General features: G+C 40.7%; 10 protein-coding genes across 17 annotated transcripts; 6 read left to right on the top strand and 4 right to left on the bottom strand.

Annotated features, from left to right (window-relative positions):
- Positions 1-4,246: 4,246 nt before the first annotated feature.
- On the bottom strand, positions 4,247-5,560 carry LOC130140515 (uncharacterized). The gene is made up of 3 exons (XM_056320086.1): positions 5,295-5,560; positions 5,049-5,177; positions 4,247-4,673 (listed from the first exon to the last, which is right to left on the bottom strand). The coding sequence occupies exons 1-3, from the start codon at positions 5,481-5,483 to the stop codon at positions 4,575-4,577; spliced, it is 417 nt and encodes a 138-aa protein (XP_056176061.1). The 5' UTR covers positions 5,484-5,560; the 3' UTR covers positions 4,247-4,574.
- A 12,235-nt stretch (positions 5,561-17,795) lies between these two features.
- LOC115674067 (NADPH-dependent diflavin oxidoreductase 1) lies at positions 17,796-25,132 on the top strand. 7 transcript variants are annotated; one of them, XM_056320037.1, is made up of 12 exons: positions 17,796-18,172; positions 18,322-18,399; positions 18,516-18,620; positions 19,507-19,598; positions 20,354-20,538; positions 20,882-20,964; positions 21,358-21,432; positions 21,516-21,626; positions 22,715-22,839; positions 23,554-23,683; positions 23,994-24,210; positions 24,304-25,132. In XM_056320037.1, the coding sequence occupies exons 1-12, from the start codon at positions 18,029-18,031 to the stop codon at positions 24,834-24,836; spliced, it is 1,878 nt and encodes a 625-aa protein (XP_056176012.1). In that variant the 5' UTR covers positions 17,796-18,028; the 3' UTR covers positions 24,837-25,132. The 7 variants fall into 7 exon arrangements, with proteins under 7 accessions (XP_056176012.1, XP_056176011.1, XP_056176013.1 ...); XM_056320036.1 differs by having other exon boundaries at positions 22,715-22,849; positions 23,564-23,683; XM_056320038.1 differs by having other exon boundaries at positions 17,798-18,172; positions 22,715-22,849; positions 23,564-23,683; positions 24,307-25,132.
- A 1,622-nt stretch (positions 25,133-26,754) lies between these two features.
- On the top strand, positions 26,755-30,580 carry LOC115674099 (30S ribosomal protein 3, chloroplastic-like). Its single transcript, XM_030596431.2, has 2 exons — positions 26,755-27,131; positions 30,026-30,580. The coding sequence occupies exons 1-2, from the start codon at positions 26,868-26,870 to the stop codon at positions 30,305-30,307; spliced, it is 546 nt and encodes a 181-aa protein (XP_030452291.2). The 5' UTR covers positions 26,755-26,867; the 3' UTR covers positions 30,308-30,580.
- A 333-nt stretch (positions 30,581-30,913) lies between these two features.
- LOC115669286 (uncharacterized) lies at positions 30,914-42,632 on the bottom strand. Of its 2 annotated transcripts, none has more exons than XM_056320122.1 (5): positions 42,298-42,632; positions 42,050-42,153; positions 41,785-41,956; positions 41,588-41,701; positions 30,914-31,827 (listed from the first exon to the last, which is right to left on the bottom strand). In XM_056320122.1, the coding sequence occupies exons 1-5, from the start codon at positions 42,481-42,483 to the stop codon at positions 31,321-31,323; spliced, it is 1,083 nt and encodes a 360-aa protein (XP_056176097.1). In that variant the 5' UTR covers positions 42,484-42,632; the 3' UTR covers positions 30,914-31,320. The 2 variants fall into 2 exon arrangements, with proteins under 2 accessions (XP_056176097.1, XP_056176096.1); XM_056320121.1 differs by lacking the exons at positions 41,588-41,701; positions 41,785-41,956; positions 42,050-42,153; positions 42,298-42,632 and adding exons at positions 31,922-32,035; positions 32,120-32,291; positions 32,385-32,488; positions 32,637-32,900.
- Positions 42,633-53,964: 11,332 nt separating this feature from the next.
- LOC115666856 (cytokinin hydroxylase-like) lies at positions 53,965-57,809 on the top strand. Its single transcript, XM_030588506.2, has 5 exons — positions 53,965-54,303; positions 54,429-54,655; positions 54,767-55,008; positions 55,123-55,507; positions 57,156-57,809. Exons 1-5 carry the CDS (start codon positions 54,012-54,014, stop codon positions 57,594-57,596), a joined length of 1,587 nt encoding a protein of 528 aa, XP_030444366.1. The 5' UTR covers positions 53,965-54,011; the 3' UTR covers positions 57,597-57,809.
- A 4,717-nt stretch (positions 57,810-62,526) lies between these two features.
- Positions 62,527-63,939, bottom strand: LOC115669068 (LOB domain-containing protein 40-like). Its single transcript, XM_030590391.2, has 2 exons — positions 63,512-63,939; positions 62,527-63,375 (listed from the first exon to the last, which is right to left on the bottom strand). Exons 1-2 carry the CDS (start codon positions 63,699-63,701, stop codon positions 62,609-62,611), a joined length of 957 nt encoding a protein of 318 aa, XP_030446251.2. The 5' UTR covers positions 63,702-63,939; the 3' UTR covers positions 62,527-62,608.
- A 13,361-nt stretch (positions 63,940-77,300) lies between these two features.
- Positions 77,301-78,664, top strand: LOC115666301 (ribulose bisphosphate carboxylase small subunit, chloroplastic). The gene is made up of 3 exons (XM_030588049.2): positions 77,301-77,549; positions 77,961-78,095; positions 78,244-78,664. The coding sequence occupies exons 1-3, from the start codon at positions 77,370-77,372 to the stop codon at positions 78,472-78,474; spliced, it is 546 nt and encodes a 181-aa protein (XP_030443909.1). The 5' UTR covers positions 77,301-77,369; the 3' UTR covers positions 78,475-78,664.
- A 7,058-nt stretch (positions 78,665-85,722) lies between these two features.
- LOC115674072 (uncharacterized) lies at positions 85,723-87,332 on the top strand. The gene has a single exon (XM_030596400.2). The coding sequence runs from the start codon at positions 86,015-86,017 to the stop codon at positions 86,801-86,803; it is 789 nt and encodes a 262-aa protein (XP_030452260.1). The 5' UTR covers positions 85,723-86,014; the 3' UTR covers positions 86,804-87,332.
- A 26,239-nt stretch (positions 87,333-113,571) lies between these two features.
- On the top strand, positions 113,572-117,910 carry LOC115673911 (uncharacterized). The gene is made up of 5 exons (XM_030596175.2): positions 113,572-114,135; positions 114,289-114,356; positions 114,467-116,308; positions 116,610-116,739; positions 116,861-117,910. The coding sequence occupies exons 1-5, from the start codon at positions 113,967-113,969 to the stop codon at positions 117,562-117,564; spliced, it is 2,913 nt and encodes a 970-aa protein (XP_030452035.1). The 5' UTR covers positions 113,572-113,966; the 3' UTR covers positions 117,565-117,910.
- A 39-nt stretch (positions 117,911-117,949) lies between these two features.
- LOC115673912 (uncharacterized) lies at positions 117,950-119,350 on the bottom strand. The gene has a single exon (XM_030596176.2). It carries the CDS (start codon positions 119,124-119,126, stop codon positions 118,308-118,310), a length of 819 nt encoding a protein of 272 aa, XP_030452036.1. The 5' UTR covers positions 119,127-119,350; the 3' UTR covers positions 117,950-118,307.
- Between the last annotated feature and the right edge of the window lie 1,491 nt (positions 119,351-120,841).

Raw genomic sequence — 120,841 nt, 5'->3', positions numbered from 1 at the left:
TGCGCGGAGAGGACATGAGCGGCAGAGGACAGAGAGAGAGAGAAAGAGAGAGAGAGAGAGAGAGAGAGTAAAAGAAAATATTTGAACATTCAGGCTCCGTTCGTTTGGCGGAAAATATTCTCCTTTTGGAAAATATTTTCCCGGAAGTCATTTTCCTGGAAAATGTTTTCCCGGAACATAATTTTCCGGTGTTCGGCGACCAATATGAAAAAGTTTCGGAAAATATTTTTCGCCGGGCGGCGGTGGCCGGCGACCGGCGGCGGGCCGGCGGCCGGCGATCGGCGGGCGGCCGGCGGCGGGGCCGGCGACCGGCCATGGCGGCGGCGGCCGGGACCGGCGGGGCGGCGGCGGCGGCGGCGGGCGACCGCGGCGGCGGCGACCGGGCGGCAGCGGCGACCGGGCGGCGACGGCGCGGCGGCGGGCAACCGGCGACGGCGGCCGGCGGCGGCGGCAGCCTGCAGAACAATGGCCGGGCGGCGGCAGGCGGCGGCGGCGGCCACGACGGCGGCAGCGGCGGCGCCGGCGACCGGCGGCGCGGCGGTCGGCGACCGGAGGCGATGGTGGCCGGCGACCTTAGTAAAGAAGAAGAAGAAGAAGCTCCGGAAAATGATTTCCGCTTTTGAAGAAGCGGAAGTCATTTTCCATAGACTTAGGCTATTTTGTGAAGGGGGGAAGGAAAATATTTTTCCACGGAAAACGTTTTCCGCCCCCCGAACACCGGAAAACCCGGAAAATATTTTCCGGAAGAATATTTTCCGCCAAACGAACGGAGTCTCAAATATTAATCGCGATCCGATGGCCCAAATTAAAAACCGAAAGTGGTCTACGGGTCCAAAATAAACCTCGCACATAAAAAGGGACAAAGGCCAAATTAATTAGACCAAATCATAACGAGGGAGGTCTACTAGTCCAAATTCGCACGTGGTCAAAAACTCCCATTTTTCCATCATTCCTGACAATCTCAACGTTGGCTACCATAATATTGACACCGTCCAATTTATTTTGTCCCGAAACTCCCGGAAATCGACTGCCAATTTCGGGATCCAAATAACGGCCAAATTTGATCGAGTGCGATTCTAGCGAAATCTCTAATTTAAAATGATAACCGGGAGTGATCAGTTCCCGGGCGAGATTTTACTATAAGCACGCTGACAATTTACGCGTTTTATAAATCCCAAAAAATGGGCCGAAATTCGGGATGTTACATAGTAGATACTAGATATGGAGCCCTCGACTTTGGAGCTGGCGGGCTTGTCATTGTAGCCCACTAAGATGCAAGCAATCAGAAAATCTCTCGACCATGATCAAGCCAAATACCTCATGACCAGGGTCTTCAATATTCGAAAGTTTTCTAGCACGAGCCATTCGAGTATCATGGAAGACTTGTGACCAATTTGCCACTATACTACTTCCATCATGGTGGTTGAGCATGTGTGTTTGGTTACCCTTTTGTGATTTTCTTGGTATTTTACTATTTTATTGATTCGGTTTATTCTTATCAAATCTTATTATAGGCCAACTAAATCTCAATATTAGGGCATAGAAATATCCCCTAAACTTATCCAGTATTTTGCCAAAAAAGAAATAAGATATCTTATTACATGCAATCACATGCAATATTAGTGAACTTTTGCTCTTCCTTCCCAAGTGCACATAATCCCTTAATGGAACTACGTAAATTACTATGTCGTGTTTCTTACTTTTACAATTATACTTTATGTTTGTTACTGACTCCTTAATAGAAAATTGTCATTGATATGTTATGTATATTATCTCTCTTATTTCTCGCTTGCATGTCTTCTGAGATTTTTGTTGGTATAAGAACCCAAAAATGAGAAAATTGGAAGCCATTTTTAAGCATTAAGCAGTTTAGGAGTTGTTTACACCAAAAATAGTCAAGTCGTCGACATAGACAAGTACGTGGCATAAGCGTGAACAGTCACGTGAACATTGTTACACAAGTGGCATATTGTCAATGACCATGGAAACTAACAATTGTTGTTGATATACATCCGTAGTACGTATTATAGACGACGACAAATAGTTAGTTGCTATCGATATCGATAGGCAAATAGTAAATCAAGCAAGTCCTTTGAAAGTATAAAAAACATAGAAGTATGGGCACCGGTCTAAACAAAGCAATTAGGATTACAGAGACACCGATAGACGTTTACTTAAAGAACATCGAAATGCAAGTACAAAGTTCAAAATTAGCAAGGCAGTTGAGATAGAGGAGAAATGAGATGACACTTTCAGAGGGATCAGTTTCTACTTGAAGATAGATTCATGAAAAAGTCAATAACTGTCGAAGATAATATCGTGAGGCAGTTATCATACTGTATGACAAAAGCAACGGCTTAAAAGAAGAAAGGTAGCATCATGAAGGCATGGACATCGAACTTTCGGAAATGGAGGAACGTGAAAGCCATCTATAGAAACCGCTCAAGGAAATGCAATTGTTGGGAACTGTCGGAAGGTGGTTATTACTAGATCATTATAAATACCACTAGACATCCAATGAGAGCCCCCGCACAAATTAAACAAATTTATTATCTTTCAATACTTTACTTTACTGCACTGCACTTTATTTTCATTACTGTAGCTTTTCGATTCGCGCCGTCGATTAAATTCCGGCATGTAATCTCTATCCTCGCTATTGTGTCTCGATTAAATTCGGGCATAGTGTCTTCATTTATGTTCTTAGGCTGTGTCATCAATTCAATTCTAGCATAGTTTGTTTACATTTGGTTACGTTCTCGTGTCTGTGTTTTCCAAGTTGTGCTTCAATTGAATTCCGGCACAATTTACGTTTGTATAGTCACGTTCTGTATAAAACTTTCCAATTCCTTCAGTTGCCTGGATATTTTCTGTCCAAAGTCAGTGCAGGACCCTAGTCTCCTTTAACTAAAAGCCAAAAAACAACTTTCGATGAAAGATATTTCGTTGCGAAAGAATTTGGGCGAAACATGAGTGCTTTCAAAACTTCTAATGTGGAGACAAGGTATGTTCGTTTCACCTTTCACGACTCGTTTAGGAATAACCAATTCATTGGGATTAGCCAAAGTTGATTAAGATTCAATACCAAAGTATCTCTCGGCCCTCGCAAGACATGACATTGGGTTTGATTCCGCAACTTTCTTGGTGCCACCCCAAGGTCTATTACATTGATGAATATCGATTGCGATTGCAGCGCCATATCATTACCTGATGAGATTAGTCTTTATTTCATAAGAACTTCTACCAATTTTGAGTTTAAAATTAAACGTACATTTGCAAAGGTATATGTGGCGCTTGAAGAGAAAGTATGAAACAAACAATCAAACAAAAGATACACAGCAAGAAATAAATATGCAGAGAAAGTATGACGTTTTATTCAGTCAATTGCGCGTATATACGCGGAGAGAGATCCAAGAGATGTCCTAGTGCAATTAAGCACATATCCAATCGCTCAAATCAGTCAAAGCTCGAATGTATTTCCCAAGTTATTGAGTACACCCGACAACGCTCACAAAAATTGACCAATGAGATATCATTTGTTTGTCGCGCTTCTAGGCAACCCTCGCCTAGCCCTATCCAGGCATCACTAGTGGCCGGCCATTGGCAAAAAAGGGGAGAGAAAAACAAAAAAAGAAAAAAAAATTTGGAAATTTTTTTAAAATATTATCTACGCAAGCGCTGGTACGCCACATAAGACGGCCAGCGCTGATTGGACTACTACGTCAATATTTTCCGGTTAAAATTGGTCAAATAGACTCAATTGACAAAACGTGAAAATGTTTAGGACTGAATTGTCACAATTGAAAGGTTATAACTGAATTGGCACAAATGCAATAAGTTCATGACTTTTTTGGTAATTTTTCCCAAAAACTTATGTACGCACAACCACGAATAAGATCTCGAAACCATTTCATTCCCAACAGGGATTTCTCATATTTTTCTTGTAGTATTTTTTCTTTTGCCTTCTTCCTCATCAAAGCAATAGAAGAATTTCCATTCCATTCCATTCGTTCAATCGGTATTAATTAATGGGATAGAGACATACATGGATTGCTACGACTATTGGAAGTATCATATTTAGTTTAGGATTCCAAATGATAATCGCTGCCAATAAGTAGCTAGCTATTTCAGCTTGTAGTCACTCGAATTTTCCTTATTCCTTTTTTTATTTCTCATCAAAACTTATGGGATCTTTTTCTACAATCGTACCTAATCTTAACATGATGCTTGAGACTTGGGAACCCTAGCATTATACAACGACATTTGGCTATCATTGAGGAGAGGGGTTTTATCTTTTTTTGGCTTCACATCAAAACAAGGGAGAGAAGATTAACCCCTCTTGAAACTCAACGACGTGATCGAAATCATTCATTAACAAAATGCCAATATTTAGATTCTACATTCTATTCTACACCTAAATGTTTTCATGCAAGAGAACATATATAGAGGGATTTTACAATCTGACAAATGAAGTCCCCATTTCTATGTAAGAGAGTTTCATAAGACAGTGCTAATAAAAAAGTTACTGCTAATCTCTCGACCACTCTGAATGTCCGAGGTCGAGGCGCAGCAGCTATCTACTTATGTAGCCCTTCAAGAACATAAGTAGATCTCGTAATCTTGCTCAAATGAGTGTTCCAAAGCAGCGCTCTACTTGCCCATCCAAATTCCTCTTTCTGCAAACAAAATGATGGCCAGAATCGGAAGAAAATTGTGAAAATTACACACTCAAACGCACAACCATCATGAAGATCAAAGATATCTGGTTACAATTTACAAGCTACAAGTTTTCCTTGAGAGAAAAGAAAGTCTCCTTTGTGCGTGCGAGAGAGAGGAATTCGCATGCTTATATCTATAAACATAGGTTTTTTATTGAAGGAGAACTAGGAAAAGAAACTGCTAGAGCTAAATTTTCTAGCTTCCCATGTACACAGCAAGTATCAAAGATTAAAAAAGACATGTGATCTCCCAATGGATTGTTACAATGTTCGGTGCGCAAAACGTCTAGGTCTATAGTGGTCCGAAACTCAGATTCAAGGACAAGGGATTACCTGAAGAATCGTCGGCTGAGAAGAGATGGTCCCGGTGTCACCGCCACAATGATCGCTCTCACCATTTCTTGCTCTATCGCCTCGGAAAGGTTTGGCCGAGCCAGTGGAGCTGATAAAACTGCCCATCATCTGAGCAATTGAAGAGGCTCCTTGTTCACGGGCCAGTGGGATGCTCCAATTTGTAGCTGTTGTGGACGGGGCATAGCGCTTCTCATTACATCTTTGATAAATAAGGAAATGTCTTACCTTTTCATAAAAAGAGATGAGGTCTAGATCATGCCCAGAAATTGACTTATTTGGGCCCCAGACGATCAACAACGCGAACTGCTGCTTCTCGAGTCCGAGATATCCACCCAAATCACTATGGACGCATCTGCCCAACGACACGTCCGAAGGTATCGATGGTGGCTTCAACTGTGTCTTTAGTAAATGCATGCAAGAATCAGCAGGGGGCTTGCTAGGAGTTGGTCTACCGGATTAATACAATTGCTTATTCCAAAGGATTTGGATTTTCTATATTATATTTATCCAAGATTGGATCTTTTCTAGTTAACCGCGTGAAGGCCTAACGTGTAGTGCGTTATACACGTATGAGTTGTATTAGAGAAATCTCGCATCGGAGAATTGACCTGCAACGGAGAATTTGTGTGATGTAGAACAGTTAACATATCCTAATTGACCCATAACTCATTGACTTCAGTTTTTTTTTAATGTGAATTTAACTGGATATGTTGACGGGTTCGGACTTGGGCTCCCTCTTGGCGATTTTCCCAAGTGAAGATATCGGGCTTTTGCTGCTCGCTCCCAACATATCCAATGTTTACTTGGAGTCCACAGTCCACCTTTGACGCACTGCTGTCTTATCACTGCCTCCACTGAACCTCCAAGTCAGCCGCAATCACACCACCAATGTCGCCTCTGAGTGTGGGCGCACGGTCATGACCTTTGCCTGAGGCAAGCGACCTCAAAATTGATTACATGTCTACCTATTTTCCGTGCTGTGATTGTGTGTGTACACATTATCATCTACAAAACGAGTGTTTCTCGGTAATTTTTTTTCTACTTGCACATGTAAATAGATTTGTATGCATGTAAAATTAGTAAACATGACGTGATACTTATAAACGTCCAGATGGGATCCCCAATCCACTCCTCTTGTATGTAATCACGTGCATTATCAATTATGATTACATTCTAAAAAACTACAATGAATGTCAATGCATAATTGGTTTGAGAAATCCAAAGCCAGTATTTTTGCAAGTATAATGTATTAAATTATTCAAATATTAAATTGCATCTTGATCTAATTTTTCTAGATCACCAATTTGGCTCTCCAAATATATTTTCACATTTTAGATTTCGTTTGTTTCATGGAAAATAAATGATTTAGAAAATATTTTTATAAAAATGATTGCTTGCATCACTTGAAATAATTAGTCAATAAAAAATATTTTGATTATCGACAATAATTTATATCTAAACACTTTTGTGGATGATGAAAATATTATTCTTTCATTCATTTTTAAAGGCAATACAAGCAATTATTTTAGGAAAATATTTTCCAAATCATTCATTTTTCATTAATCACAAATATCACTCCTCCTGTCGGGCAATTTTATGATTGATGAAGAACGCATTTTCGTGGATTGTAATGGATCATAATTTTTTGTATTCTCTGTAACTTTTATATAAAGATATCATGACACACAAAAATGTCAAAATTTTGCAATCGACATATAAGATTTGCTTTTTTTTTAAGGGTTAATATCACGAAAAATCCTAAACTGCTAGATCTGTGACAAATTTATCCCAAATGAATTTTTTGACGACAACAAAAAACCCTAAACCGGTACACCTATGATAAATTTTATCCAAACTAATTTTTTGACCATCAAAAATCCCAAACTGATACATTTGTTACAAATTTACCTTCCATTAAATTGGATTAATACCATGAAAAATCACAAACCGGTATACCAATGACAAACACGGGGTAAAACCCTCAACTCGTATACTCATGTGCCATCCAACTAAAAAATTTGATAGTAAAATTAAACGGAGGGTAAAATTGTCACAGATGTACCAATTTAGGGTTTTTTATGGTCAAAAAATTAGTTTGAAGAAAATTTATTACATGTGTACCAGTTTGGGGTTTTTTAGCAGCATTAACCCTTTTTTTACGGGTGGAGATCCATTTTTCCAAAATCATTAAAAACTGACTCCCGTTTCTATGGCCATCGTGACTCTCCGCAATGCGAAACATTAGACATATGATGATACCTATCCGTGACTCTCTGCAACATGAGACATCAGACGTACAACGATCCCTCTTTGTGTGGCCCGGCGTGATTTTGAAATGTGAAACATAAAAGACGTACGATGACATTTATTTGTGTGGCCGTCGTGACTCTCCGCAATGCGAAACATTAGACAAACGATGGTACCTATTCGTGACTCTCTGCAATGTGAGACGTCGGACGGTCGACGGTCCATATTCGTGTGGCCGGTCGCGATTCTGAAATGTGAAGCATAGAGACGTACGGCGATATTTATTTGTGTGGCCACCGTGACTTCGAAACGCGATATGTACATAGCCCTATCCATTTCACGTGGCGTGGCCTCGGATTCGTCCACATCAGCGCAGTTTACTCATGAAAGCACCCCTTTGATTGCACTGTGGAGGACAGCGTCCGGTCCAATTTGGCTGAGATGACAGAAGAAATCGAAATCTCCAGAGAGTTTTTTTCTTTGCCGTTCAGAAAACGCGAGGCGAGACGATCGGTGTCGGCAATATGTCTCTCTCTCCCTGCACGAGATATGCCACAGTTAGACAATGCAGCACAAGCCGTTCGGAATATTCGCTCCCGACATTAATCAATCTCGTGATTTCGTGGAAAACAGGTAACTCGTTTATCACCTGACTAACAACCTTAACAGTGAAATCTCCATTCATTTGTACACGGTAAGTAATGATAAACCATTCTCCATTTGAATTCGAAACAAAATTACCCGGTCACTCCCAATCGTGAATTGCATTTCTTACACCTATGTGAACTGGGACCAGATCCGTGAAAGGGACTAGTCGGCACAATTTGTCTTCCTGTATTAGGGTTCCGATCGTTATAAACATTCTCTTTATAATTATTCGGGTAAATAATTTTGACTTTTAAGTGCATCATGGGAGGCTAGGGCTTTAAGGGTATGTTTGGTTACTTTGGTTATTAAAATTAGAGATTATTCCAAATTTTGTGGCGCACTTCAAGCCAAAGAAGTTTGGATGCCAAATTTTTAGCGAAAAAAAGTTTGGATGCCAAATAACTTTCTCGAGATCTATGTTAGGATAAAATTATCAAGCTCTGTTAAAAAAATATATGAAACATAAAAAGGAATGGATGAACAAAGTTCCTTCTGGTTTAAAGAAAGAAAGAGCAATTGCGCAACGGTTAATGACCGTCGCAAGGTGGTTGCTGCATCCCTCCCAAGCACGGTTGTTTTAGGGTGCGTGAATGATAACCATATAGTTCCTGGGAACCATTTATGGCCAAAGATAGATTTTTCAGTTTCTATTCCTTGAACGAGTTTCTGAGCAGAGAAACAAGTTTGATAAGTTAAAAGAAGAGGAGGGGTGGCCGACACCAGCAACACTCTCTAGATACTAATATAAGGGTCCTGCATCCATTACGAAATGTTCATATTGAATCATTGCTATTCTGCCACCAGCAACCTATTGGTTTGAGGTCGGCAAGTAGCCCGATCAAGATGCCAGTAGTGAAAAAGTCTCTCGACCATCATCGAGCCACATAACTCACTGCCAAGGTCTTCCGTATTTGAGAATTCATCCAGCTCAATAGCACGAGACAAGTCGCCACTAGGCGAAGCATCGGGGGCCGTTCTGTTGCGGAAGCCAAGCGATCGAACAATAAATTTGACAGAATAAGAAAAGTAAATCGGACACTAGATTTACATAGTTCGGTCGTAGTGACCTACGTCCACGGGGAGAGCAGTACGGAATTCCACTATAGATTAAGCGATACAACGGAGATTACAACCACACTCGAGTCACTCAAACACTCTAAGTGTTTCCCAAGACCCAATTACACCCAATAACTCACGCAGTGTTTAGCCCCAACAATTCCTCACGAAATAATCTCTCAATCTCGCGAAGGAATTCTACACAAATCTTATCACAAGATTTAATCGCTAAAGAACACTAGCACACGAATGTAATTATCTGAACTTCGAAGCCCCACGATGGAGTCCCTCTGCACCTCTTCGCACAGCAAAGCACGCCCACTGCTCCACTATCAAGCACTCAAAACGGTGCTTCAAGCGAATCATCAACAACAGCTCTACCTTGAAAACTAACGTATAAGCTATAAATATATATATGTCCACCGCCTGAAGAAGAGCATAATACGGTCAAAGATAGCCACGCGTACTGGAGAAGGAAACTAAATCAAGTGGAATTCGGTCACCAAAAAATCCAATGTTTGACTTTTCTCTTCACTTTTCTTTTGGCCGACTCCAGCACATATTTGGAAAGTAAATTTCCAATATTTCCTTTTTGCTCAATTTCGGACGTTCGCAAAATATCAATTCAAAATATTCAGATTTTTGCTTCGGGCTCAAACTCGAGACATATTTTCAATAATCTCCACCTTGACTCGACGTTTGAGCCAATTAACAATCGCTTCGTCAGAACTTCGCTACTACTCTCCCACAACCCCAATGGGCTCAACCGCCACAGACTTCTTTCAAGTCCAAGCCTCGCTTGAACTTTGTCATAACCGTGGACCTAATCAGAACACCAACTCCACATGCATCTTTAACTGCTCCACAAGGATTTTTCGACACAACCTCCTCAACCGCAGATAAAGCAAAACCATCGTTGCATTCATATCTGTTTGAAGATCGAATACGCACCTTGTCAATATCAGCAGTTACAACAACCGTCGATTATATAGGCTCCACCTCACTACAAGCACCATCTGTGTCGATTAGTTCGCTAGTACCCACTACCTCAAGAGTTTCTAGTTGCAACTCCACCTCAAGCTGAACACCGTCCAGATCCGTATAAACACTGCTATTAACACTCCTAGCTAGAAGCACTGGAGACTTGTCAAATATAACTTCTCTACTGATAACAGGTGAATTTAATTCCGGGTACCAAAACCGATAGCCCGCTCACCTTATGCATAACCTAGGAACATGCACTTTCTTGTCCTTACATCGAGTTTACCATCACTAACTCGAACATAACATGGACAACCAAATATTCTAAGAGCAGAATAATCAGCAACGTTACCTGATCACACTTCTTCAGGAGTCTAACATCCAATCGCAGTCGATGGGGATCTATTCTTCATGTAGCTTATCGTACTAAGCGTATCTGCCAAGAATTTCCTAGCCATACCAGCACTAGAGAGCATTTTATGGGCCGTCTCTAGTAATGTTTTACTCATCAACTCTGCAACCTGTTGTGGTTCAATGGCATTAGTGCGACGTCTCACTATGCCTTCCTTCAGCCAAGCCTGGCTTTGATACCAATTGTTGCGGAAGCCAAGCGGTCGAACAATAAATTTGATAGAATAAGAAAAGTAAATCGGACACCAGATTTACGTGGTTCGGTTGTAGTCATCTACGTCCACGGGGAGAGCAGCACGGAATTCCACTATAGATTAAGCGATACAACGGAGATTACAACCACACTCGAGTCATTCAAACACTCTAAGTGTTTCCCAAGACCCAATTACACCCAATAATTCACGCAGTGTTTAGCCTCAACAATTCCTCACGAAATAATCTCTCAATCTCGCGAAGGAATTATACACAAATCTTATCACAAGATTTAATCGCTAAAGAACACTAGCACACGAATGTAATTATCCGAACTTCGAAGCCCCACGATGGAGTCCCTCTGCACCTCTTCGCACAGCAAAGCACGCCAACTGCTCCACTATCAAGCACTCAAAACGGCGCTTCAAGCGAATCATCAACAACAGCTCTACCTTGAAAACCAACGTATAAGCTATAAATATATATATGTCCACCGCCTGAAGAAGAGCATAATACGGTCAAAGATAGCCACGCGTACTGGAGAAGGAAACTAAATCAAGTGGAATTCGGTCACCAAAAAATCCAATGTTTGACTTTTCTCTTCACTTTTCTTTTGGCCGACTCCAGCACATATTTGGAAAGTAAATTTCCAATATTTCCTTTTTGCTCAATTTCGGACGTTCGCAAAATATCAATTCAAAATATTCAGATTTTTGCTTCGGGCTCAAACTCGAGACATATTTTCAATAATCTCCACCTTGACTCGACGTTTGAGCCAAGTAACAATCGCTTCGTCAGAACTTCGCTACTACTCTCCCACAACCCCAATGGGCTCAACCGCCACAGACTTCTTTCAAGTTCAAGCCTCGCTTGAACTTTGTCATAACCGTGGACCTAATCAGAACACCAACTCCACATGCATCTTTAACTGCTCCACAAGGATTTTTCGACACAACCTCCTCAACCGCAGATAAAGCAAAACCATCGTTGCATTCATATCTGTTTGAAGATCGAATACGCACCTTGTCAATATCAGCAGTTACAACAACCGTCGATTATATAGGCTCCACCTCACTACAAGCACCATCTGTGTCGATTAGTTCGCTAGTACCCACTACCTCAAGAGTTTCTAGTTGCAACTCCACCTCAAGCTGAACACCGTCCAGATCCGTATAAACACTGCTATTAACACTCCTAGCTAGAAGCACTGGAGACTTGTCAAATATAACTTCTCTACTGATAACAGGTGAATTTAATTCCGGGTACCAAAACCGATAGCCCGCTCACCTTATGCATAACCTAGGAATATGCACTTTCTTGTCCTTACATCGAGTTTACCATCACTAACTCGAACATAACATGGACAACCAAATATTCTAAGAGCAGAATAATCAGCAACGTTACCTGATCACACTTCTTCAGGAGTCTAACATCCAATCGCAGTCGATGGGGATCTATTCTTCATGTAGCTTATCGTACTAAGCGTATCTGCCAAGAATTTCCTAGCCATACCAGCACTAGAGAGCATTTTATGGGCCGTCTCTAGTAATGTTTTACTCATCAACTCTGCAACCTGTTGTGGTTCAATGGCATTAGTGCGACGTCTCACTATGCCTTCCTTTAGCCAAGCCTGGCTTTGATACCAATTGTTGCGGAAGCCAAGCGGTCGAACAATAAATTTGATAGAATAAGAAAAGTAAATCGGACACCAGATTTACGTGGTTCGGTTGTAGTCATCTACGTCCACGGGGAGAGCAGCACGGAATTCCACTATAGATTAAGCGATACAACGGAGATTACAACCACACTCGAGTCATTCAAACACTCTAAGTGTTTCCCAAGACCCAATTACACCCAATAATTCACGCAGTGTTTAGCCTCAACAATTCCTCACGAAATAATCTCTCAATCTCGCGAAGGAATTATACACAAATCTTATCACAAGATTTAATCGCTAAAGAACACTAGCACACGAATGTAATTATCTGAACTTCGAAGCCCCACGATGGAGTCCCTCTGCACCTCTTCGCACAGCAAAGCACGCCAACTGCTCCACTATCAAGCACTCAAAACGGCGCTTCAAGCGAATCATCAACAACAGCTCTACCTTGAAAACCAACGTATAAGCTATAAATATATATGTCCACCGCCTGAAGAAGAGCATAATACGGTCAAAGATAGCCACGCGTACTGGAGAAGGAAACTAAATCAAGTGGAATTCGGTCACCAAAAAATCCAATGTTTGACTGTTCTCTTCACTTTTCTTTTGGCCGACTCCAGCACATATTTGGAAAGTAAATTTCCAATATTTCCTTTTTGCTCAATTTCGGACGTCCGCAAAATATCAATTCAAAATATTCAGATTTTTGCTTCAGGCTCAAACTCGAGACATATTTTCAACATGATCAATGATTTATTTACAATGTAAATCGAACTCATGACCTCGTGAAGGACAAGTGACCATTTGATCACCACGCCAAATTCCATGTGGATGGTTTCTAGTATTAGTGTTTGGTTACTCTTGTGTGATATACTTGGTTTTTCAGGGTTTGCTTACTTTTCAACTTTTAGTTGGTTTTTAATGATCAAATCTTATGATAGGCCAACTAGCCAAACCATGGAGTTGTTTTCATTTCCGTGTGATGGATTCGTTTCGGCCATTCGGGCCTTTCTTCTGTCACTCAGTCACTCCTCGTTTCCAAGCCAATCCCCACTGAAAAAACCAAACATATAAGCCCATATTTTTTTGTGTTTTTCGGGATATATGCATTATTTGAGCATAATAGCAACCTATATTCACTTAAGAAAAGTCTGTTCGGGATCCAGTACAGTACTACTAACTGCATTTACTAAGGTTCCGTTCGTTTCAAGGAAAACAACTTCCAGAAAAATGTTTTCCCTATTTTCTGGCGTTCGTTTCGCAGAAAATAAACTAGTCATGGAAAACATTTTTCATAAGTGAAAAAAACACATTCAAAAGTGAGGAAAATATTTTTTGCTTTTTAGAAAGCAGAAAACATTTTCCATTTCTTCTTTCATTGCATTTTCTTTCAAATAATACAATGTTCTTTTATTTTTTTAAAATCGATTTTTAAATTTTTTTCTTTTTTCTTTTTTTTCTCTTTTTTTTCCTTCTTCCTCGACCGGCAACCGGCCACAGGCGAGCTCGAGCCTCGCTCGAGGTCGCCGGAGCCTCATCGATGTCTGGCAACCTCAGGTAAGGCTTGAGCCTCGCCCAGCTCAACGGATCTAGCAAGGCCCAAGATCACCCGATTAGCCTTGGGCGAGCTCAAGCCTCGCCAAATCCGGCTAGCTGGGCGAGGCTGAGGTCACCAGGGCCTTGCCAACCTATGGCAACCTCTGGCGACCTCGGGCAAGGCAGCCTCGCCTAGCTTTCCAACCTTGAGCAAGCTCGACCTCACCACAAGCTAACAAGGCTCGACCTCGCCGACCTGTGATGAGGCTCGACCTCGCCAATGGCTGGCGGCCAGCCATTGCCGTGGCCGGCCAAGGAAGAAGGAAAAAAAAAAGAAAGAAAAGTAATTTAATTATTAAAATAATTAAAAAAAATCGAATTTTTTGGTAATATTCCCTAGAAAATCAAATCGGATACCAAACAACGGAAAATATTTTCCATTTTATTTTTAGGTTTCAGCCAAATACCGGAAAATATTGTCATTTTCATGAAAAATGGCTTCATAAAAAACATTTTCTGGAAACCTCACATTTCCCACGAAACGAACGGAGGCTAAATTTTCTAATTTATTTCCAGCATTAGGACGATATTAAGGAAGATTAATAACTTGAAGATGGAGAGAAATCAGAAATGAGCAAATGAGGAATGAACTTACCTTGAATTTGAAATGATTTCCGCACCCCTAATTATCGTGCTTTTAAAGCATAAGGGAAATACTGCACAAGCCCACAAGAGCCTCAAAATAGGCTTTGCAGGCCTCGCCGAAAGGCCAAATGGGCCTAACACAGTGTAACAGGCCCACTGAACGACATCAGTCGAACAATGGGCCACAATATTGGGCCCATGCATAAACAAAAACGGTCCGCTAGGGCGTCGTTCCATCGCTTTTTTTTTGGTCAAAACGTTCCATCGCTATTGTGCAGTGTCGAAAGAGGCCATGCTGCTTAGCGGCTGGCTCGCCGACCCAGCACTGGCAAATGCAACTCGATGCCCAGTGCAACACAAGGTGCCTGCCCATTGGACATGCCGCCACCTATCACCAGCATCGATTTCTCTTCTTCTTTTTATGTGGAATCATACATGTATTTTTAAAAATAGGATAAGTACACTGGAAGCCCTAAATCTTATCACAAAAGTACAATTGAGCCCTACAATTTCAAAAAGTGCAATCAAGTCTCAAAACTTATCACAAAAGTGCAATTGAGTCATAAAACTTTCAAAAAGTGCAATCAAATCCTAAAACTTATCAAGTTAGTGCAATCAAATCGTAAAATTTATTAGTATTTTCTGTTTGTCAAGTTGAACGTCGTTAATAGAAGGACTTGATTGAACAAACTTAACAAGTATTATGACTTGATTGCACTATTTGAAAGTTTTAGGACTCAATTGCATTTTCGTAACAAGTTTTAAGACTTGATTACACATTTTGAAAGTTTTAGAACTCAATTGCACTTTCATAACAAATTTTAGGACTTGATTACACTTTTTGAAAAATTTAGGATTTAATTGCACTTTTATGACAAATTTTGGGATTTCTACTACACTTATCCCTTTCAAAATTGACCAAAATTTTGACTAAGCATGTCTTTTTCCATTCAACATTGTCAAATCTTTTTCCGTTTCTAAACTTTTCAAAAATGCAGTCTAGTTTTCGAAACGTGACAAGTAGCGGATTTTCAGTGATTGGGTCGAATGGACAATTGTACTAAAAGTTTATGACATTTTCTTCGTTAAATATTTTATCGACATGACTCTTGCAGCATCATAAATCTCGTGTGTTGGATAGAATTTAGTTGATCGGGTTAAATCACAAAATTCCCAACTCCTCAAGAACGAATAATCGTGGTTAAAAGTTTCGATATCTTGAGAATTGGCCGTTTGATTTGGGCAAATCTATTTTGTTGGTAATCTCTTGATGAGTACAGCACACTTATACCCTTACATTGAATTGCTAATGGAGTTCTATTTCCGTTAAAAGCGGGTCAAATCTTTATAAAATGTTCGATGAAAAATTATGTGTCCACGATATTTATAAAGACGATGATTGCATCAAATAGTTGAATTTTGCTCATAAGATATCCTTATGAAATCATGGACTTATACGTGGGAGCCAAACTCCATACTCCAATTCATATGTAAATTCCCAACCTCTAATATTACATTTGGTTGCAGTAATCACTATTACATTTCAGGTCCGGTTGATTGTTTTCTCGTAGTGGCAGCTATTAGAGAAGCTGTAATAGCTATTACATGGAACCCCGTGTGATAGTTATATTGTACCTGCTCGTCCCTAAACTTCTAACAAGAACATATTGCCCCATGTTTTGATTTGGTTATAGCCATTGATCTTCTATGATATTTTTTGCTAGCATACGCAATGCATATGACTTTTAAAGTGTAAATGTGTTATTTAATCTCATTTTTTTTTATAGAAATCTCTTTTTTATCCTTGATTTCTGTAAACATAAAAAAAATAAAGAAAATCGAGAAAAATAATATAATTAAATTATTAATAACAAAAAAATAGATATCAATAGTAATTTAATATGAATGTTATAAAGGGATGAAAATATTAATAGAACTCAAATATTTCAAGAAAAAGAAACTCAATTAATTGAAAGGAAAATAACCGTCAATAACAAAAAGGTCAAGTAACAAAAATTGGACTATGAATGATTATGTAAATGGTTTATCACTGCAAAAAAAAAAATGGTTGATCAATAGAAAAAATTTAAAAATAAGCTTAGTTTTCGATTAATTTTTTTTATGAGTTGAGGAGATCATTTCCTTTTATAATTTTTTTAAAATATTGTTATTAATCAATCACTTTTTACATTAATTAACTATTTAAATATACATAATGACTAAACAAATTTTGTCATTGACCTTCATGTTTTTTAGGCCTTTTTCCTTTTCATTTGATTTGTGTTTATACGTTTTCTTGGAAGATCGTATTTAGTTCTATTCAAGTGACTATATTTATCAAATTTCGTTTAATACAACTATAGAATTTTACTTTATCTATTGTTAGTATCTAGTTAATTTAGTATGCTCCCATCTTCTATATTTTAATCATTTCTTACATCAATGATGTTAAAAAGAGAGATTTCTTTTAAATATGAGATGAAAATATACTTTAAGCCCATAAAAGTCACGTGCATTCCACATGCTAACGGAAAAATAACGAAGGGTTAAACACAGTAGTAAAATGAAAGTTCAAGGGGGCATTGTGTAGCAGTTGAAAGTTCGAGAGCGGAGGTGTACTGCCCCAAAAAGTTTAGGTATTTTGTGTAATTTCCTCTAATTTTAATTAAAATTTCTATTAATTACTAGCATGATACCGTTTTTTTATATAAAGCTACCCAGATTTTGATTATTTTGACTTAATCACCTATTATATGATTAAATAAATAAAATACTAATGACTAAGTAAATAATTGATATCATGATAATTATGTTATCATGACAATACATAAGTACTTATTTTATTGAAAATTATTCATGATGTTATAATTAGCATAACACTTAGTTGCTTTCTATTAGGTACGATTATGTAAATTCCCATAGCTTAGTATAATATTATTTACAATAAGATGATTACCTCAATATTAAATTATATCAATAAGTACCCGTTCAACAATTATAATTTCAATCATACAATTAATTACATAACTAATAATATTCATCCAACATGATCAAATTTTATGTTTAAATCATAATAACACGTTAATTTTTACGTAATTGATACAAATCTATGCGTTAAATTGCAATATTTCGATAATATATATAGGACACTACTACACTCATGATTGGCTATTAAAGTAGTAGTTATTGTTATATATTATCTATCTTAGCATAATCACATATTACGTGGTTCATTTTTTTTATTACAATCGTAAATAAATTATCAAAATAGAAAATAAATATGACGTAATTGTGTTGTATATCTGCTATTATTTTAGGGGTATTTAGGTCATTCCGATGTTATTTCTGGCCTTTCTTCTCTGTTCCTGCCTCCACTCCTCTGGAAACTCCAAAACCCAAAACCGCTCGAGCTCGCCGGAGAAGAAAGCGAGATCGCTCGGCGGTCGCCGGCCGGCCGCGAGTCTCGCCGTCGGGGGTTCAGCTGATCGTCTCCGGCTCCGAATTGCAGTCGCTCGCCGCTCGTTGTGACCCGAATCTCGCTTCTGAGGGGTCGCGTCGATCCGTTCCCCCCCTTCCAGGAGCCATGACGGAGACCGAATCCAGGAAGCTTCTGATCCTGTACGCGACTCAGACCGGAAACGCCGTGGACGCGGCGGAGCGCATCGGCCGCGAGGCCGAGCGCAGAGGCTGCCCCGCTTCGCTCCTTTCCATGGACGAATATGACGCCGTGAGTCTTGAATCGGTCTCTCGCACTTGCATTGGGTGTTTGATATTCGTTCGGGAACTAGTGATGCCTTTATTATTTTGCAATAGTCATGTTATTCGGGGGCGATGCGTTAGCTCATGCGAGTTTGTGTTTGCTTTTATGCGTGGCAGAGTTTGTTGCCTCTCGAGGACACTGTCGTGTTCGTGGTTTCTACGACGGGCCAGGGGGATCCGCCAGATTTCATGAAGGTTGGTTTAGGGTTTTGTGTTGAAATTTGGAGGCTGTTTGGATTTCAAGATGCTGTGGTGATTGGATTGGTTAGCGTTTGTAGCTCCTGATATGCCCTTGTTTTGTAAAAAAACAGGTATTTTGGAGGTTTCTGCTGCAGAGAAACCTGAACCGGCATTGGTTAGAGGGACTGCGTTATGCCGTGTTTGGGTTAGGTGATTCTGGTTACCAGAAATACAATGTAATCATGTTTTCGCTGCTTTCTCATGAGATTGGCATATGTTTAGTGATGGCATCGAACATTCTAGAACTGACTTCCACTGTCATGCAACTGCTGCTTCTGTGCTTATTCTACGGAGAATAGAAGTGATTGAATTTCGTGTAATAGGATCATGATCTGTTTGAAGTCCTGGGATGCATTTATGCCCAGCAAAGCAAACTTGCTTGTAATTGAAGTTGATCTTCAAAGCATTTAGGGTCTGTTGCTACTTCTGCTTTCGAGGCCCAGCACCATCTTTCTAAAAATCATAGTTGCATAACAGCAATTTGATGCCTTAGATGTACGTGCCAACATTTTTTGTGGGGATTATTTGGCGTCTATAAATTTTACCGTTAGGTATTCTGAGTGTGTTAAAATCCATATTTTTATATGTTCCTTGAGTTTTGTAGAACTGTAGTTCAAAGGAAGTGCTTAGAGTAGATTTCTTTTGACTTTTTATGGTGCCATTTGCTGGTATTTTTCTTTCCACAGGAATTGTAAGCGACTGTTTTAGCAATTTCCTTTTTCGTGGAATCAAGTAATGTTGCATATACTTTAAGCATAATAGGTAATGTGCCAAGTTCAATATTTTCATTGTAATTTAGCTTAAATTCTTCCCAGACTTCATCTTTTTTATTACTCTTTAGTTGAAACGTGTCTTGCTAACCACTTCTCTCAGCCCATTTATCTCCTCTCCTTGAATAATTCGGCTTCCTTCAAGTTTAAGTGCCTGGGTGTCTCCTGGATATTCATCCATGCTTTCAGTGCTACTTTGTTAAATCATACCATTTGTTGCAATATTTTTTTCTCCCTCACAGTTACTTCAGCCAGAGGAACTTATCTTCATCTTCATGACTGATGACTGCAGTTTGTTGCCAAAAAACTTGATAAGAGACTTTCGGATCTTGGAGCGCAGGCCATTGTTGAAAGAGGTTTAGGGGATGACCAGCATCCTTCAGGGTATGTCATGGTACTATAAACTAAATCCTTAGTTAAAAATTGTTATGTCTAGTTCTCACACAATAAAATGGAGAAACCTTGCTTTGCAAACTATGGTCTTGGTAATCTATCAAATGACATTTTTTCCCTCCGAATGCAGCTTCGAAGTTCTGGCTAGTATTATGAAATGTGACCAAGTGACTATGTGAAATCATTGGTGTTTCTGGCTCGTGCTTGTGGAGCTGATCTTACCGTTTATGAGGATGGTTAAGTTTGGTGGCATGTATTTCTTTGTCGTGTCTGGTCGTATTATATGCTCTCTCATTTCTATGAAAACTCGTCTATATGTTACTTGTGTAGTTACCGTTTCATTTCCAATCATAAAACTTTAGATACACCATCAAAGGAAAGTAAGTATATCTTCATAGTTTTTCATTTAGTTTTGAACTAACTTGGTTGATTAGTTCTGGAAATTTAGCATCCAGTTTTATGCGTAGCTTATGCCTCCATGAAACAGGACCCTTTGTCAACTGATTTTAATAGTTTTATTTGGTTTTGTTTTATAACCGATATTTTGTCATGTTTAAGGAATGCTTTTATTCCTGGGCGTAACTTAAAATCCCTCTTTTTTGCGCTATACTTTTATTCACAATTGTTGCTTTCGCGCTTCATTGGAGTTTCATGGTAGTTAATTCTTCATGCTGGAGTCTTTTACCTTAAGATAAGGTCAAAATCCAAAGAAGCCAAGTAACCAACATAGTGATTTGTAATTCAAGGTATGAAGGTGCTCTGGACCCTTGGTTGTCATCCTTGTGGAGAATGTTAAATCAGAAGAATCCAAAGTTATTTCCTGATGGTCCAGATTATGTGATATCAGATGAGAAATTTCTGGATCTACCAAAGGTTCAAATCAGATACCATGCTGCTGATGAAGTGAATCCGCAATATTTATTTGGTTCAGGTAATTTGATCTGTCTAGCAGTAGCATGTATTGATATAGGGTATACACATGGTGTGAATCTAGGGTAAAAAAATTCAAGCTTAGCCAAAAAACGTACTGGTGTCAGTGGATCAATCTATTGTGAGAACTTGAAGTGGTTTTCTTGCTAAGTTGGGGTATTGAGAGTGTTAGTATGCATGCTTCTCCATTGTCCTTACTAAATGGAGATCGTATGGTGCAAAAGACAAGGTCGCTGAGTAGTTTATCCAATAAGTTTATCCAATTTATCTGTATGAATATGTTCAGGCTGCATTGTCATTTTGACTATTTTTCTTTTTCAATTTTTCTGGCTTGTCATGCACAGAGATTGAAATCGAGAAGGCTCGCTCTATGTCTCCTGGAAGATTCTCTGGTCGCCAAACAAGACCGGATTGCTTTCTTAAATTGGTAATCTACGACTTATATGACATAGCCAGTGGACAATATGCAATTTCAGCCCTTTGCTTTCAAAATATGGTTGATTTTGTCATTAAACATACGCTATAACTTTGTCTTAATTCCATTGAGTGTGAGTTCAGTACTTTTAGAAGTGGGGAGGATGGGTAATCAAAAGCAAATAATCTAATATACTGAGAAGCCAAAGTTTCCCTACCAATCATATTCATTTAGCAAATCTGCTGAATCTAATTTTATATTTATTTTCAAGTGAAATGCATTAGGGATGCGCTTAATGAGTGAGAAGGAATTTAAAACACTTGAATGCTGTATGCTGTGGAGCTGAATTTGGATTAGAAAAGTAAAAAATCTTGATTGGTTCTTTTTTCTTCTTTTCCTGAGTAGGTAAAAAATCATTGCTTGACTAAGGCAGGCTGTGGAAAGGATGTGCGTCACCTCGAATTTAACTTTGAGTCATCTGTAAGATGTTTAAATATACTGTTCAAAGAGTTTTGGAGATTGGTTTTCCCTTTTTTGTATAATGTGTAATAATGAATTTTCAGGCTATTGAATATGATGTAGGTGATGTTTTAGAAATTCTTCCTGGTCAAGATCCTGAGGCGGTAGATGCTTTCTTGGAGCATTGTCATTTGGACCCTGAATCATTCATTACGGTAGGAACTATTGCAGTCAGACTGATTATTTTTCATTACTTCAAAATGGACATATTCTTTGCTGCTCTTGCTCGGATGTTCACCTCCTTTATGATTTTACAACGCATTTATTTCCAGCAGATTTTAGCTGTCCTCTGATCACATGCTTTTTTCTGTGCATATGCAGCCGCATATACACAGCTAATGAAGGACCAAGATAAAGTTTGTCCATTTGGACTAATATTTTGGAAGCTAGAGTAGATGCTTTATGGCTATTTTCGCTATAGAAGCTAAATAAGTATATTTGGTGTTCAGATAATTTAATTGCTTTTCATATTTTGCTTCAACTGAAGAGCAGTGGTATATGCTACTTTTCTTTTTTTTAATCTTTTTATATCTAAAATAATTGCAGGTAGTTGTTGTTCCTCATAGTTGATTATATAATCCTATCATCTATTCTCATTCATAAAGCTAGTTAAGCTCATTTCTATATTTACCCTCAAATCCATCGTCTCTCTCTCTCTCTGGTTGTTAAAATCACATTATTAAGTAAGATTTTACAGAAATATGTTATAAACAAAGACCAGAGTACTTTATAATTCTATAGTTCATACTTTCCAATAAAAAATTAGCATAATTCAAAGATAAACCATTTAGACTTGGGGTGTGTCTGGATTGACTTTTACTTTACACTTTTTACTTGATCTAAATTTTGCGGTGTATGCATTTGGACTTTTGTTTTAACCCGGAACACCTGAAACTATCATATTGTATAATTATCGACATGTAAATTAGCATTTTTTTAACTCGTAATTTTTCCGAGTTTAGATAGAATTAATTTTTGGTGGTAAAATAATTTTTGCTTGTACTTAAAACTCATAAAAAAGCCCTTATAATCTAGAGAACACCAAAGCCCATAATAACTAAATCTTGAATGAATTCTAACCAAAGTTTCTTTAAACGTCTATATTATGGCTGCAAGAATGAAAATTACAGAAATCAAGGCAGAAAAGTCCCATTCTCTTGCAAAACTGTTATCATAGTTTCTCATACACCTTATGTGTGCATCATTACTAATTGCTACTTGAAACCTTTTTTCTATGCTTCAGGTTCATCCAAGAAAAGAGGATAATCGAGTTCTAGCCAATGGAAGAAGTGCCTCAATAGTCCCCATCAAATTAAGGACTTTCGTTGAGTTGGCAATGGATATTTCATCAGCATCACCGCGACGTTACTTCTTCGAGGCAAGAGTCTTGTATTACTAATATTATGATGTAAACACCCATCAAATTATGATCGACTACTTTCTGTGCCTGTTTGTGCTTGTGAATTGGCCATACTTATTGTTTATATATGCATGCTTTCTAGAAACCTAGAATGTTTTATGAAGTAAAAATGGAAGCAAAGTAGTTCGTCTGCGAGATATTGATTCCTGAATTCAGTATAATTTTGGTGTGCATATTGTCTTCCATGTTTCTCCATCCAATGGTTGTTTTATCCAAAATTTCTTTATCCGAACTTGGTGGATGTCTGCTGCTGCACCAAAGAAAAGCCGTAGCATTGGGGAATTGATTGGCATATAAGTCACAGATGAGCTTGATTTAGTGATTATATGAATTGAGTCTGGAAATTAAGTAGTCGAGAGAAATTATACTCATTGCCGTGTCGCATGATTAGTGTTGTGCCCTTTTGGGGGTTTAACAAGCTTCCCTGCTATGTTTTGTCACATGCGGCTTCCTATGGTGAATACATTGTTGCCTTGCATAGATTTGGAACTACTGTCTCAGGACCTACAGATCTCCAGGATTATCTAGTAATGATGCATATTACATGGGAAATGCTGAAATAGATAGTTTATATGAACAAATATAGAGTTGCATGGCTTTGGTCTGGTGATTTTTTACTCAGCATGCCTAACAATTTTTTGCTTTCCTCATACTAATAGCACCGCCTATCAGGTAATGAGTTATTTTGCTGCAGCCCAACATGAAAAGGAAAGGCTTCAATATTTTGCATCAGCTGAAGGAAGAGATGATCTATACCAATACAACCAAAAAGAACGAAGAACTGTTTTGGAGGTGACGAAACTAAACTAATTTTTTGAGACTGTATTTGTTGTGAATTATTTGGAAAGAAATCCTACCTTTCAAAAATGTATTTGTCCTCTAGATGCTTCATTAAAGAAAAGGAGAGTTTTTAGCTTTGTCAAAATGGTATCAAATCATTCTGTAAGAACATGATATTCCTTTTCTGTTTAATTACTCCACCGACATCATCCTTCGTATGTACAAGTGAGTTGCGCCACATTGAGGTATATATGCTGCGAGAAGCTATATATTAATCTTTTCCATGCATCAGGTCATTAGTGATCCTTTCATTTTTAAATAGGTATTACAAGATTTTCCTTCCGTACAACTGCCGCTCGAGTGGTTGGTCCAGTTGATCCCTCCATTAAAAACAAGGGCTTTCTCCATTTCATCTTCTCCTTCAGCCCATCCTAATCAAGTCCACTTAACTGTGAATGTTGTGTCATGGATGACACCTTTTAAGAGGAATCGAGTTGGGCTCTGCTCAATGTGGCTGGCCAATCTTGATCCTAATCAGGGTGAGTAACTATTTACACGGACACTCTACAGGAATACATTGATGGAGGTATCAAATGTACATATTGCAATGCTAATTGCTGAATTTGACATAGTAGGTGCTTGTATTCCGGCATGGTTTCAGAAAGGTTCACTTCCTCCCCCACCACCATCGCTACCTCTCATCCTCATTGGACCTGGAACTGGATGTGCACCATTTCGTGGTTTTGTCGAGGAAAGAACCATTCAAAGTCGGTCTATGTGGACTGCGCCCATCATTTTCTTCTTTGGTTGCCGAAATGAAGAAAATGATTTTCTATACAGAGATTTCTGGTTAGATCATTCACGAAATGACAGGGTTCTCTCTGATGCCAAGGGCGGGGGCCTTTTTGTTGCTTTTTCGAGAGACCAACCTCAGAAGATATACGTGCAAGATAAGATACGGGAACACAGCCAAACGGTCTGGAATTTGTTGAACTCGGGAGCTGCCGTCTACGTCGCAGGTTCTTCAACCAAAATGCCCTCTGATGTTTGGTCAGCCTTCGAAGACATCGTATCTAAAGAAGGTGCGGTTCCGAGGGAATCTGCTGTTAGGTGGCTTAGGGCACTGGAAAAGGCCGGTAAGTATCATGTTGAAGCTTGGTCTTGAATTTGCGCCTACTCTTCCTCAGACCAACGTTGGTGGAGGAAACGAGGATGACCCTACCTTGTGCGGAAGAGCTACTTTTCGGGAACTTACTGTTTTTCGACCTCCATGAAATAATACACATTCAATTGATTAGGAAGTCCATCTTTTCCTGGCTGTCTTGTAATTTGTTGCTCGATCCTTCTTACCCATTACGAAGGGCTTATGGATGTTGGAATCATTGTCGTGAAAAGAAAGAGTGGACTCGCGTCGAAATATTGTTGATTTCTGATTTAAGATGTCCCATGAGACTTTGAATTGCTCTCTGCCTTACGCTGACTTCAGGAATGTGAATCTCTTGCTTTTTATCAGCTCATCTGGGGTTGTGAGTTGGTACTCGGGATGAGTCAAGACGACGTAGTTTACTGCTTCGACTATTCTTTGAAGCGGAAATATACTTATAATGTAGGTCTGTAATGGGAAAGAGGAACCAATTCATGTCAAGTATTTGACATCAATCAAGTGTTTAACGCATGCTCTTCATTTTTAGCATGAACCCAGAAAAAGACTATAAATTACAGCTTTTTGAGCATTTTAATGATCACGGATGTAATTGGAAGATCGCAACAAAGTAGAAGATATTTTAAGCCTTTCACTTTGATTAAAATTCCTAAGTTCATGGCCGGATTGTAATTAGCAGTTAAAGTAAAATTCTTCGAAAACTACATCAAACTCATGGGAACTTCTAAGGTACGATGTCGGACCGTGCCCCTTGAATTAATATAAGAAAGTCTTCAACATTAGATTTGTGTTTTGTTTCGCGGAAAATGAATAATTTAAAAATATTTTCCTAACAGTAATCACTTGTATTGCTTATAAAAATGAATAAACGGAAAATATTTTCATCATCCACAAAAATGTTTTACTTAAATTGTTGTCGATAATTAAAAGAATTTTCATTGGCTAATTTATTTTAAGCAATACAAGCGATCACTTAAATCAGTTATTTTTCGCAAAACAAACAGTGTATAGTTAGCTAATTTTAAATATTACAGTAACCAAATAAACTATTTTAAACAAACAACTAGCAGAAAAAGTGGAAAAGTTAGAATTTTTCGTTTACAAAGTAAAATAAATCTATTTTTTAAATTCCAAATGTAAAAATATTGAAGCTCATATAATTGTTATGATTTAAATGAATGGAAAAAGTGGAACATGAAGTACAACAATAGTCTCCAATAGAATATAATTATATGATGAAATAGGAAAAAAATGAATGATTAAAGTTCACCGAGTAAGACGATAACATTGATAAAAAAAAATTGAGAGAGAAATGGATATATTTTGTAAAGTGTGTGTGTGTGTCCATGTTGAAGTTACCAAAAAAACATATGATTTTTCCATGAAGAATTTTGAAGAAAGACCGGGGGTAAATGTGCAGATATTTTCCGCAATGAAAATGGATAATGATACAAATGGTCTATGAAATTTGGCTCAATATGCAATATAGTCCCTAAACTTTTAATTTGTTCAATGTGATCTCTAAAATTTTAATTTGTCCAATGTGAATGCAGTCCCTAAACTATATGAAAATGTTCAATGTAGTCCTTTCATTAATTCAAGATCAAGGACAACATTGCACACTTTCATATAATTTAAGCATTACAATGAACATGTACCAAAAGTTCAGGGACTAAATTGAATAAATTAAAATTTTAAGGATCCATTGCAGATTGGACTAAAGTTCAGAAATCACATTGGATACTAAGTTAAAATTCATGAATCATTTGTGTCATTTTCTCCGATTAAAACTACAAATTGACTTGAACAATTATTTCTCAATTGGGCTGGGCCGAAATTATTTTCATTATGAGCCCAAATCAGTCCTCAACAAGCCCAATTCCTTCCTCTTCCTGAACATCATCATTCATCATCTTATCCTCCCCATCAAATGCCAGCAAAATCCAAGCTTTCATTCTCTCTCTCTCTCTCTCTCTCCATTTGAGACTTCCCTCGCTCAGAGCTTGATACAAGTTCAGAGTTTCATCTGAAGCAATGCTGACCATGGCCATAGAACCCAAGGTCAACGCCGCCCTCATGCAGCGTCTGTCCTTCCCCTGCTCCGACGTTGCCCTGAGGCCGCCATCCAAAGCTTCGTTTTTTGCCGCGCGAAAGAACTGCCCGAGTGCCGGGCTCAAAGTGGGTCGTCGCGGGTCGAGAGGACTCGGAGTCTCGGCGGCATCCGCCGAAGCGGTGGTCGTCGCGGAAGAGACGTCGTCGGCAGCAGGCTCTTCCCCTGAAGTTGCGCAGGGCAAAGAGGTGGAGTTTTCTTCTTTCTGACGTGTGTGGGTGGTAGTTTTCTGTGTTTGTGCTTATGCCTATGAGAGTGTGGTTGTTTGGCCATGGGGATGTGTGAATAAAGAGGAGATAAATGGGACTTGGACTGTTTTTCTTGTGGTGGGGCTTAGCTTATTTGGGGAATGGAATGATCAGGGAAGATGCATTCTAATATGAATTAGCTGATATAATGCAGAGGAAGCATTAGCTCAATCTCAAGTAGGTGTAGCTAAGTTCTGATACAATTGTGAATTTCTGAAAGGATTTACTACCTACTATGGACTTGGTTTTCTGAGATACCTCTATATGGAAAGCAAGAAGGGGAGGATCAATTGGTTGAAAATCATAGCATAAAGAGCGAAGAGGAGCCCGTGGAATCAAACCCTCTACTATAAAAATGGCGTGACACCTGAAATTGTTTCACACTTGTTACACTATATGGCTCCTCAAGAGTCAGTTAATATTATAACATAGTAATGTTACGGCAGCAATTGATGCATTCAGTAGATGAGAACAAGGAGGGATAAGGAGATTGAACCAAGTATTTAAAGAGTTTGGTTGTACATGTCTGCATTCTCATTTCCAGCTCTAGGAGCCTCGAACTAAGGCTGAACTCTGCTACTTCAATTGAGCAGTACAAGAGTTGCAATATGTTTTCCCTGCAACAGCAGCAGTTGCTTCCGTAATTCCCCCAATACAAAATTACCTCCCTTGCTGAACACCTTCAGTAAGAATACAGCCTGATTTGTGCACAACTCAAGTACAGTGTGAACCTGTTCCTTCTGTATCAACACACTCAGTGGCATTATGCTATTCTTCTCGTACAAAATTTAGTCTCATTTTTACAAGATTTTAATCTCTTAAAAATGTAATCAATAAATACTCTATAGAAATTCGGAATTGTATGAATAAGCATAAATGTTATAATCAGAGTGGTGTAAGCTTCTTTGGCTGCTGTCTTTGTCGTAGCCGTTTTCTCTTTTCCACCACTTCAATTTCCAGCCCTTGTACGCTTCGAATTTGAAAATTTTCCTTATGATCCGCTAGCTGTTGCATTTATGTTGACTTTCCTTAGGATGTGCATTCTATGTGTAGAATCCTTAGTAGCTTGATTGTCAATCACATAAACAACTCTCCTTTTATGTGCTTCAATCAAATTTTTAATCGCATCTTCAAGCCAACTAGCCTTTCCTCACATTTAAAAATTCCTTAGTCGAAAACATTTTCAAATAAACCACAAAATGGATCAGATATGCGGATTACAAGTCCCATAAACAAATAAAATTAATCTTCAATCACCTGAATCCTTTCCATGATAAAAAGATATCTATCTTTTTTTGGTCTATCTTTGATTAATGCAATTTCATGAATCAACTATTGTGTCTCGCATTGAGTCCATCCAAATATAAAATTTGAAAAGTTGTTGGTTCACTACAGAACATCATGCTACAAAGCCACAGCACTTCCCACTTTGTCATAGCACTTCTTTATGTTTCTATTGTGATCTCCTCGATGGAGATTTTGTTCTATGTTTTGTTGCATTATTAATTGGAGTTTGTTATCAAGCTCTATGTTAGAATGTCTAATTGAAAGACTTTAGTTAAGAGGAGGAGAGAGACTGCATGTATATAAGGCACATTATAACTATGTATTGAAGTGATGTGAGATTATAATTAACACTCCCATCGCGTGTAAGCTGATCCTTTGCGATCACACGCCTCAAGCTCAGTTGTTGTGAAATGGGCATGACTAGTATTTTCCACAAGCCAGTTGTTTTGAATCCTCCACAAGAAATGAGTTTGATAGGGGAGTGTTGGGATTCAGGCTCCTGATTGTGCTCTAATACTATATAAGAATATCCAATCCAAAAGTTCAAGTTAGTAGGTAGAGGGAGACTGCATGTATATAAGACACATTATAACCTTGTATTTATACAATGTAAAATAACCCTAAACACCCTGAATCTCCATCGTGTTGAAATTTGTTCTTTCTGCTTCGTTGACCCTCTCTTTGCTTACCAAGAACACACGACTGGGAAATTAAAGACAATCTGCACCTTTGTGAACTTGGGGTGCTCATTTGGTTTGTTATTAGTCTGTTTGCATCTTTAGGTTCTCTTTTTTTTTTTTTGGTTAATATCACGAAAAACCCCAAACTGATACACCTGTGACAAATTTACCACAAACTATTTGTTTGACCTCAAAAAACCCCAAACTAGTATACCTATGACAATTTTAGCCCGAACTAATTTTTTGACCACCAAAAATCCCAAACTGGTACATCTGTAATAATTTTACCCCGAACTAATTTTTTGACCACCAAAAATCCCAAACTAGTACACTTGTGACAAATTTACCCTTTGTTAGTTTCTGTTAAATTTCTCTCAAATTGCTAAGTTTGATGACACGTGGTAGTTGACGAGTGTACCAATTTGGGGTTTTACCCCTCTGTTTGTCACAAGTTTATCAATTTGTGGTTTTTCGTAATATTAATCCAATTTAACGGACACAAACGAAGGGTAAATTTATCACAAATGTACCAGTTTAGGGTTTTTAGTGGTTAAAAAATTAGTTGGGGGTACAGGTGTACCAGTTTGGGGTTTTTGATGGTCAAAACATTAGTTCGGGGTAAAATTATCACAAGTGTACCAATGTGAGGTTTTTGGTGGTCAATAAAATAGTTCGGGGTAAATTTGTCACAGGTGTACCGGTTTGGGGTTTTTGGTTGTCAAAAAATTAGTTTGGGGTAAAATTGTCACAGATGTACCAGTTTGGGGTTTTACATAGTATTAACCCTTTTTTTTAAACGCAGCCTTGCTTGGTTAAACGGTTCTGTTTATCGGAATAATTTGTTTTTATTTTTTTTGGATGATCCAGAAGCTTGGAGTGGTTGTAAAGCCAATGGACAAACCCAGACTTGTCTTGAAGTTTATTTGGATGGAGAAGAACATTGGGATTGCACTAGATCAAATGATACCTGGCCATGGCACAATTCCATTGAGTTCCTACTACTTTTGGCCAAGGAAAGATGCGTGGGAGGAGCTTAAGGTCTTACTTGAAAGCAAACCTTGGATTTCACAGAAGCAGATGATTATTCTTCTTAATCAGGCTACTGATATCATTAATTTGTGGCAACAGAGCGGCGGCGATTTATCGTAAGCTGTAGCAGTAACATTCTGGAGTTTGTACTTCTGTGGTCAGTTGTTATATCCAAGTTAGTGAAGTTTCTTGTACTCCGATATAATTTCTTTGAACATTTGTATTTTTGCTTCAGATAATGTGTATTCTTTCTGTTGTATCAGCCTATCTGGTTCTGTTTAATTACGTATCTTATTTGAGGTAAAGTTGAGGATGGAGGGTAATGTATTGCGTTCAATACCATGCAACAATTCCTGCCATAATATATATTCTACAGAAAAGTTCTGGGTGGCTGGAATGCGTTTACCTCTTTGACTGGCGCTATATTGCATATGATTTTGCTTTTCTGCAGTCCAGTGATAATGCTTATGTAACTGGCGTGAAAGGAGAAACTTCTTTTGGAGCCTTTCACGCTCAGGAATACCTTTGCTACTACATTCTGAGTTCCTTTAAGCAAGTATTTCATTTTGTCGAGCTTTATTAGTTTCTGTACAGTCAGTAGGGATTGGCGAAATATCTTGACCAGTGGAACCTGCCTTCTCCCCACCATTCAAGAATTAACTCGGGATGAAACCCGGTAGGAGTACATAATAATGCAATAATAGGTAGGGGTAGATGAATACTTGATAAATCAACAAAAGAATAGTTGAATTTTGGAGCGAATACATGAGAAATCAACAAAGAATAGTGGAACCTAGGAACGAACTTTTTTTTATTTTTATTTTGTTCACTGAACTAGTCCCGTTGTTCCTGTTCCTGTTTAGATCTGCTCAATAGCTCTGTACTTTGATTCCTATTCAGGAAGCATTCATCTACAACTTCATCATATTTTGCAGGATTAAGGAACTCATTCATGGGTGATCTAAACTTTATATCTCTGTTCAATTTCACAGCTTATAGCCAATACCTTCTTCCGCCCCCACGTTTCGTTTGAATGGTTGTTATTGGTGTCAAACCACATTCTATTGTCGGGAGGGCTCTGTCTGGCTCCATGGTGTCGAAGATGCAATCATCTCGTTTAGATTGTTCCTATCCTAGTTTAAGTGTAGAGCCACTAGCCGACTATTCTGATGCATTTGCCTTTCGTTCTTCTCCCTCGTTTCAAGATAAATTCGATCGGCTTCTGTTTCTTCTTCTTCCGAGTCTGAGTAATACACTGGATAGATGTTGTCACAAATCGGCCTGTCAGGATAGGGATCTACGTCTACTTCCTCTGGAGCTTCATATAGGTCATTTTGATATGTAGATGGTGATATTTCCCCCGAGTCATTTAAGTTACATTGATCATCGGGATCATGGTCCCCTGATCCCGATGCTGATAGTCTCACAGCGGCTCTTGCAGCGGCAGCTGCATGAGCCACTGATTCAAATGAGTCTTGAGCTGTGCCAACCACGTCGTTGTACTCCCTCCACTCCATGGAGTCGGAGAAGCCCTCATCCTCGCTTATCTCTTCAGGTGCATCACAGGTGTCATCTGTGAATCCAGAACTTGTTAAACTGTGTTCAAGTCGCTTGTCCTCGTAATTTATGCCTGCTTTTTCCTGCAATGTAGGATCTATATTTGTTAGAAACTGTTCAATCAACTTCGATTCATGGAGTGTTGCCTGAATCTGCTACTCCAATTCAATGACCTACCTCATCAGCAGCATTCTTTAAGTGCAAAATCATTCCGTTTTCGTAGGCGATTTCTTTTAGTGCCTTCATCCTACTGTCCACGCTCGGTTGTCTGGTGGAGAACTTCTCGATGACCTGAATTCATTGAGCTTTGAGTCATCCAGACATGAAAAGAAACTGGCCAATTTTGATCAAGTGATCAGAGTCAAAATCATTTACCCTAGGATTCACTGCACAATCCTTGCGTAGTTCAACTGCTCGAGCCACAAACTCTTTCCCATATATCTTTGTGATGACAGTGCGGATCCCCTGGAGCTCAGGGAAGTCCCCGCACCTCGAAGCTGCAAATGTCAAGCTAGATACTGCCTCTTTGAGCTCCTCGGGACATTCCCTGTTCGTAAAAGTGCAGTGAAAAGCCTCAGGCGTCGTTTGATTAGTTCTTTAGCGTTCTTACTAAAAGTTTCGAAGGCCTTGGCAAACTTACATGTTCTTTTGCATGAGCATTCCCCTCTGCCCAAGGATGTGGCAGTAGCATTCCAAGATGCAAAATGCATCCACCATATTCTGCTCCTTAATTACATGCTCAACCTGTACAAAGATAATTCTTATTAGAATGATTGCGTGCGAGCATGAGTGCACGAGAGAGAGAGAGAGAGAGAGAGAGAGAGAGAGAGAGAGAGAGAGAGAGAGAGAGAGAGAGAGAGAGAGAGAGAGAGAGAGAGAGGTGAAAACGTACGCGGAGAAGAGCGCGTTCTTGGTGTCCGAGGCTCAGTAGCTGAACGACATCCGACCAGGCATGGGACAGTCGAACTTCTCGATTTTTTCTAAGGATGGCGATCCTAGATATGGCAAGTTTCGAGAGGGTCTTGATCTTAGACTCCTTGCTGTTCCTTCCAAGAAGAACATCCATCTTCCTCCCCATGATCTCTCGGTCTGCTGCTATATTTCTCGATCTGAGCTCTTAACAGCAGAAGAGTTTCTCAAGTCCAGACTCAGGCCGTTGCCGTTCGCAGCCTCTTCTAGACTTTATATACCCCAAGGTTATAGGAGACGCGTCTGCGTAACGCGCGACGCTCGGATACATTAAGTAAAAGAACACGTTTGCGGTCGTCATTCCATGTACATGCAGGTACATGACCGGCGGATGTAAAGCTTCATTTAGCTAGAGAAGACATGGTCAAACCTCGGCAACGCTGACGTTCCCAATCAAAGACAGTTAAAAAGGGTGGTTATAGTTTATACTATATGTTTTGACTCGAGGGTTCGTGACATGAAATATCTCTAGGGCGAGTTTCTCAGTGTGCATGCAAAGTCAGCAAGCGAATGCCAACGCACACGAAGCTCTTGGAGGAATCATTCCTCCAACCTTTCTGAAGGGACGAAATGGTCTGGTCAAATGGCGGCGAACCGTTTCTAGAAGCGACAAAAAGAATGCTGCGGAAATCGGACAAATTGGTCCTTCATGCGGCCTCCTTGTGATAGATTGCAAAACATTTGTTCCGTGACCATTTCTCAACACGTCCATGTTGATACACAAATGCGGCTTGGTCAATCAACGTGGCACGTGCGATTAAAGCTCCATTTGATTCGTGAAAAATAAATAATTACAAAAATATTTTCCTAAAAACGATTGCTTATATCGTTTGAAATAATCGGTTGATCGAAAATATTTTAATTATCGACAGCAACTTACGTTTAAATACTTTCGTGAACGATGAAAATATCTTTCGTTCATTCATTTTTGTGAGCAAAATAAGCGATCGTTCTCAGGAAATATGTTTTCCAAATCACTTATTTTCTGGAAAATAAACGTGGCCTAAGGCTCCGTTCGTTTGGCGAAAAATATTCTCCTTTTGGAAAATATTTTCCCGGAAGTCATTTTCCTGGAAAATGTTTTCCCGAACATAATTTTCCGGTGTTCGCGACCAATATGAAAAAGTTTCGAAAAATATTTTTCGGCAAACGCAGCGGCGGCGGCGGCGGGCGGCGGCGGCGTTTGCAGCGGCCGGGCAGCAGCGTCCGGCGGCCGGCGACAGCAGCGGCGAGCCGTCCGGCGGCGGGCGACCGGCGGCAGCGGCAGCGGCGGCCGGCGACCAAGCGGCCAACGTCCGGCGTCCGGCGGCGGCGGCCGGCGACCCTCGCCAAACGAATGGAGCCTAAAGGCCTAAACTTTTTCCGAGAAAGATTTACGAAATAGAAGGAACATCAAATCCTAAAGATTATATTAACTTGGGGTGATTGATTGAGTGGAGTGAGAAGCACTTACAATAGGGAGTGTTGATAAGATTTGATTTGTGATGATTGGTCAGGTATATGGTGTCATCCGAGAGTGTATGAAAATTTCTCTCTCTAAAGTACCCGACTATAGATTGGATCGACTTAAATATCCGGGGCACAGTTGTGGATTTCATTAATTGCAATGCCAAGTTGCCAACTATCATGCATGGACATAAAGGTATCATTACGACGCAAGTGGCATGCCATAATTTCATTGCTATCCTTAGCTCTTCTCAAGTTGTCCAATTGGGCAAAAGAAAAACTCGCTTGTATAAGTTAGGCAAACATCGCGAGTGATCCATGAGCTTTTCCTCAATGTGCAATATCGTCCCTAAAATCTCAATTTGTTCAATGTGGTCCATAAATTTTAGCCCTATAGGCAATGTCATCTCTGAACTTTTAATTTATTTAATGTGAACTTTGATACATGTTCAACTTAATTTCTCAATATATGAAAATATTCGATGATATCCTTCCATTGATTCAAGCTCGGGTACAACATTGAACATTTTTACGTAGTTCAGGGACTAGATTGAATATATACCAAAAATTCATGGATCGCATTGAACAGAGTTTAGGGATGATATTGCATATTAAGTCAAAGTTCAGGGATTATTTATGTAATTATTCCCGATAATATTTTTTTATTTATGGTAGAATTAATTCCTATAAGTAAAAAAAAAAAAGAAGGAGAAAATGTAGCCTTGTGGGGGAGTGTCCATCAAGGAAGGAGTCAACGTTTGACCCTGAAACTTTCATTATGGCTTTCCTCTGCCAAGCGCCGGCGCTGTGACCCTCTCATGTCCACGGTACGGACAATTAGACATGATTTGTTATCTCTCTATAGCTCAATTCCAAAAAAAACCTCAACTTTACACTTTGTCCCAAATATATCATGAACTTTTTTTTATCTCAAGAAAAACCACAAACTTTTATCTAAGTCTCAAATCTGCCCTCCCGTTATAAATCCGTCCAATTAACGTCAGAAAAAAAAAATAGAGAACGAGCAGCTGCGACGGTGGCCAAGCCTTCGCCGGTGGCCGCTGCCACAGTTGCCGGGAAGGAGCGGCGGCCCTCGCCTGGGCCTTCTCGAAGGCCGGCCACCCTCGCCGGCGAGGGCGTACAGCCCCCGATCTAGGGGAGGGCGCGACCCTCGCCCCAGATCAGGGGCTGCACACCCTCACCGGCGACTCGCCCGGGGCCGGTGACCCTTGCCGTCCCTTGCCTGGGCCTTCCCGAAGGCCGGCGAGGGTCGTCGACCCCGGGCGAGCCGCCAGCGAGGGCGTGCAGTCCCCGATCTAGGGGAGGGCGTGACCCTCGCCCGGATCGGGGCGCACGCCCTCGCCGGCGGCTCGCCGGGGCCGGCGACCCTCGCACGGGCCTTCTCGAAGGTCGGCGACCCTCGCCGGCCCTCGCCCAGGCTTCTCGAAGGCCGGTGAGGGTCGCCGGCCCGGGTGAGTCGCCGGCGGGCGTGCGGCCCCGATCTGGGGAGGGCACGACCCTTGCCCCCGGATCGGGGCCACGCCCTCGCCGGCGACTTGCTTCGGGGCCGGCGAGGGTCGCCGCCTTCGGGAAGGCCCGAGGCAAGGGCCGCCGCTCCTTCCCGGCGGGCCGTGGCGGCGGCCACCGGCGAGGCCTTGGACACCGCCGCAGCTGCTCGTTCTCTGTTTTTTTTTTTTTTTTTTCTTTCTGACGTTAATTGGACGGATTTATAACGGTAGGGCAGATTTGGGACTTAGATAAAAGTTTGTGGTTTTTCTTGAGATAAAAAAAAGTTCAGGATATATTTGGGACAAAGTGTAAAGTTGATGGTTTTTTTTGGAATTGGGCCATCTCTCTATTGATGGATCTTGGATGAAATTGATCATTCATTGTGTTGTTGATCTAGAGGATTTCCAATCTCTCAACTATTCGATCTACTCCCTCAACATAAAACCCGAACTTTTAATTATTGTGAATACATCTCAATCATCGAACTTTTAATTTAAGTAAATTCAATTAATTTATAATCTTCCAATTATGTTTTTTTCCAGTCATTTCGACCATACCTGTTGAATGCTAAGCACCTTCTCTGGCAAGTAGAAACTTAAGTGGAATGGTCTTTCATGATTTTGATTGGAACGCAACATCGGAGTAATTAGAGTACTTCCAATGGTAAATTAGGGTTTTTGTCATAAAGATCTTGATACTATAGACATTATTTTCCACAAAAATTTACATAATTATAATAAGTTTCTTGTGACAAAGATGCGATTATTGCTTGGGCAACCACTACTTGGTTTGCTTCTCTATAGTAGGTACACTTGGTAATCTAACTCGCAAAGCTATTGATATTTAATGATGCAAGAAAAATTATGATCAAGAGAATATCTCAACACCTTAGTTTTTTCTTCTTTATTTTTAAATTGGGTATCCGATATCACTAGGATTTAGAATATTCATCATAGTTTGCTTCTCTTTTCATGTTTACTTTCTTAGATGAATTGTTATCAAAGTTGTCTGTAAACATAGGCCCAAACAATTATTTCATTAGTTTTTTTTATCGATGAATTGAGAATTCTAGTGATGTATTGAGTTACCTGGTTGGTATTTCCTCTTTCTGTGTTTGTGTTTATGCCTATGAGAGTGTGGTTGTTTGGCCATGGGGATGTGTGAATAAAGAGGAGATAAATGGGACTTGGACTGTTTTTCTCGTGGTGGGGCTTAGCTTATTTGGGGAATGGAATGATCAGGGAAGATGCATTCTAATATGAATTAGCTGATATAATGCAGAGGAAGCATTAGCTCAATCTCAAGTAGGTGTAGCTAAGTTCTGATACAATTGTGAATTTCTGAAAGGATTTACTACCTACTATGGACTTGGTTTTCTGAGATACCTCTATATGGAAAGCAAGAAGGGGAGGATCAATTGGTTGAAAATCATAGCATAAAGAGCGAAGGGGAGCCCGTGGAATCAAACCCTCTACTATAAAAATGGCGTGACACCTGAAATTGTTTCACACTTGTTACACTATATGGCTCCTCAAGAGTCAGTTAATATTATAACATAGTAATGTCACGACAGCAATTGATGCATTCAGTAGATGAGAACAAGGAGGGATAAGGAGATTGAACCAAGCATTTAAAGAGTTTGGTTGTACATGTCTGCGTTCTCATTTCCAGCTCTAGGAGCCTCGAACTAAGGCTGAACTCTGCTACTTCAATTGAGCAGTACAAGAGTTGCAATATGTTTTCCCTGCAACAGCAGCAGTTGCTTCCGTAATTCCCCCAATACAAAATTACCTCCCTTGCTGAACACCTTCAGTAAGAATACAGCCTGATTTGTGCACAACTCAAGTACAGTGTGAACCTGTTCCTTCTGTATCAACACACTCAGTGGCATTATGCTATTCTTCTCGTACAAAATTTAGTCTCATTTTTACAAGATTTTAATCTCTTAAAAATGTAATCAATAAATACTCTATAGAAATTCGGAAGGGTATGAATAAGAATAAATGTTATAATCAGAGTGGTGTAAGCTTCTTTGGCTGCTGTCTTTGTCGTAGCCGTTTTCTCTTTTCCACCACTTCAATTTCCAGCCCTTGTACGCTTCGAATTTGAAAATTTTCCTTATGATCCGCTAGCTGTTGCATTTATGTTGACTTTCCTTAGGATGTGCATTCTATATGTAGAATCCTTAGTAGCTTGATTGTCAATCACATAAACAACTCTCCTTTTATGTGCTTCAATCAAATTTTTAATCGCATCTTCAAGCCAACTAGCCTTTCCTCACATTTAAAAATTCCTTAGTCGAAAACATTTTCAAATAAACCACAAAATGGATCAGATATGCGGATTACAAGTCCCATAAACAAATAAAATTAATCTTCAATCACCTTAATCCTTTCCATGATAAAAAGATATCTATCTTTTTTTGGTTTATCTTTGATTAATGCAATTTCATGAATCAACTATTGTGTCTCGCATTGAGTCCATCCAAATATAAAATTTGAAAAGTTGTTGGTTCACTACAGCACATCATGCTACAAAGCCACAGCACTTCCCACTTTGTCATAGCACTTCTTTATGTTTCTATTGTGATCTCCTCGATGGAGATTTTGTTCTATGTTTTGTTGCATTATTAATTGGAGTTTGTTATCAAGCTCTATGTTAGAATGTCTAATTGAAAGACTTCAGTTAAGAGGAGGAGAGAGACTGCATGCATATAAGGCACATTATAACTATGTATTGAAGCGATGTGAGATTATAATTAACACTCCCGTCGCGTGTAAGCTGATCCTTTGCAGTCACACGCCTCAAGCTCAGTTGTTGTGAAATGGGTATGACTCGTATTTTCCACAAGCCAGTTGTTTTGAATCCACCACGAGAAATGAGTTTGAGAGGGGAATGTTAGGATTCAAGCTCCTGATTGTGCTCTGATACTATATAAGAATGTCCAATCCAAAAGTTTAAATTAGTAGGTAGAGGGAGACCGCATGTATATACGATACATTATAACCTTGTATTTATACAATGTAAAATAAACCTAAACACCCTGAATCTCCCTCGTGTTGAAATTTGTTCTTTTCGCTTCATTGACCCTCTCTTTGCTTACCAAGAACACACGACTGGGAAATTAAAGACACAATCTGCACCTCTGTGAACTTGGGGTGCTCATTTGGTTTGCTATTAGTCTGTTTGCATCTTTAGGTTCTCTTTTTTTTTTTTTTTAATTAATATCACGAAAAACCCAAACTGCTACATCTTTGACAAATTTACCACAAACTATTTTTTTGACCACAAAAAACCCCAAACTAGTATACCTATGACAATTTTAGCCCGAACTAATTTTTTAACCACCAAAAACCTCAAACTGGTACATCTGTAACAATTTTAGCCCGAACTAATTTTTTGACCACCAAAAACCCCAAACTGGTACATCTGTAACAATTTTACCCCGAACTAATTTTTTGACTACCAAAAACCCCAAACTAGTACACATGTGACAAATTTACTTTTTGTTAGTTTCTGTTAAATTTCTCTCAAATTGCTAAGTTTGATGACACGTGGTAATTGACGGGTGTACCAATTTGGGGTTTTGCCCCTCTGTTTGTCACAAGTTTACCAATTTGTGATTTTTCGTAATATTATTCCAATTTAACGGACACAAACGAAAAGTAAATTTATCACAAATGTGCCAGTTTGGGGTTTTTAGTGGTTAAAAAATTAGTTGGGGGTACAAGTGTACCAGTTTGGGGTTTTTGGTGGTCAAAAAATTAGTTCGAGGTAAAATTGTCACAAGTGTACCAATGTGAGGTTTTTGGTGGTCAAAAAAATAGTTCGGGGTAAATTTGTCACAGGAGTACTGGTTTGGGGTTTTTGGTTGTCAAAAAATTAGTTTTGGGTAAAATTGTCATAGATGTACCAGTTTGGGGTTTTTCATAGTATTAACCCATTTTTTAAAATGCAGTCTTGCTTGGTTAAACAGTTCTGTTTATCGGAATAATTTGTTTTTTTTATTTTTTTTGGATGATCCAGAAGCTTGGAGTGGTTGTAAAGCCAATGGACAAACCCAGACTTATCTTGAAGTTTATTTGGATGGAGAAGAACGTTGGGATTGCACTAGATCAAATGATACCTGGCCATGGCACAATTCCATTGAGTTCCTACTACTTTTGGCCAAGGAAAGATGCGTGGGAGGAGCTTAAGGTCTTACTTGAAAGCAAACCATGGATTTCACAGAAGCAGATGATTCTTCTTCTTAATCAGGCTACTGATATCATTAATTTGTGGCAACAGAGCGGCGGCGATTTATCGTAAGCTGTAGCAGTAGCATTCTGGAGTTTGTACTTCTGTGGTCTGTTGTTATATCCAAGTTAGTCAAGTTTCTTGTACTCTGGTATAATTTCTTTGAACATTTGTATTTTTGCTTCAGTTAATGTGTATTCTTTCTGTTGTATCAGCCTATCTGGTTCTGTTTAATTACGTATCTTATTTGAGGTAAAGTTGAGGATGGAGAGTAATGTATTGCGTTCAATACCATGCAACAATTCCTGCCATAATATATATTCTACAGAAAAGTTCTGGGTGGCTGGAATGCGTTTACCTCTTTGACTGGCGCTATATTGCATATGATTTTGCTTTTCTGCAGTCCAGTGATAATGCTTATGTAACTGGCGTGAAAGGAGAAACTTCTTTTGGAGCCTTTCACGCTCAGGAATACCTTTGCTACTACATTCTGAGTTCCTTTAAGCAAGTATTTCATTTTGTCGAGCTTTATTAGTTTCTGTACAGTCAGTAGGGATTGGCGAAATATCTTGACCAGTGGAACCTGCCTTCTCCCCACCATTCAAGAATTAACTCGGGATGAAACCCGGTAGGAGTACATAATAATGCAATAATAGGTAGGGGTAGATGAATACTTGATAAATCATCAAAAGAATAGTTGAATTTTGGAGCGAATACATGATAAATCAACAAAGAATAGTGGAACCTAGGAACGAACTTTTTTTTTTTTTAATTTTGTTCACTGAACTAGTCCCGTTGTTCCTGTTCCTGTTCCTGTTCCTGTTTAGATCTGCTCAATAGCTCTGTACTTTGATTCCTATTTAGGAAGCATTCATCTACAACTTCATCATATTTTGCAGGATTAAGGAACTCATTCATGGGTGATCTAAACTTTCTATCTCTGTTCAATTTCACAGTTTATAGCCAATACCCTCTACCGCCCCCACCTTTCGTTTGAATGGTTGTTATTGGTGTCAAACCACACTATTGTCCGAGGGCTCTGTCTGGCTCCATGGTGTCGAAGATGCAATCATCTCTTTTAGATTGTTCCTATCCTAGTTTAAGTGTAGAGCCGCTAGTCGACTATTCTGATGCATTTGCCTTTCGTTCTTCTCCCTCGTTTCAAGATAAATTCGATCGGCTTCTGTTTCTTCTTCTTCCGAGTCTGAGTAATACACTTGATAGATGTTGTCATAAATCGGCCTGTCAGGATAGGGATCTACGTCTACTTCCTCTGGAGCTTCATATAGGTCATTTTGATATGTAGATGGTGATATTTCGCCTGAGTCATTTAAGTTACATTGATAATCGGGATCATGGTCCCCTGATCCCGATGCTGATAGTCTTACAGCGGCAGCTGCATGAACCACTGATTCAAATGAGTCTTGAGCTGCGCCAACCACGTCGTTGTACTCCCTCCACTCCATGGAGTTGGAGAAGCCCTCATCCTCGCTTATCTTTTCTGGTGCATCACAGGTGTCATCTGTGAGTCCAGAACTTGTTAAACTGTGTTCAAGTCGCTTGTCCCCGAAATTTATGCCTGCTTTTTCCTGCAATGTAGGATCTATATTTGTTAAAAACTGTTCAATCAACTTCGATTCGTGGAGTGTTGCCTGAATCTGCTACTCCAATTCAATGACCTACCTCATCAGCAGCATTCTTGAAGTGCAAAATCATTCCGTTTTCGTAGGCGATTTCTTTTAGTGCCTTCATCCTACTTTCCACGCTCGGTTGTCTGGTGGAGAACTTCTCGATGACCTGAATTCATTGAGCTTTGAGTCATCCAGACATGAAAAGAAACTGGCCAGTTTTGATCAAGTGATCAGAGTCAAATCACTTACCCTAGGATTCACTGCACAATTCTTGCGTAGTTCAACTGCTCGAGCCACAAACTCTTTCCCATATATCTTTGTGACGACAGTGCGGATCCCCTGGAGCTCAGGGAAGTCCCCGCACCTCGAAGCTGCAAATGTCAAGCTAGACGCTGCCTCTTTGAGCTCCTCGGGACATTCCCTGTTCGTAAAAGTGCAGTGAAAAGCCTCAAGCGTCGTTTGATTAGTTCTTTAGTGTTCTTACTAAAAGTTTCGAAGGCCTTGGCAAACTTACATGTTCTTTTGCATGAGCATTCCCCTCTGCCCAAGGATGTGGCAGTAGCATTCCAAGATGCAAAATGCATCCACCATATTCTGCTCCTTAATTACATGCTCAACCTGTACAAAGATAATCCTTATTAGAATGATTGCGTGCGAGCATGAGTGCACGTGAGTGAGAGAGAGAGAGAGAGAGAGAGAGAGAGAGAGAGAGAGAGAGAGAGAGAGAGAGAGAGAGAGAGAGAGAGAGAGGTGAAAACGTACGCGGAGAAGAGCGCGTTCTTGGTGTCCGAGGCTCAGTAGCTGAATGACATCCGACCAGGCATGAGACAGTCGAACTTCTCGATTTTTTCTAAGGATGGCCATCCTAGAGATGGCAAGTTTCGAGAGGGTCTTGATCTTAGACTCCTTGCTGTTCCTTCCAAGAAGAACATCCATCTTCCTCCCCATGATCTCTCGGTCTGCTGCTATATTTCTCGATCTGAGCTCTTAACAGCAGAAGAGTTTCTCAAGTCCAGACTCAGGCCGTTGCCGTTCGCAGCCTCTTCTAGACTTTATATACCCCAAGGTTATAGGAGACGCGTCTGCGTAACGCGCGACGCTCGGATACATTAAGTAAAAGAACGCGTTTGACTCGCGGTCGTCATTCCATGTACATGCAGGTACATGACCGGCGGATGTAAAGCTTCATTTAGCTAGAGAAGACATGGTCAAACCTCGGCAACGATGACGTTCCCAATCAAAGACAGTTAAAAAGGGTGGTTATAGTTTATACTATATGTTTTGTCTCGAGGGTTCGTGACATGAAAGATCTCTAGGGCGAGTTTCTCAGTGTGCATGCAAAGTCAGCAAGCGCATGCCAAGGCACACGACGCACGAAGCTCTTGGAGGAATCATTCCTCCGACCTTTCTGAAGGGACGAAATGGTCTGGTCAAATGACGGCGAACCGGTTCTAGAAGCGACAAAAAGAATGCTGCGGAAATCGGACAAATTTGGTCCTCCATGCGGCCTCCTTGTGATAGATTGCAAAACATTTGTTCCGTGACCATTTCTCAACACGTCCATGTTGATACACAAATGCGGCTTGGTCAATCAACGTGGCACGTGCGATTAAAGCTCCATTTGATTCGTGAAAAATAAATAATTACAAAAATAATGTCCTAAAAACGATTGCTTATATCGTTTGAAATAATCGGTTGATCGAAAACATTTTAATTATCGACAGCAACTTACGTGTAAATACTTTCGTGAACGATGAAAATATCTTTCGTTCTTTCGTTTTTGTGAGCAAACAAAGCGATCATTCTCAGGAAATATGTTTTTCAAATCACTTATTTTCTGGAAAATAAACGTGGCCTAAAGGTCTAAACTTTTCCGAGAAAGATTTACGAAATAGAAAGAACATCAAACCCTAGAGATTATATTAACTTGGGGTGATTGATTGAGTGGAGTGAGAAGCACTTACAATAGGGAGTGTTGATAAGATTTGATTTGTGATGATTGGTCAGGTATATGGTGTCATCCGAGAGTGTATGAAAATTTCTCTCTCTAAAGTACCCGACTATAGATTGGATCGACTTAAATATCCGGGGCACAGTTGTGGATTTCATTAATTGCAATGCCAAGTTGCCAACTATCATGCATGGACATAAAGGTATCATTACGACGCAAGTGGCATGCCATAATTTCATTGCTATCCTTAGCTCTTCTCAAGTTGTCCAATTGGGCAAAAGAAAAACTCGTTTGTATAAGCTAGGCAAATATCGTGAGTGATCCATGAACTTTTTCTCAATATTCAATATCGTCCCTGAAATCTCAATTTGTTCAATGTGGTCCATGAATTTTAACCCTATAGGCAATGTCGTCTCCGAACTTTTAATTTATTTGATGTGAACTTTGGTGCATGTTCAACTTAGTTCCTCAATATATGAAAATGTTCGATGATATCCTTCCATTGATTTAAGCTCAGGTACAACATTGAACATTTTTACGTAGTTCAGGGACTAGATTGAACATATACAAAAAATTCATGGATCGCATTGAACAGAGTTTAGGGATGATATTGCACATTAAGCCAAAATTCAGGGATTATTTATGTAATTATTCCCGATATTTTTTTTTATTTATGGTAGAATTAATCTCTATAAGTATAAAAAAAAAAAAAGGAGAAAATGTAGCCTTGTGGGGGAGTGTCCATCAAGGAAGAAGTCAACGTTTGACCCTGAAACTTTCATATTTCCTCTGCCAAACGCCGGCGCTGTGACCCTCTCGTGTCCATGGTACGGACAATTAGACATGATTTGTTTTCTCTCTATTGATGGATCTTGGATGAAATCGATCATTCATTGTGTTATTGATCTAGAGGATTTCCAATCTCTCAACTATTCGATCTACTCCCTCGACATAAAACCCGAACTTTTAATTATCGTGAATGCATCTCAATCATCGAACTTTTAATTCGAGTAAATTCAATCAATTTATCATCTTCCAATTATGTTTTTTTCCAATCATTTCGACTATACCTGTTGAATGCTAAGCACCTTGTCCGGCAAGTAGAAACTTAAGCTGAATGGTTGTTCATGATTTTGATTACAACATAACATCGGAGTACAATTAGAGTACTTCCAATGGTAAATTAGGGTTTTTGTCTTGAAGATCTTGATACTATAGACATTAATTTCCACAAAAAGTTTACATAATTATAATAAGTTTCTCGTGACAAAGATGCGATTATTGCTTGGGCATCCACTACTCGGTTTGCTTCTGCTTAGCAAGGTATACTTGATAATCTAACTCTCAAAGCTATTGATATTTAATGATGCAAGAAAAATTATGATCAAGAGAATATCTCAAACACCTTAGTTTTTTCTTCTTTATTTTTAAATTGGGTATCCGATATCACCAGGATTTAGAATATTCATCGTAGTTTACTTCTCTTTTCGTATTTACTTTCTTAGAAGAATCGTTATCAAAGTTGTCTGTAAACATAGGCCTAAGTAATTATTTCATTAGTGTTTTTTTTTTATCGATGAATTGAGAATTCTAGTTATGTATGAAGTTACCTGGGTCGGTATTTCCTCTTTCTCGATTGGGATTGGGATTTTTTTTTTTTTTTTTGGGTTGGAAATGAGACTGATATCATTGAAGATCAAAGTTTCTTAGACAGAGAGCTCAAACTAGGAGGCATCCAAACAAAGCAAATATTCCCATAAAAGCTGGAGAGATGGGCTAGCCATGAAAGAAACAGGATATTTTGGCGCTGGGCCTTAGCGAGCCAGTCCGCTACCTGATTTGCACTCCAACTACAGTGGGCTAGGGAGAAATGAGGGAAGTGGGCCAAAATAGCCCGGGTCTCCACTGCTAAGGACTCTTATCTCCCCATGGCACATGCGTCTCTTCTTGAAGCGCTCGGACAAGTTCTTCACAAATCAGACCCCAATTCAATTACACCCTCTCCCCTTGACTTGAATCGATTCGGGGCTTCGATCAGGGCGCTCATCTCCGCCCGAATCGCAGACAACGCCGGAACCGTCTTGGTAAAGCCATCGAGAAGTGCCCCCGTAGCATCCCGCAGCATACCGGAGATCGAACCCGCCGTCGCTCCTTCCAGAATCGACGCATCGGTGTCAGTTTTCAGTCGCCGGATTGGATTGGCATTTCAATTTCTTTAAATATCTCTTGCTCGCTACACGTTAATGTCCCGCATCGATCGGCGTTAGAGCGAGATTTGTTCTTCACCAATTGATATCAGAAGAGCAAGATTCATTTTTTTTTTATCCATTGGTATTGGAACTTTACATATTATTTTGCAAGACATTATTTGCACAATCATAATTATTTTTTAGGCCCCGCCCAATCTCAAACTCTGTAGTGGGCTTGGCTTGGCTCAACTGATGGGCTGTCTTACATAAATTAGAAAATGAAGAAAAAGTCGACTAGATTTCAATAGTCCTTGCCCAATGTTTGGTGAGTTCGACCCAAAAAAAAATAATTATTTCTTTCACCTCCTCTTTAGCCGAATAAACACTTTTTTTTTTCGTTAACCGATCAAAATAACATGCTACATTTAGAAACAAATCGGTATTATCACCAAGCATCGTACTTTTTCTCTCTCATCTCCACTCTTCTTCACTTTCATTTTTTTGGTTTTTAACCGACTAAAATGACCTTTAATTCTATATGTTTGGAAACCGATTAATTATTTAATTAACCCCGCCTTTTTATATTATTTTGAATCTGCTTTTGTATTATGAAATCAATAACAAGAAATGCAATTAAACTTGAAAATTCCTCTTATTAGTTTTTTCCTTCGCAGACTTGACGGCTCTCGTTTTTATTTCCCCCAAGATGACAACACTCTCGTTGATTTTTCAATTTCCGAATAGCATAATAGTAGCAACCTAAAAATTCATCCAATTTCCATGCCCATGTCATTTTTTCGTAATTCCGATGTAACAAATTGAAAATTAAAGAAAATGATTGTCATTATCATGGAAAAAGTGACATGCAGAAAGCGATTTAATCAAGTGGCTTCTGAAATTCTTATCTTGACCTTTTTTTTCTAATCAGGATCAGATTCAGGGGGGGACCGGGTACTTGCCCCTCTCCAACTTTTCTAGAAGTTTGTTTAAGACCCCAATCATAGAAAATAAGGTTAATATCACGAAAAACTCTAAATTAGTACACATATAATAGAAAATAAAGCGATTTAATCAAGTGGCTTCTGAAATTCTTATCTTGACCTTTTTTTTCTAATCAGGATCAGATTCAGGTGGGTACCGGGTGCTTGCCCCTCTCCGACTTTTCTAGAAGTTCGTTTTAAACCCCAATCATAGAAAATAAGGTTAATACCACGAAAAATCACAAACTAGTATATATATAATAAATTTAGGATAAACTAATTTTTTTTATCAGGAAAAATCACAAACTGGTAAATCTGTGACAAACGGAGGGTAAAACCTCAAACCGGTACACCCGTTAATTACCACGTGTCATCCAACTCAGCAATTTGACAATAAAATTTAATTGAAACTAACGGATGATAAATTTGTCGCAGGTGTATCAATTTGGGGTGTTTTGTGGTCAAAAATTAGTTTTTGGTAAATTTGTCACATGTATACTAGTTTGGGGTTTCGCGTAGTACAATTGTGAGTTTCAAGAAATTCGAAAATCTCAGGGGACAAAACTATAGGGATTGTAAAATAGAAGCATAGTGATATAGATGGATAAATAGAGTAAATTAAAAGTGCTTTAGCGCCAAACTTTTACCAATACGTGAGAACCCATGTTTATTATAAGACAAATCTTTAATCTATCCGTGTTAAATTATGGACAAATTGGTACTTCAGAAGCAATCAATATATAAATAAGGTGATCTCTAGATAGCTAAAACTTTCGAAGTTCAAAATTTCCCTATCTTATAATCGTTAAAGAAGTCAAATCTCCAAATAATTACTTTTGAGATATTTTACTTTCGAGAAATTACAAAAAGTGGTCACTTTGTTATTGCCACTTTTCGATTTTGGTCATTGTACTTCATCCTATGACTAAGGGTGATCGATTCCGGGTCCGATTTCAGTCCGGTTCAATAGAATCGATCACTTTTTTTTTTCCCACTACTCGATATCATGTATTTTGAAACTAGAATTATATTCCCCATGCCGACTACACATAATCACAAAAACAAGTGTGCAATTCGAGCCAATACGATGACAAATTATGTTCTCCATGCCGACTACATATATGTTCTAAAATTGGAATTGTATTCCCCATACCAACTACACATAATCACAAAATAAAAAAAGTATATGTAGTCGGTCCGGTTCCACTTTTAGGAACTGGGAACTGGATCGACACTCTCGGAAACTGGACCAAATCGGCCGTTCTCGTCCTGTCCAAATGGTTCCTGATTTGGGCGGTCCGTTTTGTACACCCCTACCTATGATGAATTTGATCCTTAGATTAATCTTTGGCATATATATATATATATATATATATATATATATATATATATATATCCAAATTTCAACGGAAAATGCTAATTATGCACCGAAGAGGAACGCGTGGGCGGCCCGATGTTGGATAAAAAACAAAATGGAGGAGAAATTGGAAAAATGGTCCCTATACTATTGCCCCTTTTTGAATTTTTCTCAACATACTTTATTTTGTGACAGATTTTTGTCCCTAAAACTAACTTTCAATCCTAGTTTCAAGAGAGTTAGTTTCATCCCTCACTCTATTTTGTAAGAAAATCAAACAACAAAAAATGAAGCCTTTACGAGATCCTAGCTCTACCTATCGAACTTTCTTGCCTGGTCGCGGGTCCACTCGACCGAGCCTATCACAACCATCAATATCATGGGCTCGGGCACGGGATCCACGCAGGGACCCATAAAATGGACGGTTGTGACATACTAGGTCCGTCGGATCCGGTTCATTTTCTTGAACAGCAACGAATAAATGTTCAGGTTCACCCCCCCTTTTTTTCCTAGCGTACCAATTCGCGTCGAGAAAGTCCTTTCCCTTTCACCCGTCGGTCCGTCCGCGGACACAACAGCGGGTCGTGGGACGCATCAATCTCAAAGCACTTTCCGCCATTGATGACAATGTACGCAGCTTCACATTCTTTACCCGAAAAAAGCGTCTAGGGAGAAGGAGGAGGAAAAAAGGGCCACCTTGGCCGTCCCACGTACAACGTGAATGATGCTTGAGGAAATTTAACGCACCGACCGAGTCCCAGGACTTTGATCGGTTTTTTTTTTCCAAATTCTGCCTCCAAGTCCTTCTGCATCGATCCCCTCTTTTAGGTTATGATAATGGCGGTCACTTTATGGGTGTGTGAACTGGTTCGTGTTCTTGATTTGCCTACCTTCAGCTTAAGCAACCGGAGATGACGACGATTCTCAATCTACAACAAGGGTTCTTTTTCTTTTTAATAAAGGGGCTTAGACGAATGATTCACGTCATGCCGCCACCCCAGTACTTTTTCGTTCGTTGCGATTCGCCTTCCGATAGCTCGGTGTTTGCGATGTCCGCCCCGACGTTATGAAATCCGTTTTGATATGACCCCGACCATTGAATCTGGCCTAGGTGCTCATTGGAATTCTGGTGACGTGCTCTCACGTGGTTCCGTGGTGCTCGTTGTGAGTAGCTTAAACATCCTGCAAATTCGGGAGGGGAAAATGACGTAAATGGACTCTGAACTTTGGCCGTCCTTAAACTGTAGCCTAATGTGTAATGTAGTTCATGAACTCTTAATTTGTTCAATGTGATTTATGGATTTTTTATACATGTTCAACTTAGTCCTTAAACTATATGAAAATATTCGATATTATCTTTTAACTTGAATTAGTGGAATGACAGAATTAAACATTTTCATATAGTTCAAGTACATATTGAACATATACAAAAAGTCCAGGTACCACATTGAAAAAGTTCGGAGACTACATTGCACATTGGGCTAAAGTTCGGAAACAATATTAAACAAATTAAAAGTTCAGGGAATATATTACACATTTGACCAAAGTTCAGGAATCATTTGTGTCATTATCCCATTCGGGAGCATTACATGTTGTGCCCGAGGCTTTTAGATTGTTACAAATTTGTCTCTCATATTTCAAGTTCTTTGAAATGTGCCCCTGGATTTTCTGGAATTCATTGCTAAGTTCCCACAAACATTGATTGTAAAGTCAATAGAAAATGAAATTGATACCATCGCTACTTCAGGTGGGGTCTATGGTGCTGGTAGACGCCATCACTTATTTAAGCGTTGTAGGAGGGGTGCGTTTGATTCAGTTTTTTCAATGAATTTTTGGCCTTTAAAGCCCTTAGATAAAATGTTAAGGTGTTTGGCAAACCTTTCCAAGGGGCTTTCAACCAAATCCTGACCTTGGGAAAGCTGAAAATCCAATGCTGATGGGGACCAGCATTGGGCCTTTAGCATTTGATCGAACATGGAAACTAGTTTTTTCTTCCAAAATTACGCCCTCCAATTCTTTAGTTTTTCAGTTTTGCCCCTCGTTGTTACTGTTCATTTTCTTTGCGTGAGGGCCAAGGAGGTTAGATCAAGCCGGCGAGGTCGCGCGACCTCGGCGACAGCCACCTGGGTCGCGCTACCATAAGATTCGTTGCTTGGGGTCGCGCGACCCAGGCAGCCGTCGCCGGGGTGGGGTCGTACAACCCTCACTGGGGGTCGCACGACCTCAGGCGACGGCCACCGGCGCCAAATCTGGCTCACCGGCGAAGGATTCGATTTTTTTTAATAAAAAAAGAAAAATTAAACCCAAAAGCTCTTTACAAAAAAAAATTTTTGCTAAACGCTACTTAGGCCGAAGTAGTTTTACATAAGATTTTTTTCCAAATGCAATTTGCCTTTTCCCAAGACCCATTTGCAAAACCGAATCAAACGCGACCTAAGACTCTGATCGTGTGCCTGTTGAAGAATGAGTCGGCTACTCATAGGCAGTGGCTTGGTTAATGGAATTACCGGAGCCATAGCAAAAGCGAATCTTCACAGGGCAATTGTCACTACTTATGGACCCGAACCCGAATGATCTCTCGCCCGGCAACACCAGAGAGAGAGAGAGGGCATAGCTAAAGCCGACATTCTCTCTCTCACACATATCATTTTCTTGTTTATTTTTCCCATTACATTTAATTTATTTTGATTGTACAATTCTTATAGAAGAAACATAGCAGCAAATTTCAAAAGGGCGGGAGTGGAGCACATGGGGGGGTCATTTTATTATAAGGTGAAGAATTCCAAAGTGACGAATTAAAATCCTCGTGTTGTTATATTCACAAGTCACAACCAAGGAAGCACAGACACTCTCCAGAGGCCTCCGGGTCATGTCGGACGTGTCAGATACTGACACTCGTCCGACACTCTTTTTTTATTATTTATTTATTTGTGAATTTGAATCAAATTAATTTGATAGAAATAATCATAAAAATGATCATTTATCATGTATATATAAAAATATGCACGTAATATACAACGTGCTCCAACGTGTTGGAATTCTCATTTTTTGATAATTGACGTATCGACGAGTCGTGTCGTGTCGTGTCGTGTCGTGTTGTGTCGTGTCGTGTCGTGTCGTGTCGCGTGTTGGTGTCGGTGCTACTTAGGTCACAACTCACGGGAAAGCATAAGATTGAAGTTCTGACAAGCAATTTAATTGGAGTCAAACTTTGGGAGCACATCGAAATTGATTTCATACGAGTCGGCGAGCTGTAGATAATTATCAAAATTGATATCTCCCACACAGTGCTATCGAAGTGACAAATGTGTTTTCCAATCGAAGACGATCATGCCGCGTTCTATTCGTAAATGTCGCATGTTCCGGTCAGGTCCTAGCCATCGTTCGCAGATCTCAATTGTTCTATCTCGTCGGGAGAAATGAAATACAGGCACTCCGCGCTCGACCAGGCTAGTAGAGATCCCACGAGGCTGAAGTTTTCCCGGCATCCGGTTGCCGGGCCGTCGTATTTGGACTTGGAATCAGGAATCACGGGTTGCGAGATTCCGATCTCAACCACCCCAAGCGAATACATCCCTTGCTTGCTTGCAAGATCTTTTCACATGTGACTACTTTGAACCTAAGATCTTGTTTGAATTCTCTCTTCAGAATATATGTTCAAAAAATTCCACAATCTTAGGTTAAAAGTCGGACGGTACTTGAAAAGTCAACATCGCACCTCCCCTTCCTCAATAGAGAGAGTAGTCTGTCATAGCTTGGCCAATCCCTTCTCTCTAGTCTCCACATTCGTCGGGAGCAATTAGGCACTTATTATTTCACGAAAAATAAATAATTTAAATAATATTTTTTTAAAAAATAATTATTGATATCACTTATAAAAATGAATAAATAAAAAATATTTTTATTATCTAAAAAAATATTTAGACATAAATTATCATCAATAACAAAAATATCTTCATTAGGTAATTATTTCAATCGATATAAATAATTATTTTTCAAAAAAAATATTTTTAAAAATATTTATTTTTCGTAAGACAAACGAACTATTAAGTGCTCATTATTTTAGTTTTGCCCCTTGTGGGCATGATGGGCAATCATTGAAGCACTCAAATTGCATCGGTACTCTCTACCCAAAAAAAAAAAATTGCATTGGTACTTGGTAATCGATATAATTAGATTAATTCGGGAACTCACTAATCATGAGAAAAATAAACAAATAGAGAAAAATCTCATCACGGGCGTGGACTAATAATTAGTATAGAGTCCCTTGGAATTTAATTAATTCCAAGATTAATTAAATATCACAACTATAGTAGCGACGAATGTTGAAAAGTTTCGCGAGTTGACAATCAAAGCAGAATCAAGACCGTAATTAAGTGGAGCCCTGATTCTCGTTCTAGATTCAAGAACGTGATTAAGCTATACCCTTAATTAATTAAAGAGGATCTTGGTGGGATGCGCCACGATCGTCCTTAAGGATGTCATGTGTATATAAAAAAGAGATAGAAAAATGTACACAAAGTATATGTCCTTTATTAATTCTAATGATACCATAGCATTTTTTAAGTTGTTAAAGCGAAGTGTGCGATTGATTAGTTCGAAAGCTTAGTGACCTTAACAGAAAGATGCCATATGTTAGACCTCGACACCCCATCTCGAGCGAAGGGTTGACGGAATGACGAACATTTGAAAATGTGGACTTTTTGTATTTTGCATTAGCGATGAAAAGAGAGAATTTCACAGGCAGTGCGACGAAGTTAACAAAGTTTTATCTTTGAATAACTTTATTCTTTTCTATTAATATATTGATATTTCACAACTACGGAGAGAAAGAAAAAAAGATTAAGGGATATATTCACTAGAAGTCCTAAAACTTACGAAAGATACAATCGAGTCTTAAAACTTATCAAATTAGTTCAATCGAATCATAAATTTAACACCATCCAATTTGACTAATGAAAAATGCTAATGTGGCTTTTTTATTCTTTTTTATATCCCACGTAGCAATGACGTGGCTTTTTTATTATCATTATTTTAATATTAATTTTATTTAAATTAAATTTAAAAATAAGCCAAAATTATAATTTAAAATTTTTTTTAAAAAAAAGGAGGAGGAGGACAAGGACAATCGAGGAGGGAGGGCTTGCCCTCCCCGCCGCCGCCCCACCATCGCCGGGAGGGGCCGGCGAGGGTGGGGGGACGGCAGGCGAGGGCCTGCGGGCCCTCCCCCAGATCGGGTGAGGGTCGCCGGCCCTCACCCAGACCTGGCCGAGGGTCGCCAGTGGCGGCTGACCCCCGCCAGTTGGCCGACCTTGGCCAAATCTGGGGGAGGGCCGCCACTGGCGACCCTCGGCCAAGTCTGGGCGAGGGTCGGTGACCCTCGCATGATCTAGGGAGGGCCCACAGGCCCTCGCCTGCCATCCCCCCACCCTCGTCGGCCCCTCCCGGCGATGGTGGGGTGGCGGCGGCGCGGGGAGGGCAAGCCCTCCCTCCCCGACTATCCTCTTCCTTTTTCTTTTTTTATTTTATTTTATCTTTTTTAAAAGTTTAATTTAAATAAAAATAGTATTAAAAATCAAATTTTGGCCAAAAGACGTCGTTTTAGGCACGTCATCGCCACGTAGGAGAGAGAAAATATTAAAATAAGCCATATCAGCATTTTCCATTATTAAGTTTGACGGAGTTAACTTTAGGACTCATTTGAATCGACTTGATAAGTTTTAGGACTTGATTGTATTTTTTGTAAGTTTTAAGACTCAATTACATTTTTTTGAAAAGTTTTAGGACTTTTAGTCGGCGTACTGCAAAGAATAAAGGATTTCATGTAACAAAAGAGAACTTTTGGAGCTCCATGTCATCCTTACGAGAAATCTCTAAACCCTTTTGCTTTTCAGACACTATAAATAGGCCATCCTGCATCCTGCATTGGGTATCCACCTCTCTCCCTCTCTCTCTCTCGTCTGGTGGAGCTTGACCAGTGCGAAAGACTCTCAGGTACCATGGCAACCGCCGTCGCCGTGGCGGTTATGGCAACTCTTTTGCTCCTGCTTCTGTTGCGAATTGCGAGGGCCGTGTATGCGGCGTTGTCGTTTTACTTGCTGACTCCGAGACGTATCAAGAAAATAATGGAGAGGCAAGGAGTGCGTGGCCCTGAACCGCGGTTTCTTGTCGGCAACCTCGGCGATGTGTCTTCTCTTGTTGCAGAATCTACCTCCAAGGACATGGAGTCCATACGCCACGACATCGTGGGTCGCCTCTTGCCTCATTACGTCAGATGGACTAAGCAATACGGTCTGTCCTTGATTTCTTCATCGTATGATCTTGTTGTGATGAAATGATTGTTATGATACCGCTAAGAATATGATGAGAATTAGCTCATCTTTTTCAAGTATGTGCTGATGAGAATTTGTTCGCAGGGAAGAGATTCATATATTGGAACGGGGTCGAGCCTCGCCTGTGCTTGACCGAGAACGACCTCATCAAGGAGTTGCTTTCCAAGTACAGCACTCAAACTGGTAAATCATGGCTTCAGCAACAAGGATCGAAGCATTTCATCGGGAGAGGGCTCTTGATGGCTAATGGGGACGATTGGATACATCAGCGCCGCATCGTCGCTCCTGCGTTCATGGGAGACAAACTCAAGGTTTGTCCAAACATCAGTAATTCGTGTTTTGAGCAAATTTCATGAACGCTTCTGCAATATGTCAGTAAACTGTCTTCAAGTCTTTCTGTTTTCCATATTTGTTAAAATCAGAGTTATTCTGGGTTCATGGTGGAGTGCACTAATCAGACACTACAATCACTGCAAAATGCCATAGACTCAGGTCAAACCGAGATCGAGATCGGCGAGTACATGGCTAGGCTCACGTCCGACATCATTTCTAGGACCGAATTCGGGAGCAGCTACGAGAAGGGAAAGCGAATATTCCATCTGCTGACAGTTTTGCAGCATCGTTGTGCTCAATCGAGCCGGCGTTTGTGTCTTCCCGGAAGCCGGTGAGTTGCAAAATGTCTTCTTTGCAATACGATGAATTTTTCATCCATCATTTGTGTTCGCCATCAAAATACACAGAATTCTGCCACTGTAACATGTTGAAAACTTGTGTGCAGGTTCTTTCCCACCAAATATAATAAGGAGATCAAAACATTGAAGATGGAGGTGGAGAGGCTCCTGATGGAGATAATTGAGAGCAGAAAAGACTGTACCGAGATTGGACGGAGTTGTACGTATGGCGATGATTTACTCGGCATGCTGTTGAACGAGATCAAGATGACGGCAAGGAATAAGAGTGCATATAGTCCTAGCATGCAAGTGATCATGGACGAGTGCAAGACGTTTTTCTTCGCCGGGCATGACACAGCCGCGCTTTTGCTCACATGGACCATCATGCTACTGGCAAGCAACCACTCTTGGCAAGACAAGGTCCGCGCTGAGGTGACTCGGATCTGCAACAGCGAAAATCCTTCGGTCCATCATCTTCCCAAACTCAGCTTGGTAAGCACTAAATGCACATACTATATATGGAATATGGTCATGTTTCATCCTTTTCTAATCTGAGGAAATTCTCCTAGGAGCCTTCTGATTTCTCATTGGAGCTTAACCAATATGAACACATTCACACACCAACTTAAACTAGAAATTGAACTTGTGTGATGTCTATATTTGTAAGACACAATCAGAATGCCGTGTGACATAAATTCACAAGCACAAATCATCTTTAGGAAAAGCAAATTCTGGTGGCGATGGCATTCGATAAAGCACAATTGACTTCAAAAGATTGTAAAAAACTTCAGGATGATTTCATGTTCATTTAATTGAAGTGTTTCGCAAGAGTCTCTGGCGGTTTTTGGTTGTAAATCAAAAGAAATGCTAAAGGACATTGAAGATTTCCTCGTCACTATAAAGTCCTTGCTAGTCCTACGAAGTCGAATTTGGACTAGTGCTCCATCTTTCAACTCATGGGACCATCGAGTCTTAGAATTATTTCCTTAAAATGCCCTCCAAGCACTTTTGTTTTTCTTTTCTGTAGCAATTTTAAGCACCCTTTTGAGAATTTCCCCAAAAAAGAACCGATTTCAGAAAACTTACCTGTAGAGATCATCAAATGGGTGCCCGAAGTAGAGATAAACAAGCCAGTCGAGTCGAGAAGTGCGTCCTTCTTCACTGTGAAAAATTTGCATGCGAAATGCCAGAAAGAAATCGGGATAATTAATGATCAGAAAGTATCTGAACTTTTACCCGTTTCACAATCTAGTGTCAATTTTTTCTTTTTGTTAAATCAAGCATTTCCACCGTTCGAATTTAGCTCAACGTGAGGTCTGCTTTGGTCACAGTATAGAAGAACATATTTTTTTTTTGAGATAATTACGCCGCAAGTACCCGAAATTTTGGGAGACGAGGCCAAAGTCGGGGGCAGGGCGGCGGTGGTCCTACGGCAAGACTGTAGTGGCCATGGGTGCCGGCTGGAGAGAGAGTGAAAGGAGAAGGGCTAGATAGGGTTAGGGTTTACTTGCATTTTACATGTTAGGGTTTTTGAGAAAGCATGAAATCATGGTACCTGTCCAGATAGCAATGTAAATATTGCTGCCTGGCAACAGCATATAAGCTATCTCTCTCTCTTCCACCCTCCATTGTTGTTGAGATCTCGATGGCCATGGAGGAGACATAGAGCCCTGAGATCTGGAGGCTTATCACCATTGACAACGAGAAATCGGAGCTATGCATGCGGCATTGAGAAAAAGAAGGTCGCCCGGTAGTGCTGATTAGTTTTCACTCAATTACTTAATTCATTCGATATAGAAATCTCTACCAAAAGTTAGAATATAATCGATTGTGTAGTTAAGCCTGTTAATATTATCCAAAGGGGTTATTTTTCTCCATCCTTGATTGTAGAATACTCTCTCTAGTTATGTTTTTCATTAGTGGATTATAAGTTATGAATATCACCAAAATGCAAATTTGGCTAAAAAATAAATTGAGTGATGTCCATATATGTAACCAACCAATCACAAGACTGACGGGAGGAAGTTTCATCCAATAAGAGATGGAGTGCTGCATGACCTAATGCACATATTGACTAATTCCAAGACTACATTGATTATATCTTGTGACGAGTAGTTGAAGAGCTCACACTTTTATGCAGCTAAATATGGTTATTAACGAGTCCTTAAGACTCTATCCACCGGCATCTCTTCTTCCGCGCATGGCCTTCGAAGACATCAACATAGGCGACCTTCATGTCCCGAAGGGATTATCGATCTGGATCCCGGTGCTAGCGATTCATCACAGCAAAGACTTATGGGGGAAAGATGCCAACGAGTTCAATCCCGAGCGGTTCGCATCCAAACCATTCTCGTCGGGTAGGTTCATGCCGTTCGCGATGGGCCCAAGGAACTGCGTCGGCCAATCTTTCGCAATGATGGAAGCGAAGATCATACTAGCGATGCTGATATCGAGGTTTAGCTTCACCATGTCGGAGAGTTACCGTCATGCCCCGGTCGTCGTCCTCACCATAAAACCTAAGTTTGGGGTTCAAATATGTTTGAAGCCCTTGAATCCACGTGAGAATAATTGTTTTGGTTAGATTTGCTTCTTTTTCGTACCTCGGCTGTTTCATCGAGAGCGGTACGATGAGTGATGTTCCTCATCGAGATTGTTGGTGATTTTGCTCTTGTAAATGCAGATAGGATTAAAACTGGCTCTTGAGAGCAACATCAGAAACTTCGAAATCGAATGACAGATAAATTGCTGAATAAAATGCAGTCATGCAAAAGATTCAATCGAGACTTCATACTAATTATTCTTGAATAAAGGGCATCGTTAGAAGGATTGCAGCAAGTTCAGATGAAGCATTCCAGAAGATGTGCGGACACTTTGACAATGCTAGGTCGACACCACCAACAGCAAGGAATGCAGATTTTTGGTGAAGTTCCTATTGGAGATATGGACTTTTGTGGGGATAATTACCAAAAAAGTCATAAACATATTGTATGGCGGTCTATTTAGTTTTAAACCCTATAATTGTGCCAATTTAGTCCTAAATATTTTCACGATTTATCAATATAGTCATTCAGATCAATTTTAGTGATGTAGACACTGATCGTCCCACGTGACAAGGCCGGCGCTGATGTGGATAAGTTTATGCATTTTTTATTTTTTGAATTCTTATAGATTTTTTTTTATTTTTTCTTGCCTTTTTCTTTCGCCGATCGCTGTGAGATGGAAGAGGAAGAGAGAAAATAAAAGAAAAAAAGAAAAAACTTCAGAAAAATGAAAAAAAAAATTGCAAAAAATTGTCCACATCAGCGCCGGCCGTGTACCGTGGGCGTCCATGTCATTATTGCCGGTCAAAATTGGCCCGAATAACTACAACAGCAAATCGTCAAAAGGACTTAGGACTAAATTTGGCCAAATTGAAAGATCTAGGACTAAATTGGTATCCGTATAATAGGTTTATGACTTCTTTTTTTTTGTAATTTTTCCGACTTTTATGTAATGGGTTCTAGAGAGTTCAGACTCCCCGTCACTTAAAAGTGGATCGGAGTCGAGACATTGAGAAGATATTAGGCCAACTCGTTCGAAGTGGAATTTATCACGCTAATGTGGTGGTCCCGGACCGCCTAATATTTTCTCCGAGACACTGGTTAGTCCGTGGTCATAATGTCATTTCTTTTATTCTTCTTTGCTCCACCTAGAAAAAAGCAACATTGGTGGGGGGTGGTCAACACATTCTTTTATGTGTTTTATTTTTCGGGTCAGCACGCGCTTTGGACCGATCACCCTATGGAGCAGCGCGGTCAACAAAGGAAACGCAAAGTTTTTAACCAAACAAAAAACAAAGGAACAGCAAGTCAACGGACGCTTGGCACTTTCTTCAGTAAAACGAAAGCCCTTTGTTCCTCAGTGATTTCCGCGAGATGGGGACAGATTAGACTAAGACCCAGAAGAGAGTCCCACGATCAGTTGTCAATTTGGTGGTGAGTGCATACAAATCGTTGCGTGGTGAAGCACGATACTCCTAAGTTGTCCTAATCGACTTTCCAGCCGACGCATCGACCAACACGTATTGACTTTCTAGGGAAAGCAAGAGAATCGAGATACCGCATGCGAGGGTACATTTCTCGCTCCACGTTTGGTTTGCGTGAATTGGATTTATATATAAATTGGGTCTTTTCAAATTAAGTGAATCACACGTTAGTTCTAGGGAAAATGACACAAATGATCATTAAATTTTGACATGATGTGCAATGTGATATCTAAACTTTTAATCTGTTCGATGTGGTCCATGAATTTTGGCTCAATGTGTAGTGTCGTCCATGAACTTTTAATTTGTTCAATGTGGTCCCTGAACTTTTGGTACATGTTCAATATAGTCCTTGAACTTTATAAAAATGTTCAATGTAGTCCTTCAATTAATTCAAGTTTAGGGGCTATATTGTATATTTTCATATAGTTCAAGAACTAAATTGAACATGTACCAAAAGTTCAGGGACCACATTGAACATTGGGTTAAAGTTCAGGGACTATATTGAACAAATTAATAGTTTATTGATCAAATTGCACATTGAGCCAAAGTTCAGGGACTGTTTGTGTCATTATCCCTATATAAATTGGTCTTTTTAAATTAAGTGAATCGTGCGTTAATTCTAGGGAAAATGACACAAATGATCATTGAACTTTGACATAATATGCAATGTGATCCCTAAACTTTTAATATATTCGATGTGGTCCAAGAACTTTAACCCAATATGCAATGTCATTAATGAACTTTTAATTTGTTTAATGTGGTCCCTAAAATTTTGGTAACATGTTCAAACTAATCCTGAACTATATAAAAATGTTTAATGTTGTTCATGAACTTAAATTAATTGAAGTATAACATTTGATATTTTCATACAATCTAGGAACTAGTTTAAACATTAACCAAAAGTTTAGGGGGACCACATTGAACAAATTTAAAGTTCATGGCCCACATTATATATTGAGACAAAGTTCAAGAACCACGTATGTCAGTATCTCTTAAATTTACTACTTAATCCAAATATTGTGATAGATCGAATGCAGGAGAACCAGAAGACCCGATCCATGTAATAACTGCATGTGTCAGCTTACGGCTTGAGTGGAGTAAGCATTAGAATTTGAAAATCGGCCAACTTGTTGTGAATGGGCAAATGAGGGAATCGAAACTTTACAGAACGGTACTGTATCGGCGCAAAGTGCCGAAATTCAATCGACAACACAACTCGAAAAATACAGACTCAGGAAAGTAACCAAATGTAAACAAATCATGTTGAAATTTAATCAACAACATTGCCCGGAATTTTAATCAACGACACAGAACCCAGAATAGTGATTGCACGCTGGAATTTTAATCGACGACACGAATCGGAAAGCAACGGCTATGAAAACAAAGTGCAGTGCAGGAAACTAAAGTACCGAAAGACAGCGAATTTGTTTGATTTGTAAGGGTGGTCTTATAGTAGACCGGTGGTATTTATAATGATCTGCTTTCAGGTGGTTTCCAGCGGTTTCTGCTGCGTCTCTGAGCTTCAAAATCCAGTGCCTAACGCCATTTCTAAACGATAATTTCTTTGCACTAGCTATTCCACGATCCCATATATAACCATCCCATGCAATTGTCCTTGAATGATGGCTAGTAACTATTATTCATCGGTAACTGTCGCACGATCTTCTTGCCGCTCCATGATCCTGTCCTCTAAATCATGACACATCCCATAATCTTAATTTTTAAATGGTAATTGTTCCCTCCAAACATGCACGTCCATTACCTATTACCTATAGCCCTATACTTCTCGTGGGTTCAAAGAGTTCACATGGCATTCTCGCCCATTGCCAATATCTATGTCGATTGTTATTGGTAGCTCGTCATCATGCATCGATAACATGTGTATCGATACCGATCAACAAAATATCAACCTCTATAGTCATCGACAATACATGTGTGGTAATACTCATGTGTTACTCATGCGACTGCCCATGCTCGAGCATGTGCTTACTCATGTCGACAACCCGATCATTTTTTGGTGTAAACACTATCCAATGGCGGAGCATCTCTTGGAAGAAGAGGATCAAAGCTATTTTACCCAGAAAAAAGGAAAGAAAAAAGGCTGCTCCATTTTTTGTAGCGACAGAGGTTGTTCTTGAATTGTTAGTGGGCCTTGGCCCTCCTTTTAGTCCACTTTGTTCTTCCAATCTTCAACATTTGCCAGCCCAAAAAGGTGAATGAGCGTATCGATCTCACCAGCTAACCCTGCTGGGCTTTGTTCTTCAATGTCCAAGGTCTTCGATATTCCTTTTTATTTTGTTTTACACCATCGTTTATTTCTCTTGCAATATTATTTTGACTTCACCTTCGAATGAGCCAAAATCCGATTTTTTTTCCACTATTTTTTTTTTCGGATTGGTAGTTACCCTTATTATATTCCCCTACAATCGCTAAATACATCAATCTGTTTCGATCAATGCGCCTTGGCGATTTTGTTTCAATTATTTAAGCATTGATCGGCAGAGTCGTATGAATGAAATCTTAATCCTTTTCAAGTCGATTTAGCCATCGCTAAATACATCATATCTGTTTCGATCAATGCGCTCTAGTGATTTCGTCACAATTATTTAAGCATTGGCGAGTGAAGTAGTACGAATGAAGTCTCAAATCTTTTTCAAGTCGATTTAGACACATTTACAGAGGTACCATAGAGATTCGAAATTTCATTTTCTTCATTTTTTAATAATATTGTCAAATTTTAGTTGCCTGATATGGAACGAGGACAAAAATTGCATACTAGCATAGTTTGGGCAATTACGGCTCCTCAAGTTCCTTCTATTGAGGAGCACACTCTTATTGTTGTGTTTTGGCCGTAAAAAAAATAGATTCTTCCTTTTACATATTTACTTATTGGAAAGACGACCTATATACAAATATCTTAATTTTTTTCATTTACTTTAATTTTATGGACTCTTTATTATCATTTTTTTTCTTTCCGAATTTTCCCGATGAATATAAAATCCCCGCGCAATGCAAACGTCTAGTTATATATGCATCGTGTAAACATTCTCTAGGAAACAAACATTCGGTTCCTAACCTAGGTTTTATTATAGAAGGGAAAATGACCAATTCATTCGAGAACACAAATGATCTCCTCGGAATAACATTAGAACATATATGTCAATGGCTCGAATCCACTCCACTGGGTATCGGGCACGATCGAGAAAAGATGCATTCGCTCGTGTTAGGGTTTTAAGTGCATGAGCGCAAGACTCAGGTCCGATTCTCCATATTCGCCCCCACGTTATAATTTATCTGGTTTGCAATTTTGCACGACCATGGCAAAAGGTATGTCCCCATCTTCTTTTTACTCATCTAAAGAGATTTTGCTTTATGTACACCTCACTTCTCAACAGCTAAAATTCCGCCCCCCCAAAAAACAAAGGAAAAAAAAAGGGACAAAAAAAAAAACAAAGACAAAATTAAGGGTTTTTTTTATATATATATATATATATAAAAAAAAAAAGGAAACTCGGCTAAATTAACAGAGCCGCCCAGAGTCAAAACTACACGCCGCTGTTTGCATGCATTCAAAGGGTCGATTTTGGGCTTCCGCGTAAATGGGCCGAGCACTCCAGGCCCAAGTCCATCTTGCAACCCGACCCGCGATCCTCGAACCTGCGCTTCTTCACCGGGACCACGTGGTTGGCACGTGCCACCGGCTCGAACCCCAGGGTCAGCTCCAGCCCGATCTCCTCGCCCCCGCCGCCCAGCCGGCGGTCGTCCGGCTCCGGCTCGGCGGCTCGGAACAGCAGCGGCGGCCCGGCCGTCGTGTCATCGGACACCGCGCTGAGCGTCTCCTTGCTGTCGCCCTCCGCGTTGGCCGCCGCCGCGACCACCTCGGACTGGTGGCTCAGCGACGACTCGTGGCTAGTCGACCGGTTGGGCTCGTCGTCGGAGCACTTCGCCGCCGGCTCGTCATGAGCCGGCGCCGACTCCATGCCCGAAGCCGCCGCATCCCCCGCCGACGACGACGACGACCTGGCCTTGGCCCCGGATCGCTTGAACCGGCAGCGAGCCCGGACGCGGCGGAGATCGGCGGCGGCGGAGGCGGAGGCGGCGGCGGCGGCGGCGGTCTCCTCCTTGGAGACGTGGCGGATGTCGTAGACCTTGGAGGGCGGGGCGTGGCTGTTGGCCGCCGCCTCGGAGGCGATCGGGGTGATGGGCAGGCCCTTGAGGACGGCCTCCACGGCGGCCTGGCAGAGCTGCCAGCTCCCGGACCAGAGTAGGCCGACGGAGCCGTATATCGGGTTCACGATCCGACCGCAAGCTTCGTAGAGCAAGGACCTAAAGATCGCTGCAGATACAGAAGAAACAAGAACCGACCCAAGAAGCGTCAGCCAAGAAGGAACACTCTCTTTCGCTTCGCCCAAAGAAAAACAAGTAAACGGGAAATGCATGCGCGGGGACGGGGATGGGATGGGAGGACGGACCAGGGCGGAGGTGGTCGGGGCCGGCGTTGAGGAGGTTGAGGAGGCCGGCGCGGCCGTAGAACTTGGCGAGGAAGACGGTGGCGTGGGCTTGGGACTCGGGGCTCTTGATCCACTGGAGGCAGGGGCGGATGCTGCAGTTGTCGCTGCAGCCCTTGCGGAGCACCCGGCATCCGTTACAGCTCATCCGCATTCTTCGGCCCTCGTTTTCCTTGGATCGCAAGCGTCAAAACAGAGAGGAATTCAAGAACAAGAACGAGAAGAAGGAAGGAAGACGAGGTGGGTCTTGCGTCTCTTCTAGAGTTAGAGAGAGAGAGAGAGAGAGAGAGAGTTTGGGAGAGGGTTTGAGATGGTGGGAGGGATGAGGGATTTGGGAGAGAGAGAGATTCGGGGGTGGGGGGTTTATAAACGAGGGAATGAAGGAAGGAAGGAAGGGAAGGAGGAGGAAAGACTAGGTACTGGTATTCCTGGGTGCTGGCTGGGTTGGATTATACAGGGGACTCTTGAGAGAGAGCAGCAAGCTGTTTTTCCACGTTTCCCGTAATTAAAAAATTTTACAAAAAAGGAGAGATTTTTTTTATTTTTTTTATATTTTTTGGGATTGGGAAGTAACACCCACCTTTATCATACATTATAATAATAGCCAAGTGATCGTACATTCTCCCCTTACGGCCCACTCGCGCGTGGAAGGAGCCTCCTTTGGATAAAGTGTGGTGTTACCGCGGTCGAAACTACGTAGAAAGATATAAGGGAAATTATCAAATAAGGACCCAAAGTGGGTGCCTTTTTTTAAAAGAGGACCTCAAATAGACAAGGTATCAATTAAGGACCTAAAGTGCCAAACCAGTATCAAATAAGGACTGAGCTCGCCGGGCATCAAATGTTCTCCGGGCCGGCCGTGACATTTCCGTCTTGCCGGAATAGGGGCAATTTTGTCCAATTTTCTTTTCTTTTCTTTTCTTCTTCCCTGGTTGCCGGTCCGGCAACCGGCGACCTGGCCAGAGCTGAGGCCGGCGAGAGCTCGAGCCCGCCGGCCATCTGGACGAGCTGCCGGCGAGCTCCGCCCAAATCTGGGCGAGCTCGAGCTCGCCGGCCATGGCGAGCTCCGCCCAGATCTGGGCGAGCTCGAGGAGGCCGGTCTCGCCCGGATCGCGTAGTTGAGGGCCTTGGCGGGGCCGTCGCCGGAGGCGATGGTGTCGCGCGCGAGCTTGAGGAGGAAGGGCCCGAGATCCGGGTTGTCGAGGGCCGTATCGGGCGGGGCGGGGCTGGCGGCGGAGCCCGGGGACTCCGGCGAGGGCTTCCGTGGGGAGAACTTGGAGCGGGAAGGGGAGGGGGAGGGTGCCATGGCCGGCGAGCTCGAGCTCGTTGAGACCAGCAGGAGCTCGAGCTCGCAGGCCATCTGGGCGAGCTCGGCCGGCGGGCTCTGCTTAGATCTGGGCGAGCTCCACCCTCGCCGGCCCGCACAGCCATGGCGAGGGCCGGCATGAGCTCGAGCTCGCCCAAATCTGGGCAGAGCTCGCCGGCGCCCAGATGGCTGGCGAGCTCGAGCTCGCCCAAATCTGGGCAGAGCTCGCCGGCGCCCAGATGGCTGGCGAGCTCGAGCTCGCCCAGATGGCCAGCGAGCTCGAGCCCTTGTCCTCCGCCGGCGAGGGTCGCCCTCGCCCGCCCAGCCCAGTCGAGGGCGACCCTCGCCGGCGTCGGGCGAGGGCAGCCTCCGCTTGAGGCCGGCGACCTCCACCGGCCCCGGCTATGGCCGGCGGAGGGAAGAGAAAAAAAAAAGAAAAAGAAAAAAAAACAGAGGTGAAATGTACTGTTCCGATTGCCAGAACAGTAACTGTGCTCGCCGGCCGGCGAGATTTGACCGGCCGGCGAACCCAGGCCCTTACCTTAGACAAATTGAATACTTCGGGCCCCTATTTGAGACTGATTGGGCACTTTAGGTCCTTATTTGACACCATGTTCACTTTGGGTCCTCTTTTGAGAAAAGGACCCCACTTGGGGTCCTTAATTGGAATTTTCCCAAGATATAATAACACGAATGGTCCGTGAACCTTGAACTCAATATACAGTGTCGCCCCTTTATTCGATATAATTTCTAAACTTTAGTTCAATGTCGTTCATAAAGCGACCCATGAACTTTTGATAAATATTCAATATATAGTCCCTATATTATATGAAATGGAAAATGACACAAATAGTCCATGAACTTTGACCCGATATGCAATGCGATACCTGAACTTTCGCCCAATTTTTGTTCACTGTGATCCCTAAGCTTTTGGTAAGGATGATATTGAACATATTCATACAGCAAAATGACCAGATTGAACATATATCAAAATTCTAGGAATTACATCGAACAAATTTAAAAGCGCGGGGACCACATTACACGTTGTGCCAGAGTCGGAGACCATTCGCGTCATTCTTCCTCTATGAAAATGTCCAATGACATCTTTTTATTAATTCAAGTTCAACATATGGAAACATACATCAAAAGTTCAAAAATTCCATTGAACAAATTAAAAGTTGACGAATTATTCATATTATCTTCTCTCGGTAAAATGTCGGTCCATAGAGAGGAGAGGGGGGGGGGGGGGGGGAAGCGCGTGGCGAGCACGTTGTGGGGGGTGGGGGGGTGTCAGGGTGCGGTCGAATCGCCACATCTGTTACGCTGAACAGAATAATCCCAAAAAAAAGAAAAGAAGAAAGCTTATTTTATATTTTACTTTTTATTTTTTAAAGGATATAAAGAAATGGTGGGGGAGGAGGAGGAGGAGCTCCCGGTTTTCGGGAAGTCTATCAAAGCAAAGTTCGGGGAGAGAGAGAAACCAGGAGCTGGTTTTGCTTTTGCGGGACTGTGGGCGCACATCATGGCCACCCTCCTCTCCCCTCCCTCGCCAACGGTTTTGGAGTCTCTCACCACAACAACAACATTTATCGGGGTCAGCATCCTTTGAATAGTCCCCCCCCTTGCTTCTCTCTCTTGTTTTTCCAATGTTCCATCTCATGGGTTCTTACTTATTTATTAATTATTATTTAAGATTAATACCACGAAAACCTCAAACTAGTATATCTGAAATAAATTTATCTCGGACTATTTTTTTTATCATAAAAAAACCTTCGGACTGATACGCCTGTGATAATTTAATCTCGAACTATTTTTTTGACAACCAAAAACCTCACGCTGGTACACCTGTGACAATTTTACCCCGAACTAATTTTTTGACCCGCCAAAAATCCCAAACCGGTACACCTGTGACAAATTTACCATCCGTTAGTTTCCGTTAAATTTTACTGTTAAATTGATGAGTTTGATGGCACGTGGTAGTTGACGGGTGTACCAGTTTAGGGTTTTACATCTCTGTCTGTCATAAGTTTACTAATTTGTGGTATTTCTTGATATTAATCCAATTTGACGGACACTAACGAAGGGTAAATTTGTCACAAATGTATCAGTTTGGGGTTTTTAGCAGTCAAAAAAATTTTAGTTTGAGGTAAAATTGTCACGGGTGTACCAGTTTGGGGTTTTTGGTGGTCAAAAAAATAGTTTTTGGTAAATTTGTCACAAATGTACCAGTTTGTGGTTTTTGGTGGTCAAAAAATTAGTTCGGAGTAAAATTGTCACAAGTGTACCAGTTTGGGGTTTTTCTTGATATTAATCCTTATTATTATTATTATTATTATTATTATTATTATTATTATTATTATTAAATAATTTGTATTGAATCATTCTGCTTTTCCCTTTTTAAAAACAAAAACAAAAAATACCTTCACCGGTTCCGTCAAATTTCCTTAACTCTACCCGGAGGTCGACGTGGTCTGGCCGGCCTGGCTCGAGAAAATCAGGAAACTCGCGTGCTGATATCCGGTCCGGTTCTCCGACCGCTCTTGATAAGGGCATTGGCTTAATCGAGATGGGTCGCATCTCTGCTCTGCGCTCGTGCCCTTAGATTAAAAACGACTGATTTAAATGATTCGACGCTTTAATGAGATTTATGGGAGAAAAAAAAAAGGGAGTTAATTGTGAAGTGGGGGGGTGGAAATTGGAGTGATTGAGTTAAAAAAAAAAAGTGAAACGTCGTCTTCGGACCTAACTTCGAAGTTCGGCACGAGCTTATCTTGTAATTATGAGATTTACTGTTTTTGATTTCCGTAAATTTTCCCCTTTTTTTATTATTAATTCCCAAAACGCTGGTGGGCGGGTGGTGTTGGCGGCGGCCGGGTCCAGCTTATCCGAGAAGGTTGGACTTTAAGTTCCGGAACGCGAAACGACGTCGTCGTTCCTGTGAACCAACCCCCTCCCCACCACGAGAAGCTTTGTGTTCTTTCTCGACAAAAATCGGATGATCTTCGGTCCCGTCCTAAAAATTGTAGAGTAGCGACAAAAACCCAGATTAATTTGGGGAACGAATAATAATAATAATAATTATTATTATAAATGACATTTATTAAATTAATTCCTCGTAAGGATTGGGAAAATAAAATAAAATAAATTTAGGGAAAAGGGGAAAGAAAAAGACAACCTGCGGGGAATTCAAAGTGACATTTGGGTGCGAGGGTTCCACGAAAAGCGCATGCAAGTTAGGAAGCCGACCGCGTGGCGCTGTTCTTCCTCGCCTGCTTTGAGGTGCTTTTTCTCCTTATTCCTTGGGAATTCGTTCCCCGGCCATCGCCACTCCCTTCTTTTTTCAATTTTTTTTTAAATACTACATAAAATTACTAAAAATCCTAATTTTATTCATTATAACATAAGCACCTTAAATTTTTTTCTTGCGCCATTAAAAAAAATCCCCTAATTTAGGAGCCACTGAGCAAGAAATTAGAGTTCATAACTAATCAATTTGTCTCGATCTTCTATATTTTTGTTACTGTCGCCGTTGTTGTTACGAAGTGTAGAAGAAGGAATTTCAGTTAGTGGCTTCGCAAAGATTGATGGAAAATCATCGAGTGATTGAGACAGGCGAGAGAGAGAGAGGGTAGTTTCTTCTAAAAGAGTAAGATTAAATTTCATGAAGAAGCTTTGAAAACAGGAATCACTGCCCATCTCTTAAGTCTTAAATTATAGTGTAGAGATACTTACTATCTATACCAGTAAATCCTATTTCCTTCTTGAACTTCGCAATTTGCACATGTTTTCTCCTCATCTTCTTGCATGATGGGTTGTGAAAACACCAATCACCCTCATCGTCTTCATCCTGATTTAATTTTTTCCTCCTTTAATTATTTCTGCAAATAAAATTTTACATTTAGGGAAAAAGCTATATAAAAAAAAAAGTCACCATTGAAATTCTTAAAGAGCAAAATTTTAATTTCCAATTACACCACCATCCATGACAATCTGGCCACTAGCAATGACACTGCCACAACCATTTACGACTCGTCGAATCTGGGCGAGACCCTCGACGCCCTCGCGCTGTGGTTGGCGACCTCCACTGGTCATCGTCGAGGGCCCAGACCGGCGGAGGGAAGTTGGTAAAAAAAAATAAAAACGAAAAAGGAAAGAAAAGAACAGGGAAAACAAATTCAAAAAATTTAAGTAAATTGTAGAAATATCATCCACGTCAACACCGGCTATACCACGTAGGACGGCCGACAACCACATCAGCGATTTTCTGCCGAAAGGACTGAATTGACAAATCGTCGAAAGGTTTAAAAAATAAATTGGCCAAATTAAAAAAAGTTAGAACTTAATTGCCCGCGGTATAATTGGTTTAGAATATTTTGGGCAACTCTCCCTTATCTGATATATTTTATATCTGCTAGAACAAATTATTATGGGATGTTTTACTATGTTTTAGGAAGAGGGGCAATTTGTGAATGAAAGGCACAGCAATGATCGATGTTTACCTGCCATTTGCTGTCTAACACTTGTGCTTTTGAAAATATATAAAATGAAGCGCAATTAGAGGTGAATTTAAAAAAGGGTTAAATGATATCTTTCCTTATAAATTTCTTCCAACCATCTTTGTCCCTTCTTTTTTCGTTTTACGACTTAATTACATTTATTTTCTCGGGTCTTAAACAAATAAATAAAAAAAGAGAAAAAAAAAAGCTTTTGGGAGCCTTTGATAGAAGAGCGGGAAGGAAGCACGAGAAGAATGAGCTTAACATCCGATAGGCGGAGGAGGGAGAGAATTAGACGAGCACGTCATCGGCGCCGCTCCTCCATGGTGCCGTCGCCACCACAAAGGCAAAGGTTGGGGTTCCTATTGCTGACGTGGCGAAATCCAATAAATTCTTCAAAAACTTACCTGTGGGACGCGTCACGGTATCGGATGTGGGGTAAAACTTTTCTGGTCAAAGGAGGAGGGGGATGGGAAGGATAATGTCTATCCTTTCCTAAACGGAGAGATCCAATCCTTGCGCCCCCACACGCTCAAGAAAGCCCCCGTATTGTGTATACACGGGCCAATGATAAGAAGGAAAGGAAAAGGTAATCTTCATCCTGATCAAGTGATCATGATATTTTAATCATTGCCACTAGGTGATTTAAGAAATCAAGGTGGTGTTCATTGTTTTAGAGTATATAGATGTTAAATCATTCGTACATCTAATGGTTTATACTTTCAGGTTACGTTTTATGGTCCGGATTTGTGTCCGGATAGGATATTAAATTATCATATCCAGTATTTTGGTGGCGTTCTTCGGATCGAATAAATCTTGATACATCCGGATAAAAATGGCCGGATAAGAAATCCGGCAGATAGACCCGGATTGGATATGAAATTTTAAAAATTAACTTAACAATTCCCACGCACCAGTAAAACCCACCTCGAGCAGACTCGCGGTCCTTGGCGTTTCTCATCGGCGGCACCCCACCACCACTCCTGCGACTGTCCCACTGTGAGGGTCCCTCACTCCGGCGTCACCCTTACTCAGGTCTCACTTGGGAGGCTAGGGCTTACCACCTCATTCGTGGCTTCCTCTCTTTCTCAGTCGGTTTTCCAACTTTTCCACTATCACCGAATCGTCTCTCGGTTCCTCTCTCTACTTCATCTTTGATTACTCATTCTCGGCTTCCATTGTTCCATGATCTCTCTCTTGGTCGACTTTGAAACATCAAGTGTTTGATGAAACGCTAGAAAGATTCTCCTCGACTTCTATTCGAAATTTTGTTTAATGAAAAAAATCATATCTATTGAATGCTGTCAAGCCCCCGAGGCCAATTTCCCAGAGTCTGCTTGTTCATGACAGTGGTTGAAAGAGTTTGAGTTGTCACGTACATGAGGAACCCGTCGGAGATGGGATATTCAAAGATTTTCAACAAGAAGGATTTTAAAAGATTTTCAATTCTATCTTAGCTTGCAGATTTTCAAAGATTTCAAATCTTATATTAGGTTGCACCAAATATTTGATGGGATATTCCTACAATCCGAAAGATATTTGGAGAATTTCAAATCCTCTTTATCTTATCCTATCACAATCTGAATCTGGACAACCAAACGTAGCCTTATGTTGGTGTTCATGTGATATTAGAGCGGGAAGTTTCGAATTCAAATCTTTCTAACTCAAAAAAACATTAGAAGTTCTTGTTTCGGAAGATAACCCGATTAGGGTTCCTTTGTGGGTGGGATTTCACACGGTGACGTGATAGTTCTTTTCACACCTCGACATAGCCGATGTTCCTATTGGTTAGAGCAGTTGCGGAAAAAACGGTCATTTGAGCTCCATATGTTTCCGTGAAGAACTCAACACCGAAAATTAATTTTTGCAAATCTTTGCAATCTTGATCGTCCGGTAAAATCGTCCGATACAAAATATCAACCAGAGAGTAAAATCTAATGGATAAAGATTAAAAATATACTTTCGTTAACTCATTTTTCTAAACGAAAAATCGAGAAAATACTTGGGGATCGTCCCGATTTTCGAGAAATAATAAAAAAAAAAAAGGGGGGGTCGTGCAATTCTTCGGCAACTCGTGGAAGGCCGTGATGGGGATGTGGAGCACGCCCACTGTTTTGGAACCAATCGAATGGATTCCGATATCGTATTCCACGAAACTAGTCTCGGAATCCATGTACATCTTGTCATCATTTTGACCGAATTACACATGTTTAGCTTTAGGTTCATCCCCCCCCGCCTCCCACTCCACAAGTTTAGCAGCGGAGTTGTACAAAGAAACTTAATCAATATCGCTCCCCTTGGTGGGCCAAGCCGTCCGTTGCGGCCATCCATGGTTTTGGAGGCCATGGACCTAATCTTCGCCATCAGATTCACGTGAACCGCAAAATCACATTCTTGTCAAAGCGAAGGCATCAACTCATTCAATTTTGATTGATCTTCCTTTTCACATTATAATTTCTGCCGGGGATGTTCGATTGGAGCACGAGAGATTTCCGGGTAAATCGACGAACCGGTGATTAATGTGACTCTCGGGCCACGACGGATAGATGCTGCCCTCTTCGTCGGGTCTTCCGTGACATGGGTTTGGCGTGATTGACCGGAGCGTATCCAACCGGTCATCTTGTTGGAACTGAGTAAGTTATTAGGGAGCGAGGCAAGTGGGGGCATGTGAGATCCGCGGCTGGGGACCCCCCCCCCCAGCAGCCCGCCCCCCCCAACTTTTGGGGCACAAGACGGGGCATGGGGCATCTCTAATAATAGTGGGGCGGGGGATCGAAGGGACACAGCTCCCGGCACCCCGCCCCCCCTTACTTTAGGGGCGCATCCTTATGAGTAACTCGACAGATCGGTCGAGCGAGAATCCGATGAAATCGTTTGAATCCGACCGCAATAAGCCGAGTCGTTTTTCTTCTTTTTTCTTTTTTCTTTTTTTGGGTTGAATCGAAGGGTCATTAACTTAAGAGTCTAGAGAAATAACTGAGGAATATTCCTCACCAAATTAGTAGCAGCACCTTGTGAAGAAAGGAAAGGAATAATTCACACATCATCGTGGTCCCACATCGATCATTGACTCCTGACTTACAGGAAATGAAATCGGCAGCGAAACTTCCTCTTTCTTCTCCTCCTCTCTTTCTCTCTTTCTTTTCTTTTTCATTTCTTTTCTTGGCCCGTCCAAAACCATTCGCTGGTTTTGGGTTTCCTCCAAGAACCGTGGGCGGCGACACCACAGCGGCAACACCAGCACCGCTAATTTTCTTCTTCTTGCTTTCGCTTTTGTTTTATTAATTAATCGTCTCGTAATCTAAGCGGGCCTCCCGCAACTTGTCGCTTAATCTAATCCACACTCGCTGCGCAATCATGCTTATCTTTGCCCTGATTATAATCAAGTGTTTTTTTGTTTTTTGGGGTCTCCAAGTTGATTTAACGTGCTCCAAACAGTGCGGTGGCCCTCGGGAATTTGAATAGAAAAAAGGGGTGAATATCTTGGCCTTTTTGTTTTCACGGTTGTTGAAATTTTGGAGGTTTGTTTTTTCATTTCTTCCCGGTTGAGGGGGTCCGTTCGTTTGGAGGGAAAAGTATTTTCAGAATATTATTTTTTGACTTTTCGGTGTTTGGATAATAGAAGACCGATCGGGACAACGTTTTCCATGAACCGAAAACAATAAGTTTAGATTGAAGGAAAACAACTTCCCATTCTAGCAAAGAAAGAAGTTATTTTTCCTAAATCACCAATTAAATGAAAACTGACTATTTTCCTTTAAAATGATTTTCGTGGAAAATACTTTTCGTTATCATGAAGTTCTCAATACAACAAATTTGACCCCGACAGCAAAGAAACTATTTACGGACTCCGACAATATTTTGGGGTGAATTCCCTAAAAAACCATCAATTTTAGGTCAAATTCCAAATTTGCCCCGAACTTTTTTTTATCTTAGAAAAACTCCCAAACTTTAGGACCAGTCCTAAATTTGCCCCGAACTTTTTTTTATCTCAGAAAAACCCCAAACTTTAAACCCAAACTTGCCCCGAATTTTGTTTTGTGTAAAAAAATCAGCAAATTTCAATTTATTTTCAAAAATATACCCTTACAATCTAGTCTCAACTTAACGTGGCACTTCCACGTCGATAACAAATCCACATAAGCAAAGTAATGGGGCGATAGGTACATGCCGATGTTGTATTTCTACTTCGATAACAAATCCAACCCAATAAAAATTGTTGAAATTCTCTAAAATTAAACCGTTCTAGGATATGAAAGTTAGGGACGATAACAAATCCATCCTAAAAACTTTTTTTAATTTAAAAAAATACCCAATTTTTAGGTTCAGTCCAAATTTGCCCCAAACTTTTCTTTGTCTAAAAAAAAGCCTCATTACTTTGTTGATATGGATTTGTTATCGTTGTGGAAATGGCATGTCAAGTTGGGACCAGATCATGGGGGTATATTTTTGAAAATAAATTGAATTTTGGTGATTTTTTTTACGCAAAATAAAATTTGGGTTAGATTCAGGACTGGACTTAAAGTTTGGGATTTTTTCTGAGACAAAAAAATGTTCGGGGTAGATTTGAAACTGAACCTAAAGTTTGAGGTTTTTTTAAAATAAAAAAAAGTTCGGGACATATTTGGGACTTGACCTAAAGTTAGGGCTTTTTTAGGGAATTAAGCCCAGTATTTTGTAAGATATTTAGGGATTTCCAGCTCAGAAACTAAAGGTTATCCATTGGAATGTTACTGATTGCATGCAAACAATTCCAGGTCAAGGCCACTTACACAAATCAAAAGTTTAGATTCGACCGGTTCATGAGATCCAACTAATTGGATCTTCACGCCGTTCACTTGGATTATAAAAAGACCATAAAAGAAAATTGCTCCAATTATAGGGTGAACATTCAGCCAACACGTTAGCAATGGTAGATAAGTCTTTCCGGTTATATGAAAATATCACAGGTGACAAATTTAGGACTCAATTATACAATTAGACAAACGCTGAAGACTTAATTGACTAAGATAAAATGTTAACGACTCAATTGCTTAGCAGTATTGCAATATGACTCTACATTTTAACCTCAAAATAATCAACAAAGTAATAAGGTGTAATAATTATTATTAGGTTAGATAATATACGGTGCAAAGTGAAATCGCATTATACTCGATGATGAAGGCAAAAATGCAATCTTGGAGAAAGAAATTTTTGATACAATTGGCTATGGTAGGTTAATTAGCTTTTAGCAATTAATAAGTTTACTAAACACAACAAGTTTACTAAATCGATCTGAAACGCAAATTTCATGCAATATGCTAAAAGTGACTTTAGACACTATATGTCCTCAGGTTTAATGAAATGAGTCTTTTCTCTTATAAAAAAAAATGTAAGAGTTTTACCAAGAAAAACTAGAAAGTTTGGAGGGAAATATTACGATGATAAGTAGTAAACTTCACTTTATGAGAACGAGGGTTTTTATTCCGAGAAGTTATTTTAAGGTATTAACAGAGCTAAAAATATTACAATCTTTTCGGTAATATCTAAAGTGATACGTATAAAATCGACTCTACGTAAATGGTGAAATTAATTATATCTATAACTTCACACAAAATTGACTTTGTAACGCGATTTGGCATTAGATACAGGAATATCTATTTATGTATCTACAGAATAAATAGAGAGAGAGCAAAGTTGACTTTGTTACCTATTTAATACAATACACTTTTGGTTTCATAATGAAAAATACGTAGTAAAAAATGTAATATTAAAGAAATGTTACTTAAAAAAAAATATCTAGTTTTAATAAAATATGACTTAAGAGATATTTAATATATATAAAGTGAATTTATAACGCAAATGACTTCATAATATTGAATTACCAAACAAGTTATATATATATATATATTATATTTTCAAGTGATACTCCCTTCCCTCCAATAAAATTTAATAATTGTTGTCACTCTCTAAAAGTAGTATATTTTCTTATAAGCCATATATGTGCAAGAGGCGATCGACAATAGGCACTTTTAATAAACATATGTTTCTATATAAATTTTGACAAAGTAATCTCATGATAAGCATGAGCAAGTATACTAGAGAACAAAGAAAGTGAACTTTTCTGAAAAAAAAAATATGCGGCTCCGCTCCGGTGGGTTTCCTTAACAAAGCCACTATTCATAAGTCGGACAGCCAGCCATAGGTAGCATGAACCCCTTTTTCCAACCATCTGAGGAACCATCATCGGTTCCGACAGGGGCAGCCACTAAATTTGCTATCGGGTTAGCCGTTTTCATTACTAATTCGAGATGAAAAACGAGATATAAGAAACTTCCGTCGCACTTGATCGATCACATCGAACAGTTGGAAGGACTAAAGTCGACTATGGTTTTTGAATGGTACAAAGGATTCGAAAAGTATCATTCTAAAACGTGATTTTATATGAAAATCGCATACATCTTCCTTTTCTTAATAAGGCAAAAGAAGAGGATACACAATCAAAGTCGATCAATATAATTAGTATTTTCACTTAACATAGAACAATAAATCTCAAGGAAAACATTGAGATTCCACTCTCACTTATCATAAAAAAATTAAACTATATCTAGATTATCTAAAAAACTGCTCACAAAAAACTAACTTAAATGTTTTTATTAATAGAAAAACAGGTACCATTGTCTTGTTATTTTTCCTTTTTCTTGAGGATGGTCGTTGGGTTGGGCTTTGGGCTTATCCCTTACCCAACTCCATTACAATCAAATGCAACAGGCCCAGCTAACTTCTTGCCCCCTCCCTTCCTCACTGCCTATATAATTTGTATATATAAATGTTGGAATATGCTTACTAGAAGTCCTAAAACTTGTCACAAAAGTACAATTGAGTCCTAAAACTTGTAAAAAGTGCAATCAAGTCCTAAAACTTGTCTAATTGGTTCAATTGAGTCCTAAAGTTAACACCCTGCAAGTTAGCTAACTGAAAATGCTGACATGGCTTTTTTATTTTTATTTTTTATCCTACAAGGCGATTACGTGGCCTTTGTTTTATTTTAAATCAAATTTAAATAAAACTAGTATTAAAAATCAAATTTAGGTCAAAACGACATCGTTTTAGTTTTATGTTTCATAATTTAGCCACGCCATTGCCACGTAAAAAAGAGAAAATATCAAAATAAGACACATCAATGCCACGTCGGCATTTTCCGCTTGTAAATTATACGGTGCTAACTTTAGGACTCAATTGAACCAATTTGACAAGTTTTAAAACTTGATTGCACTTTTTGCAAGTTTTAGGACTCAATTGCACTTTCGTGATAAGTTTTAGGACTTCTAGTGAACATATCCCTATAATGTGATTATATTTTCTTTTCCTAATTTTAACGCCATACCTTATGTTTGACAAGGAAAAAAATCAATTTTTTTTGTCTATTTGAGCTTTTACACCAATTTTTTCAAATGAGTTTCGAGACATGAGAGGAACTCCTTAGATATTTGCTCAAATTAAAGGTCCAATTTTTTTTTAAAAAAAAAAACCCCATTAGATACATGATTGAATTATTATAATTTTAGGGTTCGTGATCACAAGTGATTGAATATGACAGGTGGGGAGGCATCAAGGAATGGCTTAGATCTCTCATTTCCTCAGCACCAGTGCTTGCAACGAGGGGCATCAACTAGAATGACCACATTTTGAAAGAGCAAACTCTCACCAGTCACCACCATCACACATTCATTGTCCTACCTAGGATGAGATAAGATCACCGAGAGGCCGCCACGTGGCGCTGTCATTGTGCTGGGTAACGATAAGGCTAGATCAAAAACCTTCATCACCTTATGTGGCCAGCAAGTGGTAATGTCATCCCCTATCGGAACCGATGGCCAGGATCTGCGGCCTATCCGGACCGGGGATCCGCGGCCGTAGGATGTGTGAAGGGGGGAGCTTGTGTTTATATATAGGATGAATCCCACGGAGAGCATAGTAGTTCTCGCTCACCACACTACAACTCAAGGAAGAAGAAGAAGAAGAAGAAAGAGGGAGAGAGATGGCCTCCTCAATGCTCTCCTCGGCCACTGTCGCCGCCGTTAAGAGCACCACCCCGGCTCAGGCCACCATGGTGGCTCCGTTCGCCGGCCTCAAGTCCGCCACGGCCTTCCCAGTCACCCGCAAGAGCAATGACATCACCTCTCTCCCCAGCAATGGTGGAAGAGTGCAATGCATGCAGGTATATATGTCTAGCTTTAGTTTATACAATTGTTTCTGGATACTTGAGACAATTCAGGCTTAGATCGATTACTATAACACGTACCTTATCTTTTTACATAAGGGTTTTTAAGGTTATGTACGGCACTGGTGGAAGAAGTTCTCATAAATAGCCTTAGTTCCAACTGACATGTAAGAACATTCTTCGCTGGTATGCATATAAAAAGCGGGAATAAATCTCGCCGTCGTGAGCGCGAGTTGTCAGACTCGTTCTTCATTAGAATCAACCGGATGTTAACTCCATTTTCGTTGTGTTTATAGAAAATGAACATCTTAGGAGAATTTCCTAACGACGATCCTAGTCAGTGAGGTTATTAGCAGGAACAGTAACCTGAATAAGTTGAGACTTATGTCGAATGATGCGTGTGGGCAGGTGTGGCCACCAACTGGGAAGAAGAAGTTCGAGACGCTGTCCTACCTTCCTACTCTGTCTCCCGCACAGTTGGCGAGGGAAGTCGACTACCTGCTCCGCATGGGCTGGGTTCCTTGCTTGGAATTCGAGTTGGAGGTCCATCTCTTCGACAGGCTTATTCGATTTTAAGTTATTAACACTAGTCGCAATGCGATTATGCTAACTGCTTTCTCTAGCTAGGCAACCTTTAACTTACAGTACATATTGTGATGGAATGGGGGGATTTCGCCTTTTGTTTATGCAGAAGGGTTTCGTTTACCGCGAGCACCACCACTCCCCGGGGTACTATGATGGCAGGTACTGGACCATGTGGAAGCTGCCCATGTTCGGGTGCACTGACTCGTCCCAGGTGTTGAAGGAGCTCGAGGAGGTCAAGAAGGCTTACCCCAATGCTTTCGTCAGAATCATCGGCTTCGACAACAAGCGTCAAGTGCAGTGCATCAGTTTCATCGCCTCCAAGCCCAAGGGATTCTAAGCAAGTTATGTCATGGTGGATCGTCGGGTTACCTCGAAGCGGCATCGTTCCAAACCTTTCAATTGTAGCTAGATGTCGAATGATCCATTTTTCCCTTTTTACCCAAGTGCTGTGATATTTCGTTTGCTTTTGAGTTTGCTGATGCGTTGGATTAAGAACTGATTTATGAATGACTTTAGTTGCTTGCTTACCTTGTTCGTTGATATCGTCGACTGAGCACCAATTGCTTGATTATGGGTGTGTCGATGAAGAGTACTACGCCTTTCGGTTATAGAAAGATAACGTCGTCATTCCAAGCTAGAGGTTGAAGGAATTACATACATGCCAGCCACTCGTGGGTTGACATAATGGTGTGATTGAGCCAAACCTCAAATGGAGAGAAAGAAGGGATGCATCAGAGAGACGGTAGAGCACCTTGAAGAATCTTCAGAGTCATACGTAAAAGTAGAAGCCATTACTTAATTGAAAACTAGAACTCACCTCATTCCGACCGAGCGCGAGTAGGTCAATTGTCGGATCTTTTTGAGCTCGAAAAGAGTCGGCTTGAGCTTGAAAACAATCGAATCGAGCAACATCAGCTGCTTTTAAAGCCTTTTCACTTATAAATAAAGCATTCTGTGGAGTTTCATTCTTCCATTTGCTTTAAGAGTTAGGAAGTAGAGTTCAAGCTTGAATTTTAAGACATCTTGAACTGAAATTGAGTACTTAGCGCGACGACTGCTTTTTGAGTGCAAATCTGAGCATCAAGCCTTGAACATTCGCGTGTAGTTAAGTACTGCATCGTATGGGGCTCGAATAGGCTACACCCCTAGTAACTCCAGATACAACAACTTCTTTATCACTAAAGGCAATTATCGACGGATTTCGCCAGAGAAAGCACGCCCAGCTTCAAAACTTTTGCGGCTGAAATGGTGCAGGCTTGCAGCTCGACTACTCTCAACACCAACTTATCTTGTAACACGGCCTGCGTACCCAGAAAGAGAGTTTGAGGCACAAATTGAGAGAGAGAGAGAGAGAGAGAGAGAGAGAGAGAGAGAGAGAGAGAGAGAGAGAGAGAGAGAGAGAGAGAGAGATTAAGCCTGCCGGGAGACGCTATGTAAAATAAACATTTGTCAATGAGGAAAAGTTGCCAGAGAATGTCTAAAACAAAGTCCTTGAAGTTAAAAGTAATGAACAAAGTAGACAGAAATTTCTTGCCTCGATCCTATGTAGATGGAAGTACCTGGAATGGGCTTCCGATGTCTCGATCAAATTACTTTGGATCTCTCTCTGCACCTTTGGGATCCATAATTGGATGTAGAACTCTTGACATGGGCCACACGTGGATCTCACATCATCCAACAAGGCTGAAATCGCGTGATCCATGATGGACCAAGGTCCATGTGAGAATTTCCCGAAGTTAGATGAGTCATCGGTCAATCCATGAACCAGTCTCGCAGACAAAGGCCATATGAGTAACATGAACATAATTAATTGCTTCGTAATGACAACTCATGCCTAGAGTTCACAACCCTCGAGTTTCAATTTTTAGATATCAGATGTATTCTATTGAAAAAATCGCAAAAGTGACCGAAGATCTCAAAACATGCCATCCGTGACACATTTACCCTAAACTTTTTTCCATGACATCAAAAATCTCAAACTTGTATTTGTGTAATAGATTTATCCTCCGTCAAAGTCTTGTCAATGAGGACCATTAAAAATTTACCTTTATTGATGCCGGAAAGAAAACATTGTTGCGTAACTTAAGTGAAATGAAAATGACATTGTTTTGACAAAAATTATTTGATGGAACATTGATGGAGGGTAAATGTGTCATATGGGTACAAGTTTGAGGTTTTTTATGTCACAAGAAAAAGTTTAGAGTTGTTTACACCCAAAAAATGATCATTTTTTGGTTATTATCAACAAGTGATGGGTTTAGTCAGTAAGAGCATAATTTCGTGGTCCTTTTTATGTAGCCCAATGTGTTGACTACTCAAGCAATAGAATTGGGAGAGTGACTTGCACACACGGAGACTCCGTCACAAAACAAGCAGAACTTCCAATTCCACACTAGTTCGGAAAAATGATCATAACTTTGTCAATACAGGTCGGATTGACCTGATTTCAAAGCCAAAAGAACGAAGACTCCTGGATCTACAACTTTTATGATTTGAGTTTTCTCAAAAAAAAAAAAGTAGATTTGTCAATTTTTTAAGGAAGTAGATTGTCGTGAATAGTCAAGATGCGAAAAAAGGATAGGAACTCCAGTGAAGAATCACCAACTTGAAAGAATTGACAAAAAGTGAAGTCAACAATATCGGATGCAACCGTCAACGTAGTGGAATCGTAGAAACCGTCGACGTAGTGGAGTCTACGTAACTGTCGACAGCCATTTGGTAACCATTCATAACCTCTGGCCGTAACTTCCATTTGTAACCTCTCTTTGTAATTTCTCATAACCGTTAGGAAGTTATTTATTTTTTAGTAACCGTTTGTAACTTCCATTGATAATTGTCGATTGTAGGCTTTAAATAGCCACATTCTACTCTTCAGAGAGACTCCCGACAAATCAATCAAAATATTATCTTTTAATTATCTTTACTTTCATATACCGCACTTTATTTTTCCTTAGCTGTAGCTTTCCGATTCGCATTGTCGATTAAGTTCTGGCATGTATCTCTATCATAGGTGTTGTGTTGTCGATTAAATTCCGGCGTGTATCTCTATCATAGGTGTTGCATCGTCGATTAAATTCCGTCGTTACTTCTTTGCACGTTCTCAAGTTTTGTCGTCAATTAAATTCCAACACGGTTTGTATGCGTGTGTTGCTATGAAAGTGGCTGTACTTTCAAGCTTCGTCGTCAGTTAAATTCTGGCACGGTTTGTATGTACTGTTCGGTTCTAAGTTCGAAGTAAAAGTTTGTGATTATTCCATGTCTGCTTGGATATTTCCTATCTGGAATCGCCACAAAACTCGTCCCATCTCATTAAAAGCAGAAAAACAACTTTTGGTGAAAGATAATTCGTTGCGAAAGCAATGTTGGCAAAACAAGGGTAAATTGTCACAGTGGATATATTTTGAGATTTTTAATGTTACAAATAAAAGTCCATGATAAATGTGGCATAATTTGGAGTTTTTTTACGACTTTTTCACATATATCATCATCCATCTCTCTCTCTCTCTCTCTCTCTCTCTCTCTCTCTCTCTCTCTCTCTCTCTCTCTCTCAATGACTAGGTAATCCTATTTGATTTAGTTATCGATATTAATTTTCTCTCGTTAATTGCACAATGATAAAAAACATCTATGATTGGAATTGTGGGAATGAGATTTTAATTTCAAATTACTGATTTTGGATGTCATGCATATTAATATAGTTAGTTGAAAATAATAATGCGGAAGATAGAATTGGATAATTTGTGTATAATTCGATATATTATAATGAAAATTACATCAGTCTATTTATAGGTTTTATGAAATAACTAAATAAAATAACATATCAATCAAGATACGCACAATCAAAGAGAGATATTCGCACAATCTTAAGAGATACAAAATACCATCAGAATTATCCTAAATATCTCTAAATCCCCCTCAAACTCAAGCTGCATTGAAGATGTAACTTGAGTTTGAATACAAGTCCGAATAGTGTCCAACAGCTAATATGTGGTGGATGAGGAGGTGTATGGCAGCTATTCATGGCAAAATTTCTAGATCTTGCCAGTATGAGAGCAGCAAGTCAGGTGGCAGTGTGGCTTCTTGAAACGACATGCAAAAAGTCGAGAATCACGGTCGATGTGGCTGACTTGTGAAACAGTAGCTAAGTGACGCTGCCTATATGATTGGCGTCGTAGCATCAAGCAACCTATATGGCTGGCTTGGGAAAATAGTTTACTAAGCGATGCGGTCTATTCGATTGGCATCGAAAGAAAAGCCACCTCTATGAAAAGCTCGACTGGGTGATGCGGCCATTGCGGTTGGCATCAAAACACGACCATCGACTCAACTAAGCGCTTCCTCATATGAGAGGGCTCTGCAGACTATGTGACAAAAAATGCATTGGCTATCGGAAAAGATGAATAATGTTGAAATTAATGGAGGATATTAGGACTTATTGAAAAAGAAGAAGAAGCTAAATTAGCTCTGGATGGGCACTTGGGTGTGCACCGGTGCACTCGCACGCGGTGCAATTCGGGATTGACTAGCATACCAAGTTGAAAATAATAATGCAGAAGATAGAATTGGGTAATTTGTGTATAATTCAATATATTATAATGAAGATTACATAAGCCTATTTATAGGTTTTATAAAATAACTAAATAAGATAACATATCATCAAGATACGCACAATCAAAGAGAGATATTCACATAATCTTGACAGATAAAAAATACCATTATAATTATCCTAAATATCATTAACATAGTGCACGACTGGTCGGCTTGTCGCAGCTCATTTGCCGAGAAACTGTGGACGATGTAGGTTTCCTCCCCGTTTTTTTTTCTTTCTTTTTTCATTGGGTTTCTGGCCTCATGTTAGGAGTGACGTGTTTCATGATGGGTTAGTTCCCGACAGAGAACTTAGAACCTACTCAGTTAAAACCGATTACAGATTTTTGGAATTAGCTGGTATTAAGGTAGACCCGAGAACCTGATTGCAAGTTCTTTTTTCTTTAAAAAGGACATGTTAAATGTATTTATAACACAATTGGTGCATTAGCTTGTTGTTACAAAGGGGTTGAAGCACGTCAAAGCTTGGTAGGCCACTTAGGTCGAATCTCCTTCATTGAACTTTATATATATATTCTTTAGAAATAAGAAAAAACCGGGAATCAAATTGATATTGACAATTTTTACGCATGAACCTATTTGGTTCACCCGAGAACCGGACTAATGCTCATCCTTACCTCATGTTAATGTCATTTGTACATTTCATCCTCTATTATTTATTTTTTTGGGGAAATGAGCCTTACAAACTTGCTCGACTTATGCAACAAAACTTTTACATCATGTCGGAGGATTTTTGACAGAATAGATAGGTCTCTTGAAACTATATATGGTTTGACAGAATAAGACTTTTTCATTTTTGCCCACATGACTCCACTTATCCAATAATTTCATATCCATGGCGTGGTGCTAGATGTGGTGCCACACGACCAAAACAAAAGGTTGATAAAAGATAAAATTAAAGAAAAATAACACAAATGATCCTTAAACTTTGATTTATTAAGTTGGATTTTTAAAAAAAGATGAGCCAACTTGTCCATATATTAATCCATTTATTTTAGGAAAGAAAAAAGAAATTAGGACATCAACATGTCCATCATTATTTGATGACATCGATTATTATATAAATATTTTATTTTGATAATCTACATTTAACTTTTTTTTATTGTCTATCGTTCAAACTTAATGGATTGGAAACACATCAACAAATTTTGTTAACTTGAATAGATGAAAGGTCAACATTGAACATTTGCATATAGTCAATGAACTAAATTGAACATTTACTAATAGTTCATCGATCACATTAAATAAGTTAAAATTTTAGGAATGACATTATACATTGGACCAAAATTCAGGGATACGGGAGGCAGTGCCTCCTAGAGGCTTTGATTGGGAACTCAGGAGACGGGAAAAATAGGAGAAAGGGGATTGAAAACATCTATAGATTTAAAAATTTCCCTTCGCACAGTTTGCCGGCTCACCGAGTCCGATATTACGCTGTTCAAACCTGATTACCGTGCACCAGAGTTGCAGATAATCTTCAGAGATGTCCTCCTAATTCGAACCTATGGACCCCCTGAAGGAAAAGTACCTGGGAGTAAGCTCTTATTCACCTAAGCTAGTGGTTTGTACTTGTTGAAAAGAGATGCGTAAAAACAAATACAGAACACAATGATTTACGTGGTTCGATCACAAGGTGATCTACGTCCATGGACGAGGCAAGACAAGATTCCACTATAATCAAAGAGTACAGTTTTCAGAAGTCGAAACAACGACAAAACCTCACGGCTCACAAAACTCTCTGAAAATAAAATTCTCTCTCTACATCAATGAGAAAACCTAGCTGCAGTATAAATAGTTTCCCGCGGGTTAAGTCTTGTTTTTTGAGTAGTCAAGGCATACAGCTAACTTTTTTAGGGAAGATAGGCCGAAGTTCATCGTCTTCGAAGGCCGATTTCCTGTGCCAAATGGTATGATTAAGGCCACATCTGATCGATACGTGCGATAAACAAATCCCTCTTGCTGATGTGACAGTCGAATAGCTATGAACATGCCATCGGGTAAAGTACCAAGTCGGCATGCGAGAGCGCTTCTCTTGTCCTTCTCAGGAGGTACAAAAGGGGAGCTCTTAGACCGTTTCAATTGCAGAAGTTGAAGCAGCAGCGAGAGACGCTTTCGGCAATCGTCGCAAGAAACATATCTCGAGTGGCTTCTTCCTCCTAGAAATAGTCAAACAGTTTGAGGAGCACCACCTCATTTTTCCTCTAAATTTTAAAAGCCCTTGAACATTCTGAATGGGACGGCAAGGCCCGATACAAGACGAGAAATCTTTGGCTCGAATTTTGTCAACTCCTGGTTCTGCGGAACAAGAATCTCCCAACAGGCACTTTCTAATTTCCTATTGATGTTCAAGCCGGCCATCTTTAGCTCCCAATGTGACATCTCTCTTCCTAATATTCTACATAGATACATATGAGATCATTTATTGGCACAAGCTACAAAATACTTACTGTGCCTTCAGAAAATATATATGAATACGGAAGATTATACGCTGTGCTTATGGCAATGCGTGCGTTCTTTCTGGCCCTTTTCGTAGAGTAAATCTCGATGAATAAGCAGCTCGAACGTAATTCAATCGCATCATCCTAGACCCCTTACCCGAAATTAGAGGTGGAAATACTCGGTTGGACATGGAAGATGTTCTCGTCAAGGCGATAAGCAATTATATTCTTGCAGCTGTCGGAGGACGAATTGCGAAATTAGATATTTTGGTTATTATTCCATGTATTCAAAGAGTAATGCTTTGCACGTCGGGCTTGGCTTGAATGACCAAGTGACAACCTCATTGTCATTGTCACTGTCACAAATTTGAGTTTTCGAAAGAAAAGTTAGAGATCTTCTTGTTTCTTGAAAAGCAGCAATATCTGCTAGACATGGCTGCCTCGTAGTGAGAGCGACTCGCCAACCTCCACGAAGACTCAAACCAAATAACCAAAACCGATGGACTTTGGCTCCACTAAAATGAGCCCGGTCAGATGATTCGGTTCACGTCTCTCACTTTCAACTTTCCAGGAAACACAAGGAAAAGAAAGAGAGAACATCCAATCCCAAGTGTTGGCAGCTCTCGTGACTCCTGTATTCAGAAATTACCTTTCTCAGTCCTTCTAGAAATGAAGCTAAAAGAGATCCTGTGACTCCACGACTTGCTTTTTTCAGTCTCCCCTCTTGTTAGTTCCTGATTTCAAATGGACTATCATCAAATTGTGGTCTATAAAACACCCTGCGTGGCATGACAAGAATCTTCCCATCGATTCGAAGTTAGCCGAACAAACATGGCCGTTGATCAGCTGAACCCCGAGAACTTCTCTGTTTTGAGCCCGAGGATTTCGTTCTCTTTCAATCTCTGCGACTTGGATGCAGCACAGAAAGCGATACACTCTCCTCCATCAAACACTACTACCACTTGTCTTCAAGCATTAGATTCGGGGAATGACTTTGAGTTCTGTCTCTCGGAGAGCTTCAAACCTCAGTCGTCCTCCGCAGAAGAGCTCTTCTCCGATGGCAAGATTCTCGCAGTCCCCGTCAAGAAGAAGAATGTTTCTGAGAGACAGAGGCACTCTGACTGTCCGCTGCCATCGCGGCCTTCTCCTAAAGAGGGTGTGTCTTGTAATCCGACGAGGCATGCTAAAACGATATCAATGGATCCGGAAGCCATTTGTGATGGCAACATGCCACATGGCCGGAACATAAAGGATGCGAGGTTCAGAGGAGAACGGGCTGACGACAAGCCATCGAGGTCATTCTGGAGGTTCAGACGAAGTAGCAGTTTGGGATCTGCAAATTCGTATGGAACGCGCTTGTGTTTCTTGCCGCTTATGCCGCGGAGCTACTCGACCAGGTCATCTTCCCCGAACACGAAGCAGCATCGGCAAAGACTCCCTCCACCGCAGTGTTGGGCGACAAAGAACAATCAGAAGGCTTCTTCGTCCAAGTGTTTCGGGTCTCATTACCGACAGAGAGCTCTTCAAGGTAGTCCTGTTGTTCTCAACGTTCCTACAGGGGATATGTTTGGGCTGAGCTCGTTATTTGCGAGTAGGAAGACCAAGAACAATCACATATGATCCTCGAATTGTGTCTATCCTTTTCAGGATAAGTCTTGCATGAACAGAACTGCAAGTGAAAATCGTATATACTATGGCTTAATCAGACTTTCTCCTAATAACAGTTGTTTTAGAAGTTTATGTCGTTAAAAAGGTCTAGGATACGTCAGATCCGTGAATTTCATCTTTATTTTTGCTTTTTTTAAGCGTCTGAGGTTATGGCCTTATAGCATAGGCATAAGACGAGAAGATATTGCATGATTTGTAGATCGTGTGGACCAATATCATCTCGTGGATCTCACCATAGCCCACATGATCGATGGTTGAAATAGACGTAGTAGTCTAAACGGCCTATAAACCGGATGATTTGCTCTCGTGTAAGACACGGTTGTTCCTTTGATTGCTGCTGCCAGGATGTCCTGCGAAGCATGGGAGAACTCAGCGTTCTATGCAATCCCTCTTGACTCTAGGATGATGTATTTTGAAGGAGCTCATGTGTCTCTTGCAGCACAGAATCCATCTTAAATTATCTTTCAATCAACAACAGCAATGGCAGATGTACTCCCTCGTGTTGATGCTCCAGCTGGTGGGGATGAATCAAAGTTCATATCTTGAACCCATCAAGTATGGTTTGAAGGAATTCTATATCGCTATTCGTGCCTGCGAAGATCCAATCAGTTTTGTGGATCATGTGATAAGTCGATTGAGTATGATGAAATCCTAAACCGCAAGGAGTTTCGCGACCTTTCGGTCGAGGCAGCGTGGATAGCTAAAATTACAGAACCTATCATCATGCTCGATTGAATAGGGAGCGTTACTGCAATATAGAGGTGCAGCTTCGATTGGACTCTCCCAGGTCCTGTCTCAATTTGGTAATGTGAGAATGTATTTGAATGAAATCTATAGTCTGAAGGTACCCTAGACCAAGACTACTTATTTGCATGAACTAGATATTCTTCGATTCGGAGATTTAGTTACAATAAACCATCCTAGCTTGGTAACTGGTACCGCGATTAGAATCTACATGAAATCTCCATTTATCTAACTCAATTTGGGAGAGTTAAAAGTCAATTTGGTGCTACTTCACCTCTTGGGCTCTTCCCCTACGCAGTGATCTGCGAGCAATGGTGCTGTTTTGATCCCACCTTTGAGTGCCCGTCCTCGCGTACTCACCTCGGACTTGCTCGATGCAGTCTGCACTATCACGAGGAGTTTACTCGTCGCATTCGATGCAAGTACAGATGACTTATCCGCAATCATACAGAAAAAATGATACTTTGCATTAGGGACGGAGCTTGACAATTTAGTGAGCTGGTGCAGGGACAAGTAACTTCAACGCATTCAACCGTTTTATATTTTTGCTTGCATAGTTATTGAGATTCAAGGAGAAAAACACAATTGGGGCAAACTTACGTCCTTTACAGAAAAAAGCCATCAAATGAAAATAGACCGTTGACTAAGGCACAAAAATATGATAAAAAAACGAATATTCTATTATAGAAATGTGTGCTCGGTCAAGACAGACAAGACGGAGAAAAATCTAACCTAAGATATGATCTCGGTGTGGCAAAAATTCAAGCAGAATAAACAAGTGTGTAAAGACATTTGCGGCGCACGCGATAACCATTATGTTTTTATATTTTTCTGTTCTAGCGAATAGGTTTGGAATATAAATCTGTTTGATAACGCATTTTCATTTTTCTATTTCACGAATAAATTTTGATTTCAGAAATAGGTTTGGAATAGAAATGAAAAGTAAAAATTGTATACTTTTCTAATTCTGGAAGAGAAATGAGAAACAAAAACTCTTCTCATTGCTCGCCCTCGCTACCAGCCGGCTGTCTACCTGCCCCCCATTGTCGGCCAGTCGCCGCCCGATGCTGACCGCCTCCTGTCGCTGTCCACCGCCACCCGCCGTCACTTGCCGTCCTCCACCACTTGTTGTCCACTCACCCATGAGAGAAAAATTTTGTATCGTTATCAAACGCCTTTTTCTCAAAAACATCCGGGGAATACAAATAAAAAAATATATTTATGGCTAGAAATTAATTTCTGGAACATAATGGTTATTATTCACGCCCTTGTTGATGACTAAGACAATTTGAACAAACTAAGAACTGACATAAGAGCACCTTCACATTAAGGTTCCATTTGTTTTGCGAAAAATGAATGATTCAGAAAGTATTTTCCTAAAAAATGATCTCTTGTATTACTTGAAATAATTAGTCAATGAAAAATATTTTCATTATCGACAACAGATTATGTCTAAACATATTCGTTTATTCATTTTTGTAAGCAATACAAATGGTCATTTTAAGGAATATTTTCCAAATCATTCATTTTTCGCGAAACAAATAAAGCCGAAATGAGGCATTAAAAAGACCAAATGGGTCAAATCTTGAAAATTTTTCGACCATCAAAAGTCAGTCAATTCCATGCAATGTGATCATGAACATAAAGATCTCACATGCTATGCAACTATGTGGCCATCTAGACGTGTGTTCTTGTCAAAATTTATCAAGGAATTAATTCGATAAAATGGAATTATGGGGTCAAGTTCAATCTGTCAAGCAACAATTTCATCAGTCATGTATTAAATTCATATGATTGGCTGAGAATTAAGTTCTAATCCAACATCACAACTCACCAAGGACTAAGGTGTGTTGGATAATAACGTTAACTGTGGAACATTGCTATTTTCAACACTTATAGGTCAATAAGTGCGGTCGGTGCCTTTTAACCATGCACATCTTAATTGAAAGGAAAGGTTTAATCCTTTGATTCATTCAAGAGATATTAAAATCTTATTAATTATGTTACTAACACCTTTTAATAATATCTGCAAATGCCCAATAAGAAATTCATCATACTTATTTTCAACACTTATTGTCCGTGCTTAATATTTGGTGCTTAAATTTTCAACACTTGTCGTTTAGTTTTATCAAACGAGTCCTTATTTTTTAATGCCATTAAATGCTGAAAATTAAAAAAAATGGAATTTAGCGAGATTAAGTGTGATTGATAAAACAAATAAACTTTGACTGTATTGACTAGAATAAGTTAAAAATCAATTTAGGGAATTAAGTAAAGGAATGTGCTAATTCTGTACGATATCTTAAAATAAACAGAAATACATTTTATGACACTTTACCCTTTGAATTTAATGAGAAAGCTTAAGTTTTGTAAAATATCGCAAAATGTGATTTTTTTTTAATCTCACGACACTCGGATATTTATTTGTAATCAAGTGAAAATGCCATGGATCCAAATTTTTTTGGGTTTTAAAAGTTAGTAATAAATAAAACAAAATGAGTTTTTACATAATTTCATGACATTAATATATTTTGTTTCGCTCAACCAATCACAAAAGAACATAAAAAAAAATCAAGCACAAAAACATATTAAGAGGGAAAAAAAAAGGGCCATAGATATATATATATATATATATATATATATATATATATATATATATATATTTTATCAGACGAGGGCCATAGATACACCAACCGTCAAAAGCTCAAAAATTTCCTGCCTTCCTTCTTCACCGTCACATCACACTGAACTGGCTATGGATTAGGGCATTCTCTCTCTCTCACTCTCTCTGTCATAAGAGGAAGAGAGAAGCTAGGAGAGAACAAGAGTTGGGTACACAGGGGTCTTTTGCCACTATTGAAGTCGATCATGGTGCCCATCCACATAAAGGAGCTGGAGGGCTGCTCCGTCGCCGTTGACACCTATCCTTGGCTCCACAAAGGCGCTCTCTCTTGTAGTAAGGAGCTCTATAATGGTGTGCCTGCCGCCAAGTCAGCCTCGCATTTCCCAAGTTTCTCAAATTTCTTAATTGTAATTGGAAATGGGGTGATGGATTTTCTTTTTTCCGGTTTGATATGCACTACATATCACGAAAACAAGAAAACATTTTCTTATCAATTTGTTTGGAGTTCACCCTAAAAACAAAAAAGAATAACTTTTTTTTGGTATATGGATTTAGTGAAATTCGAGGGGAGAGAAAATGAAAGAAATTTAAGGCTTCCTAGTTGATCTGAGTGATTATTTCAATCGGTCTCAGCATTTATAGAAAAAGTAGTATGAATGCGCTCTTCTCACTTCCTTGGTTATTTGTCTCATCTGCTTTTCCTGCCCGATGATATTGATGGTCAAAAGTGCAGTAGTTGGTAATTAGGTGTCGTGAGAAAGTGAAATTCTTGAATCTGAAATTGGAAGATCGCCAATCAGCGACTTTTCCCATTTCAACTTTATGCTTGAGCAAGAATGTTCAATGCATCATGAAATCAGCTAGGAGAGTTATGGTCGAGCTAGGAAGTGTTTTTATTTAGTTATGCTCACAATAAACACACGAAGTGCTATAATGCTGAAATGGTTTAGTTCTTATGTTATGAGATGTCCTACTTAAGGTTGAGTCACGCTTCTGTGATGTTTGATTCTCAGGCACATCTAGTGCTGCATGCACAGAGTGAATTTGCTCTAGCATTATGGAGTTAAACCAGTTCTTGTTTTCGATGGAGGTCTCCTATTGATGAAGATTGTACAGGAGAATGAGAGTGCAAAGTATGTTTTTTAGCTCTTCAACAGAATCACTTACTATTGAACTCAAACTCAAAATTTGCAATTGTTTTTTTTCTGAATCTTTAGTGTGTTCACTTGTCTACTTATCTTATTGGTTTTGAACAAATCTTAAACAATAAAGAGTTGTGCATCTTTCCCTATGTACATGATAGGAGCATTTTCCTTTCTCAAGTGTAGAGCCTATCTAAATAAAATTAAACTTATGTTTGTCTAGGAATCCCCTCTTCACTTCTTTAGGTGTCATAAGTTCCTAAATATCCAAACTGGAAGGGCTCGATCGATTCTACGAGACTTTTGTTATCTTAGGGATGGTCCAGATGTTTCAAAGTTTTGCAATCATGTGTAGAGTCACCGAAGGACTATGACTACCTTGCTTATGTAGGTCAAGGAAGGAAAATCTTTCTCTTGCTATCGAGCACGAGTCAAATGGAAATGGTGTTGCTGCTTATGAGTGCAATCAAAAAGCAGTAGACATCACACCTTCCATGGCACATGAGCTAATTCAGGTATAAAAATACTCTAGGTCATGCAATGTGTGGTTAAAGTAAGTTAAATTGTCATTCCTAATTAATTTATCGCATCTTCATTGGCATTATTGCATGTGGAAGGTTCTAAAGAAGGAGAACATTTCTTATGTTGTTGCCTCTTATGAGGCAGATGCTCAATTTACTTTCTTGGTAGTTAATAAACAAGTCAATGTTGTACAGAGGACTCAGATCTTATACCATTTGGTTGTCTCAGAGTGAGTTATCCAGTAGCTGCTTCTTGCTATATCCATGACAACACGCAATCACTAAGCAAACTATAGCCTTTCTGACCCACTTTATAGAGTGTTTTATGTGGTTGTATATGTTTAATTTTTCGGATAATCTTCAGAATGGACAAATTTGGGCAAGATGTTAAGTTCTAGTATTCCAAGCTACAAGAGAACAGGGAACTTAGTTGAATTCATTAAGCAGATGCCAAATGGTTCTTAAGATGTGTATATTCAGTTGTTGTGACTATTTGCAATCACTCGCTGACATGGGTCTGAAAACAGCCCGCATTCTTCCAAAAATTCAAAACTTATGATAAAGAGATAAATTAATAAGGAATGACAATTTAACTTACTTTAACCACAAATTGCATAACCAGGAGTATTTTCACACTTGAATTAGCTCATGTGCCATGGAATGTGTGATGTCTATTGCTTTTTGAAAGCCCATAAGCAGCAACACCATTTCCATTTGACTCGTGCTCAATAGCAATAGCAAGATTTTCCTTCTCGAACCTACGTAAGCAAGGTAGTCATAGTCCTTCGGTGACTCTACACATGATTGCAAAACTTTGAAACATCTAGACCCTCCCTAAGATAACAGAAGTCTCGTAGAATCGATTGAGCCCTTCCAGTTGGATATTTAGGAACTTATGACACCTAAAAAAGTGAAAAGGGGATTCCTAGACAAATAGAATTTTAATTTTATTTAGATAGGCTCTAACACTTGAAAAAGGAAAATGCTCCTATCATGTATATAGGGAAAGATGCACAACTCTTTATTGTTTAAGATTTGCTCAAAACCAATAAGATAAGTAGACAAGTGAACGCGCTAAAGATTCGAAAAAAACAATTGAAAATTTAGGGTTTGAGTTCAATAGTAAGTGATTCTTCTAAAGAGCTAAAAACACATACTTTGCACACTCGTTTTCCTGTACAATCTTTATCAATAGGAGACCTTCATCGAAAACATGAACTGGTTTAACTACATAACACCGAAGCAAATTCACTCTATGCTTGCAATACTCGATGTGCTTGAGAATCAAACACCACAGAAGCGTGACTCAACCTGAAGTAGGAGATCTCATAATAGAAGAACTAAACCATTTCGGCATTATAGCACTTCGTGTGTTTATTGTGAGCATAACTAAATAAAATCACTTCCTAGCTTGACCATAACTCTCCCAGCTGATTTCATGACGCACTGAACATTCTTGCTCAAGCATAAAGTTGAAACGGGAAAAGTCGCCAATTGGCGATCTTCCAGTTTTAGATTCAAGAATTTCACTTTCTTACGACACCTAATTACCAACTACTGCGCTTTTGACCATCAATATCACCAAGCAGGAAAAGCAGATGAGACAAGTCACCAACGAATTAAGAACAACCAATTTATACTACTTTCTCTATAAATGCTAAGACCGATCGAAACAATCACTCAGATCAAATACGAAGCCTTAAATTTCTTTCATTTTCTCTCCCCTCGAATTTCACAAAATCCACATACAAAAAAAAAAGTTATTCTTTTTTGTTTTTAGGGTGAACTCCAAACAGATTGATAAGAAAATGTTTTCCTTCTTTCGTGATATGTAGTGCATATCAAACCGGGAAAAAGAAAACCCATCACGCCATTTCCGATTACGACCAAGAAATTTGAGAAATTTGGGGAAATGCGAGGCTGACCTAGTGGTAGGCACGCCATTACAAAGCTCCTTGCTACAAGAGAGAGCGCCCTTATGGAGCCAAGTGTGACATCCAAAAATTCTCACGATTCGATAATAATATTTAGGATTAATTTCCACGATCGAATATCCAGGAGTCTAAGATGTTAAACTTAAGCTCGTAGATTTTGACGGTATGTTAGTGGTGTAGGAATAGGGCCAGTATGTTTTGAAGTTCATATTTGATGATATTCCAGTTCTGAATTTATTGAATTTAGATTTTTCAAATTTTTGATATCTTTCATTGATAATCTTAGTGGATTCAAAATATTATCAGACTCACCAATGTTCATAATCAATATCGGTTTCCTAAATCTCTATTTCTCTCCAGTTGACACGTCACTTCTCTTTTCTCTACCAACCTATTTAAACCCATGCTTTAGGCTCCGTTCGTTTGGCGGAAAATATTCTGCTTTTGAAAAAAAATTTCCCGGAAGTCATTTTCCTGGAAAATGTTTTCCCTGAACATAATTTTCCGGTGTTCGGCGATCAATATGAAAAAATTTCGGAAAATATTTTTCGCCGGCGACCGGCGGCGGCGGCGAGCGGCGGCGCGGCGGCTCGGCGTCCGGCGGCCAAAGTCCGGCGGCCGGGCTGCGCGGCGGCCGGGCGCGACCTGCGGCGGCTGCGGCGGCGGCGGCGGCCGGCGACCGGTGGCGGCGGCCGGTGGCGGCCGGCGACCTTAGTGAAGAATAAGAAGAAGAAGCTCCGGAAAATGATTTCCGTTTTTGAAGAAGCGGAAGTCATTTTCCGTAGACTTACGCTATTTTGTGAGGGGGGAAGGAAAATATTTTCCCATGGAAAACGTTTTCCGCCCCCCGAACACCGGAAAATATTTTCCGGGAGAATATTTTCCGCCAAACGAACGGAACCTTAGTTGAGACATTGAATTGGTTGGTTTTAACATCATGCATACACCATCAATTTTAACCATATTCTATTAATACATGTGAGACACATGCCTATAGTTCATTAATGCTTTGGGTGACTCATGCATGTAGTTCATTAATGCTTTGGTGATCATGCACACACTTGGCCAAAGAAGAGGAGCTCATCTTCATTCCCATCAAAATATCTTCTTGTGGCTAAATCTTTTGGGCCAAGTGTATCCTAGCTAGCATTATAAGAGCCATTTGAAGTTCATTCATTGGAGCACTTGCCTTTTAATCAAAGTTTAAAATTTCTTTTAACCTTGATTAATGATTGCTCTTTACGATAACTATTGAGAACTTTTTAAAAGTCATCTTGCTTTGATCATATGAAGAAAACCATGGCAAGCTTTCGCTTTCCAAAAGTAGAGATACAACTTCATTAATTTTCAACTATCAACTCACTTCTTCAAGCTTTCGTTTTCAAAAACCCACAAATAGAAATGGAGTTCCCACACTTGAATTAATCATAAGTTTTTGTCCTAATCTTTTGAGTTTGAATGAGGTAAATCTTTTTTGTTCACTACTTTCTTCCAACGGATTTTGTCCTTTTAAAATTAAGCATTGTTGATTTTCGGTTTTGTTTATTTTGCTTACAGGTGATCTAAAGCTTTGAGTTCGAAATTGTTTTCGAGGTAAGTAAAACTCTAGGCGTTAAGTTAGCTTGATCTACTTAACACTTTGGACTTGGTTGGTTGGTATGTGACTTTAGTTGAAATTAAATTTTATGATAAGTGCAACTTTGTTCAACGGTATGATGTTTTGATAATGTTTTGATGAGTGTTTATATGCCTAACAAGTGTTTGAGATTTCCTCGGGATGGGGTAACATGATGCATGTAGAAAGGATGAGTCTGAAGTGCTCTCTGAGTCTGAATCGTTGTTTGAGTCTAATTTGCTCTCAAACTCTGAATCGCTTTCTAAGTATGAATTGCTCTTTGAGTCTGAATCGCTCTCTGGGTTTGACTCGTTGTCTGAGTCTGAATTACTTTCTGACTCTGAAATACTCTATGAGTCTAAATTGCTTTCTAAATCTGAATTGATCTCTGAGTCTGAATTGCTTTTTGAGTCTGATTCTGTCAGACCCCGAACCCTATGGCACGCGACAACCCTACCGAGGTCGATTCAGTGCGACGTCCCAGAACGCGTCGCCAACCCAAAACCCAAAACAAAGAACAATGCACAAGCGGAAGCAAACAAACACCCGTACAAATTAAAACCACATGACCAAGGATAGCAGTAATACTATAAATACAACTTGCACTAATAACGGGGGTTTACAATGTCTATCACAACAGAATAAACACATAAAAGCCAAAACGGATCAACAGCCACCAACGTAAAAAGGGGGGTACGTGGCTCGGCGGTCAAGCACTATATCTAGCCGGGGCTCCTCCCAAAACGCATCGGTACGCCTGCCATCCTCAAGGCTGGGGGTCTGAAAAGTGGGGTTTCAACAACAGTGAGAATAAATCTCAGCGAGTAGGCCCCCTAAACCTAAACTAGGCTAATATGCACCTCCTGACGAGTATTAAACAACACACAATTCAAAACATAATTGACTCAGGCCCTCGGGCCCAAATCCAATACCTACCTTGGCCCTGCAGGTTAGGCACTTATAAATCACAGTAATAACACAGAACCCCATCGAGCTACATGCACACGTCACTTGGTCACTACGCATGTCATGCTTATGCTCGTGCTCATACTCATGCTCATGCCTCATCAATGCATTATCGCACACTTGCATGCTAGCACTCTTGCAATTTATCAATTTCTCCTCCAACCCGCGTTAAACGCTTCATGTCCGACCCGCGTAAAACGCATCAGGTCCATCACTTCGAGATCGATCTCTGGCCTGCGTAAAATGCATCAGGCTCATGACGCATTACCCGCGTAAAACGCCTCAGGTTGGTCATCTTCCGGTAAACCGGGTATCGTCCCGCGTAACACGCCTCAGGACGGGTTCACTACCCCGCGTAAAACGCATCAGGGTTTATTGTGATCACACATTCACAGGCACCAATTTTTATCTGAACCCCGCGTAAAACGCATCAGGGCATTTTAGGTGATCACAATGCACATGTCAGTCGGGCACACTTGTATATGCACATGTCGTGCCAATGCTTGAGATGCACACTCATGGTTATAACGTTCGCATTTGGGCATTCGCTTGCACCTCACATATTCAATCTCATGAATCAACATGCCTCATCAGACAATCGATTCAAAACAGCCATGGCACAAACTTGACACACAATCCATGCACATATTCACACAACCGGGTCAACAAGAATTCGCGCATGCGAGGCCCATCGAGCTATTCCATTCTTAGTCCCGCTAGACATGCGACACGACATCACAAATCCAACCACAAACAAAGGCCAATCAGCCAGTCAATCAATCAATGCGATCATTCCCGGTAATTGCATGATTAAACTCCAAATAGATCGCGCCTTGTCCAATTCAATCCGTTATGGACAGCCACTATACCGCTAATTTTAGGCCAATAAATATCTTCAAAATGCCCCATTAAACTCCCCAAAACATCATTCTAATCAGCCACCACAAAGACCAAATGAGGCGCGCACTAAAATCCATATTTAAAGCCCGAACTTACTCCAAACTTGGACCGCTCCGAACCAATCTGTCCAACCATCTCACGGCACCTCGCGGGTCACTAAATCTCAACTAAATTGTCGCACTAAGCCCGTAAAATAGCCACCAAGACAGCCACCATTCGGTCTCCCAATTTCACCCGCTAAATCCACAATTCCGTCCAAATCACGGCACCTATGCCTCACCACATCACAGTACACTATAGTCCACTAAACCTCAATTAAATCATCATTCTCGGTCACCAAACGCGCCACAAAATCAGCCCCTAGTGGCCTCCACTCGGTCCTCAATTTGCACCCGCCAAATTCACATTTTCGCCCAAATTAAGGCGCCTATGCCCAGCCACCGCACAGCACTATACGGGCCACTAAACCTCAATTAAATTATTACACTAAGCCCGTAAAATAGCCACAAGATCATCCCCTAATAATCTCCACAATTTAACCCCTAATTTACCCTAATTAACCCCTAAAACTCATTTAGAAATGTAAATTAGCCTAATTAGGGTTTAGGGTTGTACTCACTTGATGTCCTAAGCTTGAAATGGGGCTGGACACGCGGCGAGGGAGGCTAGGCAGCGGCGGAACAGCGGCGGCGACGGCGGCCTCCCGGCGGTGCGAGCGTGCGACGACGGTTGAGGGCACCGGCGGTCCTAGGTGGGGGAGCGACTGGTCGTGGCGGACGGGAGAGAGAGAGGGAGAAGTGAGACGGCTGGACGGTGCTAGGCGAGGTGGTGGTGGTGGCGGGACAGCCCCGGCGGCGGCGGAGCTCCCCCGGCGAAAGCCTTCCACGGCCAAAACAGAGAGGAAGGGAGGGGGAAGAGGGCTCACGGGTTGGAGGGGAGAGGGGGACTGCCAGCTGAGGTGAGAGGAACGGCGGCTCACGGCGGCGGCACCGGAGGCAGCGACGGCGCTCCGGCGAAGGCGCACGAAGCTTAGGAATGGGGCGAACCGGCAGCTACGGGACAGCACGGCGACGGCTGGGACGACGGCGACGACGTCCAGGCGTTGGGGCGATGCTGGGGAGCTGGCTGGGCGGCGGCCGGGACTCGCCGGACGCGGAGGCAAGCGGTGACGGGGATGGCTGGGCTCGCCAGAACCGAAACAGGGGAGAGGCCAGGGAAGAGAGAGAGACAGGGGGAAAACTGGTCTCGCGGCAGCCGAAGGCGGCACGGCGACTTCACGGGTGGCCAGGCGACGGAGAACAGGCCGCCGGGCGACTGGGCAACGCCGGGTCGCGGCGGCCGCAGCGACGAGCTGCTCATCGCGCGTCTCGCAGCGGGCGGCGACGGGCGGTCGCGGCGACCGACGGCGGCGCGGCTCGGTCGGGGCGACGGCGGCGACGGCGACGGGGCTGGAGGCGAGCTTGGTCGGCGGTCGGGTGGAGGCGGCAGGGCGGTCGCACGGCAGACGGCGTGCAGGACAGAAACGAAGCAGAACAGTCGGGGCTTGGGGAGGAAGAAGGAAGAGAAGAGAGAAGAGAGAGAGGGAAGAAGAAAGAGAAGAAGAAGGAAGAGGAGAGAGAGAGAGAGAGAGAGAGAGAGAGAGGTGTGTCAGAGGGTTGGTCTGCATGGGGCGTGGGCTGAAGGGACGTTGCATGGGGGAACGTGCGCGGCCAGGAGGGGAAAGAGAGAGAGAGAGAAAAAGGAGGGGCAGACGCAATGAGGAGAGAGAAGGAGAGGACGGACGCGTTGGGGGAAAAAGAAACGTGCGCGGCAGAGGAAAGAGAGGAGAGAGAAGAGAGCCAAAAAGTCAATGCGCATTCGAACGCGATCCAACGGACACGGTTTAAATTCGAAAAACGATCTAACGGTCCGCAAAAATCCAAATTAATATTATAGGACAAATGGCCAAAATAAAATAACTCAAAACACACTACGAGGGAGGTCTATTAGTCCAAATTCGCACCCGGTCAAAAATCCACTTTCTCACTATTCCTGATAATCTCGACGCTGGCCACAATAATATCGACACGTCCAATTTATTTCGTCCCGAAACTCCCGAAAATCGACTGCCAAGTTCAGGATCTAAATAACGGCCAAATTCGATCGAGTGCGATTCTAGCGAAATCTCTATTTTAAAAACGAGAACCCGAGAGTGATCAGTTCCCGGGCGAGATTCCATTATAAGCGCACTGACGGATTACACGTTTTATAAATCCCAAAAATGGGCCGAAATTCGGGATGTCACAGATTCACTTTCGGAGTCCAAGGGTGTGTTTATTTAGGTGAAAGTGTTTTTGCGGAAAGTGTTTTCTGGACTTTCATCCGTTTGATTCTTAGAAAATAATTTGGTCAATCGAAAATATTTTCCGGTCAACACAAATATTATTTTTAATTTTAGGAAAGTGAATTCCCTTAAAGTGAAAACACTTTTCAGAATTACTCATCTTGAATTTGTTAATATTTTTTATTTTATTTTCTTTATTTTATTTTATTTTCTTTTCTTTTCTTTTCTTTCTAAGAAGGAAAACATTCTTGTATTTTCTTTTCTTAGTAAAAATAATTTAAAAATAACAAATAATTTGAAATAATTTTAAAAATACAAAAAATTTTGATGATTTTCACCATCAGATTTCCCTCACCAAACAACTGAAAATATTTTCCAAGTCTTTTTTAGGTTTTAGCCAAACACCGAAAAATAAACTCATTTATCTGGAAAATGAGTTTCCAGAAACGAACGTTTTCCGTAAAACAAACGCACCATAATTTTCTTACCGATAACTTACTATATAGATTTACCCATTAAGTATTATTACTTACTGTTCAGACTCACCCGTCGAGTATCATTACTTACCGTTTAGATTTACCTGTTGAGTATAACTACATGTTGCTTCTTACTCCATTGTCTAACTAATACATTTTATTACGTTGAAGAATATGTGATGAAGTAATAAGGTGGGAATATGTATTAAAATGCATGTAATTGATTATTTATCTCATTGATTGCATGAGAAATGGAAAACATTAAGTTGTACATAGCGATTGTTATTACATGTGAATGATGAAACTTGATTGGGACCTTTGCCGCAATCTATTCGCCTCCGAGCGAATTTCCTTGTATGAGTATGCGGATGAAACTCTAAAGTTAGCTAGATGTTTTAACCGTATATGACGGTTCTCTACAATATTGAGATTACATGAAATTCTATGATGACAAGGCTTTCGTAGTCATGGTATGACATGGCTTTTGTAATCATGGTATGACCTAACTTTTGTAGTTATGATATGACATGGCTTGTATAGTTATGGTATGATATGGCTCTTATAGTCATGGTATGATGACCATTATCATGCAGATATACGGTGGTATATTTATCATCGCTTTTGTAGAGGATACGCATGATAAATGGGCAAAAATGTGGCAAAGGGTATGTATGATTTTGTCCCCACGAGTTGGTAGTGACAGTGCCTCATTAATCGAGATGCCAGTGACAAGTATGAATTCACTTGTGTATGTTGGTGTGTTTCATGATGTCGACACCTAATTTTTAGCTCATTTTTCTAATTTTTTCAAAAATCACAAAGTTAGGATTATGAACCTTGACCAAGCTTAGGAACCTATTTCTAAAACAAAATAAAATTTTTAGAATTTTCCTGAATTATTCCTCAATTTCTTTTAGTCAAAATAATAGAGAAAATCAAGAAAAATAGCAAATGGAATCCAAAAATTCCATAAAAATATCCATTAGTCTTCTTTTGAATCCAATTTCAGCATCAATTTTATAAAATTTCAATTGGGAATGCGCTTTTCCCAAAATTGGGTAAAATCAAGCACAAATTGAATCAAAAATTCAATTGAGTCATTTTTAGTCATTTATAGGCTATAGTGTCTTCACAACAAATGATTCTGGAACCTTGAATTACATAATGGTCAGTCCAATTACACAATTTATAAAAAAAATCGAAAAGCCCCACAATTCAATTGAAAATTAGGGATTTTGAGCCCAAATTGGGGATCATGATCAATTTAAAATCGTTGAACCTTGAGACCATCATTTTTAGGGTTAATCAGTCATGGGCAATCCAATTTTGGCATCAATTTTTTCCAATCAGGTCATCTCTATGTTAAATTGAACGAAAACCCTAATGATCCAAACTTACAATTTGAGAATTTTGGGTTTAATTGTGACAAAAATTAGGGCAAATCTCATATTTGGGTGTAAAATGTGACGAGGAATCCAATTTTGGGATTAAAATAAAAAAAATATAGGGTCAAAATTAGACGTTCCAATTTGCGAATTTAGACCAACCCGGGTCTGCCAGGTCAATTGGATTGACCCAACCCGACCCAACCCAGGTCGGCCTTCTTCCTCACTCGACTCGCCCAAAACGTTATAAACCTAGAAAATATCTCGTGCCCATGAATTTACCGACTTAATCCGATCAAATGAGCACGTGTTAAACTATGATTCCAGCTGGAGAATCTCCAGCTGGCGTTGGAGATTCGATGTAACCAATTCGAAGTCGGTAATAACCAACTTTGGATGCGAAAGTCAAGCTAGAAAAGGGGAGAAAAACATTATCAAATGGAAACCAGACATTCGACGATATTCTAGAGAGAGAAGAGAGAGAGAGATAGAGAGAGAAAGAGAGGGAAATCCAAAGAGAGAGAGAGAGAAAGTAGTGGAGATCCTTTGATCGAGTGATCGGTGTCAATTGAACGGCACCGGCGAATCGATCATTCAAGGAGGATCTCCTCCTCAGGCGAGCAGCATAAATCTAGTCGCGAAGCGATGAAAATCGACCTTAGTCGATCGATCCAGAGGTGTTCTAGCGAAGCTAGGACCACCAGCTTGGAGTCTAAGTATTGAGGAAGAGTTCCACGATCGCCAATTGCTTCAGAAACTCCAATTTTCCCTCCGTCGAAGTAGGTAAACTTCGATCCTTGTCACGGTTTGAATGAAATTCTAGAAAACATGTTTGGGTTTAATCTTATTGTTCGTGCGATTTTTCTTACAATTTTAAGCTTGTAGCTGTCTATGATGAGTTTCTAATCATAAGTTTCATTTATTGATTGCAAAATTTGGCTTGAATCTGCATTTGAACCGAGTCAGCCATCCATGGAAACCATCGCCGAAACTCCCGATCATCGCCGGAGTGCCTTCCGTGGCTATAAGCCACTCAAGTTAGTAGTCTCTCACCTTGATTGATGTTCTGATGATGATTTGGATCGATTTAGACGGTTAAGGCAATAAATATAGTGATCTGAATACTTGAGGAGCAGAGTTGATCAATTTTCAGGTTAGGGTTTTTAGATCGGTTTTTCACTGGCCGATGATGGTCCGACGGAGAACTAGTTAGGTTAGACTAATAAAAGGTGACATAGTCTCAACATTACACCAAATGGAATGGTTAAAATCTTGTCGGAAGGTCGTCGGCGGTGAGCTTGAACCGGTGGCCTTGATAACAATAAACCCAGAATCATACACACTAGGTGCTTGGCGAAATGCCGAAGAGAAGATAGGCTAAACGGCGCCGTTTTGGCGTCGTGCTCGCCGGGCGATGGCCGTTGCCGGTGCCGACCCGTTCAACTTGGTCGGACCGGTCCAAACCGGTCCGGTCCGATTCAATCCCTCGGCGGGAAAATTTAAAAAATCTAAAAAATTAGAAATTTAGAAAAAAAAATCAAATAAAAATGTAGAAAATCCAGAAAAATTATAAAAAAATTTCTAAATAAAAAAATCTAAAAAATTAGAAATTCAGAAAATAAAAAATAAAATTTTCATAAAAATAATTAAAAAATAAAAAAATCGGGAAAATTCCAAAAAAATCATAAAAATCCAAAAAAATTCGGAAAATCCATAAAAATGTAAAAAAAAACAAAACAAAACAAAATCCATAAAAAAAACTCAAAATTTTGGAAATTCTAGAAAAAAAAAATCAAAAATTTCAAAAATTCACAAAATGACTCAAAAACATAATGGCCAACCTTTTCAAGTGAAATTAGAATTTTTGAAAGTGTCAAGTGGCATTTTTACAAAATCCTTAGTTTAGAGAAAAAAAGGGGTTCTTACCCCTAAAAAACAAAAAAAAAAAATTAAAACCCTAAAATGACATGAATCATTGAATGAATAAGCCTTTAGGGCTTTACTACGGTTTGAGTATTTTGAATTGGCTTTCATTTTAGAGACCCAAATTAGGATTGTTTTGTTTGATTGCAATTGATTGTGCCGCTTATATTGATTGATTGAGTTCCAACTATTAGAATGGTTAGAATTAGTGGATAGACTTTGGAAACTCGCGTGACACGTTAGACACATCATGTCATTTTAGGTACCGAAAGGGCGTTAGGGATCTCGACTCGAGATCATTAGCGTAATCAAGTCCCCGTATTCAAAATCTCTGGTTCGCAGAATCGTGGTATTTTTCATGTATCCCGATTAGGTTTCTAGTCAACCTACCAATAATGACTAGTGGCGACTTCAAATCAAAAACTTAGATTGAATAGAATGATAAAAATTTCAATCCGCTATCACATGAGGTATGATATGGGAGAGGCCCCCGTTTATCTAGTGATGGGATGTATGCGGGATGTCCGGGCAAAATATCCGTATTGGACTTTAGTAGCCCATTTGGGGAGAGTTCCCCCATTCGTGACAAATGAAAGTACCTTCTTAGCGTGCCCGAAAAGGCATGGCACGACACATGACAAGTACAGAATAGATATTACTAGGTGATAGTGGGGCATCACGAAATAATATGCCTTTGCTTGCAATTGAGTGAATAAACTTATAATATTGTTGATGGATCCCATTTGCATATCATGATAATAAAGATAGTATTTTTGCTTATGCATTCGTTATACATAGTTATTTTGTATTGTCTTGAACTCATGTTGTTTAGACCAAAAATGCTACTACTAGCAAAATCGATGCATTTAGATTCCAAATAATGAGTATTCAAGTACAAACTCGTAATATCCCCTATGGTTCTTCGAAATCTAATGGCCCATACATTAGAAAAACTCAAATTGCACGCCCTAAACGATTTTCCATATGAAATTGAACATCAAAATAGATCAAAATGACAGTGTGATCCAAGATTTGCATGCCGATTTCGAAATGAAATGACGGATCAGCGCTCAATTAGAAGATGGTCGTTCGGTCTCAAGATAAGATCAAAATTTTCACACTCGAATTTCTCACAACGTAGATCACCATACGCCAAGGATCTTCACGAACGAAAGTATGTTGTCACGAAAGACAAATTGCCCCGAGCTAATTTTGTCTATATTAACAGCCAGAGAAATTGAATTTCGAAGTTCGAAAATGACTGTCCACGTACTTATCTCAGCTTTAACTGAAACTTCAAGTTCGAAATTCTCCATGTACAAATTGAATTAGGACACAAAATTTCGAGACTATAAATATCACTGCATGGGTAGCAAAACCCTCAATCAATTGTGCGAAATAACTAGCACAAAAGTGAAAATGCACAATATCATTTTCGGCTCGTATGCCCTTCAATTTTACGAAATTCTCAGAGCATTGAGCAAGCTATAGAACGAAAGTTGCAGAGGGCATTTTCCATTGTAGTGGGTAACCAAAGCCCAAAGTCAATTTCGACAAAGAAGCGAACCAGAAGAATCAAATTTCCGAGTTCACCCGCAAACCTTGAAAAATCTACATGGAATTGCGTCGAGACTATGCATCAATTGGATATTTTAAACTCATATATACGGTGGCTCTGATGCCACATGCAAGAAAGTCAAAAATCTAAAACCCATACATACACACACACACACACACACACACACACACACACATATATATATATATATATGGTATTTAGAATACCTAAGTTCGAACAAAATCGAAATCCGATACCCAGTTAAACATGTCACTGTTTTCGAATCAATAGAAGGAGAGGATCACCTTAGTCCTGTATTTAGGCAACCGTGCATCGTCTCTCAGACTATATTTACTCGGTAACAACGTGCTTCGGACAGATTATAATATCACGCGATTGATACTAGCCCATGTTGGTAAGAATTTCCAACGCACCAAGCATTCACGTCAGCTTTGCTTCATTCAGTTTTAAGTGATATTAGCTAAATGGTGACCGGCTTTTCACGATAGCTCATGTCCATGCCCCTCGATCAACAGCTTGCTAAACGAAGAAAGACACGATACCAAGAAAGAAGTAGAAAGAAAAAACTCATCCCAAATTAAACGAAAAACAAAACCCGACATGAATGGTAATTAAATTACGTGGGAGTTACTATCGATATGCGTAAATTGTGTATTGAAAATAAAATAAAATAAAACTCTTTCTTATATATATATTTTTTTTGCTAATGGAGATGCTTAGATAATGCCCCCCCAAAAAGCATTAACTTTTGGGAAAAAAAAATTAAAAAATGTAAAACCATGGCCCGGAAGATCACCGCAAAATGTGAACCTAGGAAACACTAGACGGACAAAGTCACGGACAAAAAGGCTTCATAATGAAGCAAACATCAGTTCACCTAAAAGATAGCGTAAAGAGTCCTCTACTTTTTTTTTGGGGGGGTAAATATAAAAATGATGATGATGATGGCACGTGCGGAGGGGGAGCGCATTTGCAAAATTGCTTCATCATTCGTCCCACCCACAAGCAGAAGCAGACAAAGCCTTTCCTTTCCTTTTTCCTCGCGCGAAATCAACAGTTGGAGTTGGTCCTTTGTTTTTTATTTTTTTTTAAGTTAATATCACAAAAAATCCAAACTGATATAATTATGATAAATTTACTCTAAATTATTTTTTTGATCACCAAAAACCTAAACTGATATACATGTGATAATTTTACCATGAACTATTTTTTTGACCACCAAAAACCCCACACTAGTACACTTGTGAAAATTTTATCCCGAACTAATTTTTTGACCACCAAATACCCCAAACTGGTACACCTGTGACAAATTTACCTTCCGTTAGTTTCTATTAAATTTTACTGTTAAATTGCTAAGTTTGATGACACGTGGTAGTTGACATGTGTACCAGTTTAGGGTTTTACCCTTCTGTTTGTCATAAATTTACTAATTTATGATTTTTCGTGATATTAATCCAATTTAACGTACACTAACAAAGGGCAAATTTGTTATAAATGTACCAGTTTGGGGTTTTTAGCTGTCAAAAAAGTTTGGGGTAAAATTATCACGTGTGTACTAGTTTGGGATTTTTAGTGTTCAAAAAATTAGTTCAAGGTAAAATTGTCACAAGTGTACCAGTGTGTGATTTTTAGTGGTCAAAAAAATAATTATGGGTAAAATTATCACAGAAGTATTAATTCGGAATTTTTTATGATCAAAAGTTAATTCGAAATAAAAAAAATTATATAAATACTAATTTAAAGATTTTCGTAATATTAACCCCTGTTTTTTATCACCAACCCCTCCTCCCTCCTCCCTCGAAATACCAGCAAGCCAAGACAAGACAACGCGCTAATGGAGTGGGGACAAAACGAGAGCCATGGTGGTCAGTAGTTGTAGTAGTAGTAGGTCAACACTCAAATAAATAATGGTGGTGGTGGTGAGTCATGGGACCAAGATGGATTCAAAATGCAAAATTTGGACATCCCAAGCACCACGACGGCGCCTCTTGCTTGTTTAGAGAACTAAGGGGGGAAATTACACGGGCCCTCGTCCTTTAGCGGTGGTACATTCTGAACTTTGACCGTTACACGGTGAGTACGTTTGGTGTAGCTTATGAGAGAAGGCCTTTCATGCCAAAAAAACTTCAGGTTAAAGGGTTTTTTTTTTTGAAATACAAGCGATGTTTGGTAAATTGTAATCTGAAAGTGCAATAAGAAGCAACCAGAAGAATCACGCTCTATAAAAGGGCATTCTGTTATTATTTTTTTATAATAAATAAAACCTCGGAAGTGACAAAGGGCTCAGGGGCCGGCGAGCCAGATCTGGCACCGATGGCCTGAGCCCTTTGTTGGCAACGTCATGTGAGGTGGGGCTGTTATCGAAATAGAAATTATGAAAGTTTAGCGATGGCAAAGTTGGAAGAAAAGACGTATTAACATTTCGTAATTGGCACCGAATCTGCCTTGGGTTAAAGGCCTTTTTTAGGTCTTTGGAAATACAGTTGTATCTCATCAAAGCTCTCCAAAAAATTCATCAAACACCATTTGCGTTGGGCCAAAAGCCTTTGGGAAAGCTTTCCCAAACACACCCGGTATCCCACTGAATTTTTATTGCGTCGCACCCGATATGCTTTCCGTGGGTATGTATGATGCACGTGACTTTGAATGGGTAAAAATGTTCTTTTATCCCATCTTTTACAAGAAAATCCATCTTTTACCATTGGTTTTTGTATAAAAATAATAAAAAGAAAATGGAAAAATAAATTAACTAAGATATTAGTATGAGAAAAATGATTATCAATATATGACAATACTAATAAACATAATATTTAACATTTGGTGAATATATTACCAAAATTTATTATATATTATAAAAGGATCACAATTACGTAAAAAGAAAACACCTCAATAACGAAAAATTCAAATACAAAAATTGAATACTCAATATGTATTTCTACATGGTATATTGATGAAAAAAAATGATTGATCAATAAAAAAATTATTTAAAAAATCACCATATTTCCGTTGATCATTTTACGAGTTGGGTTGTTTCGGTCAATTTTTTTTCAATTAATTAATTCTTTGCATATACATTTGAGTAACCAATTTTGTCATTTCACCTTTTTGTCGTCGATGCCTTTTCCCACTTTACTAATTCGCACTTAGTTTTTAAAATATATTATTTAGTTATATTAAAGTGGCTACAATTATCAAATTTTAACAAACTTTTATTGTTATTTAGCAAAGAAATCGAACTTTTATTGTTTTATATGTAATCAATACTATTTTCGTCCTATATTAGTATTTAGTTAACTTAGGCTGTGTTCGTTTTCGGAAAAATATTTTTCCGGAAAACATTTTCCGCGTTTTCCGGTGTTCGGGGGCGGAAAATGTTTTCCGTGGGAAAACATTTTCCTTCCCCACCCAAAATCCTTCATTGTTTTGATGAAAATAATTTCTTCTTTTCACAAAGAGGAAATCATTTTCCCCCAAAGTGAAGGCAAAATTGCCCATGGGAGGGAAAATGTTTTCCGTGGGAGAGGAAGTTGATAGCCGGTCACCGCCGTTGACCGCCGGCCGCGTGGTCGCCTCCGCCGGCCGCCGGTCGCCGCCGCCGATTGACGACCGCCGGTCGCCTTCGCCGTCGCCGATCGCCGCCACGGTCGTCGGCCGCCGCCGATCGCCTATCGCCGCGGCCGGCCGCATACCGCCGCCCGCCGTCGTCGATCGCCCAGTCCACCGTCGGTCGTCAATTGCGGCCGATCGCCCAGTCCACCGCCGCCAATGCTGCGATCACACAGCCGCCGTCGCCGATCGTCGCCATCCTGCCGCGATCGCCACGGCCGTCACACCGATCGTCGAAATTAAAACGGCCGCCGTCGGCCATTGGTCGTCTCTGTCGATCCGCCGATCGCCGCCCGTCGCCGCCCGCCGCCGCCGACCGCCGCCCGGTTGCCAATCGCCGCCGCCGGTCGCCGGACGCCGCCGGATCAGCGGTCGCCGCCGGATCGGCGGTCGCCGAACACCAGAAAATTGTGTTTCAGGAAAACATTTTTCAGAAAAATGATTTCTGGGAGAATATTTTCCAAAAGGAGAATATTTTCCGCCAAACGAACGGAAGCCTTAATTTTCTCTCATTTTATATAATTGTTCGATTTCTACAGCCATTAAGGGTTTAAAAGAGATTATCCAAAAAAAAAGAGAGATAGAAATATGCTTTTATCCCTTAGGCTGCGTTTGGTCGTCCGGATTTCTAAACAGGATAGGACTGGATAGGATAAGGTAAGAAATCCTGGGATTTCTTCATATCCTGTCCACTGTTTGGTGGACTACGGATTTAAAGTCGGATAGGATAATTTTTATTTTATTTTTTTGCTATTCACGAGTCCGGAGGAGTCGGTGAAGGAAAAAAAGCCGAGAAATTTTTTTGGTGAAAGCGCACAAAGTGTGGGGATGAAGATGACGGCGAGTGGAGCGTAGGATTTCTGGAAAAATAGGCATTAGAAATCCTATCCGGGTCTATCCTACCCCTCCCCCCCGGATTTTTTTATCCGGGCTATATCCGGTCTATATCCGACCTTATCCTATCCTGGACCACCACCAAACACAGGATAGGATAAAACATATCCTATCCTAGCTTTTATACGGTCGACCAAACGCAGCCTTAAAGTCAAGTGCAACAGGGGTTACCACTTATAATGATTAAAAGTCCACGAGGTACTGTGTAACGATTGAAAATTCGGGACAAACATGTACTACCCAAGAAGTTCATGGGGGAGTTTTTGCGTAATTTCTCCATGGTTCCTTAATACACCGACCATTCTCGTGTCATGGATAATCGCCATTTTGCAGATTGGATCGTTCCTATTTAAGCATCATGCTTAACAAATAACTCGACGACACTCTTTCGACATAACCCGGTGATTAAATTAAAAGCATTGCCCGTAGTATTGGCAAAGGTATCATCACACCGAGCTCATTCACATAAACATTCCATCCTTTTCTTTAAAGGGAAAATGACACAAATAGTTCTTGAACTTTGATTCAATGTGCAATTTGGTTCCTGAACTTTTAATTTGTTCAATGTAGTCCATGAACTTTAATCTAATGTTCAATATAGTCTCTGAACTTTCAATTTGTTCAATGTTGTCCATAAATTTTTGGTACATGTTCAATATAGTCTATAAACTTTATAAAAATGTTCAATGTAGTCTTTCCATTAATTTAAGTTCAGAGACTATATTGTACATTTTCATATAATTTAGGGACTACATTGAACATTTACTAAAAGTTTAGGGACCAAGTTGAATAAATTGAAAGTTCAGGAACCACATTGAACATTGGGTTAAAGTTCAGGGATTATATTGAACAAATTAAAAGTTCAGGGACCAAATTACATATTGAGTCAAAATTCATTGACTATTTGTGTCATTATCCCTTCTTTAAACTCTTACTATCTCTTTATTTCCTCCCGAAAATTTATTACGCTTTTTTTTTTCTTACCAATTGGCTTATTATTCCGTAATTATATTTATTTATCCCACGGAAAAAAAAAAGAAAAAAGAAAAAAGAGAGCTAGACATTTGCCTCGTGGGACTCTGCTTAGCTGTCTCTTCACGCGGACCCACGCGCTCCCACTCGGGCGCATTTTAGCCCAAGGAAACGTCGCTCCTCCGCCTCCTCCGCCGCCGCTTCGCTTTGACCGCCGCGACGGCGGTCAGCGGCTCCGGAACCGACGGCCACGTGTCCGCCTCACGCCTCCCGAGGACATATCTCCGGCAGCTGGGGAATGTACCGAATTGCCCCCTCCCCCCCCCCCCCCCCCCCCCCCACAAGCCCACGTGGCGCGCGGACCGCGCGAGTTCCGGTGTCTGCCCCTCCAACCGAGGCGCGTGGGGGGGGTCGTCGGACGGACGGACTTTCGGAGCGATTTTTTTGCCCTTTTCGGCTTTTTTGAAAAAAGAGGGGGGAGGGGAGAGACGGGAACAGGGCAAACGCTCCTCGACAGCGCCATACGGCCAGACAGACGTGGACTCGACGGTAGCTAAGGTGGCTCCCTATTTTGGCCTTTTTCTCAAAATAAAAAAGAAAAAAAAAATTTAACATTTCAAATTTTTTTTTAAAATACATATATAGATTTTAAATTAAATTGGACAAGAATTGTGTAATTATCTACGTGACGGTATTTACATGTTCTTGAATCTTTTTCAAGCGATTCGTGTGAAACAAGAGTTTCGACCGTGACGATGTTTTTACATTATTACCGAGGCCCACGGCGCGTGTTCGATTTCTCGCATTTGTAGGTGCAGATTGTTTCGTATTTGAGGACTCGTGTCGTGTCCGATCCTTTACATTAGTGGAGAATCTGTTGATTCGTGAATTTATGTATCTAAATTGAGCTCCGTCGTTAAGAAAAAAAGCTAGGAGACAAAACCAATTAAATTGTTGAGATCTAAAATATATTCAGCGTAGCGCTCTGATGGCTTAAAAGTACACGATTGCACAGGTAATTTCAAGTCAAACCTTATGTATTATAGCTTGACTTTCAACTCGACTCGACTTGTCTTTTCTGTCGAGGCAAAACTTAATTCGTCCGTGAAAAATAAGCTGCAAATACGTGCTTGTTTAGATGAAACTGGAAAAATAATCATTGAAAAATTCTAATGATGAATTTCAAATATCGACCATGTTAAGTGCTTAAAATGAAAAAAAAGATATCATTTTAATATAATTGAATATTGGATAATAGTAGTTTGTTATCAAATATGAAATTGCGAAATATTATTGGCAGGTTTGAGGTTCTCAGCAACACCGTGGGCAAAAATATCACTTGCTAAATTTCTATCAATCGAATTAAGTGGAAGTAGTCTTGATTATCGAATGTGCTTAATTATATTAAGCCCTAAATACGGAGCTTATTAGAAACATTAAACGGGCCCCTACAATTCGCGATGCAATTATTGTAATGGAACTTTTAGTTTGAGGACATGCTGACTTGTAGAGACACAACCACCGTCTCATGGTGGTTGGCGATGGCGGTCCCTCGACAACCACCGCATGGCGACGTGCGGTGAAGTGACGGCGGTGTGACCAATAACAGCCACCGTTCCAACTCCGTCCACGTTTTTTTTTCTTTTACAAATTTTTTTATTTTTTTAACCAGATCCAACTTAATATACACAAAAAAAAAAAATCCACGGAACAATGTAAATTTACGTCGGTATTAAATGTGGACCATTTATATAGAAGAAAATTTTACGATAAAGGAAAATATTTTTTGAAAAATTACTTTACACACATATATATGGAAAGAAACAAATGGCGGAGAAGTCTACAGTTTTTGAAGATTTCGAGTGAATTTAAGGAATTAAATAACTCTTTTACATCAGAACATGATAGATTTTTTTTTTCAATTCTTGATTTGGGCGTTACGCTAAGTTTTTCCCCTCCGAATTTCCCCCGAATTACATTACATTATAAAATTCGACAGTCCATCCAAAAGGTAAATTAAGTCGAATTACCATTCCGAAAATCATCACATACCACCTCAAAAAGTAGCGGAACATTCGAAAACGCGCGTGTTAAAAGTGTCGCGCCGTGATCCTAACAGCACATAAAGAATCAAGTAATTTTAAGATATTTCGGTCCACGGGATTTACTGAATGCATCTCGTCCGTCTCCAATTAAACCCGATCTCAATCCAAAACACTTGGAGAGAAGCCCCGATCAAGCAGTCCGCGACCCACCTGTTTTATCTGAATACATAAACCGCAAAAAAAGAAAAAAAAAACAACGTGGACACGAGCGAGTCACTCCAGCTCGATTGAGTAAACAAATCATAGTACCGAAACGACGGAATTCAAATTTCAACGCCAATTATGCAAGAACCTCGGTTTCGCACGTGCGGGAGGAGCCAAAATCGGACCAAAAAGAAGAAAAAAATCCTCGCCCACGAATTTGTCTCCATTGTAAACCTCGTGAAATCTGTCTTCCTCCGACCGCGCGTGGGCCTTGCATCACTCCCTCTCTCTCTCTCTCTCTCCACTGCTTATCCTACGCACCGGCCCCCCCTCACTACTTTCTCTCTCTAGCTCGACCAGTCACTGACACAGAGCGAGGGAGAGAGAGAGAGAGAGACAGAGAGAGAGAGAGAGAGAGAGGCTGCGAATGGCACGGCCTGAAGCAGCTGCTGCCAGCCGCGCTGCTGCTGCCGCCCCGCCATTGCGCTCGCGTAGGGAGCCGTCGAAGCCGTCCGGTTCGCCTCCCTCGCTGCAGGACGACCGCCGCCGCCGCGCCGCGCCTCGCCGCCCTCTTCGCTTCCTTCGGTGCGGTTGAGATTCGATCGTCGTCGCCCCTTCCGGTCGCCAGTCGCCATCAGCCGGTCGCTTCTTCCCCGCCCCTCCTTTTCCCTTTTTCACCTGCGACATTGTAGCTTTACCCCGGTTTTGCTTCGCTGCTGCCTCTGCTGCGCGTCTGGGACCTTGCGTGAAGAGAAGTACAAAAAGGTGAGATAAGTGGTGCAGTGTGCGATGCTGTGCAGAGATCGTTTGGTCTGTGTGTTCTTGGCTGGCTCGGCTTTTTCTCTGATCCGTCGCTTTCCGATTTCAGGGTCTCTCTCCCTCTCCGCTTTTGACTTGCTTCGTTTCTCGGAGCTGTGAAGAGAGCGGGGCCGCGATTCCGGGGAACACGACACGTCAGCTTCTGCGGAGATGATGATGCTGCGCGGCGACGGCCATTTCGGTTTTGGAAGGTGGGCTTTGTGATTTGGAGAAATGTGAGTTGATTCAGCGAAGCGCGCGCGAGAAGGTTGTGGGGAGGCGAAGACGAAGCACGTTTTGGTCTGGCGTTACTGATCTGTATCAATCTCGTCTGTCCTTCTTTGCTCGAGTGGCGTTGTGTTAGATCTTTAGGATCGGATTCGGGGCTAGCTGGAGTTGTTTGTTCAGGGGTCTTCCACCGGGTTAGGAGTCCGTCCCTTTTCGTCTTCTCGGGAGAAGACGACGATGATGATGAACGAGAGCGCAGGGAAAGCGCCGTCGTGTCTGGCGATTGCGGAGAAGCGGCAAGCTCCGGCGAGGCCCGGAGGTTGTGTCGGCATCTTCTTTCAGCTCTTTGACTGGCACCGCAGGTTCGCCAAGAAGAGGCTCTTCTCCAGAAAGTTGCTTGCTCCTGGTAATGTCCTTGCCCTGCCCATACATTTCTTTATTGTGCTTGGTTTTGCTCGCTCGTCCCCTCGGTGGTGCACAAATCTCTGGTCCTGCATCTTGCACGTCATGGTGAACCACTGCAATGTTCACACGTTCTTCTTTTGGTTCGATGTGTCAGCTCGCACGAAGCAAGTGTCCAGGAACTTCCGCCGGGACGAGAAGATGCCCGTTGCTAAGCTCCATTTGGTAGGCCTTTCTGAAACTTCATCCCTCGTTTCTTTCTGTTGGTTTGCTGTTTGGAATGACCGGTTGTTGTGCTCACTATTTTCTTGAACACGACATTTCTTGAATTTTAGATTGCCGATGAGAACGAAGGGGGTTTCCCTAATTCGAGGAGAAATGGGAATAAGAATCTTGATCTGGAACAGAGGCAAAAGCATGAAACTCAAGCTCCTGGGTTGGTTGCCAGGCTAATGGGTCTTGAATCCATGCCTGCTGCGCAGAAGAAGGCTACCGGACCTCTGTCATGCGACACTCGCCATGGTAAAGTGGAGAAGTTTCTCCTTGGTAGCAAAGGGTCCACAAAGGAAGACGACTTGAATAATGAAAAGGGTCAGCTAAAGCATGAACTGAGGCCTCAGAAACTTCAGAAGACTGGTCCATTGGAGAGACGGGTTGTCACTCGCTTTGGAGCGGAGGCTTTCCAAATTAAAGGTGTCTTGACTAAATCGAGGAAGCAGCATCACCCCAAGCTTCTCTCCCCTATGAGGAGCCCAAGAATTTCTTCCGTAAGGAATACATCACGGAGTTCTCGGTTGATTGATGCGGCTGCTAGGATACTAGAACCTGGATTGCAAGCCAGAAACAGGGTTAAATGTGCCCTTCCGTACTCCACCTCCGCATATCCTTCCAGTGAGGTGGGTATAGCAGAAAGGTCTCCATCTGAGTCACAAAATGTCTTTACACGGGCCATATGTAGTGAAGCTGAGGCTGCAGGACAAACTTCGTGCATTAACTGTGGTAATTTGGTGGATATAGACCTCATACAAGAAACATCGCAACAGATGCTAGATCATGCGAACATAACCTTGAATCCTTTTCATGCTTCTTATCTAGACTCTGGAATCAATAAACCAAGACCACCACCAGCAGCTCTGATGCGAGAAAGAGACCTAACTTATAGGAGAAGGCAACGAGAATCTGTTGCTCCGTCTTCCCCACCAAATTGCCACTTTCAAGCCTTTAATGTACCCCTTAAGGATGCAAAACCGCTTCCTAAAGAATGCCACGAGCAGCGGTGTATACCAAGCCATAAGTGCAATCCTCACCACGAAGAATCACCGTCCAGTGCTTTGAAGAATAGTCCCACCACCCAGAACGAGATGTTAGAGACTGGTAGGACTCCTCCAAATGCCAAATGCAGCAATTCCAATAGCAGGAAAGCCTTGTCAAGTGGAAATTCTGCTACTGGGGCTAAGGATTTTGTAGCTCTGAATCGCAGCCTAAGTGGTCGAACGCGATCCAGGGTGCCTGTCAAAGCTGAAAACTCTGGTTCTGATGCAGCCAGAAAGACTCGTGTTAGACGAGCTGATTCTTTGTCTCAATTCAGAACTCCAGCGCGGAAGATAAGGTCTCCTAATGTTGATGGACCAGTCGAGAGTCCAAGTTTTGTCAGTTCTGAAGTCGGTAAACAAAATGATGCTCAGCATAATGCAATTCCCAGGACGAAGGTCAACTTTCGTGCTTCCTCCAGCGACAGAAGTTGTGAAAGGAGTAAATTGGTAGGTGAAGCCGATAGAATTAAAGCTGCTGGCACTAACAATGATAGTGTTGTTTCTTTTACATTCAACTCTCCGCTGAAGCACAAGAGTGGTTTTCCTGCGGGCATTGATGACAAGAGATCCGGAAAGGGCCTTCCTGGTGGCAAGGCATCTGATTCCAGAGAGCCAGTGTTCAACAGAAGTGATGATGAAGCAGCATTTCAAAAGCAGTTACCCTGGAACGGAGATGCTCTAGGTGCCATTTTGGAATGTAAATTGAAGGAATTGATTTCTCAAGAAGAAGACGAGCTGAGTACGGCATGTGCTATGCCCAAGCGATCTACTGCTATGATTCTCCAAGAACTGATTGCCGCTTTAACTGCTGCGCCACCTTTATCACAAGATTGTGATATGCTTGATGCTGGAAATGCTTTTAAGGTTGGTTTTCTCGGTCTCAATGGTGCAATAAGAATATGCTATCATTTGGGTAATCAAATGTGGTTTTTGTGACTGGAGGACAATCTAATACAGCAAATTTTACGTTGAATGATTGGTATAGCTGATTTAATGTATCTTTGGGGATTTGTACGTAGGAATAAACACTTCTTCTTCATTATATTTTAATTTCTTTGATTGAAGTTCTGCTATATGCCATATGCTGCTTTTCCAGACTGATGCATCATCTTCTAATGATGCCTTATAACATGCTAGACTAATAAGTATTGTTCTTTCCTATCAGAAAAAGGCAATTACGGAAGGGACATTGATTGGATTTTCGAGTGATGTGAATCATTTGAGCCCAGGTTCAGTCCTTGATGCATCCTTTTCCAATGACAGCTGCATCTCCAGTGGCTTGGATGATAGCACGGGTAACATGCTAGAATTCCTGTTGCTTTTGTTATCACTCACAAACCACCTTACCGGAATCTTCATGTACTCCTCTCTGAATATCGGCTTCCCTTGACTAAACAAATTATATTGTGTCTTCAGGATTGAAGTTGCATCCTGACTTCATGGACTACCCTGATACTCTGCAACCGCTCAATCTGGAAGCTGAACTTTTGGACTCTGCTACATCACTCGAAAACGGAAGTAGCTACCGCAACATGTTGATCGATCTTATCGACCGGATAACTAGACTGATAGGGGGCCTAGATCTTTTGGTGTTGGAATTGACAGGGAGCAGGCTCACACATGCAAAGGATGTGATGTTGCATGCTGAACTGCTCTTTGCGGATTTGACTCGACGTCATTCCAGTGGGATGAAAGATTTCATCATTACCCTCTTTCTCCTCGATGAACTTGAATGTGCTGCTGCCACTACCTGGACAGATATAAAATCTTTGTTTGGATCAGAGGAAGCCAAAGAGGGGAATCAGCTGAGGCGGTTTCTTTTCGACTGTTTGTTGGAGTGCTTGGATTCAAAGTACCGGAGATACTGTAACTTTGGATATCAAGGGTGGACGAGACAATCGATGTTCTTGAATGTAGAGAAGTTGATCAAAGATGTTGGAGGGGAGGTGAGAAAGTGGGCCTGTTTAGCTGGGATGATTCCTGATGGGATAATTGACTACGAGATGAGTAACGCCCTGGGGAAATGGACAGATTTCGACATCGAGGCATTTGAGAATGGTGCTGAACTGGGTGAGGATATACTCTCTAATCTGGTGGAGGAAATTGTGATGGATCTTTGAGGATGAATGTCGTTCCTGGGTTTTAGACCGGTCGACTCTTTTTGTGTTTATGATGCTGTCGCAACAAATGGTGCAAACTTCTTATTTAGGAAGACAGTACTATTGTACAAAAATGCCGAAACGGCTAGCGATGGAGGCTAATATTATTTGTAAATGAGCATTCTATGCAAAGACGCTAACTGAATTTCTAGGTCAGATAAAATCCCCCCTAGGCCAATTTATGAACTGTCTGATGTTTCTTCGTCTTAAGATGTTCTTATGTCGGTTTCATAAGTTACCGTTTCTTTTACCAGACGTGCTTTTGTTGTAAGATTTGAGTGAATGGTAACTGCAATTATTTAATATAGCCTCAAAATCTCTTGCATCCACATTTGAGCACATTCCATTTATGAATGTAAATGTGTGTCGCACTAAAATTGATTCACCCACAACTATAGACATGACTGTTTTTATGCTTCCACAATCACTAAACTGGAACTGGAAGGCCAAAGTTCCCATCATTACATCAGAAACAAACCCCAGAAACATTGAAAGTAAGCTCTAGAGCTTCTTTATGAAGAAAGCAGGAAAAAGAATACAAAGAATTCATTATGCCTTGACGGTGATGATGATGATGATGATCAAACACCACCCCAGAACGTGTGAACAAGTTTGTAAAACCTCGATCAAACTTGTTTGAAAACAAACAGAACTAACTGTCGACCCGCCCCCAAAACCCTGAATCAAATCATCATATGACCTTTTCAGAACTTCCTGTACCCCAAGATAGTCCTCCCAATCCCATTCCCTCTCCCGATCCTCCCTCTGTCGTCTCCGTTGATGGCGCTCGCGGCGGCACAGGACAACCCCTTCAGCTCTTCCATGCTCGCGTAGCTCTTCCTCGCCATCAGCCCGCCCTTCTTCTCCCCGGCAGCCGCACCGACGGACTTGCTCCCCCTAGCGTTCGAGCCGCCGCCGCCCGCCTTCGACCAGTTCTTCGATGGCGGGGTGATCTCGGCCAGCGAGGGGAGCGGCGCGGGCTTCCGGTTCTCTTTCCTCAGAGCGGACGAGAAGTCCGGGACGGACTGGGCCAAAATGGAAGGCGACCCTCTTCGCCTGCCGCCGCCGCCGCCGCCGCCGCCCAAATTCCCCTGGAACCTGACTTGTTTCTTGGGCGGCGGGGTGAGCTTGAGATCCCTCTCCTCAGGCTCTTCCTGCCTCGCGTGCTTCATCCTCAATCTGGATTCCCTCAGCCGAGCGTAGGCGTCGTACCGGGGCCCTCTCTCCACGAAGTAGTGGTCGGTGGCGAGCCTCAGCGGGACGATGTCGTCGGTGGCGGAGTTCTGGGACAGGAGCAGCGACACCGGGTCGAGGGTGCGGACGACAGGCTGGACTGCCGGAGCGGTGCTCGCCCGGTGCGGGGCCGCGCCGCCGCCGCCGCCGCTCTCCCCCATCGCCGGCGGGGAGATCGAAGGTCGCCGCTCCGTTCTTCCTTCCAACTTCCCGGAGTTCTGGGAGCGGAGCAGGGACACGGGGTCGAGGGCGTGGAAGAGAGATTGGAGGGCCTGAGCGGTGTCCGCCATTGTTTTGCCTTTTGCTCTCTGTTCCTTCTTCTCCCTTGGGCTGCGCTGTTTTCGTGATCGATGAAGGAAGACGGGGAGGGTTTTGTAGGTTGGGTTCTTTGGGTTTGCTTCTGCTTCTGCTGCTGCTGCTGTAGAAGAAGAAGAAGAGGAGGAGGTGATGATGATCGCGAGGAGGAGGAGGAGGAGGAAGCGAAGCAACGGTCTAATTGATGGTGGTAGAGAGAGAGAGAGAGGGGGGAAGAGGGAAAGTCGTCTGCTTTTTTTTTTTTACCGACTCTTCTCCTTTTCTTCTTTCCTGTTTTCCAAACCCCCCCTCCCAACGTTCGTATTTCCGAACTGGGGGCCCCCCTCGGTCGGATCGGATCATCGGAGGGGCCCCGGATATCATCGGATCGTCTACCAACCGTCCGATCTCGGTGGGGGGTTCGTTCCCATGATGGTGTCTGTCCGTGGTGACGAGAGTTTTCTCCCTTTTCTGGGTTGGGTTAATACCACAAAATATCTCGTATTGATACGATAAATTGATACAATTGCGATGAATTAATCACAGACCAATTTTTTAACCACAAAGAACCCCAAATTGATATTTCCGCGATAAATTTATCATCCGTTTAGTTTCCATAAAATTTTATTTGTCAAAATGCTCAGTTGGATGACACGTGATAGTTGATAGGTATACCAATATGAGATTTTACCCTTCTTTTATTATGGGTGTACCGATTTATGATTTTTCGTGGTATTAATCAAATTCAACTGAAACTAACGGAAGATAAATTTTACCAGTTTAAGATTTTTTATGGTAAAAAATTTAAATTATGGTATATTTGCCTACGCATGAACTAGTTTTGGGTTGAACTCTTTGTCCTACTTGTCATGCTCTGTTTTGTCTTTTTTTTTTTGTGGGCCCACGTGTCTGTGAAGTCCTTTTCTTTTGTCCTACGTGTCATGGGGTTGACCCGGTTGAATGTTATGTGGAAAGTTCGAGGTGGTTTCCCTCTTATGATGTACAGACTGTGTTGTTACTGTACCCCCCGTGTACAATAATCACTGGCTCAGGAGAAAATATATGCTTAATTTATAAAATAAATAAATAAAAAGAGCTAAGGAGAAAAATCTGAGAAGTGGGGTCCTTTTTTTTTGTGGTTTTGAGGGATGAGAAGCCGACTGAAATTTGTTCCTTTACATATGGCATGGCATGGCATGATGGTCAAGTGTGTTCGATACAGAGATTCAGAAAATTTTCGAAATGTAGTTTCGCACGGTACTCAGAATTAGTGCCAATTCCAAATTACGGCCAAATACCATGAAAAAAAGCCACGAACTTTGGTTCGCGTGACCCCAAAAAAAGAAAAGAAAGAAAGAGGCACGGCCTTTCAAAATTACAAGATAAAGTCATAAATTTTGGCCCATTCGACAAAAATAAGCATCCGTCATGATCCTATCCAATTTCTGCCGTTCGTTGTCCACGTGTCAACACACAGGGGCGGGCGTTTCTTTATCACCTCAAGCCTAAGCATAGGGAAATTTCGAACGAAATGAACAGAGCTCATCTGCCATCTGTTTCTTTAAAATGTTTTCTTTCATGGAAATCAATCGAACTCATCTTGGGGGGATCTAGATTGGGGAGTTCAGGGTTTCGAAACCTCTCCCACAGACAATGAGATGGCATTGATGGAACCTTTTGGGGGAGGGGATAGAAATCGGGTCGCTGATGG

The sequence above is a fragment of the Syzygium oleosum genome, unplaced genomic scaffold, assembly GCF_021117445.2.
Source record: "Syzygium oleosum isolate NSW1041296 unplaced genomic scaffold, Sole_v2.1 Sole_v2.19, whole genome shotgun sequence".
NCBI classification, from domain to species: Eukaryota; Viridiplantae; Streptophyta; class Magnoliopsida; order Myrtales; family Myrtaceae; genus Syzygium; species Syzygium oleosum.
The sequence above is the reverse complement of the archived record's forward strand: the minus strand, read 5'-3'. Positions and strand labels throughout refer to the sequence as shown.

Excerpts from the sequence above, each read along its gene's own strand:
- LOC130140515 (XM_056320086.1), bottom strand. The coding sequence starts at position 5,483 with ATGCATTTACTAAAGACACAGTTGAAGCCACCATCGATACCTTCGGAC. Across the intron at positions 5,178-5,294 it reads TCATCTCTTTTTATGAAAAG|ATGATGGGCAGTTTTATCAG; the intron begins GTAAGACATTTC and ends TCAATTGCTCAG. Across the intron at positions 4,674-5,048 it reads CTCAGCCGACGATTCTTCAG|AAAGAGGAATTTGGATGGGC; the intron begins GTAATCCCTTGT and ends TTTTGTTTGCAG.
- LOC115674067 (XM_056320037.1), top strand. The coding sequence starts at position 18,029 with ATGACGGAGACCGAATCCAGGAAGCTTCTGATCCTGTACGCGACTCAG. Across the intron at positions 18,173-18,321 it reads CCATGGACGAATATGACGCC|AGTTTGTTGCCTCTCGAGGA; the intron begins GTGAGTCTTGAA and ends TATGCGTGGCAG. Across the intron at positions 18,400-18,515 it reads ATCCGCCAGATTTCATGAAG|GTATTTTGGAGGTTTCTGCT; the intron begins GTTGGTTTAGGG and ends GTAAAAAAACAG.
- LOC115674099 (XM_030596431.2), top strand. The coding sequence starts at position 26,868 with ATGCTGACCATGGCCATAGAACCCAAGGTCAACGCCGCCCTCATGCAG. Across the intron at positions 27,132-30,025 it reads AAGTTGCGCAGGGCAAAGAG|AAGCTTGGAGTGGTTGTAAA; the intron begins GTGGAGTTTTCT and ends TGGATGATCCAG.
- LOC115669286 (XM_056320122.1), bottom strand. The coding sequence starts at position 42,483 with ATGGGGAGGAAGATGGATGTTCTTCTTGGAAGGAACAGCAAGGAGTCT. Across the intron at positions 42,154-42,297 it reads AAGAACGCGCTCTTCTCCGC|GTTGAGCATGTAATTAAGGA; the intron begins GTACGTTTTCAC and ends ATCTTTGTACAG. Across the intron at positions 41,702-41,784 it reads ATTGTGCAGTGAATCCTAGG|GTCATCGAGAAGTTCTCCAC; the intron begins GTAAGTGATTTG and ends CAATGAATTCAG.
- LOC115666856 (XM_030588506.2), top strand. The coding sequence starts at position 54,012 with ATGGCAACCGCCGTCGCCGTGGCGGTTATGGCAACTCTTTTGCTCCTG. Across the intron at positions 55,009-55,122 it reads TTGTGTCTTCCCGGAAGCCG|GTTCTTTCCCACCAAATATA; the intron begins GTGAGTTGCAAA and ends ACTTGTGTGCAG. Across the intron at positions 55,508-57,155 it reads ATCTTCCCAAACTCAGCTTG|CTAAATATGGTTATTAACGA; the intron begins GTAAGCACTAAA and ends ACTTTTATGCAG.
- LOC115669068 (XM_030590391.2), bottom strand. The coding sequence starts at position 63,701 with ATGCGGATGAGCTGTAACGGATGCCGGGTGCTCCGCAAGGGCTGCAGC. Across the intron at positions 63,376-63,511 it reads CCCCGACCACCTCCGCCCTG|CGATCTTTAGGTCCTTGCTC; the intron begins GTCCGTCCTCCC and ends CTGTATCTGCAG.
- LOC115666301 (XM_030588049.2), top strand. The coding sequence starts at position 77,370 with ATGGCCTCCTCAATGCTCTCCTCGGCCACTGTCGCCGCCGTTAAGAGC. Across the intron at positions 77,550-77,960 it reads GAAGAGTGCAATGCATGCAG|GTGTGGCCACCAACTGGGAA; the intron begins GTATATATGTCT and ends GCGTGTGGGCAG. Across the intron at positions 78,096-78,243 it reads GCTTGGAATTCGAGTTGGAG|AAGGGTTTCGTTTACCGCGA; the intron begins GTCCATCTCTTC and ends TTGTTTATGCAG.
- LOC115674072 (XM_030596400.2), top strand. The coding sequence starts at position 86,015 with ATGGCCGTTGATCAGCTGAACCCCGAGAACTTCTCTGTTTTGAGCCCG.
- LOC115673911 (XM_030596175.2), top strand. The coding sequence starts at position 113,967 with ATGATGATGAACGAGAGCGCAGGGAAAGCGCCGTCGTGTCTGGCGATT. Across the intron at positions 114,357-114,466 it reads CCGTTGCTAAGCTCCATTTG|ATTGCCGATGAGAACGAAGG; the intron begins GTAGGCCTTTCT and ends CTTGAATTTTAG. Across the intron at positions 116,740-116,860 it reads TGGCTTGGATGATAGCACGG|GATTGAAGTTGCATCCTGAC; the intron begins GTAACATGCTAG and ends TTGTGTCTTCAG.
- LOC115673912 (XM_030596176.2), bottom strand. The coding sequence starts at position 119,126 with ATGGCGGACACCGCTCAGGCCCTCCAATCTCTCTTCCACGCCCTCGAC.